A 144179-nucleotide genomic window follows, 5' to 3' on the forward strand; every position below is an offset into this window, starting at 1 on the left:
AATTAAATATTTTAACATAGCTTTAATTATAATACAGTGAATATCAATACATAAATAGAAGCTCATTGGGGTACTCCACTTTTAAGACAATAAAGGGATCCTCAATAATTTTCTAGAGTTTAAAGGGCTCCTGAGTCCACAAAATTCGAAAACCACTGATCATCTATAACCTTGTCATTATGCGAAGGAGAAAAATGACATCCAGAGAGACTTTGGGACTTGCTCACACTCACGCATCTGTTGTTATCCATCCTTCCTTCTCAGAGAGGACCAATGACATCACAGGGTGATGTTTTTGACTTGCTCGTGAATTGGATTTAAGTGAGGCAGAGTTACACAAAGTCGTCAGCCTCACTCTCTCCACCAGAATCATCTCACACTTCTATTAGTCCGCAGACTGCAAGATCCCCTTACTCAAAACCCAGAACTCCTCCCATTAGATAACAGGATTGGGTTAAATGATCCCTTATGGCATTCAATTTTCTAAATTCAAATTCAACAAACAGTGGTGCAGAACACTGTGCAGTAATAAATTGGTCAAGCAGCAACCACTTATTAAGTGCCAGGCACTGAGCTAGGCTCTGTAGATACAAATACAAAAATGAGACGGTCCCTTTCTAAGAATTTTACATTCCCCTGGGTGATGGGGGAACTCATGGGATTTTCAGTAAGTAAATACAAGGCAGCTAGATGGTGCAGTGAATAGAGTGCTGGACTTGGAGTCAGGAAGACCTGGATTCTTGTTGTTCACCCTTCATTTGGAGGAGAACCAATGATATCACAGGGTGATGTCTTGACTTGCTCTGGATTTAAGTGAGGCGGGGTTGCACAAAGTTGTCAGTCTTACTCTCTCTTCCTGAGCTATTGAAGCCCAGTAGCAAAGACTGACTTGGCAGGTCTTGGACTAGCCAGGATGACTGGCAATGGCCCGGGACCTGTGAATGACCTTGACATCTTCAATGTCTGACCAAGCTCTAAGGGCACCTATTTCAGTTCTCATCCACCCATTCTGCCAGAAGAAGTCTTCACATGTTTGGGGTAGACATCTTCCTAACTCACCGACAGGTCTGAGGCCTGTTGGTTACCCCCAGCCTGGTTTAGCCCATCTGCTGAGACAGTTTTACTGAGGTGTGGCCCATGTGCATGCTATAACTTCTTGGAGCCACAAATAAGAGTTGGGTCAAAGGTGGACACCAAAGATGTATGAACAGCCCTGAAAAGGGCTCAGCAGCCTTCGCACCAGAGGGGCTAGTCCTCCCTGAACACCCCATATACCTCACCTGAATTCTAATTCCACTTCTGACACTGACCGGCTGTGTAATCCCTGAGCAAGTCACTTAGGCTCTCAGTCTTTGTTTCCTCATCTGTAAAATGCAGATAATAACAGCACATACCTCCCAGGAGTGTTGTGGGTGTATGTCTATGTAGATATATAGATATAGATATAAATGAGATGATATATGTGAAGTGCTTTGCAAACTTTAAAACACTATATAAATGCTATTACAGATACTGGTAGAATCAACAAAGACCTCTAGAAGAAGGTGACGCTTGAGCCCATCAGAACGTACAACCCTTGAAAGCAGGGACTGTTTTTGCCTTTCTTTGTATCCTCAGTGCCTAGCACAGTGCTTCAAATGTAACAGTAAGCATTTAAGAAATGCTTTTTGACTGACTGAGCCTTGAACATTGGAAGCAGTCTTGGAAGGTTCCAAAAGGCCAAATGGGAGCAATACAGGCATAGAGACAAGCTATGCTTTATAGGTATGTAGGCAGGAGATAGAACGTTATTACGGACAGGACAGGTCAGTCTGGCTATACAATAAGACATAGCTCCTGCTGACTGAGAAGCTATCAAGGGAATGACCATATAAACCAAAATATAAAACAACATGATAAAATCATTAGAGGTATAAGGTTCTGTGTCAGTTACATCAGAGGAAAAGGTCATTTTAGATTGGTGATATCAAGGAAGACTGAGAGAGGCGGCATAAGACCCGCAGGTCAGGGCTCCTCCCCACCCCCATCTTCACCCCCACCCCCCGCAATGCCCCTGAGCAGGGATGTCCGGCACGGCCTTGACTCTGGTCTTCCCCAGAAAGAAAACCAGACCAGCTCGTCCATCTACTCCACTAAGTCTGCTGACACGCATGCGACCGAAGTAGGGACCAATCAGGAGCGAGGGGACGGTGGCTGAGCCTGGTTGCTAAGCAACAGAGTAAACTTAAACCAAGCACCCAGACCCTGGAGGGTCCCGGGACCAATCAGAGTCCAGGACGCGGTACTTGGTCCAGCCAAGGCCCATAGCCCTCAGCCTCCCTAACTCTAGAGTCCAGCGGCAAGGGCCCACCGCCTGGGCCTCCCGGTGAGCTCTGCCTCTCAGCTGGCGGTGGGGCCACAGCCACACTCATTTCTTCAGAGGGAACCCAGGAACCTCGTGCTTACACACACACACACTTCTTCTCCCTCCATCCCTTTCTTCTCCCCCCACTCTGACCCTGGGTCCGATTGTGCAATTCTGAGCAAGTCATTTAAACTTTCTGATTCTACTTCCACCTCTGTAAAATGAGTATAATGATACTGGCACTGAGAGGCAGCATGGTGCAATGAATAAAGGGCTTTCTTTGGAATTAGGATGACCTAGGGTCAAGTCCTGCCTCTCACAGAGACTGGCTGTGTGACCCTCAGCAAGTCCCTTAACTCCTCAGTGCTCAAAACAGTCCTAAATTGGACTATATATGTAAGTGGTCTCTAGTATCTCCTCCTCACTGGCTCCCCTTCTCTAAGGAAGACTTTATTAGGGGCAGCTAGGTGGCACAGTGGATACAGTTCCAGCCTTGGAGTCAGGAGGACCTCAGTTCAAATTGGGCCTCAGACCAAACACTTGACACTTACTAGCTGTGTGACCCTGGGCAAGTCACTTAACTTGCCTAGCAAAAAGAAAAACAAAAAAGACTTTAATTACTTTCAAAAGGAGAAACAGGAGGTTGGAGATCAGAGGCTGGCCCTCTACTCTTCCCAGAGAGATGGGCTACCAGGCTGGAATGAATACACACACACACACACACACACACACATTCTATTAGTCTAGGGCAGGTTCCCCACCCCTGGACTAGTGGATGTGATTTTATTTCTTGACTGCTATTTTTAAATGGGGAAAACCCCCACCCCAAACTTTATATCAAAAGCTTGGCTCCCTTTCCATCAAATATCAGTTTCACAGTGAACACACACAGCAAATGGCAAAGACACCCATTTATCCTAGTTCATATGAAAATAGAAATCTGCCAAAGAATACATGGGAATATATACCAGGCAATACAGACTGAAGGAGCTAGAGTCAGGAAGATCTGGGTTCAAATTCAGCCTCAGACACTAACTAGTTTGTGACCTTGGGCAAATCATTTAACTTCTATTTGCCTCAATTTCCTCAACTATAAAACGGGGATAATAATATACCTACCTCTCAGGGTTATTGCGAGGATCACATGTGATAAAATTTATAAAACACTTAGTACAGTGCCCGGAACACAGCTACATAAATGCTAGCTATTATTATTAGTACTGCTATTGATCCACACTGAGGAGAGAGCCCTATACCTGTGGGCTTTGGGACTTGGATTACATATAAATTGCAAGAGCGGCAGATCTCAGGGGCAGCTGGATGGTACAGTGGATAGCGCACCGGCCCTGGAGTCAGGAGGACCTGAGTTCAAATCGGGCCTCTGACACATGATACTAGCTGTGTGACCCCTGGGCAAGTCACTTAACCCCAACTGCTTCGCAAAAAAAAAAAAAAAAAAAAAAAAGTTGCAGATCTCTTTTGGTAGGGGGAGGTTCCCCACCAAGAGCTCCCCACCCTGGCAAAATCACAGGTCCAGACCAAAAAAGAACAACAAATTTGCACTTCGTACCTCACGGGATTATTGTGATCACATTTTACAAATGTTAGTGATATAGAAATGTGAGCTACTAGAAAGAGGCCTGGCTTTGGACTCAGACGATCTGAGTGGGACTGTCTCCACTATTTCCTAGTAATGTGGTTCACCTTGAGCAAGTCAATCAATCACTTCGATTTTATGAGTCTCAGTTTCCTCAATTCTAAAGCAAGGAGGCTGGCCTAGGTGACCTCTAAGGTACATCCCAGCTGTACATCTATGACGTAAATCTGTGGTACAATCTACAGTAAAGGCAGCCAAGTATAACACATTTCCCAAACTAGTTTGACCAAGAACATTTGGGCTTAAAAAACCCAGCATTTAGCATGGTACCTGGCACATAGCAGGTGCTTAATAAATGTTTATCGATCAATCAATCAATTCAAAATATAGATAGAAACCAAAAATGTGCCAGTTCTTTCAGTATCCTGGGACGTAATTTATCTGAGTCTGGTGACCTGATGCAGGATGCCGTCTAATGATCTTTCTATTTGTCTTGCATTTAACTTCCTATTAGCCATTTTCATTCTGTCCTTTCTAATCCAAACATTATGGGATTTAGAGCTAGAAAGGACCTTGTGAATCATCAAATCCAACTCCCCCATCTTGAAGTCTAAGAAAGTGAGGCTGAGGAGCTTAAGTGACCTGCCCAGTGGCACAGAGATGATTTGAACTGGCAGAGAAAATAGAATCAGTCAAAAGAAAGTGGTTCTTCCCTCTCTTCATAGGGATAGAACAATGGACCTTATGCTGCCTCTGACACTTAGCAGGTCTGTGACCTGTAGATCATATAACCTCTTGCATCCTCAGTCTCAAATCTCTAAAATGGAGTGGTTATAAGAATCAAATGAAATAATACACGTAAAGTGCTTCGTAAAACTTGTAGTGCCATATGTTAGCTACTTTTGTCATTACAGTTCCATGTTGCATCTCCCCAGTTAAGTGGAAGTGCCTTGAGGGCAGGGATTCTCAAATTTTAATCTTCCTGTTCCCTGCACCTAGTGTAGAACCTTGCACATAGTAAGCTTTTATAATAATGCTTGTTGAATTGAAATTATGGAACATGGTAAAGACTTGAGGCCCTTCACCACAGTAAGCTTTGGTATAGACAGTTCTCAATTTACATAAGTGGTCCAGTCTGCAGACCTCTACATAAAGGGATTTTTATGCAAATTTGCCACAGACCTGGGGAAGGAAGGAGGGAAGAAGAAAGCTGGCACATGGTTCAAGGACATGTTGGTGCCAGGGACAGACACGATACCTGTGCAGACCGATGGAAGATGGACACACGAGGGCTAGAGAGCAGCAGGGTGAGCAAAGTGCGCAAAGGTCTTTCTTTGTTCAGGTCTCAAGCCAAGCCTCTAATCTTGCAGTGATGGTCTCATTTTTCTGCTTTCACTTGGAGGCTTTTTTTTGGGGGGGGTGGGAGGTGGTGGAGGCTGCAATGAGCAGAGGGCCAGCAGCAGAGACAGCACAGTACTGTACAATAAAGTTAGCATAGGAGTCTTTTTAGGAATGTGGATTGCTTTCAGAACTGTTTACATAAAGTTGAATTTGCATAATGTTAATTTATGGAAAGTAAGAATTGTCCAAGAACTATATTTAATTGACTCTTGGTTGACCTACTCTGGACAATGTCCTTCCTAAAACGTGGCACCCAAAACACTATTCTAGACATGCTCTGACCATCACATGCCTACTTCTAGATACTATTATTCTTTTGGTTTGGTTTTTTTTTTTTCAGACAATTGGGGTTGTGACATGCCCAGGGTCACCCAGCTAGTGTCAAGTGTTTGGTCTGAGGCCGGATTTGAACTTGGGTTCTCTTGACTTCAGGGCCGGTGCTCTATCCACTGTGCCACCTAGCTGCCCCAACACTGTTATTCTTTTAATGAAAGCTAACTTGGCACTAATTTTTATGGCTGCCATGTAACAGTGTGGGGCTCACTCAGCTTGGATTCCCTAAAACTGCCAGCCCTTTCTATATGAACTGTTGTCCAGCCACACGTCAACTCCATGTTGTACTTGTTAGAATGACTTTTCAAAACTTAAGTCAAAGATGTATTTATTCTTATTACATCTTACCTTCATAGGGTCACAGTTTTACAGCTGAAAGAGACGTTAAGAGGCAAGCAATCTAGTCCAAACCCCTCAATTTACAGATGAGGAACTGAGGCCCAGAGAGGTGAAAGGTTACATAAGTAGTAAATGGCAAAGGTGGGAGTTGAACCCAGGTCCTGTGGATTCAAGTCCACTACTATGTACACTTACCACACAATCTCAGCTCAATGTTCTAGACTTCAAGATCTTTTTATTTTATTTAATGAATTCCGTCATCCACTGTCTTAGCTGTCTTTCTCTGCTTTGTGTCATCTGCAAATTTGAGATATGCCATTTATGCCTTTATCCAAGATAGCCTGAAGCATAGATCCCAGGGGCACTCATCTATAACTCTTTTGTCCCTAAGTTGACATCAAACCAATAATGACACCATTCACCTAACTTTACTGTCGTTCATTTTCACAACTTGCCATCTTTTCTTCTCTCTCTGTTATCTTGATAATCTCGTCCATTCCCACATTCCAAATCCTAAAGCACACTCCACCCCCAGGGGTGGCAGCCTGGCTTCCCAAGGCACACCACCAAATCAAAGGCTGTGTCGTGGAGGTCCCTTAATCACACATGTTAGATTTCTTGGTCCACGATGTCAATGATCACCTGATACAGACGACCAAATCTATATGCTCTGGCAGAATTTTCATGAGGTTCAGGCCTGCATTTTATAACTGCTTGCTGGATATCCTCCGCCAGCTCAAAGGAGACAATTCTCCCCTGCTCCCAACCATCCCCTCCTCATTTCCAACTTTTATTTATCTTCTACAATACCAGGCACCTGCGGTTGAAACCTGTAAATCTCCTTTGACACTTCCCTCATCCTCCATGCAAACTCAAAGTTGTCAAGTTCTGGCAATTCTATGTCTACGGTTCCTTCATGTGTCCCCCTTGCATTCTTAACGCAATCATGTTTGTTTAGGTGAGGGGCTCTTACTATGGAGTCCACCTATATCAGAGAGTTCAAGAACTTGGATAGGAAAAGAAATTATACTTCTCACTAACCTTTGGTTTCCTTTGTAATCCTACATGCTTAAGTTTAAAAACATTATTCTGAGAGAGGGTCCATAGGCTTTACCAGACTGCCAAAGGGGTCTATGACAGAAAGGTTAAGAACCCCTGGTTGAGACACTCATTTCCTCTCACCCAATCAATGTCCTAGAATGTCTCATTTATCTTCTTGCTTCCCATATAGCCTTAATCCTGCTGCCAAAGTACCCTAATTACATAGAACATAAAGTAAAAACTCTTTACTCTGGCATTCAAGGCCCTCCACAATCTGGCCCCCAAACTACCTGTCTAGGTACTAAGTACCTATTTCCTACTATCGCCCCTACACTCTCACTCACTCTATTCTAACTTAAGTAAATTACATCATTTCCCAATCTCATCCTACCCTTTGTTGTCTCGCAGCATTTGCTATCCCACATGGAAGGGGACTGCTTTCGTACCTCCATATCCCCACCTTTCAAAATCCTTATTTTCCTTCCTACCTCATATGCTACCTCCTCTATCGTGTTCTCCAATACCCCGAGCTACTTCCTGATCTTTCCAGCCTCTTCATTGATGAATTCTAATGTGCAGCACAGATATTGTTGTGCATCTCATCACCCTACTGAACCATAAGCTTGAAGGTAGCACCTACCAGTCACCTGCACACAATTATATTGTTAATAATCTTTTCATGTGTACATGTCCTTTGTAACTAGCTTTTAGCCCCTTGAGGACATGGAACATATACATTTTATATTTTGTAAACCCCTACATCTAAAACTCTTCCTTGCATATAGAATAAACGTCCAAATTTTCATGACCGTGTTGCACTCAAGTGTGCAGCCTAAACTGACCATATTTCATGATGGCAATTATTGGATTAGTATGCACTTAACAGGCGTTAATTATCAGAATGTGAGAATGAACATTTACTCGGTAAGAGATTTAGGATGGAGACAGGATCACACAAACTTAAAGAAAAACTCTCAGTTGTAGAGGCTGGTGAAGTAAGAGAGACATCCAATTTGTGGAACGGCTTGAAAGTGATTTTTTTGGGGGGAGGGCATCCTGAAGTTTGGAAAGCTAAGACCCAGGGCTCGCTCTTCTTATGGGGCTGCCACATGAGGGTTAGCGGGAATGGATCACGGCGCTGCTGACTTTCACTTGATCCTCTGCAGGCCCCTTCTTCCCGGACCTTACAATTTGAGCCAAGCATCATCCACTGGTCTCTCGAGCTTGCACTGCAAATACCCATTTGCCCGCATTTTTTCTTTCTTCGCCTTCCACCCATTTTTTTGTCTAATTACTCTCTCACTTATTGCCCTCCCCCCCATCGCTCAATTCTCTAACATTGTGTGGGCCTTTCTTTCCCCTTCTGCATACAATTAATATTTTTAGAGGTTATACATGAACTGTGACACTTGTTTTTTACATAGATGTTTACGAAGGCAGAAACTTTAATGCAATCAGTAGTCAATGTTTGCACTTAACATCCAAAATACCGAACTATTGCCAATAGTTCTAACCTCTGACTGGAAATTCTTCAAATAATCATCTACTGTTGCCAATCAATCTAAATAACTTTGGATTAGCACTTGCGTGATTTAGAAACTTCTCAAAGTCAAAAGTGCAAATTCTTGCATAAAGGTATATTATCTTCCCTTAATATTCACACTCAACAATTCCTTACTCAATATTCCCCCATAAAACAACACAGCCCTGAGTTTAATATAAAAAGGTCACTGACTTTGGAATAGTGTATGACAGTCATTAAACTAAGTGAATGATGGTATAACATGTTCCAACAGTGAAGTTAAAATCTGTAACTCAAGACAAACTCTCAGCCTTTCATCATCATTCTTAACCACTCATAACACTTGGTTTTAGTTTAGTCCCATAATCCCATTATGCTCCAGTCAAACTGGAAGCTGAGCTTCTTCTAGAAATGGTGTGGGTGCTAGCCATGGTACACACCTAATTTGGTGGAAACAACAGATGTTTTAAGACCCCTAAACAATAAACAGGGATTACTTTTAAGGCTCTTAGTAGCTAGGAAAAGAGAATTAGTAGAGGATAGTGGTCTTCAAATATTTCAAAGGCTGTCACATACTTGAATGACTAAGTTGGTTCTTGATAGCTCTAGTAAACAGAAGTAGGACCAAAAGGAGAATGTTTAAAAAAGAAAAAGACAACTTCTGATTCAAAATAAGGACTTTCTAACACTTACAGCTCTTTCAAAAATGGAGGGTTGGCTTATGAGGCAGCAAGCTCTTTATCACGGTTAGTATTAGAAGAAAGGTTGATTGAGTGACAGAGGGGTTTATAAAAGGGATTCCTCCACAGGCTGGAGGTTGTACTAGATGACCTCTAAGGTCCCTTCCAATTTTTGGTCTAGGATTCTGTGAATCCAAGTTTTAAGAGGTACTATCCTGAGCCCACTCAGCTAATCCATCCCAGCTACTCAATTTCATATCCCCAGTCAATGAAAGAAGTCATTGTATCCTTCATCTAAGTCCTAACCTAATGCCACCCAGAAAATGGTGACGATTCTTTAAGGTACCTGCTTTAAAGAATGTTAACAAATGTAGGTTCCTCAAGTTAAATGAGCTTCTGAGTAACTATTATAGGCTCAGTAATGGCCCCATGTCACACCTTTGCACTGACAAATTACTACATTATTAAAGTATTAAGCAATTCATCACTACAAAGGTGGCACACAAAGGATCTGCTTCATTCTACCTACATTTTCCCTGCATTTGACTGCCAAAGTGAAACATCATTTTCCATTCATTTCAGACAAATTTTCCCCCTGGCTCTTGCAAAGTACCAAGTAATATGGTCATTTATACCAGATTCTGGAGCCAGGAAAGATGAGTTAGAGAAGCACTTAACAGCCTTTCAACAGTACTGTAAATGGACAGGCAAGTGTCATATCTTACTTAGGAACAATTCCTTCTAAGCAAAAGTAGCATAATAAAGATGTCTCTTTTGAGGCTTTTCACAAGCAGCTGGCACCATACTTCCATTTTATGGAAAAAAACATCATTCTGATCTTGCTTAGTTCTACATACATTCTGAAGCTCATTCAGGCAAGAGATGGAGGCATGCACACCTCTCCAAATCCTGAAAAAAGTAATACCTCATATTGATATAAACAATTTATGACTCTGATTTAAAAGGAATCAGATTCAATCAATAATCATAATGAAATCAAACTCAGAAGAACTGATATTTTCTTCAGGTATTAAAATGGGAAATTGGGAAAACAGATTTCCCCACACAATAAACAGTTTTTAAAAACTATTGAAAAAAACATAAAGATCATGGTTTTGTTGTTTTGAAAGACAACAAAATATTTTTTAAAGTCACTGAACGAAATGGAAAAATAGTTTCCAGAGATGATTCAAAGCTGAACTGCTAAAAGAAAAAAAGTTACATCGCAAGGTTAGCACCACTTCTTTCCAAGTTTAAGGAAACATCTAAAAGAAGGTCTATGTTAGTCAATATAAATGAAATACGGCACTTGCTTTGCATTTTGAATAGCTTACATTTTACTCTTGTAGGATGTTTGGAATTTTGGTCTTTAGCATAAAAAAATACATAGGAATGCATGAAGTAGTCTGGTCTGGTTCTCTAAAAATTAACTAATCTTCTTTGACTAGGAAACCATAAGTAGCTATGTCACAGAATGAAACTTCAGCAATCTGTCCCCTAACTTCCAAAGGATGAAATTGCAGTTATCCTTTGCTGCCTTCTCATTTCCTCTTCAACTTTGTTTACTTATGCAATGATAACAGGTTAACGGGTTGGTATCCATATTTTCTTACTCCTCCTAAAACTAGCACTACAGAACTTCTACTAATGTATCAGGAAAAATCTCCTAATTCAATGGACCTTTTTTTGTTAATGAAGAGTTATATTGTAAATACTGTACCTTTATAGCAAACCCAAAGCAGAAAATCATACTCTCACTGACAAAGCAAGATATTACTGTGTAGTCAGTGATGAATTAAAAGGTGTATTTAGTTTCCTTACTATAATGATCAATCATGGAAGCAGAAATCTAATTCGGGACCAAATTAAATTGGCTTTTTATAGTAAACTAACATCAAGTCTACAATGTTTCTTTTTTAAAAAAAATTTATTTGAACAGATAAAAGGAAATTTCAGAGACCTAGAGAAAACAAAAGGATGTGCCTTTCCTAGACTGTAGGGGCAATCTTTATCTTTACAGGTTTCCTTTAACAGTGGAAAGTGCCATGTGTGCCTTGCAATCACAACACATCAATCTCTGGATTCTATATAGTTGCAAAAATAGACACTGTTATCTTGCAGGGCCTCATTACAAACGTTTACAAGGAAAGGAGAGCAGCTGGAGAAATGAATTTTCAAATCCTGCATCTTAGACTAGATTTCTTTTCTGGGCTTCTCATTTCTGAGAAGGCTCAATAAAGAAAAAAACCAATCACTTTTCATTATAGACTCAGACAGCTGTGTGTCACTGAAATTACACACTGACAAGTGAATACAATGATGCTGTTCATGAACAACAGGCTCATATGACTTGTAAACTAAAAAGAAAAGAAACAAAAACTGATAAATCACTCTGCAGAGGGGCCGTAATTTTTTCCTTCATCCTTTCAGTCTGGATTTTAAAGAATGTGTCCAAGTTTAGGGCTAATATGGTGAACCATCTGTTTCTTCCTAGTGCCCATTCTACTGCTACCTTGGAAGAATACCAAATCTTACTGATCTGTATAGTTCTGTTGGAGATGAGGAGAATTTTTTTTTCTAAAAGGTCTTTTTTTAAAATAGACTGAAGCAGTAATCCTCTTCTCTGTAAGGCTTTCTCTCAAATCCACCAAGGTAAAGGAAAATGGATTTGTGCTTCATCTGAAGTTACGGGTGACTTAACGGATAGGCCTGTATGGAAAAGTCATGCCTGGTATAAATGTCTGTACAGGATGGGCTGGGAGTGCAGGGTGGGCTGGGTGTGCAGGGATGGCGGGGTGCGCAGCATGTGCAGGATAACCCAGTGGAGGAGTATGAATATGAGGATAAAATCCTGGTGGCAGTGCAGTATGGGTTGATTGCTGCACTGGGCCTGAGATCACGAGCTGAAGCAGGCTGAAAAAGAAAACAGAAATATTAATTTGCTAATTCCGTACTATTTAAGAAGATGGAGAAGAGATAGGGTGTGGTAGATAACATGTATTCTTTAAAATCAAAGGGATATAGATGGTTAGTTGAGAAACTTTCACACTTCACAAAGTTTTAGATGTTGGAAACACAGTAAGTCAACCAGGAATACGGGAGAGTCAGAGAATGCAGCTTCATAATTACCCTAACTCTTATACTCACCTCACATTAAGTCTACCGTGAATGACACTTGTGGGAGTCCATAAGACTTTTTCCACTTTTCTAATCTTTCCTGTTGACATTCTATACATCTCTTAGGGCCGACCTAAAGGCCCCTTTATCTGTGAAAGACCTCCCAACTATAAATCTCTCCTTTAAATTATTTCATAGCACTAATGTACTTATTTGAACGACATTTACCTGAGTACATGTGTTCTTATCCCTGGGAGATTATAACTTCTTTGAGGACAGAGGTCATGTATCTATATATTTGCAGTTCACCCAATGCATGGTGGATGCTTATTAAATGCTCCATAGATGAAGAATGAATGATATAGCTCTGGTGTGTCCTACATCTCTATGGTGACTCAAACACTACCGCAGGTGAAGAATGAATAATATAGCTCTGGTGTGTCCTACACCTCTATGGTGACTCAAACACTAAACTGTTCTCATGTTCTCTGAGAATAACTAATGGTAAAATCATTCAATTATAGGTTCAGTAACACTTTAGCTACCTGGCAGATTTGAAGTGGTCAAGAAAAGATCATTTTCTGGATAACTGAAGGTTAGACTTTTAGGTTGGTTTCATGAGTTATGCAGTGCTTTTTTTTTATTAATTTATTTTGATTTATCAACAATCACTTCCATAAGCTTTTGAGTTTTAAATTTTTCTCCCCCTCCCTCCCCAAGATGGCATATATACATATACATTCCTATTAAACATATTCTCACATTAGTCATGTTGTAAGGAAGAATTAGAACCAACAGAAGGAACCACAAGAAAGAGGAAACAAAACAGAAGGAAAAAAAAAGATATGCAGTGCTTTTTGATGTCACAAGCTTCTCCCTGAAAAAAAAAAATCCCCATTCTCCTGGGACTAGCTCTAAGCTCTAGAATACCAGTCTCTGAAGAATTTAAACTGAAGGTCAACCAAAGCACAATAAAGATGTTCATAATGGGTACAAGCAGGCTGCAACACATTGCCAAAGAAGTATATAGGAGAAGTGGTATGAAGAATATCATAAGGAAAAAGAATGATTTTAAAAAAAAAAAGATGAACTGGTCAGGTAATGAGTGCAGAGGAACTGATGGACTCCCCAGCATGATTTGTTAATATGATATGCAAGGTCAAGGGCTGAAGAAGATGGAGTGAAGGGCTTGCCTTAAAGTTGGACAAGCCCCCTGTGAAGGATTTACAGAAGAAATGGACAAGACTTGAAAAGGATGGGCAACGATCTGTATCACTGGAGTGAGTACTCTAGGCAGGTACGAACTGGTTAGTATTTATACTCTTGGAAGAAGTACTAACATCTCCAAGACCACAAAACCGCTAAATTATCAAAGTAATCTTTTAAATGCACTTTGGTTTATTTCAACCCATTTTTAACGCAAATGTTTCTAAAATGTATTATACATTTCCCGTAAATAGCCTATTAACCATTTATAGATGACTTAATGTAATCAGAATGTACAATTATCATGCTATGCAAAAGTTGTAAAGGAATACTGGACTATTCTGTACTGACCCAATACCACGTCCTAGAAGGTGTTTTCTTGATTAAAGCAACTTTTCTATAAGGCTATTTATGTATTTGTTATTAGAGATTGCATAAAGAATATAAAATTGCATGGCTTCATGGGTAGTAGTAATGTGGCTGCCTTTGTCAAAAACTAATTAGTGATATGAAATTTCAAGCAGCTTTCTCCTAAGGAGTTTTCATCAACCTCAATTATATAATAGCCTGAAAATTCTTCAGCAGTGCCAATAACTTTTAATCTTTAGCCCCCTTGTAAGCTTCAACTCTAGTATTTGGCAAATTCTTTACCATTATATGCATTAGATATTCCTGAAAAAATGATACCAGTCTACAATTTTCTCTAAGTCCTTAATTATAACAGAATTCCAGTTACAAAGAACATTCAATTTCATTATAACACTGAAAATTAGAAAGTTAAAGTACTATATAGTACCTACACTATGGATCAATTTTTTCATGAAATCCCTTCTGATGTGTTCTTTTCTGATTTAACATACTAATCCATATACTGAATCAATGAGATAAGAGAGGCAAGAAGATAGTCACTATTACCTGATGCTACCTGATGTTTCCTAGGATTATTATACTCTATAATTGTCTAGCAAGATCTTTTACTGTCTTCTGGCAAGCTTATAGCTCTGGACATAGTTCCTAAGTTGTGCATAAACAAGGCAGGTTAGACCATAAAGTGCCCCCATGCAAAGCTTCTGTGCTAGCATACAGCTTGTCCCTATTTTTAAGTCACAATGGAGCTAGCTCATTAGTGAAGGTGTAGTCCCTAGCTTCACTACTTTAAGAACAAGGGAGCAAAAGGAGACCACTACCTGATGAGTAAAAATGACAACATCCTTAGCCATTAGGAAGGAAAGAGTAGACCTGTGCACACCTGTAAACTAGGCAAGTCTTTTGGTGCCTTTCCAAGTCTCCTTCCTGGTTTCTTCCCTGTCTTTTGAGGATCATACCTTCATGCTTTATTTTTGACTATTCAAAGCCTCCCACAAAAGTGACTCATTCACGCCTCTTTCCTTGAATATCCCCATGTTCCAAAACTCTATTTGTTAGAAAAGCAATTTGACTAAGCCTAAGGAAATCCTCAGAATTCACTTTAATTATGATCTAGTTCTCTCTTTCCAAACATGAAGAGAATCACAGGATTTTAGAGCTTGTTAGGAACATCTAGTCCAACTCCCTCGCTTTAAGATGAAGACACAGGCCCCAAAAGGCCAGATGATCTGCCAGGCTACCCACAGAATCAGTTTTATGATGATGTTTTGTTACATACACAAAGTTTTGATACTTTTATGCTAGGGACATCAAAATTCAACTGTTTAGACATGTCCAGCTGATAGGTTTCTTTGTCTAGAATTCTCACCCTCTTCTCAAGCATTTGAACAGGACCGACTCCAAAAGCTGGGGTTGCTCCATCCTGTAAGAACAGATCTGGTGGGGGGTCAGGGATGGGGAACAGCAGACAACTGCTAGCTATCAGGTGCCAGAAGCTGATCCTTTGCCTTCTTCCTTCTCAAGTCAACACTTCCCCAAAGAAATATTTAGTTTGGGTGCATGCAAGTAAAAATAAATGAGCAATATGTCTAATTAGCACATAACCATTCAAAACATTAAATGTGCCTCAGCTTGATTTTATAAGGTTAATTTGATTTCAATGTTAATCCTAATTCTTTGTTAAGTGCTTGTGCAATTTATTCTGAAGGAAGATGGAAAAGAAGTGCTTATTGTACCCAGACTCTTCCTCTGAGCTTCGCTGGGAGAGAAATGGGAGTCTGAGGAATGGGAAAACGTTCAGAGATTTTCTAAAGACAATGGGCTCAGTCTTTGTGATCATTTCCTTATCTAACATTAATTTCAAGGGTAAAAATAAGAGGAAATAAGATAAAAATATTTTCATTTATGTCTACAATGTGGAACAGAGTAAGAGACATTAGCTAAAATCAGGAGTCCTGGCCTCTAGAACCAACTCCCACCATCTGTGAAACTTAGCCTCAGCTTCTTTGTCTGTTGAGGTATTTAGATGAATCTATGGTGTGGGCAGTCCCTTCATCAGCACAGACTGCAAACTCTTTCCCACTTTCCCCAATACCTTCCCATCTTCTGTGAGTCTCCTCCAAATCTTTCCAAAAATGCCAGAGAATACAATTAACATGCTGAAGGCCTTCAGGCTCTTTTAGTATCTTTGGGATACCAAGGCAGCACTGGAATTGTTCATGTATTATCTCTTATGACATAAATGGGCAATTCCTTTTCTCAGAGTCCTCAGTCTCCTCAACGCCTTTTAGGCTACTTCTCATATGCATGACAATCACTAACAATATGCTTCAGCCTCCTCACAGTTTAATTTGACCCTTTAAGTTGCCCATGAATCTAATTCTTCTGAGATCTTCTACAATTATAAAGCACCCAGGGGAAAATACTGGTTTTAAAAAGATGCTTTTCAAGGGAAGACATACAAATTGATGTAAAGTGAGGTAAGCAGGAAAACAATGTACACAATGATTACAACAACGCAAAGGAAGGAACAATGAAATTAGTCATGATAACCAAGCATGGCCCAGAGAAAAGGTGAAGAAATGCACTTCTCTTTACGACAGAGGCAAGGGCCCATGGGTATGGAAGATTGCAGGCTGGTTGTGCTCAATTTGTTTTCTCTTTCTTTTTTAATCTTTGTTACAAGGGACGACTCATTTTACTGGGGAGAGAAACCTGAGGCCATTAAATGTGAGCTCCTTCTTCTGTTCTCTTCAGCTCAAAACCTCTTGACATCATCTCCCATTCTTTCCACCTCTCCCCCAGCCTCTGACAAAGAGGGAGCCTTTCTCCTTGCCAAGGCCAGCCCCTTCTGTGGATGTATTCGATCCCATCCCTCCCATCTTCTACAAAAGTTAAATCTGGCTTCAGACACTTAATAGCTGTGTGATCCTGGGCAAGTCACTTAACCTCTGTTTACCTCAGTTTTCTCAACTGTGAAACAGAGATAATAGCACTTACTTCCCAAGGTTATTTTGAGGATCAAAAAATGAGATAACAGTTGTAAAATACTTTGTACAGTGTCTGTAATATAGAAGGTGCTTAACAAATGCTTGTTTCCTTCCTCCCTTCCTTAAAGCCCTACACAATTTGGCCCCAATCTATCTTTCCAGTCTTAGTAGATATTATTTCCTCTTCTATAATTTGTGATCCAGCCAAACTAGCTTTCCCTCTGTTCCTCATGCAACGATCCCATCTGCCATCCCTCTGCTTTTGCAACGGCATTACCTCATCCCTCGAATCCACTGCCTCCTTACCCCAGAGTTGCCCTCTTAATTAAAGATGCAGCTGAGACACCATTTTCTTCATGATGCCTTTCTGATCTCTCCAACTGCTGGTGCCTTCCCTCCCAAACTATCTTATGTTTAACCATTTTGTATATAGTTATATTTATTAACTATGTTTACTCTGCATTCTTGTATGTAATTATCTCGCCCAAAAGAACGTTAAGCTCATCGCAAACAGGGACTGTTTCATTCTTTGTATCTGTATCCCCAGTGCCTGGCACATTGTAGGAACTTGAGAAATACTTAATTTTTGGGGGAGGAAATATTCGGAAATGAACATAATATAAAAAAAGGTACCAATAAAAATTATGGGCTTTTGTGTAATTGAACAATTTAAGATTACTAGAAACCCTACACAATTTCCTATACACAATCCGCCTCTACCTCTTCTTACCTAACTTGAGTTCCAGTTCAGTCTCCACCCTTAGCTCAAGAATCCTCTTTCTCTGTGTGTGTGTGGGTGTGTGTATTGTTCACATCAGACAAAGACAAATGTTCATATTATTTACCAAAGGTCATAACCTTCATATGACCAGAGCACCTAAATTATGTTTTCTCTGAATGTTTCTTGGTGAAAAGATCAGAGGGCACCCATTTTTCTAAGGATAGGGGAAGAAGGGGGAGAGGAAAAGGGAGGATTTGCCAGACAGGAGTGCTCTCTGATCTCAAAACACTTTAAGAAAACGTGATCTAGGTGCTCTAGCCAGAATGAAAACCACAAATCTTTTAAACATTTATCCTGAGCTTTGATGTCTAATATGAACAACCTACCGTCACAAAATTTTTCTTTTCTTGCACTTCTAAAATCACAGAGTTCAATTTTCTCTTTCAGCAATAGACTTTCTTATGCTTCTCCATGGTATCTTTTCCTATGTAAATTTTGTCATCTGTCTCATAGTGTAGCAAATTCCATCTACTGAGCTGTCATCTACTGTGTCAACACCACAATTCAGGCTATGGAAAGTGTGCCTGAGCTTGTAAGCAGGGTCTCTACCGGAGAAAGTCTTAGACTGGTACTATCCCCCCCTGCTCCTCCCTCCTCAGCCTCTCTGATCCTCTCCTTGTGGTTACAGTTCTGGCACTATCCAACCCTCCTCCACCTTTCTTCTTTCCCCTCAGCTTCCCTACTGTTTGAAGGATACAAGCCCCTAAGGGCTTGGCTTTCATAACCTTCAATTAATGAGCCTTCTCCTTTCTTCTGGTCGGTGACCTGACTAATCACATCACATCTTTGTTGTACTTTATGACTTCGGCTCTTAGGTGAGCCAACTCTCCCGGGCTTCTCTGTTGATACCCAGGTTATCAGGGATGCCAGGTAACTGACGAGGTGCCGAATAAGCAAGGTTTCAGTGAACTATTAAAAATTCCAGCACCACACCATAGGCTTAGAACATAAAAAAATTTCTAATAATGTAAAATATAACCACCCAACAGTACTTGCTAAAAATGAAGGGGCTGAATTGGATCTCCAAGGCCTCTTCCTGCTCTAAACCCTTTAATCTTACAGCTCTCTTTTTGTCACAGTTATGTATTATGTTATATTGCCATTTAGTCATGTCCTTCCCATACAACTAAACTGTAAGCACTCTGAAGGACTTTCTCAGAGAGACCTTCAAAACCTAGATGGTGCTGATAGGGACAAAGTAGATGGCTGCTGAAGCCCCTTCCAAATACTTGCTGAACTGAACTGAATGGTAAGCATGTTAAAGGCTAGATGCATCTTGCACATTCAGATAATTTTAAGGGCCCTTTCCCACTATATTTCCATTGCCTTCATTTATAACTAGACAAGAAATGCAATCAAATAACAAATATTCAAAGAAATCAAGTTATGAAGAGAAAATTGAGCTATGCCTGTAGCCTTTTGGCTCAGCAGCTCCAAATACTGAAAATACAAATCCTAATATTAGAAATTAGAAGGATGTCCTCTATAAGACATGGTCCCTAAATTCAAGAAGCTTAACATCTAATTGGGAAGACAAATAATTATTCTATAACTATTTCATGTTAGTATACATCTAGATGGTCCCTAATAGAAATTTTTCAAAAATATTCTTTGCATGCAAAATATGGATACCAGCATACTTCATCCTCCTCCTCCTCTAGTTGATGGCAAGAATTTACAACCTATATTCCTGAACAGATAAGTGGTCAAAGGCTACTAAAAAAACAGTTTTCAGAAGAAGAAATGCAAATGATCAACAACTGTATGACAAAAATTCTCCAACTGAGTAATACTGTAATTACAAATTAAAAACAACGTTGAGGTTTTTACTCATGCCAATCAAATTGGCAAAGATGATTAAAAAACATAAACAGTCAATGTTGGAGGTGCTGTGGGAAGACATTAATATGCTATTGGCAGAGCTGTGAATTGGTGTCATCATTCTGAAAAACAACTTAAAACTATGCTACAAAAGTAATTAAGTTTTCATAACCTGTGACCATATGATCTCACTAGTGGGTAAATTCCCCAAGGAAGTCAATGTCAGAAAGAAAGGTATCATACATAACAAAATATTCATAGCAGCAGCCCACAGTGGCCCAAAAAAAAAGGGAGGGGGGGAGTAGGTATCCTCTGATTGAGAATGCCTGATCAAATTGTGGCATACGCATGTAATGGGATATGTACTGTTCCATAAGAAATGATGAATGTGATAATGTGAAAAACTCAGAGAAAAATGAGAAAGCATAAATAAATGATGATGAATGATCAAAATATAACCAAGATATGTAATATATAACAAAGAACAGACATAGTAACTATAATAACGTAGGTGAAGGCAAAGTAACTCAGATGAACTGCAATGAGAAACCTTGGCTCTAGAGAAGAGATGACATAATATTCCTTCTGCCTCTAGGTAGACAGGTGAGGCAACCACAGCTGTGGAATGCAGCATATCCTATTCAACTTTGTCAAGACAATTTTACTTAATTACAATTAATTTTTAGTTACAAGATAGAGGACAGAATATTGGGAAATGATTATGATGTTAAAAAGCACAAAAAGAATAATGGAATAAAGTAAAAATTATGGCCTATAATTAAATGATCTGAAAATATCGGACAAAAGTTGTGCACACAGAGGAAAAGCAACAGTGCTACTTCAATGTGAAAAGAAAATGTTGTGATCAGACAAGTAACAATGTAATTGGACCATGTAGGACTTAGCACAGAATCTAAAAAATGAATTTTTCAGCACCATCACCTAACCTTACTGACACAGAAACAATCTATTTGATCTGTAAAGTCTTGAGAGAGGGAACAGGTGATTTTTTCCCCCTACGTTCTAATTTAATCTTGTTAAAATAACCTATATAACTATGTAGTTCCAAGTTCTCTAACTTCATAATTGTCAAAGGATCATTTGACTATAACTTGACCTACAGACAAATACATTGGGTAGCATTACCATTTGGTCTTTGGCAACTAGAGTGTGCATTAAGGCAATTTTTTGGCCTTGACAGATTATCAGCTGGAGCAGAAAAAGTAAAATGACCAGGATTTACAAATATGTTCCCTCCAGCAACTATAGCTCCCACTGTAAATTAATAAGCTATATTTTGTGCCAATCATCAATCTCACAGTAGTTCATCTTAAATGACTCTGCCAGGACCTAATCTACCCTTTTAGCACTGGCAACCAAATTTTCAATTCAGCAGATCTGAGTGACCAAAAGCTGAATAGTGAACTGTGAGGTACCATGTTTGTTGACTGAATAGGTTAGTAAGAATCATATTCTCAAAAATGCTTGAGAATATGAAAAGGCTAATTAGAATTCGACATGAGAAGGGATCTGATTTAAAATCAAACACCATATCCATAACAAAGGCCAAGTCCCAATTCAGACAAAGAACATGCTGCTTAAAATGTTAAAATGGAAACTTACTTGTTATGGGGCAGCCTGGAACACAAGGTTCTCAAGTCATCTAAAAATAAGAAGAGAAATAATTAGGGAAAAGACACCAGACAAAAAATAGGTTTGCATATGTTTTCTATGATGTTTTGGTCAATAGACTTTCTAAAAAACACTAGCCAATGGAATCAGCATATTATCAACAGTAATTACAGTGCCAGACAGAATCTATCTATTGTATTGGTTGCAGAGGAAGAAAGCTTTCTTTCCTTTCAGTAGAATTATAAAATCACAGAATGAAGGGCATTTTATTTTGGTTAATAAATTTGGTTAATGTCTTTTGAAACTAATACAAATAACTTAGCTTTACTAATATGGGCTCTAGAGTTTAGCTTGCTGGCCAGATTTACAGGCATGAATCTTGATAGCGCAAAGGGATCGTTTTCACAAATATGGTCTTGGCAAATCTACACAGAAAATAAAGATTATCCTCTTCTTATACACACGGAGTCAATCCTTTCACATAGTAATGTAGAAGTCAATAGTTCCAAGTATACATACACAGAAGAATCCTGGGCATAGAAGAGAACGTCAAAGGTGCTTTCTCAAGCTACCACATACACTCTCAGAGCCTTAAATGTGGACAGCAATATGTGTTGCTAGACCTGTACAGTGAGGAGTACTGCTAGAGAATCCATAGGGATTCTCTTTGTTTATCTGACTGTAAGCTCAGGAGTCCTAGAGATGTAAAACAGAGCAAGAAGCGATGAGGTTTTTTCAAAAATGCTTGTTGAGAGTATGAAAAGCTAGCCTTTTGAAAGCAGAGCGGAAAATCAGGCCATTTATTTATAACGTACATTCTTCATTTATAAAACTTCATATGCAATAAAATTTTTCAAGAAAATTTAAAACCATATAGTAGTATAATAATAAAAACAAAAATCTAGAAGCCAAATAGTATTTCTCATATTATGGCTCTATCAGACAAACCAAAAAAAATAAAAGGTTGAGTTCTCTCCCTAAAAGTTAATAGTCTGAAACTCTATTAAGACTATGGCAGACAAGAGATCCACTGTTATGGGTTGGCCAACTTGCCTTTGACTTTTCAAAGTACAACCTTGGGAGCTTTTGGCAAGAACTAATCAGTTCATCTTAATTAATAGGAAAGTATAAGGGGAAAGATTAAAACTGTAATGTAACCTAAATCCTAAACATAAACTTCACAGGGTACAGAAGACTAAAAGCTAAGCCTTGAATCACACTCAAATCACACTCAGAAGAAATCAGAATAGGACTTTATGCGATATTCACAGTAACTATGTAAGCTAGGGTAACTTTACACTAAAGGTTACAAAGATATGGATAACTATACATTAGAAAACATTACCCATTTTTTGAAAAAAGTAACTTAGTTCAGCAGGATTTTATGTAGTCATAAAACCACATTATGGACATTAGACATTAGCAAAGACGTTATATGCTCAAAAGAGTAAAAGTATTACAACAGCCTCCTTGCCTCAAGTTTCTTCCCTCTCCAATCAATTCTCCAGATACCTGCCGAAGTGATTTTTTTGACCATGCTGCTCCTCTACTCAATAAACTAATAAATGTTTGCTGACTGACTGACTGAATAAATTCCAGTGGCTCCCTATTACCTGTAGGGTCAAATACAAACCAGTGCGGTGCTGAAAAGTCCCTCACAACCAGCTCCAAGTCACCTTTCCAGTCTCATTATATATAGATCACTCCTCTCCACACAATTGTTTATTAACTGATCTCCTTACTCTTTCATCACATAGAAAACACCATCTTTGAGTGTTTATACAGTCACCCATGCCTAGAGGACATTTCCTTTTCATTTTTGCCTCTTAAAATACCCTATTCCCTTCAAAACTCAATTCAAGTACCAGTTTCAACATAAAGTCTTTTCTGACCCCCCAAATGCTGCCCCCTTGTTTTTATCTTGTATATATTTATACATGGATCCCTAGTGTCTGGCACATAGTAATATAAAGAATAAATGCTTGTTGATTAAGCCCTATGTAAACCAGCGCCTACATATTAGGCAAGGCATGAATTTGCATTGTCAATATGTGACAAAAAGGCAAAGTAGAATGGAGCATCATCTGATGATACTGCAGCCCCAAACTACCTAAAAATCATGTAGATGCTAAGCAGAAGTGATAAGAAATAACCTTCTTGAAGGTTAGACCAAAGCATTCCTCATTTTCCCTTAATAAGATTAAAGTTGCTTGATAGATTTAAGCATGATGTTTTGAATGTGATAAAATCTCTTAATATACATGTACAGCATTTAAAAATATTGATTTAATTACTGAATTTATTTTACATGTAAGGATTTAAGTCGGCAAAGGACATAGTTTTCAAAAGGTTTGCCCACTATAAATAACCACATCAAAGCATGCTCCAACTCAGTAATAGTAAAATGAATGCAAATTAAAACAAGTGTTTCAATTAAGACCATGCAAATTGGCCAAGATAAAAAGACATAGGAATATAATCAATGCTGGAGGAGCTGTGTAAAGACAGGCACACTGATGCACTGTTAATGAAACTGAGACGTTATCCTAACCTTTCCAGATTTCAGTTTGGAATAATGCTAGAAAAGTGACTACCTTTTGGCCTAGCAGTTCCACTACCAATCAAGCATTTATTAAGTACCTGGCACTGAATATTCAAATACAAAAATGAAATAGTTCGAACCCTCATGAAGGGCATAGTCTATTGAAGGGACATAACACATACACATATAAGTTGATCTAAGAATATATAAAGTAATTTCAAGGGGAAAGTAATAATAGCCAAGGGGATCAGGAAAAGTCTCACGTAGAAGGTGGCACCTGAGCTAAACTGTGAGGGAATTTAGAGAATCTAGAATCTAAGAGGTGGAGATGAAGAGAGAGTTCATTCTGGGCAAAGGGGACAGCTTGTAAAAAGGCATGGAGACAAGTATAAATGGTAGGGATACGTCCCAAGAAAGCCAAAGACAGAAAGGTCTATCCAGCATATACCAAAAACAATAAAAGCATCACTCTTTGAAGTAGCAAAGAATAGGAAACAAAGCAGGTAGCCATCAACTAGAGAACAGTCAAAAAAATAACCCTTCACTGTTCTCTTTTTTCAAGCTGCTCTTTGCCCAAAATCTAATTAATGTTAACGTTAGGAATGTAGGAAGGTTAATGTACAGCTCAGAGTGAAACTCAAGTAGTTTCCATTCCATGTTCAGGGCTCTAAAAAAACAAGGGATTCCTGCTCTCTCCCCAGTGATCTTTACAACTGCAGTGCCTATCCTCAGTTTACAAAGTGCTATCCTCACAACAACACTGGGAGGTAGGGAGTGCAAAGATTATACCTCATTTGACAAATAAAAACACCAATACCCAAATGTCCAAGTCTTTAGTCCACAATCCCACGGCAAGTAACTGGCGGAACCAGGCCCTGACCTCTGTCTCTTGTCTTCTAATTCGAATCCAGTACTTCTTCTGTACTATCCCAGACTGCCTCTTATCTAAACCTTCCATTATAAAAGGCCATTAAAGACAACACTGGCAACTGGTGAGACAGTATTACCAAAAAATGTGGTGATTTTACCCCAATGCATGAAGGTGTCGTGAAGGGTCAGGCCTCTGAGAATGAGAAATCCAAAACTTTATGACTGGCTTCTAGTCAGCCACGGATAGAGAGTATAAGTTCAAAAGCTTGTTGTTTGAACAAGTTCTTCCCCATGTTGAACATACTCTAAGTTATGCTTCTCAAAAAGAAACGTTTTAAAGTAATGCAACACGTGAGTGAAAAATGTTTATTTGCATTCATTTTCTTAGTTGACAAAAATTCTCCTAACATTTTGATGTAATTTAAATTTTAATGGCTACTTAACATTTTCCAGAAATACACCCAAATCTTAGATCCTTCTTTTCATAAATACAAACCAAAACACTTGGATTACAGGAATTTTTTCCTCTCTCATATCAAATAACTTTTTTCCCCATTAGAAGGCTTGCCCATTAAGGGACTCAAGAGACAATACTTTAGGAATATACTTTGTATCAAGGTCTGCTTGGGTATTTGTCAGGCCATGTCCTTTGTGTCAAAACTAAATCTGTCATTTCTTTTAAAAGGGAGGGAAGAAGAGCTATTAAATGCTGGCTCTACAGGGCCGTTCTTGGCCTCGTTTGTCTGTGGGGAGGCCTAAGAAGCTGGTGAAAAGGAGGGAGCCAAAAACTGCGTGCCACCAGTACAACCTGCATTGTGGTCTCACTGAGTGAGACAACAGCCTCTAAGCACACAGAAAGACAGAATGGAGGCAGAACTACCCACACAAGAATTTCCCCTCTGACATTCCAGATGAGTGGTCGTCCGGTCCTTAGGTGAAGGGCATCCCTCTCCCTCTGGTGACAGGCTGCTGTAGTTTGGGAAGCTTCACCTATTCACAAGTCTTTAGCTCAAGCCTAAATTTATCTCTTTGGAGACAAGCAAAGCAAGCTTATTCGAGTTTACATTCCTCTAATTATTCTAAGTGCCTGACGCTGAGTCTCAAACATTTTTGTCCACTTAATCATAACTTCTACCACAGGGGTTAACTACCTTGTGAAAGCTGGGTCATGTGGAGATGGAATGTGGACTTCTGAGTTAGGAAGACCCAAGTTCAAATTCTGCCTCAGGTGCTCATTTATATATGTGACCTGGGTAACCTCTCTAAGTCTCAGTTTCCTCATCTGTAAGATGGGGATGATAATGGCACCAACCTGAAAGGGCTGTGGTAAGGAACAAATGAGATAACAGATGTAAAGTACTTTGCAAACCTTCAAGCACAATATCAGTGCCAGCTATTATTAATACAAGTGGTGTGGTGTGGTGCGTCGAGGTTCCAAACCCTTTCCTTTCAGTGACGGGATCTCCCAGCTGATGACTCTCCTGAGGACGTACTCCAAGAGTATTAGTCACTCACGCGTGTGACTTATGTCAAGAAGATGGCAAGGAGTAGAATGGTAACAACCATTTTAATCCTTGCCATCTCTGGCATGTGTACCTAGATTTTTAAACCCAATATCATAATTTCCTCCTTTCAATTAGAAAAATTTTACCTCAATGAAGGACATGTCTCAAGCTCAACCATCTGCTGCCATAATAAGTAACACAGCTCCTGACCCAAACACCTGACCGGCTGAAATCACCTACCTCTGGTGCACAGCAAGGCTCCAGATGCCATGGCCACCTGCAGGGCCTGAGCCAGGCGGTCAAGAGATAGCTCAATTTCTTTGGAGGCATTGAGTGGATTTAGTTCATCAGATAATCTATTAATCTCTTCAACCAGAGGAACCATGTGGTCAAACAGGACCAGCCCCAGCCGTCCATATAAATTCTTCTCTGTTAAATGCACCTGAAGCATCATTAGAACCTGCAGAACACTTAGATGCAGTTTTGAGTATAAAAGGTGAAAGTCCCTGTCAATTCCTGCTACAGATTCCTTGGCAATTTTATTGTTCATATGGCCATTTGGTAACGTGGTCTTCTTTTTTCTTTTGTAAGCAAGAGGTGCCTTCACACACCAGCGAATCAGTCCTGTGAGTGGGGTTAACTCTAAAAATCCAATTGGGAGGTTGGCTGCAATTGGGGTGTTTAAAAAGGTAATAAGAATCAAACGGGGATCCTCAAAGATCCAATTGACGATTACCTCAAGCAAGTCCAAAGGTGGAATTAGATCATCTGAAAAGAAAAAAGGCCCATTAAGACATAAGAGGTGACATGGGAGTAGGAGGTTAAATCCAACCTTGATTATGGCTCAGAGCAAACTTGATTTAAGAGCTAGCTTTATTACAACTCCCTACCTAACTCCTAAGGCAGTCCTAATGGATTTCCGAAGCACAATGCCCCACACAGATTCAAGAAAGAAGGCATAAGCACAATTACGCTTTCATTTCTGAGCGTCTCTGTGTGTCTATATCTAAGCATATTGAAACATCTGTGGTACCCAGGGTGCTCAGTGTCAAAATAAAAGGCCACATGCCACAAACCCTAGAGGCTAAACAAGAAGCATACCACCAAGGCTTGATCCCTAAGATCTATTCTGACCAGACTCATGACCACTGCAGATCCTCCACACTTGCCTGAATCATTCATGTAGCACTGTAATGTCTAAAAGTGTTTGTACCAGAGGGCAGATAATTCTTAGAATCTGATGCTACTCTGAACCCTGAACCACTGGAAATTAAGAGACCACAGAGTACCATTAGAAGATGCTCAATTGTCCAAGTTATTGAGTATGTATACCTACAGGTATCTGCACGCCTGTATGGTTAACAGCAGAAAAGTATTTGTGGATTTGTACACCGACACAGCTATAGGTATATAAATCTGTAAAACTATAGGTCTGTTGACATTAAACATTTTTATTCTGTATGTGTTTGTCAAAAAACTCTGGTCAATTTCCTTCTAAAAGGCAGCCCAGTATTTCTATTAAAAGTGTCTTTAATTGTTTGACAGCAAAATCCAAAGAAACAGTAATCACTGATTGGAAAGCAACCTTTAAGATAAATTGCATACTACACAGTAAAAATGAAAGGGTGGCACAAGACTGACAAAATAACTTAAGAAAAAATGATGTACTGTGTTTACTGCTTATGATACACAACACACCCCAATTTTAAGGTAAAAATGAAGATTATTTCGCACCTCAAAGTTTCTTCCTTATGAGTTGTAACTGTGGCAGTGGTAGTTCTAAGTCTCCAAAGATTTAATAAGGATAAAGCAGTAATTATGAACTGTGTGTTCAATTAAAACTGCTTGCTAAAAGTAAATGAAAAAACCAACTGTTGACACCTATTAACTAATCAAGTGGAAAGCTGGGGAAGGGAGGGTTTAGTTATTATGTCTAACTTGTTTCAGATGCAAAGTAGTTGTGATAAAGGCAGATTATACAAAGATAGCATTTACTTGTTTATTCAATCAATTATTTTTATAAAAACTTATTAGAGAAAATTAAAGTGGTAAATAAAACAGCAAAAGAAAGAGCTGGATGAAACAAAAATATGTCTAAAACGAAATCAGGTGATAGGATAAAGCTACTATATCTAGCTAATATTCATTCCTACACAATAAAAAGTCACATTTTTGTAGTTTCAGTGAATTACTTTTAAGATTAGGATTGACTAAGATGCTATTTGTTAGTCACTGTGATCTCTGTAGTCACAAGTAATTTAAACATGAGGACAGACATATGGTACCTTCCCTATGGAAAGTTTATTTTTCCAAGCTTCATTCAAATGCTATACAAATGGATTTTTAAGGACCTCCACTACATCTTATTAAGAAATTCTCATCTCTAAGGAAAGAAGACACCAAAGAGAAAACCATATTCTCAACACAGGGACAGCCATGCTTCTTCCCTTTTCCTAAGGCCAGTCAGGTTTAAAAAGAATTTATAATACAATTTATATAATTTAAAATACAATGAATACCTTTTCAAGTCATCCCATTATGTTGTACATTTGAATCTGCCAGAAAATGGTCAAATAAAGATAAGGATCAAGTTCCATCAGAAATGGGATTTAGGGCCCACTCTTACCAACTAAGTCCAAATTGAATTATCTACCTTCAGTTTATTACCTAAAGGAAACATATGCCTATACTGGAGATGGCAGCTGAAAGATGAGAGAAAATTCTACCCACCCAAGCCACCTCATGATGGCTTTCAATAAAAAAGACAAGTAGGTGAATTCTATTCAATACAAGACAACGTATGTAAACAAAACAAGACAAAATGAAAAAGAGAGAAGACAAAATATTGTGTGAGTACTAAACATAGATGTATACTTGGACATTACCAAAGAAAAGAGAACTTGGAAGATACAAGTAGTTACTGTTCATTTTTTCCCAGAAAGTCTATAATTAAAAAGAGAAAACTGAAAACTTCTTAGGAAAATAATTTTCTACTTATTGAGTTACCTGAGGAAAGGTCATAGAGTGCAGTCACAGCTGTAATAAACTGGCAGCAGAAGCGAGGGCTGGCACTGAATATCTGTTTCAGTGTCTGAATGGATCCTGGCACCAAACTACAGTAGTCATCAACTAAGGCCTTTGCTAACCTCACACAGTAGCCCGCAGGTGTGCGCTGGAAAAAAAATGTATGATACAAGTGGTCGCAAGCACTTTGCAACAACACATAATTAGTTTTTCACAGTGCTTCCCCCACACAGTAAGAAAGAAAGGATTCGAAGCATTCTTCACATAGTTCTTTTCAAGGATTCTTTAGAAATAGAGATGGGTTGGCAGGGAATAATATAAAATTTAAATAAGGAAAGGTCACAGAGGTATTTCAAGACCTCAAAGAGCTATGATTTTTAGGTAGGATAAGAGTATTTTCTCTACCAAAAGATCATAAATCTACTGCAGTTTAGTAGATGGCCTCTGAGAGTTGCTGTAGCAGAAAAATTCATTATCCTAAAACCAACTTGTTGTGATGAGTTCTTGATAAACTTGGGTGTGTCAGCTCTTGGACGAAAAGCATTTCCAATCTTAACTGGTTGTCTAACTTGACTTAATATGAGAATATAAATCTTCATTACTTTGTAGCCTTTCTAGGAACCTAGGTGAGAAACACCTGATAGGAGCTAACCTAGAGTTACCCATCACAATACAGTGACATGGTCAAACAAGAAATGGAATTTTACAGGAGTTTGAGGAATATCAGATTTTTAAACTTTCAATCACTGGTTCTCAAACTTTTTCAATCTGCCATCCCCCTGGAAATCTGGAAGGTTTCTGTAATATCCCTATGTCCTATATTTCCAAGCTAAAAAAAAAAAAACACAAAAAACCAACCAACCAAAAAAAAACCCTCCAATTTAATCCTCTATAAACTGATACTAATACTAAACAGCAAGTCAGAACCATATAACTTCAGCCTCCCATCTGGCACGGCAGGAGACTTTAAAGGAGGGAGGACAGAAGGCACTAATTCATATGTATTACAGTATGCTCTACAGTATGCTCCTGGCAACATCAAACAGCCATTCAGAACTGAAGCTTGGTTCTTTCCCTTGCGTTTTTAACCTCATCTTGAGTAATACTGGTTTAAACTAGTTATTTGGAATTACTTTCCTGTATATCTCTTGAACCTCAGGGTCAAAGACACAGTCCCAAAATGAAGTGTAATAAATTCACAGCGTAAGTCTCAGTGAGTGATCACACATGTATACAATGACAAATTAACAACCGTAAGACTTCTTGTCAATGTGATGTTGAGTTTTTATCTCACTGAGTTGTAAAAAACAGAAACAAACAAAAAAAACTTTCTAAGTTTAACAATCTTTCAATACTTAGATCCTTCAATAGATATATGATCTTACTGATACAAGTATTCTTTTCATTGGTGCAGATCAAAACCCACCTATATTTTCTTTTCTTGTATAGTTTGTGTCCATGTTCCTGAATAATCTACCCAATCCTCTGGAGACATTCTTTTTTTAAAAATATATATTTTTATGAGTACTAGGCCAACATCCTTATCTCTCACGCTCAATGTCATTAGAACACCTCTTCCAATCATATATTTTCCAAATGGCTATCTCCTACTCCAATTCTTTTGTAGCATGCCATACATCAAATTTACTAACCATATTAAAAATGTAAAAGAGATTGCAAAGGACATGCTTAATAGACCAAACTATTATTCAGAACTTCGGAATAAAGTAGGATATTAAAGACATTTATTTTGTATTAGTTTGTTAACAGCCTACTTGAATTACTACATATGCTTGAAAAACATTCCAATTCACACTACCATGCCCTGTCTTTCTCTCACCATCCTATTTAATCCAAACTAGGAGCTTTCTTCTTACCTTACAAAATTTAGTATAGTATAATCTGTTAACATGATTGAGAAATGAGATAGTCTAATTAGCCAATCATTTTGGTTTTACAGAATGATCATACACAGAAGTTACTAATTTTTAAGAAATTAGAATTTTATCACACTGAAACTATACTGAACATCTTTATTTTTTCTTTGACTATTGATAAGTACTCTGAAAGGATTTCACATTATGACAAAATCACTGCTGGGGAAGGTGATTCAATGCAAAATAACACTTCCCATGCTTACTAGTGCAGCTTTTTTGTGGGGGGGAGTATAAAGGTAGTAAAATCTGTTCAAAAATTGCTAAAATTTTATATAACATATTCGTGTACTTAAAAAATTCTATCCAGAGAGTTGTAAGGTGTTTTCAAAATTCTCTATCATATTCAATTGAAGAGAAAAATAATCTCTATTATTATCTTACTCTGTGAAGTTTTATTTTAAATTTAACTATTTTTAACTTTCCACTATCATGCATAACCATACAATGTAACAGAAAACAGGGAATGTCTACTTGACTCTGTCAGACTTTTTTCTGGTCCAGACCTATGATTTCATCAATAAAGGCACTTCGCAAGGAGGAAATTCCCTTTAATCACTTATCTCTCCAGTACCCCAGGCAACTCCTTAACATTACCAGACTCTACAATGATTAATAAGCTATGTTAAAATATAGTACATAATTAATACTATTAGTGATCTCTAAAGACTATCAGAATACACTATACCATAATTAATTCTCCACTGATGCCTTACTTATAGTATAGAAGAGATCCTATGTTATTGAATCCTTTGCCAAGGGACCATAAACTCTGGAAGGGCCTAAGAAACTAGAAAACTTCGAGTCTGGCTTTCCAGGAACTGGGAAATTCCTTATGTGTCTGTCCTCAGAGGATCATTTGAGCAGTGTTTGGATAAGCTTATTACGAGAAGTTTAGCCACCAGGTGGTGGTATTTTCTTTGGTCATAGATGCTACGAAAGGGCTATCTGAAGAGAATGCCACCTGTATCAGTACAGGGAATGTCCACACAAATGAAATCAGGGTATTCATGATTCAAATATAGTAATTAATATAAATGATAGCAAAGAAAACAAAATTCATTAAATTCCCTGTGACCCAGTAAGAAATTTCCTTACAGTTATCATTTGAAGCATGCTTTTTTGTTTTTAAAAGAAATTTTACCTGTAGCCATGATGCAGCACATTCTAACACAGGAATCCGACACACAGCCACTGCCATTGAGACCAACTTTCCTAGTAAGACCATCCGGTTATCATCTGCTTTGTTCCCCTGAGGACTGAAAAGGGATGAGAAAATAATCTGACGCACAGAATCCTTGGCTTGCTCCTGGAAATAATTGCACATGATTTCAAGAAGTTGAAGCTCCTGAAGTGAATTCAGCCTCTGTGAAATAAAATGAGGAAAACTAATAAAACTTGCTATTTCTACATTAGTTAATTACCACATCAAGAAATAAGCATTTTGTTATCAGATACTTCTACTCTTCCTTACAAAATCCCACTCACAACTACTGGTTATTGTTTGATTTCTGATTATTCTCAAAGAATTCAATGCTATAGGCCTTGAAAATCAGGGTCAGTGTTTGTGGTCACACAGTTGGGCTGAGGTGTATCCCTTTAATACAAAATTAAGCATAGATGTCAAACTGCCCTTGTCTTCATTCTATAGATATTCTATATATACTTACAAATATGTGTGTCCCCCTCCCAATTTAAATGTAAGCTCCTTGGGGAGAGAGACTCTTGCTTTTGTCTTTACATTCCCAAACACCTGACATAATGTCTGGCACATGCAATAGGTGCTTAATAAATGGTTACTGGCTGACTGATGGACTGCAATGCTCTAACTATAGCTAAGACTACTCTTTGTCTCTGCTATTTTTTAAAGCAAGGTGATTGATAGTCATCAATTATCTCCAGAAATTCAAGGGGAAATCAAACAGCCATGAGCTACTGCATATAGTAAGCCCCCCACTAGACAGCGACTGTCTTTTGCCTTTTTTGCATCCCCAGTGCTTAGCACAGTGCCTGATACTTATTAGGTGCTTAATAAATGTTTATTGACTAATTAGCAAATGTTAGTAATATTATACTAGATGAGTCAATAATCAAATCCTTCAAAGGACCACGTCTTTCAAGAGGAAAAGAATTTTCCTTTCCAAAAAAAAAAAAAGGAAAGGAATTTTCATTTTTAGGCCTCTTTTGTGCAATTTTTACGAGGAATGCATTGCTACATCAGTTGCCTTTTCTATTAGATTTATTAAAACAGCATTTAAGCTGCAAATGGACAAAGAAATCTAATATATATTACATGGCATAAGGATAGAGGCCCAGAGAATAAAAAAATTATCTGTAATTTAAAGATGCACTAAATTATGCCAACATTTATGAAAGTCAGGATTTTAACATGACTATACAAGTGATCTCCATTTATTCTTCTTTTGAATCCTAACTACATACCTTAGGTTGGGAATTGCGTTCCTTGGGAACCTGAAATATGAATTCTTCCAAAAGTTCAATGGGACCTTTGTCCACAATAGGAAGAGGTGCATTTTGGAGCTGACTGCTAAAATAAATGTCCAAATGATATAACACTTCCTTAGCAGCACTTAATGCGTCTCGGCGGATCAAGGAATGGCGAATGTCACTCATTGTGGTCCTGTGAGGGAACAAAAACAAGGAATGGTTTATTACCCTCCCAAATTACAGCACATATTTATCCTTACTTATGTGTTCAGTGATATTATGGGTAAGCACTCCACTTCTGATGGTAAAGCCCAGGCTGCATTTTTAAACCTTTTATTTCTAACTGACTTTTCTCCCGTTTTAAAATTGCTTACTAAAACTCCAACTAACAGCATTTTGGGAGCCCAGACGTCCAGTCTTTCAGTCTTTCTTTAGCACACTTCAACCAACAGTGCTCAAGTCCTGTAAGTAAACCAGCAACAGGGTGATATGCAAACAGCAGAGCCCTGCCAGTCAAAAAACTTAGGTTCTAGTTCCGGTTGCATATCCCATCACACAACCTTGAGCAACGGATTTAATCTCTCAACAATTCAGTTTCTTCATCTCCAAAAATGAAGGGGCTGGGCAAAATAATCCGCTAAGGCATGCTACAGCTCTGAAACTGAATGTCCCGCCGCTTAAGGGAAGGACCACAGGCTTGTGTGACCTTCTCTGTCACCTCTTGGGCTCTTTGTTAAAAGGGGATTCCTCATTCTACCTTCTCTTATTTCACTACACTATAAGATTTTCATTCTGATCCAGCAACTGCTGTACTATTAAACTGACCTGATACAGATTCCCTAGCAATCCATCAGGGAAACAAGACAAACCAAGACATAACTCAATTAAACACAGGCTTACTAAACACCTATGACGGAGAAAACCTCCACTAAAGTTCTCCTGATCTGCATCCTGGCGCATGGGGCTTGAGTTCTCCAAAGTGATGCCCGTGGCGGGCAAGCTCCGGAGGGTCCTATCAAAGTGCAAAGGCTCAAGAGTGCAGGTCCCAAGCTGAGGACCACCCACTCAGGCTGTCTGAAAGAGCATCATCAGGGGGCTGGTCACCTGCTTGGAAGAGGCTCATCCCCAAAGGGCCGTCCCCCTGTTTGGAAGTCTCATCACCTGAGGATTTTTACACCCTGGGATGAATTACTCTGACCACAGAAGCTCCTGAAGCCCAGCGGCCGGGGAAGTCCAGCCCCGGGAGAGGCACCTCAAGCCCGCCGCGGGGCTCCTCATTAGGAGCACTGAGCAGAAAGGCGTGCAGCCCCTCTGAAGGCGCCACTTCTGAAACGGGCTGAAGACTGCTCTAATAACACTTCACTCTACTTGAACCTGCACGAGCCTGCTGCTTGGGCAGTGCAGTTTGGGCGGGACCTCCCGTCCTCCCACTTCTGATGAGGAACCTGAGGCCCAGAGGGGTGAAGCGGCTGGCCCCGGGTCCCGCGGCGCGGCGCGGGGATGCACGGGCTGCATGCACCCTGCAGGAACCCCCGCCTCCCCGGGCTGCGGACCCAGAGGCCGGCGCCCTTTCCCGCTGCACCGCCGCTCCTCGTCATCCGGTCCGCGGGATTCCGCCCCGAGGTCCGCAAGGAGAGACCTGGGCGCCGAAGGGGGCTCCCTACGGAGGCCGCCCGGCCCCTTCCGCGGGTCTGCAGGCTGGGGCCGCGGGCTCGCGTGCGGACCCGGAGCTCGGGCTTCGGCCCGCCGAGCGGAGGCCACCGAGGGGCCGGCGCAGCGGGTCCGGGGCCGGGGCCGGCGAGGGCTCCATCACGGTCTCCCTCCCCGCCCGGCCCAGCCCAGGCTCCGGCGCCCGCCGCGAGAGAGACCTGCCAGCAGGCCTACCTTCTCCTGGCCCGGCTCAGCGGCACATCGCCACCTCGGGCCGGGAGTCTGAGGCTCGGGGAACAGGCGGACGACGCTGCGAAGGAGCAGCCGGGAGGCCCCGACACGGCGGGACGGAGGGCCGAGCACGGAGGCGAAGCGACGGTGGCCCTACGAGGCCAAAAGCAGACCCGTGTGCGGCCATCGAGCTTCGGCGCCACCTAGCGGCAGTCCGAGGCGCTTAGATCGACAAGGCCCCGAGGCCGAGGCAGGCCGCGGACAAGCTGAGGGGCCTGGAAAGCCGGGAACGAGACAAAGCTTCCTCCGGTCCCGCGGGGCCCAGATGGCCACTCACCCTCTCTTAGGCACTGCCGCGCCGGACGCCGACTTCCGGTCCGGCTTGTCAATGAGTCCCCCGAAGGGCCCGTGCTAGCACATTGGATCCCGTGGCAGCGCCGGCCCCTCCCGCTTCCCTCCTTTCGCTGCCTCGGCCTCTCCCCGCCTGGGCGCGGAGCCCTTTCCCTAGGCCCCGCCCGAGCCCTGTAGGCCCCAAGCCACCCACCTTCTTCTTGGGCCTACTCACACCCCTGGCTGACCTAGCTTAGAGACCCCCTTCGACCCCCAGGGCGACCTTGGGCAGTCCCCTTAACCTTGCAGGTCCTCAGTTTCCTTATGGCCCGGCTTCTTTCCAGGCTCAGCTCACACCCCACTCTCCGTAGGGGGCCTTTCCTGCCCCCACCCCTCTGCCTTCGCTCCAGCTACTTCGTGTATATATTTCTATTTATATACATACAGCCCTCCCCATTAGAATGTAAGTTCCTTGAGGGCAGGGCCTGCTTTTGACTTTTTTTAAACTATCCCCAGGACTTAGCACAGTGCCTGTCTCAGTGGTCGAGTCAGCAAACATAAAATGACTGCTGTGTGCCAGGCACTGGGCTGTTCTTTGAGCATACAAACGAAAGTGGAACATATGGATGCCCTCAGGTGGTTTACATGGAGCAGGAGGGGCAGACTTAACACATTCAAAATAAATATTAGGTAATTTTGCTGGGAAAGGTGCAAGTGAGGAGAAAGCAAAAGCAAGGAGAGAGTGTATGCTGTCGAGATCTACTCTTTGTAACCTCATTTTGAAGTATTCTTAGCAAAGACATTAGAGTGGTTTGCTATTTCTTTCTATAGGTGAAGTGACTCGCCCAAGGTCACACAGCTAATAAGTGTCTGAGGCCAGATTTGAACTTGGGAATATCAGGCTGAGCCACTATGCCACCCAGTTGCCCTAGTACAGAGTGAATGGGTGTGTTATTGTGGTTCTGGCGTGTTTGGCCTGACTGTGGTATGTATGAAAGAGAGTTAATGTATAAGCAAGGCAGAATTGGAAAGGTGGATTGGAGCCAGCTTGTGAAAGACTTTAAATGGCCTGGATTAGATGACCCTTAGAAATCCCTCATAATTATAAATCTAAAAATAAGTACGCTCAGTACAGCAAATTTTTTTTTCTGAATAAATTTTGTATGCTGGGGACATCCAGCCATGTGCCGCAAGGTAGACATAGAAGATAAGGTCCTATTCTCATAGTAATTAGTTACTCAAATTTAGAGAGTTCTTTAAAAATTGTCATCATTAGTTAGTATGAAGTAGCTAATAATAATAGCTCACCTATCTATGTAGAATATTTTTGTTTTATAAAGCACTTTTTCCTGCAACAGTTTGGTCAAATAGACAGTAGTGTAGGTATGTCCATTTTACAGATGGTGAAACTAAGGGTCAGAGAAGGGGAAATAGTAGGATTTAGTAATTGGTAGAGCTAGGGCTGAAACCTAGCTTTTCTGACACCCAAATCTAGTCTTTTTTTTTTTTATTGTACCATACCACTTCAAGAGTATAAATGCTCCAAAAATGTGCATTCCAATAGGGAGAGATAAGGCTTAGGATCTAAGGCTAGAAGAGACCTTAGAAATTATCTAATTCAGTAATTTCACTATAGATGAGAAAAGGGCCATAGATATGCAGTGATTTGCCCAAGCCCACAATTACAGAGGTAATAAATAGCAAAGAAAGCCTTTGTCTTCTGACTCCAGATAGAGTTCTTTCCATTCTACCAGGTAGAATGAGAAAACGTTTAAAGAAATATCAAGCCTTCCCAAAGAATAAGCTCACAACCTGAAAATCTCATCATCTTAGAGATGGATTTACCTTCCATACTCAACTTCTCAGCACCCTCAGTTGCCTTTCCCCTCTGATAGAAGGTCTGGATCAATGAACTCTTCCCAAGGACCCCTTTTATAGAGGGATCAGACTTTTCCTGCTCACTTCATTCACCATCATAGGCTCTGCTGGTTTCAACTCCACCTTGGGCCTGGCACCTTCTGCCACACCTTCTGTGTATTATCTTCTCCCCCTAGACTGTAAGCTCCTTGAGAGCAAAGACTGTCTTATTTGTTTTGCCAGCTCCTGGCACAGAGTAGACACTTAATGATTGTTCATTGATTATGACTATGAAATTATAAGAGCTGTGAATTCAAAAGAGGAAAGGATTTTTTACAAAAGAGAAAGGTTAGTCTCAACTGACTTCTTCAGGTTGGGAGACTGAGGAAGGTAACATGGAGGAGATGACATTGCAGCCAGAACTTTGAAAGATGGGCAGGATTTCAGCTGTTGGAGATAAGGGGAAACGGACTGAGGGTAAAGGAATAGAGCTGGGAAAGTGTTTTGAGATTTTTGTCTACTCTAGTTGGACTATACAATACATTGAAAGGGAGTAATATGATACAAGGCTTGAGTATGTAAGGTTGGAGCCAGATTGTACAGCACTGTTAATTTAAGGCTAAGAAGTTTGGACATTATGCTGTAGGTAATTGGGCATCTTGAACATTAGTTACTCAGTTCCTTTGCCCTGAGTTCTTTTGCTCATACTATTTCCACCCACATCTGCTTCTCCTCTGTATGTCTATATTCTGGCTATCCATTTAAGTTCCTGTTTATAGGTTCTGGGTTCCAATACCACATCTGATATTTACTGCCTGTGTGACTTAAGTCAAGTAACTTCACCTCCCTGGGCATCAGATTCCTCAACTGTAAAATGATCGGGTGGGTTAGATAGCCTCAGAGGTCACTGCCAGCTTTAGACCCGTGAGTATTAATCACTCAACAAATATTTACATGCCAATGGAAACTAGAAGTCTCAAGGGTGGGGCCCTAACCTTTTAAAAATGAGTTAAATAAGTAGTAGGACTTTGCAATTAGAAGAGACCAGGATCAGATGATCTTTAAGGTTCATCATGCCTCAAAAATCCTAAGATTGTGTAACTCTAATTTTTTAAAATCATTAGTTCCATGTGATTACATTGGCCATGTATTTTCAGGAAATTTAGTTAGGTGAATTAATTTTTTTTTTTTTACCCTGAGGGTAGCTGACTAGCTAATTCTTTATTTGTCTCTCTTCTTTTCTTTCTTGTTACTCAGGGCCCCAGTAGCCGAAATAAATGACAGGCAAGGATATTACAGAAAAAGACAAGGTGAAAATGGACGATTGAGAGCCACTAGAAAATTCTGACAAGTAGTGAACTAAAAGATGTGATCACATGTCTGACGGGACTTGGTGAAAATCAAATTTCCTACCTAACCCAGAGTTAAGTCTATGGAAGGCCCTCTGAAATGAAATGTTATTTGTATCTGATCTGTTTATTCATTGTTTAAGAGTCAGTTCTAATGAAGCCAAAGTCAATAAAAATTCTCAAGAGCTACAAACTGAAACCCCTTCTCATAGCTCCTTACATACGGGCTAAAAACTCTCAGAGATGTTTGCTTTTGGTCATAAAGTAAATAAAGAAATAGAGTAGATTGATCAATACATCCTGTGAAGAAGAATGAGGAATCCAGCTTTACCTAAGAATTTTTAACCTAGGGTCTATGAACCTTTATATTAAAAAATATGTTGATTTCAGCATAATTGGCTCCCTTTGTAATCTCATGTATTTTATGTATTTAAAAATATTCTGAGTCTGTAGCCTTCACCAAACTTCTAGAGGCGTCCATGACATTAAAAAGTTTGAGAACCCCTGCTCTAGAATGACCTTCAATAGTCAGCTTTTCATGGTGCTAACTCTTCCACTTAGAGCCAGCCAGTTCTGAGGACTTGTAGCTAGTAGCACTGAGAGCAGCCTGACCTTCCCTGCGCTTGAACTGCCCCACCTTCTTTATGCCTATCCCGAATCTTTTTATGCTACCATTTTTTACTACTCTCATTAAGTTCTTATTACCTTATATCTGAACCACTGAAATAGCTTTTTAACTTTAACTTGGTCTGCTAAAAAAAAAAACTCCAGTGGTTCCCCATTCCAATTAGAGCTTCTCTCATATCGACTTCAATTTGATGGCTTAAAAGGTTTATCTGTGTGATCTCCAATCAAGTTACTGTTTTTATACCTCAATGCCCCATCAGTTATTTCCCTTTTTAGCTGCCATATTGTCATCTTCCATTATCAGCATGTTCACACCCTTCCCCTACCAAAAGTCATAAGGTACTGTTTAAATCAAAAGAAACTCATAAAAAAATTTTTTTTTAAAAAGTAACTCATCATAATGAAGTTGGAAACACCTGATCTAAAGAATTTCCAAGATCCCTTCCCAGACCTAATATTCTAGCCTTAACATAATAATCAAGCCCCTCCAAAATCAGTACCCAATCTACTTTTTCTCCTTTATTCCCAACTATTTTTCTATATGCATTATTCACTTCAGCTGGATTGACTCCTTGATACACCTCGTACCTTCCCACCTTGTGTTTTCTAGACCCAGTTGATTATACTGTTCCACCCTACAAATCAGACCTCTGGAGACCATACTTAGAAGGATCATAAATGTAGAATTAGAAGAAAACTCAGAGGCTATGGTCTAGTCCAGTAAACTCAATTACAGGGATGTGAAGTGATCTGCCCAAGGATACACAGGTATCAGGTGTCAGATGAGGGATTGGAACGGAGGTCCTCTGACTCCCTGACTCCAGCGCTTTCAGCTCTGATCTTAGCACAATGTTTCTTCACACCATTTTCTTTGCCTGGTTATTTTATGCATACCATATCCCCCACACCACATTCACCTTTTGCTGTCAGAACTTTAATCTAATCAATACTACAATTTCCTCTGCAAAGAATGTTTTAAGGTAGAGTCAAGATGATGAAGTAGCAGAAAAAAATGCAGCTTAGCTCCCTAACACAATTCCTCCACAAAGATCTAGAAAATAAACTATCGACTGGGAAATCTAAGGGGAAAAAAATCATAATGAATCATATTTCCAGCCCAAGATGGCATAAAAATACAGATAGGTTTGTGGACAGTGGGGATGGGATCTGACTAGGAGTATGTAGGGGCAAAGCATTCTAGAACATAGGAACTTTAAGAGGACTAAGGCTGTGCACCAGGGCAAGAAGAGGTCTGACTCACACAAGGGGATACCACATTTGTGCAGAATGCAAAAACAAGTGCCAACTGGTAGCTCTGAGATTTATGACCAGTCCCTGGTCATAGATCAGGGCAGATTGAAGAGGTTTTACAGGTTGGTGAACAGTCATGGGTCCTAGACTGTGTACTGAGCTAGGAACTGGTTTAAAAGCAAATAGGAGCTGTGAGATTCTGACTACAAGAGCTAATCAGGGTCTCAGTTCCAGCCTCCAGCTCATCTGACAAAAGAAGTAGAATAATCAGCCCATGAATCTCAGATCAAAGGGGAACCTGCAGTTCAGTCAATAAACCTGCAAAACTTTCCAGCCGGCTAATAGCAGATGAATCCAGCAGCTGTCTACAACGAAGGATAAGCCCACAGGAGTATATTCCAAACCCAACTTAGGACACTGTAGAGCTCTGACCATGAGGACAGTAATTAGACTTTGCCTTGATCAGACCACTTTAGAAGCACTGAAAACTTGCCTGTCCCCAGCCTGAGCTGTTTCTGAGATCTTGGAATAACATAACAATACCATCCCCTAATATTTCAATATCACCCCACCCCAAAAAGCAGCAGAAAGACCCAAGAGGACAAAAGTCCAATTCAAACATTCTCTGCAGAAGTGCCCAGAGACCGGTCCTGCACAAAGTTTGATGTCAGGAAGTAGGTAGTAAAATGAGCAAACAAACAAACAAAAATAATCCCGCTGTAAAGAGTGACTGTGGTGACAAGGATACTAAAGACACAAATCCAGAAGAAGAGAATAACTCTGAAACAAATACAAACAAAGCTTCAAAGAAAAACACAGCTTGGGTACAAGTCCAATCAGAATTCATGGAAGAGAAGAAGCAAGAGTTTAAAAAAGAACAGGAAATTATTTTTATGATATTAAAGTAAGGAGAGGATTCTGGGAAGATGGCAGAGTAGGTCAGAAAACTCCAAGGTCTCAAGATTTTCCCCCACAAAAGAGATAAAATAGTGCCTCAGAGTGAACATAGAGTGGTAAAAATAGGGAAGAGTGGGAGCAGAACAGGGGTCCTTCTAGGACAATTGGAGAAGATCTGAAGGAAAATCCCAGGATAGGTTTGGTCCCTGTGAAGAGCAAACACCTTCAGGCTAGGGACTGCTTAAAAAACAAGTATCAAGCCCTGGGATTGGCTGTGTTGGGAGGCTGCCTCAGCCCCAGCCACAGGAACTTTTACCCCAGGGACAGTGAGGGGAGTTGTGTGTTTGTGCCGGGGAAGACTGAGGGAACCTCTGCTGACAAGGAATGCCAGACCTAGCTGTGCTGCAGAGAGGTGGCTAGGGGCAAGAAGGAACCAGCACACACCCAGTGAGTGCAGAAGCAGGGGGGTGGGGACGCTGCTGGCTGTGGGCACTTACAGGAAGCTGGAGGCCCTGGTCTTAGTTCCAGGCCACAGAGGAGAAGTGAAGGAGGATGTGAGGCTAGAGGCACCATCTCCCATCCTCCAGGGCTAGAAGTGAATACAAGAATTAAACCTCTATAAAAAAATATGCACAGGCAAAGGAGAAAGAATTCAACCCAGAGAATTACTATAGGAATAAAGAAGACCAGGGTTCATCTTCAGAAGAGGATAATAAAAAATGAAACCTTCTTCCATCCCAAAGAGTAGTGTCAAATAGTCACCTGCCCAAAAAGAATTCATAGAAAAACTTTTAAAAGACTTTAAAAAATCAAATGAGAGAGATTGAGGAAAAACAAACAAAAAAAATCCAAGAAAAACAAGAAGATTATGAAAAGAAAGTCAACCAATTAGAAAAGGAGATCCAGAACCTTAAGGAAGAAAATGACTCCTTGAAAATCAGACTGGGCAAGGGGAAGCCAGTGAAGTTATAAGAGATCAAGAAATAATGAAACAAAATATAAAGAATGAAAAAGCAGAAGAGAATATGAAACATCTCATAAGAAAAACAACTGATCTGGAGGCATCCCAGCAACCTAGTGGAAAGCCCCACCTCAACAGACCGGGGGAGATCCTGACTCCAGAGTGGTGGAACAGGCAAACACCAACACCAGATCCCCTGAGTGCCTCAGTATGGGAAGAGGAACAGGTGGAAACCAGCTCAGAAAACCACCATGTGCCATGGTATTCTCCATCAGCCAATTCTCCCTGTGCCTCATTAAAACTCTAGGAAGCACAACTCCAAGAGGTAAAGCTCAAGGCGAGAAACATACTGCAGCAGCAAAACATCCCTGTGCAAGGCCTGGGTGAGCAAGAACCAAAGAAAGGAGCACAAAGCCTAGGTGAGCAGGCATCCCAGGGGCCAGATTTTCCACCCCTACTCCTAGAGCTCCAGGGTTGCCGATTCCAGCCAAATACCAGCTAGGCTGCCAGAACCCTACGGCCTCTAATTGTCAGCACCTGAGGCCCTGGCACACAATGCCAGTGAGTAGGCCCTGGGCCCCCAGCACAAGAAACTTGGGTCAATGCTCCCCTTGCTCTCTAGCAGGAGGGCTCAATTTTTATAAAAGTCAGGACATGAGCAAAAAGAAATGTACAATGACTGTAAATTCTTATTATGGGGACAGGTAAGATCAAACTAGAAATTCTGAAGAGGACAACATTGTCAATATACCCACATGCAAAACCTCAAAAGGGAATATAAACTGGTCTCAAGCCCCAAAAGCCTTCTTGGAAGAGCTCAAGAAGGATTTTAAAAGTCAGATAAGAGACGTAGAAGAAAAACTGGTAAAAGAAATGAGAGGTATTCAAGAGAGAGTCAATAGCTTGGAAAAGGAAGGACAAAAATTAACTGTAGAAAACAAGTCCTTAAAAAATACAATTGGACAACTGGAAAAAAGGTACACTGAAGAAAACAACTCCTTAAAAAGCAGAACTGACCAAATGGAAAAGGAAGCACAAAAACTCACTAAGGAGAAGAACTCGTTAAAAAGTAAAATGGGCCAAATGGAAAAGGAGGTACAAAATCTAATAGAAGAAAACAATTTGTTAAAAAATTAAAATTGGGCAAGTGGAAGCTAATGACTCTATGAGATAGTGAGAATCAGCCAAACAGAAACAAAAGAATGAAAAAATAGATGAAAATGTAAAATACATCATTGGTAAAACAACTGACTTGGAAATAGATCCAGGAGAGACAATTAAAAATTATTGGTCTACCTGAAAACCATGATGAAAAAAAGAGCCTGGACAGCATCTTTCAGGAAATCATCAAGGAAAACTGCCCTCAGGTCCTAGAACCAGAGGGTAAAATAGTTATTGAAAGAATCCACCGATCACCTCCTGAAAGAGATCCCAAATTGAAAATGCCAAGGAATACAGTAGCCAAATTCCAGAATCACCAGGTCAAAGAGAAAATACTGCAACCAGCCAGAAAGAAACAATTTAAATATCATGGAACCACAGTCAAGATTACCCAAGACCTAGCAGCTTCTACATTAAAAGATCATAGGGCATGGAATATGATATTCTATAAGACAAAGAAGGTGGATTACAATCAAGGATCAACTACCCAGTGAAAATGAGCATAACCTTTCAGGGGAGGAGATGAACACTCAACAAAACAGGGGGCTTCCAAACCTTCTTGATGAAAAGACCACTGCTTAACAGAAAATTTGATCTTCAAATACAAGACTCAAAAGAGACATAAAAAAGGTAAACAGGACAGAAAAAAACAACATGTTATTAATAAGGGCATACTGTTTACATCCCTACAAGGGAAGATGGCACTTGGAACTCTTGAGAATTGTATTGTTATTATACCATTTAAATGGGGTATACATAGACAGAAGGAGTGAGTATAAGTTGACTTTGATGTAATGATAAAAAAAAATCTAATTTTTTTTTAAATGGATTAAATGGTTAAATGGATCTAAGGAAGTGGATTAAGTGGATCTAATTAAGGGATTGTACTGGGAGAAAAGGAAAGGAGGAGGCAGATAAGGGTAAATTACATTACAGGAAAAGGCATAAAAACCTATAACAGTAGAGGGAAAGAAGGAAGGGAGATGAACATCAGATTTGGCTCATCAGATTTGACTCAAGGAGGGAATAACATAATCAGTTAGGTATAGAAATCTAACTTGCCCTATAGGCAAGTAGGAGGGAAAAGGGGAAGAAAAGGGAGGGGGCTAATAGAAGTAAGGGTAGACTGAGGGAGATGGTGGTCAAAAGCAGAACACTAGTGAGGAGGGAAAGGGAGAAAGGAGAAAGAAAAGCATAAATGGAGGTGGGGGGGAGAATAGGATGGAGAGAAAGACAGAGATAGTAATCATAACCATGAATGTGAATGGGATGAACTCTCCCATAAAATGGAAGCCGATAACAGAATGGATTAAAAACCATAATCCTTCAATATGTTGTTTACAGGAAACACATTTGAAAGAGAGGGATACACACAGGGTGAAGGTAAAAGGCTGGAGTAGAATATATTGTGCTTCATTTGAAGTAAAAAAAAAAAAAGCAGGGGTAGCAATCCTGATTGCAGACAAAGAAAAAGCAAAAATACATCTTATTAAAAGAGATAAGGAAGGAAACTACATCCTGCTAAAAGGCACCATAGATAATCAAGTAATAACATTACTAAACATATATGCACCAAGTGGTATAGCATCCAAATTCTTAGAGGAGAAGTTCAGGAAGAAATAAACAGCAAAACTATACTAGTGGGGGACCTCAATGTCCCCCTCTCTGAACTAGATAAATCTAACCACAAAACCAACAAGAAAGAAGTTAAGGAGGTGAATAGAATTTTAGAAAAGTTAGATATGGTAGACTTCTGGAGAAAATTGAATGGGGATAGAAAGGAATATACTTTTCTCTCAGCAGTACATGGCACATACACAAAACTTGACCATGTACTAGGGATAAAAACCTCGCAATCCAATGCAGAAAGGCAGAAATATTAAATGCAATCTTTCCAAATCATGATGCAATAAAAATTACATGTAATAAAAGATCATGGAAAGATAGACTAAAATTAATTGGAAATTAAATAATCTAATCTTAAAGAATGAATGGGTCAAACAACAAATCATAGAAACAATCAATAACTTCATTCAAGAGAATGACAATAATGAGACAACATACCAAAACTTATGGGATTCAGCAAAAGCAGTTCTTAGGGGAATTTTTATATCTCTAAATGCTTACATAAATAAAACAGGGAAAGAGGACATCAATGAATTGGGTATGCAACTAAGAAAACTAGAAAAAGAACAAATTAAAAATCCTCAATTAAATACCAAATTAGAAATACTGAAAACCAAAGGAGAGATTAATAAAATTTAAATTAAGAAAACTATTGAACTAATAAATAAAACTAAGAGCTGGTTTTATGAAAAAAAAAACAATAAAATAGATAAATCTTTGGTTAATTTAATTAAAAAAGAAAGAAGGAAACCAAATTACCAGTATCAAAAATGAAAAGAGTGAATTCGCCGATGAAGAGGAAATTAAAACAATAACTAGGAACTATTTTGCCCAACTGTCTGCCAATAAATTTGACAATCTTAGTGAAATGGATGATATTTACAAAAATATAAATTGCCCAGATTAATAGAAAAGGAAGTAAAATACTTAAATAACTCCATCTCAGAAAAAGAAATTGAAAAAGCCATCAATGAACTCTCTAGGAAAAAATCTCCAGGACCAGATGGATTTATAAGCAAATTCTATCAAATATTTAAAGAATAATTAATTTCAATACTATATAGACTATTTGGGAAAATAGGCAAAGAAGGAGTCTTACCAAATTCTTTTTATGATACAAATATCATGCTGATACCTAAACCAGAAAGAGTCAAAACAGAAAAAAAAAATTATAGACCAATTTCCCTAATGAATATAGATGCAAAAATTTTAAATAAAATATTAGCAAATAGATTACAGCAACTTATCACAAGAATAATACATTATGACCAGGTAGGATTTATATCAGGAATGCAAGACTAGTTCAATATGAGGAAAACTATCAGCATAATTGATCATATCAACAACAAAACTAACAGAAAACACATGATCATCTCAACACATGCAGAAAAAGCTTTTGACAAAATACAACACTCATTCCTATTAAAAACACTAGAGAGCATAGGAATAAATGGAGTCTTTCTTAAAATAATAAGTAGCATTTACCTACAACCTTCAGCAAGCATCATGTGTGATGGGAACAAGCTAGAAGCATTTCCAATAAGATCGGGGGTGAAAAAAAGATGTCCACTATCACCACTGTTGTTCAGTATCTTACTGGAAACGGTAGCTTTAGCAATAAGAGAAGAAAAAGAATGAAAGGTGTTAGAGTAGGCAAAGAAGAAACAAAGCTATCACTCTTTGTAGATGATGTGATGATATACTTAGAGAATCCTAGAGAATCAAATAAAAAACTACTTGAAATAATAAACAACTTCAGCAAAGTTGCAGGTTCTAAAGACTGAAGGAGGGATTTTTATAGGGGAAGGTGAGGGAATAGGTTAAAGGGGGGTATAGAAGGGTGTTTTAGATTTATGAGAATGGGAGCATAAGTAGAGGAGTTGGGTGGGATAGGAAATAAGAGATACGCACAAACACAAAACAAAGATCAAGAGAATTTGTTTAGGAAAGTATACATTTATATATGTATATATGTATGTATGTATGTATATCTGTATGTATGTACGTGTATATATCTATATATAAATATATCCATGCTTAATTGTAGCCTTCTTGGAGGGGGTGGGGAAGGAGGGGGAAAAAAGAAAAAGTAAAAACTGTACAGCAGAGAACAAAAGAAAACTTACAAGGAAGCAAAGATGGCTAGCTCTCAACACAACTCATAGAGTTTGTTACATGTGAAATGGAAATTTATTGCTATATATTTTGAATCCTCTCTTACGTTCTGCTGTGCACATGACATGTTTCTTTTTCTTTTCTTATTGTATATTTAAGTTTTAGAAAAATACAATTAAAATAAATAAATAAGTAAAATATTAAAGTAAGTGTTCTAGAGGGGGGAAAAACCTGGAAAAGAAAGGAAAGTTATGGAATAAAGATTTCGAAAGAATTAACAGCTTGGCAAAAGAGGTACAAAACCTTAACAAAAAAAAAAAAAAACAAAAAACAACTCCCTGAAAATTGGAATTGATCAAACAGGAGCTAATGATTCCATGAGACAACAAGAAATATTAAGAAAAAGTTAAAGGATGAAAAAAGATGGGGAAAAAAAGGAAGTATATGATAACAAAAACAATTGACTTAGAAAACAGATTAGAAGAGATAATTTAAGAATCACTGGATCACTTGAAACTTTTGACCCCCCAACCCCAGAAAAATAAAAGCCTAGAACTCTTACAACCAGAGGGCAAAGTAAAATAGAAAGAAACTACCAGTCACCTACTGAAAGAAACACCAAAATGAAAACTTGCAGGAATATTATAGTCAAAATAGAGAGCTTCCAAGTCAAAGAAAAATACTGCAAGCAGCCAGAAAGAAACCACAGTCAGGATCACTCATAATTGGGTAGCCACCACTATAATGGAATGGTGAATTTGGAATATGATTTTCCAGAAGGCAAAGATAAAGGCTTTGTTGTTGTTGTTCAATAATTTTTCAACTCTGTCCAACTCCTTGTAATACCATTTGGGGTTTTCTTGGCAAAGATATTAGAGTGGTTTGTCATTTCCTTCTCCAGCTCATGTTACAGATGAGAAAACTGAGGTAAACAGAGTTAAGTGACTCACCCAGGGTCACACAACTAGTAGGTGACTGAGGCCAGATTTGAACTCAGGAAGGTGAGTTTTTCTGACTCCAGACCAGGCACGCTAGCCACTGTGCCAACTTGCTGCCCTATATAGGCTTACAGAAGACAAAGAACTTATAACCATAAAATACTTACCCAGTAAAACTTAATATAATGCAGTGGATAATATATGTAATATAATACAGTGGATTAAAGTAAATCTTTAATAAAACAGAGGATTTTCAAACCTTCCTGATGAAAAGACAGAGCTACATAAGAACTTTGAAATACAAACATAGGAGTCAAGAGAAATCTTAAAAGGTAAACATGGACAAACAATTATAGGGGACTAACAAGGATAAACTTTATGTTCCAATATGGTGAGATGATATATTTATTCACTCAGACCTCTGTCATCATCATCAGGAGTTATAAAGTCAATCTAACTAGACAGAGAACCTACATGTGGTTCTCTTTTATGTTTTGATGATCTTAAAAAAAAAAAGAATGGAAAAGGAGAGAAAGAAATCCAGTGGTGGGATGGGAATGGACAGAAAGATTAAGGAAAATTATCTTACATAATTGGGGTACGCAAGAAGTCTAGACAAAGTGGAAAGGGTGGAAGGAAGTGGGTAACACCTGAACCTCACCATCATCTGAATGATTCAAATGAAGGAAAAATGCGCACACACACACACACACACACACACACACACACACACAATTGGATACAAAAATGTTTCATTTGACAGGGAAACAGGAGGGAAAGGGGATAATGGAAAGAAGGAAATAAAAAGGAGGATAAGTTAAGGAAGGGATTAATCTTTAGCAAAATAAACTATTAAGAAAAAGGAAGCAGGAAACAAAGAGAAGGAAAAGTATTTCAGAGAATAGGATGAAGGGATAGATAGGAAGCGATTGTAATGGTGAATGTGAATGCAATGCAACCACCCTTAAAACAGAAGGGGAAAACAGAATGGATTAGAAAGTGGAATCCAAGAAGCTGTTGCTTATGAGAAACATAATTAAGACAGAAAAATGCAGTCAATAAGGAGCTGGAGCAAAATCTATTATGCTTCAGTTAAATTAAAAATAGCAGGGATAGCAGTCATGATCTCAGACAAATCAACAGCAAAAATAGGCCTAATTAAAAGAGAAAAACAGGGAAATTACATTGTGAATTAATATCAATGTTAAATATATCTGCAAGAAAGGTACAGCATCTAAATATGCAAAGGCAAAGTTAAATGGATTGTAGGAAGGAAATAGTAAAACTTAGTAATGAGGGACCTCAGTTTACTCCCACTCAGACCTACATAAATCTAACAACAGCAACAAGTGAAGGTCCCAAATAGAATTTAGAAAAGTTGGATATAATAGGTCTCTAGAGAATATTAAATGAAAAAAGAAATGTGTGTACATATTTCTTAGCTGTGCATAGCATTTTCACAAAAACCAATAATTTTTTTAAGGCATAAATCCTCTCAAACATATGCAGAGAAGCAGAAATATTGAGTCCATCTCTTATAGACTACAGTGCAATAAAAATTATATTCAAGGGCCACTGATGAAACATGTAAAAATTAACTGGAGACCAAATCAATCAATCCTAAAGAATGTGGGCCAAACAACAAATCTTAGAAACAATCAATAATTTCTTTAAAGCTAATGATTAAACAAGATATCAACATTTTTTGGACACTGCCAAACCAATCTTTAGGGGTAAATTTATATCTCTAACCACTTTTTATTAACGAAAGAGGGAAAAAGTAGATAAATTAAGCACACAGCTAAAAAACTAGAAATCTAACCAAAAATGTCTTATTAAACAACAAAATAGAAATTCTGAAAAAACAAAGGCAAGCCTAACAAAACTGAAATGCACACAAAAAAAACCCATCCAATTAATAAAACTAGAAGCTATTTTTTGGGGGGGTAGGTGTGGAACCAAAAGCAAAAAGTGAATTGACAACTAATAAAGAAATGAAAGAAATTATTAAGAACCGTTTTGCCCAGTTATATGCCAATAAAATTGACAACTAAATTGAATGGCTGAATATTTACAAAAATATAAAATTCCCCTATTAATAGAAGAAATAAAGGACTAAAATAACACAATCAGAAAAATAAATTGAATAAGACATACATGAATTCCCAAAGGGGGAAAAAACAGAACCATATAGATTTACAAGATGTTTCTATCAAATATTCAAAGAACAAATTAATTCCTAGGCTACTATATACTGTTGGGGTGGTAAAAGGGAAAAGAAAGGGACCTACCACATTCCTTCTATGACACAAATATGGTCTTGATATCTAACCCAGGGTGAGTCAAAACAGAGAAAGAAAACTGTAAGTCAATTTCCTGACCACTAACAGGTAGCCAGTCTTAATATCTGCACTTGAATGTTTCTAGTGATGGGAAACATGCTACCTCAGGAGATAGATGGCTATTTTGCTGTTCCTTACACAACACACTCCATCTCAAGATTCCATGCATCTTCTTCTTCCTTTCCTTTTTTTTTTTTTTTTGAGGCAATCAGGGTTAAGTGACTTGCCCAGGGTCACACAGCTATTATGTGTCTGAGTCTGAATTTGAACTCTGGTCCTCCTGACTCCAGGGCCACTGCTAATACCACCTTTACTGCCCTGATTCCATGCATTTTCAGACTCTCTCCCATGCCTGGAATGCTCTCCTTCCTTGTCTCCACTTCCTGGCTTCCTTGCCTTTCTTACTTCAAGTCTCAGCTTAAAACCCATCTTCTGTAAGAAGCTTTTCCTGATCTCCCATAATGCTAGTGCATTCCTTCTGGGATTACCTCCATGTTATCTTGGATACATTGTTTGTCTGCACAATATCTCCCTCAATTGATTGTAAACTTCTTGAGGGCAGAGACTATTTTTGCCTTGCTTTGAACCCCCAATATTTAGTAGAGTGTTTATTTAGACTTGCTGTGCATGTCACATTGACACAAAGATTCAAAGAAATATAACATTTTATTTTTATCATGGTAGTCAGTAATGATGTCCACATCACATGCAATGCCTCACTGAATGGCATAGCATTCCCAATATATAGATGATAGGATTTTCCAATGTGACTCCAGAATTATTTGCACAAGGACCGTCTTTAAGATTTGCAAATGGTGACAGTCTACTTCAGGAGTAGCCAGACAAGACTGTTTTGTGTTTTGCTTGGCTTAGTATTTTTGCACCTAAGCATTTTGAACCTAGGCATAACTCACTATATCCTCATAAAAGTATAGGACAATAGAGTTGGAAGTTCATTGTAAGGAGCTGTCTAATCCCTTTACACTTGAGGAAACTGAGGCCATAGAGTTGAAATGACTAGTTTAAAGCTATACAGTAAGGGCAGAATTGGGCCTAGAACCTACTTCTGTCCACTTTTTTTTTTTTTTAGGATAATAGGATTTATTTTTATTTTATTTTTTAAAATTTATTTTTGTAAGTAGTTCTTTCTCCCTTGGACTGTGCCTCCCCAATTGAACAATTTTTTTTTTTTAAAGAGAGAAAACCCTTAACAGATATGCATAGTTTAGCAAAACAAAATCCCACATCATCTATATCTAAAAGTGTTTCATTCTACATTTTAAGGCCATCACCTCCCTGGCAAGAGATGGGTGGTTTATCATTGCATTGATCAGTCTAAAAGTGTTTAAGTTGTTTTTCTATATAATGTTGCCATCATAGAAATGATTCTCCTAGTTCTGCTCATGTCACTGCATCTGTTTACGGAGGTCTTCCTAGCTTCCTCTGAAACTGTTCATTTTGTCATTTCTTATGGCACAATAATATTCATTTATATTCACATAACCATAATGTGTGTGGCCATTCCCCAAGCGGGCACCTCTTAGTCTCCAATTAGGGTTTACTATGAAAAAGACTGCAAATATTTTTGCATATATGGATCCTTTTCCTCTTTCTTTGCTCTAGCAAAGTACTGGCAGTAGCACTGGCAGAACCAGGTCAAAGGATATGCAGAGCAATTTCTATGACATAATTCCAAATTGCTTTCCAGAATGAAAAGTATTGCTTTTATGAAGTAAAAGTTTCACAAATGGTGCATTATTGTGTCAGTTTTTCCTTACCCCCTTCAATATTTTCCTTTTTTGTCAACTTGGTCAATCTGTTGGGTGTGAGGTGGAACCTTTACCTTGATTTAATTTGCATTTCTCTTAGTTATTTGAAGCATTGTTAATAACTTGGCTTCCTTCCTTTGAAAACTGCCTATTCCTATCATTTATTGTTATTTAACTATGTATCTATTGGAGAATAGCTCTTAGTCTTATAATTTCAATCAGTTCCTTATAGATCTTGGAAATGAGATCTTTATCAGAGAAACTTGCTACAAAGATTTTCCCCCAACTACTTGTTTTCCTTCTAGTTCTAATTGCATGTTTTTTGTGCAAAAACTTCAAATTTTATAATCAAAATACTCATTTCTAACCTATCTTTTCTGACTTCTATTGCTTTAGTCACAAACTCTTTCCTTATCCATAGATTCTTTTCTTCCTTGCTCCTCTGATTTGCTTATGTTACCTTTTATGTCTAACTCATGTGCTTAGACTTTATATTGGTAAATAGCATGCGATACAGTCTATAACTAATTTCTGCCAGAATACTTTCTAATTTTTGTCAAATAGTGAGATCTTACTCCAGTAATTGGGGTCTTTGGGTTTACTGAACAGTATGCTACTGTGTTCATTTGCTTCTGTAGGTTGTGTATCTATTCTATTCAACTGACCAAACTCTGTATTTTTAACCAGTACTAAATTGATTTTCTTTACTGCTTTGTAATGTATTTTGGGATCTGCTACTTAAATAAATTTCATCCTCACTTTTTTTCATTAATTTCCTTGAGATTCTTTACCTTTTATTCCTCCAGATGAATTTCATTATTTTTTCTAGCTTTATAAAATAATCATCTGGCACTGTGGTTGGTAATGTCCTGAATAAGTACACTAGCTTAGGTAGAATTACAATTTTTATTATAATGACTCAACCTACCAATAAGCAAATGGTGTATTTAGTGTTTCTTTTTTTCTACAAGTATTTGATGCTCTAATACATAAGTAATTTACGTAGATTCTTTTCTATTCCCAATCAGTAATTTCCAGAGATCTATCAACTCTTATTTCTTTTTAAAGTTCTATTAAGGTGCTTACTTCTTGCTTATTTATCTTTTGTTTCATTTGACTAGTTCTGAAAAGAATACTGAGGTCTCCCACTATTATAGTTTTAATATTTCTCCTTCCAATTTGATTAACTTTTTCTTTAAATATTTAGATGTTATGCTATTTGGTACACATATATCGAGTATTTATATTGATTTATTATCTATGGTACCTTTTTTTTCTTTTGGGTGAGGCAATTGGGGTTAAGTGACTTGCCCAGGGTCACACAGCTAGTGTCAAGTGTCTGAGGCTGACTCGGGTCCTCTTGTATTTAACTTAATTTTCCTTCTTTTTATCATGTCACTATTTACTATAACTGTATCTGAAATCATAATTGTTACTCTTGATTTTTTTTAGTTCTCTTTAAACATAACAGATTTTATTCCAGTCCCTCACTTTAATTCCATGTGGATCATTTTAAGTATGTTGTAAAAACTGTATCATTGGATTCTGTATTCTAATTCATTTATCCATCTCCTTCCATTTTATGGATGAGCTTATCTCATAAAAAAGTTATGATTTTGAATTATTTTCCTCCACCCTGTCCACTTGTAGTTTTTCCTCTTTGCTCCCCAACCCCTTTCCAAATACAAAGATGGTAAAATCAAGAGTTTGCCCGGTATTAGTGAACTATGAATGAAATGGCTTGTTTCTACTATGTTGTAGCTCTTCTCTTTCATTTGCCCTACTCCTGATCCTAGGGTTTTAACTTCCTTCTTTTCCTTTTGATCCCTCCCCTCACATTCTTCTCAGCAACATCCATTTGCTCATTCTGATATTGTACTGAAGGGATACAATATAAATACATGCAAGGAGGTATAAAATACATAAGAAATAAACAGATAAGTAAACATAAGATAATGCAAGAGAGAATAATAACTAGGGATATCAAGAAAGGCTTCCTCTAAGAGGTGGCACACAAGCTGGGCCTTGAAGGAATCCCAAGAGGTAGAGGTGAGGAGGTAGTCTACTCCAGGCAGTAGGTTCACCTTTACACCTGTGCAAAGTATGAAGGAAAGAGATGGAATATAGAGTTTAAGGAAAAGCAGGTAGGTCAGTTTGGCTGAAATTTGTCAAGTGCATGAAGGTAAATAATATGAAATAAGACTGGAAAGATAGGCCAGAGTCAGATGGTGAAGGACAATAAATACCAAGCTGAAGAGTTTGTGTACTTTATCATACAGGTAATAGGGAGCCCCTTAAGGCCTTTGAACAGGAGAAACTGATACAGCCAGGCTTGAACCTTTTTATTTCAGCTGCTGTGCAGAAGAAAAGGTTTCAGACTGGAGTCTGATATGAAGGGTGTTGTAACAATCTAGGGAAGGAGTGTCGGATCCTGAAGTAGAGTGGTGGGCTTGTGAGATGAGAAAAGAGGCACTTATGAAAGAGGATGTGAAATACTCAAGACTTGAAAACTAGCCAGGATTTCACAATATTTGTAAATGACAATAATCTCACATTTCTATAGTACTTTAAGGTTTACAAAGTGCATTCCTCACAACAACCCTGTGAGGTAGGTAGTGTATTATAATCCCCACTTTACAGAAAATGAGTGAGGCAGCAAGGTTAACAACAAGGCTAACAAGGTTAGCAGATGGAGTGCTTTCATAGCCCCTGGGAACTTTTTAATAAATATACTGAAGAAATTAGGAAAGTAACTGTTGGGAGGGAGGGGGGAAGAACTTGTACTTTAAATTTTATTAATAAATTTGTATTTTTAAATTCAGTAACACTTTCTCCACACTTATTTCTTTTTTTCATAATCTGTAATTGGCTTAAAAATTTCCTGTAAGTTGGTCCAAGCACCCTTGGCATAAATGTTCTTGTAGGCACTGGTTTTGTCTTGAACAGGGTCTGAATTATGGCACCGATGACACTTGGCTCTGCTTGACTTGTACCACTCATTGGAGGTCTGATTGGTGACTGCCAGGTATAGAGTGAAGCATACGTAGCCCCCAAGTAAGAGACAAAGTACAATGACAAATCCGAGCATGAAGACAATTCTTGGAAAGGTCAAGAACAGATACTGCAAGGGAAGAAAAGGTGCAAGTCCGTTATTTTAATGGAAATATCCACAGTACAATACAATTTAGTCTTGTTGTTTTCCATGAACCCTTAAGCAAAACAAAATCCCACATCATCCAAGGTTTTAAGCCTTTTTGGAAAAATAGTATCACCATCAGCTATGATAGCAAAGTGGAAGCAGAGAAAGAGTTGCATCATAGGACTTAAATAGAGAAATGGGGTAGGGACACGTAAAGACGGTTAAAGACTTCAGGCCAAGACTGACCCCTGCCTAGAGGTGGACCATCCACTTCCCACAGACCTATTACAGCAAAAACCTAAAAATTACCCTTGACCAAGACATCCAATGAGAAACTAGACTAAGCAACTTCTTTCATCCCAGAACTGCACAAAAAAAGTCATCCAAGAGTGAAATGGGAAAGGGGGCTATCAGCAAAGGCAAACAAGATGGCAGCCTCTTAGCTCATGGAGAGCCAGGTCAGAGCAGGAATGAGCAAGAGCAGACTCCTGCAATTAGAAAGCCCCAAAGTAACTAGAAATCCCCATGGTTGTGGGAAACCCACAGCAGAAACCTTGGAAGCACAGCAATCAAAGCATAACATTCATGCAAAGATAGACCAGGATACCCCTGGCATCAGGGAGTCTGAGGTGCCTTATCATTCTGTCCTGAAAGGCCACAGAGGGGCCCTGAAGATCCAGTGCTGCTAACCCCAAAGATGAAATTCAAGGGGGATATCTAACCCCAGGAAGTAAAAGTACACTTAGAAACCCAGGTGACTCAGAGCAAAATCAAAGAGGCCTGGCCACCCCACACAAAAGGGCAGCAAGAGACGAGGCTGACTCTGGCAGAGGGTCCCAGTTCAGGAAGTAAAGCTATGGAAAAGAGGAAACTAAAGATGACACTGATCATTGGAAAAAATTAGCTAGAGATGCTCTTTCTTTCTAAGTTGGATTTTTGCATTTTCCATAGGACTATATGAATAACCAAAAGAAATTAAACAAGCTTACAGAAGAGTTTAGACACAAAAATAAAGATGACAATCATCGGAGGGGTCGTGGAATGAAAGGCACACTGATGCACTGCTGGTACAGCTGTGAAGTGATACAAACATTATGAAAAGAAATCTGGAAGTATACCCCAAAAGTCACTCACCTGTGCAAACTGTTTTTAATCCAGTGATACCACTGTATATAACCACAAATGGATATAATTGAAAGAGATACAACAAAGTGGGAAACAAAATGGGTGTCCATCAATTGGAGAATAGTTGAACAAATTGTAGTACTGTACATATAGTATGCAATATAATAGAACAGAACATAATAGAATAGTAATAGAATAGAATAGAATAGAATGGAGTGGCAGCTAGGTGGCACAGTGGATAGAGAATTGTACCTGGAATCAGGAAGACCTGAGTTCAAATCTGGCCTCAGACACTTATTAGCTGTATGACCCTGGGCAAGTCACTTAACCCTGTTTGCCTCAGTTTCCTCATCTGTAAAATGAGCTGGAGAAAGAAATGGCAAACCACCCCAGTATCTTTGCCAAGAAAACCCCAAATGGGATCTCAGTGCAGGTCACAGTCTCAGAGTTCCCTAGAATGCTGAGGGGCCTCAGTGACTGCCCAGGGTCACACACCTGATATATGTCAGAGGCAGGATCTGAACCAGGGACTCCTGGTTCTGAGACTGGTTCTGTCTCCATCGTACCATACTGCCTCTCAATGACAGTACTATTATGTTCAATTGAATAGAGATAAGGACTGGATCTGTGACTTCACTTTTAGGAACCTTCTGGGTAAGGAAACACCCTTATCTTACCAATCACCGAGAGGCTGAGTAACTTGCCCAAGGCTACAGAGCCTGTATTTGTCAGAGACAGGACTTGAACTGAGGCCTTATATGGTCTGATACTGATCAAGTATTGAGGCACCAAATATATGTAGAAGAGAAACACAAATACATCATTTACTGACCACATGCAATAAAAATTACATTCAACAAAAGGCCCTTGAAGAAAGAATTAGAAACTAATTGCAGACTAAATAATGATTCTAAAGAACTGGTGGATCCAAGAACACATTACAGAAATGAGATTATTTCATCAAAAAAAAAAAGACAATATATTAACAATTATATTAAATAATTATTATGAGTTTCATAGGATGCAGCTAAAGTAATTCTTAGGGAAAATTTTGTATCTTTTAAAATTTTCATCAACAAAAGAGAAAAAGAACAAGTTAATGAACTGGCCACACAAAACTCTTAACTAAATCTCAACTAAAAAGAAATTCTTAAAATTAAAGATGATAGATAAAACTGAAAACAAAAAGATCCCAGTGCCCCGATAAATAAAAACAAACTGTATGTAATAAATTCTTTTTTCACATGTATCTCTCTTCTTCCAGCCTTCTTTGTTTTTGGAAATATTGATGTTGCAAATGATTTTTTAATTAAAAATCTTAAAAAATTAAAAAAGAAAAACTAGTCTATTGTTGTTGCCTCTTCTTCCTTACCTCCTCATTCACTCCTCAACCTCCGACGATCTGGCTTTCATCTTCCACCAGTCTAATGATACTGCTAGATATCTTCAAGATCACTACTGATCTTTTAATTGCTCAATCAATCTAAGGGCCTTTTCTCAGTCCTCCTCTTCTTTCACATTTTTGCAGCACCTGACATTGCTGACCACCTCATAAGTATTCTCTCCTCCTGCAGCTTTTGTGACCCCACACTCTTCTGACTCCTGTGCTACTTGTCTTATGACCACCTCTTTGTCCCCTTCACTGCTTCACTTCCCTGCTCTATTGCTGAAATGGGGGTGTCTCCCTAAAGTTTTTTGCAGGCTTCTCATCTTCTCTTTCTATATGCTCCTCCTGATTTCACTCACTCTGATAGCTTCAATTATCACCACTATGCAAATCAATCATAAATCTGTATACCCAACCCTGAATTTAACCCTACACTCTAATCCAACATTTCCAACTACCTTCTGTATATCTCAGCCTAGTTATCCAGCACCTCAAACTCAACAGGTCCCCATCTGAATTTACATTTTGTTCCCAAAATCTATCCCTCCTTTCAACTTTGCTATCATAGCTGATGGTGATACTATTTTTCCAAAAAGGCTTAAAACCTTGGAATCATTTCTGGATTTCCACTGTCCCTCACCCTCACATCCAATCACTACAATCAACTCCTGATGAATCTACCTTTATAATATTGCCTTCATCTATCCCCTTTGTCTCCACTCAAAGTGTCACTACCCTAATCCAGGTCCTTATTACTTCTCCCTTGAAATATTCTAACAGCTTGTTCACTGATTTCTTCACCTCCAATCTCTCCCTTTTCCAATGCATCTTTCATACATTTTACAAAATTATTTTTCTAATAAAAACGTCTGATCCCCTATCCAAAAAAAATTTCAATGCTTCTCCTCTTTCCTAGAGCATAAAATATAAGTTCCTTAATTCCATTATTTAACTTGCCAGCTTAATTTCATACTACTTTCTTTCATTTACCCTAAGTACAAGTCAAACTGAACTACCAATAGCTCCTGATCTTGTCATGTACTCTCTCACTTCTGGGCACTGAAATTCTTTTTCTTTAAGGTCCAGGTTAGATGCTACCTAGTCCACGAAACCTCAATGATATCTCTCTAACTTCCCCCTACAACTCTGACCAAGCTGAAAGTGATCTCTTTCCCAATTTCCTTACAGCACTTTGGAGTTCACCTTTACTCTTATCACATACTACCTTGAATAATACTTCTGCGCATATATTTCTGGTCCTCCTATTTGATTATAAATTTCTCAAGGGTAGGAACTGTGTCATTTTCCATCTTTGTACTCCTGGTATCCAGCACAGTGCTTTGTATACAGTAGTTCCTTAACAAATGCTTGGTAAATAATTTGTTGAATTTAAGGGTACCACAATAGAATTTCATGTTTAATGGGGGAGGGGGGACCTGTTCCTTTTAAACAGCATATCCAAGTGAAAAACTTATAAACTAAAGCGTGCTTACCTGTATAAGAAAGGCAATATCAACAGGTTGTTCCTGTCCATGGTCATCAAAATATGTTCCCAATGTCATACCCGATATGAGCACCAAATGGATTAGAAATGCTGTAGTTATGATGGCAATGTTTGCAGCCATCGCAGTCAACGTCAACAGGTAGATTAAAAAGTATCTTGCATTTAAGGCACCAATGCAGTTGTTCACCCAAATACAGTGATGATCAAAACGATGCACACATCTATTACACACACCTATATGTACACACAGAAAAACCAGGAATAACAACATTATATGTGGCTCTAAATTTTTCAATTGGAAATTGTACGTACTCTTTTTTTTTTTTCAAAATTAATTTTGAAGGTGCAACTGGATTGTGATGTCATATTATGCAAATTACTGCTACAGTTTCAGAATAATGAAGCTGTTCAGAAGAAGTGAGGCCTCCACCAATGCTTACAGGCAACAAGGTACAGTGGTAAGGCCACGAGATTTGAAGTCAGAGGGGGAGTGGGCTCACATTCTGACTCTGATTAGCTGTGTGACTTTGGACTCATATTCCTCATCTGTAAAATCATGGGGCAGGGCAAGACTGTCTAATGTCCTTTTGGGCTCTAAATCTATTATGCTAAGAACACCCTGACTCTGACTCATCTGAGGTCCCACACAAACCTTCCATTCCCAAGGCATTGGTTCTAAAAGCTGGGATGTGAACTACAAGGTTGCTTAAAGATCAACCAAACCAACCTTCTCATTTTTACACATAAGGAAACTGAGGTCCAGAAAGAGCGACTTGTCCAAGTTGGCATGAAGAGTTAGCGATGACAAAACCATGGACAGATCCTGGCTCTCCTGACTCCCAATGGTCTTTCTTTTTTCTTTTTCTTTTTTAAATTGGACTTATGATTTCATTCACATAGGGAGTTCCTGAAGAGAATCCTCCTCTACCATTGCAGATCTGAACCCTTCTCTGCAGCTCTAGTCTTAGGGAGTTGCATGGAGAGCACTGAAATTAAGTGACTTGACCATGTCACCCTCACATTCCCTTCCTCTCCCTACCCCCTCTTCAGGAAGATAGGTCCAGCAGTTCCTAATGATTACCTCCAGGATAAAACATAAACTCTCTTTGTCACTCAGAGGTCTTCATACCTTGGTCCCTTCCTATCTTCCCAGCTTTCTTACACCTTACTTGCCTCCACATGCTCTGCCCAGCACACTCAATAAACTTAATAAACACTTAATAAAGCTTAATAAACACTTGCTGATGTCTAGACAATCCAACAGCACTGGCCTATCTTCAGTTCCTCAAACATAAGACTCCCATCTTCCTGGAATATTCTGTTCCCTGCCTCAATCTAGGTTCCCTGGCTTTCTTCAGTACTGCTCAAATCCCACCTTCTGGAAGAGGTCTTTCCTGGTCCCTCCCAATTCTCCTACCTTCTAATTAATGCTTTCCACTTTCAGATTACCTTCATATATTCTGTGAATAACTTGTATGTAGCTAAATATTTATCTTTTGATTCCCCAATCAGAATGTATGACAGTAGGGACTCTATGGGTTTTTGTTTTGTTATGTTTGGGGGAAGGAGGGGAGGGCTTTACTTCTGTCTCCAGAGATCAGCACAGTGCCTAACACATTGCATGTGCTTAATAAATGCTTGTTGACTGACTGATCTACCCAGGATCACACAGCCAATATGTCAGAAACAAAATTTGAACACAGGTCTTCCTGACTCTGAAGAAGTCTTTCTATGCACTATACTACGTTGTTGCTTCCAATGCTCTTTAAGGATGCTTAAAAATCAGAGTATAAAGTCCCTGCTTAGGCTTTGTGGACTTACATGACTACACTGGGTTGTGAGAAACTATTCTTTATATCCCTTCTTGACTATTCTCCTTGCCATGGGCAAGATTCCTATGAATTTGGATCGTACTTCTGCCTGAGCCTTCCAGATGTGAAAACTCTTCTAGGTGTCAAACTCTGGATATTGACCCCTAGCCTGCCTATTCAAGACTCCAAATCTAGATAGTTTCCTATACCCTTGGCTTTTGCCTTTGCATTGTTCTATCAATTTATAGTACCCAAATCTCCCCTCTTCCTATGTTTACATAGCATATAAAAACCTTTCCAAAGATTCTTCAGCACTTTCCCCTTCTGTTAGAGAGCTCTAGGAAACATCCATACCTTTTTGCTAAAATGGAATCATAAAACTTTGAAGCCAGCAAATTTGCCCGAGATATGAAATACCCACTCTGTCTACATACACAGGGTTGCAAAAATGTGACATGCATAAATATGCTGTTTGCACTTGTAAAAATTCTTTTGGTCCTAGTGAGGCTAAAAATACACAATCTAATCAGAAATAAATTGTTGTCTTGAATAAACTCTTAGAAGCTCTGCTAATATCCACCCCGGTTGAGAAGAGATATTATTCTTTGAGTTGTATGTAGCAGTAGTGGTCAAAGCAATATCACCTTGCAATCTGGATGAAAGCAATCCAAGGGCTAGAGGTTTCTCAGCCTTGCTTCATTGTTTCCTAGGTCTCAAACTTTTTCCTTTTGAGCAAAAACAGCAGTAATAATGATTCCTTTGAAAAATTGGATTTATTCATTTCTTTATTTGCTGGAGTAGGTTTGATAATATTAAGAGGCACTTACTGCAGTGCTTTGACCTTGCTGGTTTCCTCAAGTCGCAGGTAGGGCACTTCATGTTTTTCAAGAAGATCACCTCGTCATATTCATAAACTTGAAGAAATGATGCTTCATTTGATTTTGTTATTATCCCTATAAAACAAAAGCAATAATTTCCATCACAAAATAGTACTCTTTGTATACAAGGAGTCAGCAAAGCTACTATGAAGCATGGCTTTGGGAGCCAGGGGCTCATGGAAAAACAATCCTTGAATGTACTGAAATGGGGAGTCAAGTTCAGATCATTAATTCCAGTATTGATTGGCCCAACTGTGTGCCAGATGTTATACAGAATTTAAATTATGTATAAAACATAAGCACCGCTTTCAAAGCGCTTGGTATGATGTGAAACAAAAATAGAAGTGTGCAAAGCAGCCAGAGAACCAGTAAAACTCAGTAAGGCTTTGAAAGGTCTTCAGGTGTTACCTGGCAGAATTGAACTCTCCTACAACATCCCTAGTAAGTCATCGAGCCACTGCTTCAAGACCTTCAAAGAAAGGGGACCCATTACCTCCTGACGCAGAAGGATTTGGAGGTCAAGGAAAGGGGGCAACAACAGGCCCTGACTAAAACAGTCGAAAAGGTTCAAAGGAAACAAAAAAGGATGAAAGCAATGAAGCTCAAGTAGAGAAGAAAAGAAGGCTGAAAATTGGAAAATAACTGACCAGGCAGATGAGGCACCCTCTAACATGCATAGAACAAGAAGAAATCATTAACAAAAATGAAATGCTGTTTAGACATTATAAAATGGACTTTTTTTGTATGGAATTCTCTCTCTGAGGCATTGTAAGGGGTTAAACCCCTAACCACCACAGCTTGCATAGCTATGCAAGGAACATGCGGCATTTGCAATTATTAATTACCCCTTTCAGAGAGAAAAATGTGTTCTCTTGATAATTGTTATTTTCCACAGTGATATGAGATCTGATCCCTGAATATTGATGACTAGGAAGTGAGACAGAGAAGGAAGTATGGAGTAGCTGTTGAATGCATTTACAAAGATGCAGAATAGGAAGGAGTGAATACAAGTGCGGAAGGATGTCCAGCTACAGACTCTTACGGTAGATTCTGTGTACAGCCTGAATTCAGTAAGTATTGATTTTAGGGAGTTTGAGAAGAGTGGCTTCTATGGCCAGGAAGAGGCAGGCTTTCCCTGCTTGTGTTAGGTCCTCATTCCAATTTCCTATGGTCTCAGTGTTTGGGAAGTTGTAATGTTAAAGTCCTGATAGGTATGAGGCACTGGTAGGTACAGTTTTTAATTCCTCATAGTATACACCAAAAGAAAGCAGCCCAGAAAAAGTCAACAAGCTAAAGCTTAGGAGTGAATATAATTAGTGACAAGTGGTATATAAAGTATTGTTCAGAATGGGTGAATAGATTTAAACCACTTATATGGGTATTTGCCATGATTATCTAGATGATGAATGACATTTATTATTTGCACATAGACAGTTCCCTCAGGAATTCAGTACTTCTTACCATTTGAACTTAGTTTGGGGAGGTAAGAATTCTTTAAAGATTTACCAGAGTACTAAAAATGGAAAATTAGAGTACTAAAATGTCAACAGTACACTGAGTTAAGTTTTAGGGAAATACCAAGTAAGTATATACTTATGATAGAGAGAAATGAATACCAAAAACATAGGTATCTGATAATATTTGAAGAAGGGAGGAGTTGTGGAGGATGCCATGACTTTTTTTTTTTTCCAGTGAGGCAATTGGGATTAAGTGACTTGCCCAGAGTCACACAGCTAGTGTTATGGGTCTGGGGCTGCATTTGAACTCAGGTCCTCCTGACTCCAGGGCTGGTGCTCTATCCACTGCACCACCAAGCTGCCCCAATACCATAACTTTTAACACAAATATGCTAGAGAAAATACTGAAAGGCTCAGAAGGTTTTTCAAAAGCACAGCCATTGCTGATTCCTGTTTATTCCTGCCAAATCCTTGCATAGTCTCTGAGCTCAAGAACTTGGGCAGCTTGTAGCACAGCCTCTTCAGAAGGAACACAGAAACAGGAAAAGTCATCCAAGAACAAAGACTACCACAGCCATCTTGAGTCGCTGGAGGAGGTCTAGGCGATTTCACTTTATCCCCTTAGTTTCAAGACAAACTGTTCTGAAATGGCAGGAGGATAGGCCAGGTGAACAAACCGCAGCTCAGAAGTTCTGCTCCCAGGGGCAGCTGGGTGGCACAGTGGATAGAGCACTGGCCTTGGAGTCTGGAGGACCTGAGTTCAAATCCAGCCTCAGACACTTACTATCTGTGTGACCCTGACCAAGTCACTTGACCCCAATTGCCTTGCCAAAAAAAAAAAAAAAAAAAAGAATAGGACTTTTGGGGCAGCTAGGTGGCACAGTGGAACAGTGGATAGAGCAATGGCCCTGAAGTCAGGAGGACCTGAGTTCAAATCTGGCCTCAGACCAAACACTTGACATTTGCTAGCTGTGTGACCCTGGGCAAGTCACTTAACCCCAACTGCCTAAAAATTAAAAAAAAAAAAAGAAGTTCCGCTCCTCCATGCCTTTGATCTGCTTAGCTTGGTGAGAAACTGGTGAAACATGAAAGTTGGCTGCCCTGGTTTCTGAACTATAATAAAAAGCTAGAGACTATACAGAAAAGACCCTGCTTAATCAGGGATAAATAAGATTACTTTTCTATGACTTCTAAGGTCCTTTCTGCTTCTGAATCTATGACCCTTTTATCTTCTATTTCTCCACTTGGGGAGAAAACCTGAAATGCTCTATGTGACTGGCTACATAATTGTATGTAAATGGGCTATGTAATTGGGCTCTGCTATATCAGCAGAGATGGCATAATTTTGGTTTCACAACAGCACTGTTTGTTCAGAATCTGAAGAGAAAGAAGTCAATCACAGATCTCCAATCTGCCTAGAAGACTGTATAATGAAATACTTAAGGCAATCAAAGAACGTTTCTCAATGTTAAGCTATTATTATTGATAGACAGGCTTTATGGGTGGTCTACACAAATGTGAACTATGATTAGTTTGAACAGGCAACCTTCATCCTCTATAAACTTAACTATACCCTTGATCATAGAGCTCATGCCTTTTTTTCTCAGAACATTTCAACAACAATAATAACGATAACTACCATTTATAGAAGTGCTTTAAAATTTGAAAACTGACTTACAGATGTCTCGCTCTACCTTCATAACAACCCTAGGAGGTAGACACTATGATTATTATTATTTACAGATGGGAAAAGTGAGACAGGGTAAGTGACTTGCCTATTGTCATAAAGTTGGTAAACGTCTACATTTGAATTTGAACTCAGATCTCGTTGACTCCAAATCCAAGACTGTATTCACTGAGCCACTTAACTGCCTAAAATAGGGCAATTTTCAAACAAAAGGATACGCTGGTTTCTTCACAACACTTGTTCTAGGATTCCTAACCCTGGAGCATCCACTTTGAGAATGTTAGCTCCTACAAATCTCATTTTGCATGCCTTCATTTTGATTTCCCTGATCCCTTACTGATTTTTGACTGTTTGCATATACATATTCACATATATATTTTGTGGGAAAAGTACGTGTTCAGAAAAGGGGCTGATTACTCTGTTCTTTGTCTTATTTACTAACTGATCAAAATCAACTTCAACTTACCAGGGTTGGTTGTACAACTCAAAAAGAAAAAAAACAGGTTTATAATCAACAGCAGATATGGCAGGAGAAGATGATATAGTGAGAACTCCAGTTCTAAACAGTAGCGAAATATCTCCCAAGTGTATTCACTGTAAACAGCCCCTTCTAAGGCCAAGTGTAGGATGATGAATATGCAGTTTCTGAAAGAAAATAAGTACAAGTCTTGTCCTCACTCAAGTTTTCTAAATGTTAACTCAGACTGTGCTGAAGACATTCCATTATTTAAAGAAGAATCCAACTGCTTTCTTTTAACTCATCTGGACTACATGATTTCTTAGGACTCAAGGGTGGGGAACCTGTGGCCTCCTCAAGGCCACATGTGGCCCTCTAGGTCCTCAAGCGAAGCCCTTTGACTGAATCCAAACTTCACAGAATGAATTAGGGGATTTGTTCTGTGAAGTCTGGATTTAGTCAAAGGGCCTTGCTTGAGGACCTTGAGGACCACATGTGGCCTTGAGGCCATGGGTTCCCCATTCCTGTCAGACTTAGGTTCTTTCTAACTCTTCTGTGTACCTTTATAATCATTAAAGTTCTTTGAATTACTTTATTTTTAAAAATACAAGTGAACATTTCCACTAACACAGAAATTGCCACTAATTCTCAGAATTCTAATCAAAACTAGAAATGTCAAAACAATAGATTTATTATACTGCTGTGACACCCATGACTGTGAAGCCCCACATTTGAAAAGATTCTTGATGTATGAGATAGGAATCTTTAGGTATTTCCTGATTGTAAGTAAGGAGGATTTTGTTATCCTTTATAATAGTTTCCAGGATCTATGGCCAAAACAACTTCTACTGTGGCTGCACAGTGAGATATAGGGATAACATAATGTAATATTCACTACGCTTGCACTGTGCTAAGTTATGATGACATTGTTAAAGTTAAACTGTGAACTTATTGTTGGCAAATTGTCTTCTTTGTGTGCTTCTCTATAAATCAAGAGAGCACTGGTCAGTGAGTGGGGATTTTGGGAATGACAGTGTAATGCTGTTCATGCCTTGATCGGCCTCCATCAAGGCTTAGGAGAACCTGTAGGAGTTGTGCTCCAATATTCTCGACTGCCTCTCCACGAAGTGTGACTGGGGATCCTGTTGGTGCTCCCATTATCAGGAGCCCATTGAGACAGAGAAAAATAAGAGTAAATTATTATGTAACCCTTACGAAGCTGTCTTCCAGTCCTTCTGGCTGCCCAGATCAATAGTGAACCTGTTAGAGGCTGGAGTCCAAAAACTCCAGCAGTATATCCTGTGTTACATTGATTGAGTCAAAATCTGGCATATGAAAATCCAGATGGATAGTAAAGACTGAATGAATCATGGAATCACAGAATTTTAGAAATGGAAAGGGCCCTTGTGGATGCTATAGCCCACAATCAGAACCCTTTTGTGTATCAAGCTCCACCAATGTTTGGGTAGAGATGGAAGAACAGTGCAAAGTGTGCTGGATTTGGAGTCAGACAGCCTGGGTTTGAATCCCAATTTTGCTTGCTCCCTATATAGCTATACGCAAAGTGCTTCTCCCTTCAGTCTCAGTTCTTGAGGCGGTTGAATGAAATGACTTTTCTGAATTCTTTCTAAGTTTAAATCTGGATTTTACATGCGTGATACAATTTTAAATCTAAAAGCTAAGAGATCATCTATTCTAACTTTTTCATTTTATATATTAGGAAATTCAAAACTGGAGAGGCCAAATGACTTGATAAAATTGGTCATACAATAGGTGGCACAACTGATAGAAGAAATGTCTCAACTTACAAATTTCATTTATATCCAATTTTTTAGAAACCTATTTCATAAACTGAGGAATAACTCAATTTGAACATAGAAAGTGTACACACTAAAAATACAATATAGCAAATGTGAATGGAATTGATCAGACTTCTTAATCTAAGTATCAGCGAATCATTTTGTCTAGTATCAGAACACTAAAATGATAGTGTTTATTTTCCACAATTTATACCTATATCCTATATATTGCTTTCTTATAATTTTAAACTGAATTCTTCAAAATTTGCACAGTATTTTCAGATGTGTTAGGAAATATCCACATTGTTGGATACTGAAAAACTACCCTTAAGGAGAAGGCTCCTTTGTAAGTCCTACACAACATCCTTAAATACGCAGTTTCTTAAAGTTAAAGTGATCTTAGAAACAGCAATCCCTCTCTACAAAAGAGATTCTTAACTTTTTGGTGGGTCTGACAATATGAAACCTATGGATCATTTTAAATGCATAAAATAAAGTACACGCGGTTACAAAAGAAGCCATTTATATTGAAATATAATCAAAATATTTGTGGAAAACAGGTTAAGAACCCATGCTGTACAAGATGTTATTAAGTACTTAACAAAAGAGAATACCTACTGGGTTGATAAGCAAGGAAATACTGAGCAGGAAATTAATAACCCACCTTTGACAAAACTCTGTTGTTCTACAGCAAAGTCCACAATACTAATTTTAACCAGTACTCTGAACAATGCAGTTTTTAAAATATTAAAATAATGGATTGAGTCACTGGGTAAAGGAACTCACAGATGACTTTTTCAGCACATAGCCACTGTAAGGTAACATGGCGAACACCACAGCATCATGCGTATTTATTATAATCTGACCTTACCTCGGTGGTCTTTCTATAAGCCTTGTCAGTCATTTAAATGTAATACTGTCTTTTGCCAACTAAAGGTTTCTTTCAAAGATACTGCTGCAACAGACTCCACTGAGATAACAAAAGTAATCTGTAGCTTATAATGGGAATGCATTTATCAGCATAATCTAATATATGTTATTTATGTTATCATGTTACTGCAGATTGAGCTTGCCTTTGTCTGACCTAAATTAAATGCTGAGAAAGTTAATTATTATAAGCTACATGAAGCATTGTGAAAATCATAGTAATGTGAAGGATAGTCAAAAACTCTGGTGTTGAGGATGTGGAGAGAGCTGGGTACATGGCCTTACCCTCAGAAGAAAAAATTAAATAGCCAGGACCATGAAGGTTGGAAGAAATCTGGCTCCAGGTAAACCCTGACTAAGCCCTATGTGGATCAGTGATCATAGCACTATTAACAGTGAAAGACACAAAAGGTTCACAGGAAAAGAAAAAAAAAGACATCAGCGGAGAGCAGGATCCATCCTGGCATCCCAGTCTTTTAAGAGACTGATAGTCAAAAGGTCGCACTTGGTAAGGGGCCTCTGTTAGCAGAAAGCCTCTTTGGGAGTTCTTCCAAGTATTTTCTTGGAACCCAGTTTCAACCTTTTCCCCATTCTTCTATTTCTCTGGTTTTCTATTGTTCATGTTCCACTTTATTTACTCCCCTTATTGGCTCCGCTGCCTTCAGTGGTGACCTCCCTCCTGTTCACCTGCTGCAGGGGCGAGCCCCTCTATACTCCTACTCCAGCTCCCTACTTCTGATGACGTGGTAGAATACCTGCCCATTCCACTTTTAGTGCTTCTATATTGCTTTATCTTTCTCACTCTGTAATTGTTTTTAAAAAGTTAAATGTTAAAATTCAAATTAAAATCTATATTTTATGCTTGCCTGCAAATGGCATTATTTAGTTAGAACTTAATTATATATTGGTACTATCATCTCCCTTTTCCAACTCCCTGGGTATGATTCTCTTCTTCCTTTTAATCTTCTTCCTCTTTCCCCTTCCATCTCTTTCTTCCTCCTATTAAACTTTTTGTCTGTCTTCAGCACACAGTCATGGCCTGATTGACCCCTGAAAACACCAGAAAACGGGTGAAAAGAGAGGTAAGAATGTCCTCCAATTTTGTTTTGGGAGGGTCTAAGAGCCATTTCTGGCACTATTATTTTTATGAGAAGAGCTGGAAAGACTAGGACCACAGGTAAAGACCTAGTGCCACACTAGTGACATATTGCACCTAGGACCTTAGGGGCCATATCTGGAGCCAGAAAACTAGAACCTCAGGTTCTCAAAGAAAGCCAAAGCACCGGTCCTGATACAGTCTCTGATGCCAGAATAAAAGTCAGAAGGACCAGGGCCTCAGACGCTGGACCTAACAGAACCAAGTGCATGCTCCATGTGTGGGAAAGCTTATGGGTATTAACCATCACCTAAAATCTTGGGACTTGGTGCCCAGTGTGAGATCAGCTGCATCCCTGGCAACCCAGACCTCAATCCTGAATTCTCTGCCACCATGCTCCGTCCAATCTCAGTTTCTTGGTATTTAGAAAAGGAATGCCACACCAATGACACTGTCTACCACCACAGGACCCTGGAAGGTAGAGTCCCCAATAAACTGGTACATAAGGTGAGCGAATTTATACTTCCTGATCCCCAAATTTCAGTGATTCAGAGTCAACATATCCCAGGGCAAAAGCTCCCTCTATTTTGCTGCCTCTGTCCATGCTCTCATGCTAAGCTCAATTCTTTTTCTCCTTTTCTCTCCCTTTCCATTATGTCCTCTATGATCCTTTCCTGGTTGCTCTAGCTGTAGTACCTTCCCTCTAAGGCTACCTTCTATCTCTAGTCATCCTGATCTATATCTTGCCACTGGACCCAGATGGCTCCAAATGAGAGAGGGAGGCTGGTGACTTTGCACAGCCCTCCCTCACTTAAATCCAATTCACTTGCATGTCATGGCATCACCTTCCTGATGTCATGGTCCTCTTCAAGAACAAAGGATAAACAACCACCTTTGTGAGTAGTAGTAGAAGCTGCCCCACTGGGGAACCAACACAGGTCTGTCTGTCTGTCTTTTTTTCTTTCTCTTTCTTCTTTCCCTTCCCTTCCCTCTGTGCACATAGGGTGTTATGCCCTTGCCTGTGGGTGCTCTGCCCAAGGGAATGAAAATTTTGGTGGCTGAAACCTCACAAGATATCTAGGGGTTTACAGACTAAGTTTCTTTCTTAAGGACCATGCCTTAAATCCAAATCACTCCGGCTCTCATTGATTGGCCAACAATAGGTCCCAGGCCAAGCCCCACTTGGTCATTATTTGGGCCCATATTGGCTCAAGGTGAATGTAAATAGCAGTTGTTTCTGTTTTGGCTAGAAACCCTGAGACTCTTTTCCTCCCAGATTAATTTTTTTTAAAAGAGGCCATTCTCTGCCTCATTTCTTACCTAGCCTTAATCACTGATTGGGCATTGCCTCAGTCAAACTGAAACCCGTTAAAGACCTTAGCTAAAAAAGGCCAAAGTCTCCCACTGCATCTGGGGCTATCTCCAGTCTTCCTGATCTATATCTTGCCACTGGACCCAGATGGCTCCAGAGGAAAGAATGAAGCTGGTGACTGCACAGCCCTCCCTCACTTAAATCCAATTCACTTGCATGTCATGGCATCACCTTCCTGATGTCATGATCCTCTTTGAGAAAAAAGGACAACCACGACCTTCCATCTATTATTTATTTATATAGATCTTTATCTCTCATTCTGACATGAGCTCCTGGAGAGCAGGGGCTGTTTTAACTTTTTCTTTGTATCCTTTATGCTTAATAGGATATCTGACATATTTAAAAACATATTGTTGGTTGACTATTAGCAAAGCTTCTCTCTTCCTACATCTCTTTTTTCCAAACTCTTTGATTCTGGAATATTCCTTTCCAATTAACTATTGCCCTTATGCTCATATATATATATGTTGATATTCCCTCAAACACCCTGGCCTCCTAATTCCTACAAGTCTTTCAAGTTCATCATTAGTAATTCTGAAATTCCTTTATCTGACCATAACTTCTTATCACTCCATTTCTCCCTGTGCTTTACTCCTCCTAAACCTATTCTACATCCTCACCATGACCTCCATGACTTCTATCCTAAAGTGCTCTCCCAAGTTACAACTCCTACTCTGAACTCACTTTCCTCCCCTCACAAGCTAGACCCAGCCTCCTCTGAACAGAGCTAAAGGAAGTCACAAAACTGTGCTGCCTTGGCCCACTACAAATTTATGCTATCTGATCTCATCAGGACCCTTACTACTATAAGGCAATCCTTTCACTCCTCTCTAATTTATTCTCTATCACATTCCCTGCAGCAGCTGTTCTAAACAGTGTCTTCTCTCCTCTCAAGCCTACAACACCACCTCCTCCACTCACCCACTTAGCTAAGGACCTCGACCAATATTTCAGCGAGCTATGAGCTCCCCACCTCAAGTCCAATTAACACCATCCCCTATTCTCTTTTCTTTTATTATGGTAAAGGCCCTCCTGCTCACCAACGATACCCTCTCTATATGTGACCATAATCCCACCCTTTTCCCTCTCCAGCAGATTCACCCCACAATCATCCTCCTCCCCCTCCAACCCTTTAGAACCTTCAATCTCTCCCTATCTACTAGTTCCTTTCCTAGTGCCTACAAAAATGACCAAGTCTTCCTTGTCGTTAAAAACTCTTTACTTCTTACCATCTCCATCTCTCCTCCCTGTCACAGCCAAACTCCTAGGAAATGTTGTCTAGACAACCACTTGGTGGTTCAGCGGACACAGTCTTGGACTTGCAGTCAGGAAGATCTATGAATCCTGCCTCAAACACTTAGTAGCTATATGTCATCCTGGGTAAGTCTTTTAATCTCACTCTGCCTCAGTTTCCTCACCTATAAAATGGGGATAATAAGAGCACTTACCTCACAGGATTATTGTGAGGAACATGTCAAGTACTTTGCAAACCTTAAAGTGCTACACAGATGCTAATTATTGTCAAGATACTATTAGAAAACACCCTGTTTTCCAGAACTAAGGCCCAGCCAGCAAGCTGTGCCCTGAGCTTAGCTAACAACAATCCTTTGCACTCACCTTCTGGAACTGATAGTCCCTGAGGTTGGGCGAGCACCAATAGGCCCAGACATGAAGCCCTGCTATGAACAGACCTTCTGTCACTGGATACCCTTGCTTCACTGTTGCTGTTGTGCCTCACCACTGCTACACTACACTGTTTGACTCTTTGTCTAGTCATGCCATAAACATATAAATCAAGGTTCAGTCACTCTAAAGCGGGTCCCCCCAACAAGGAGTAGGGCCCCAGCACAGTTGTCCTTGCTTTCAAGCCGTTTCCCTCACTTTGAAATTAAACTTCTGTTTGATTCCTGACTCTCCTGTCTCTAGCCTGCTCTGTTCAGCTCTGGCCATCCACAAGTTACAGGTATGTTTGGCCCAGTTGACATTAATTGGTGTCAGATGTAGGACAGGCCATAGAATCAGGTTACTGGACTCTCCGGTACCAGTGGGAATGGACTAGGCAACAATGGAGATTGATTTCTCTGGAGTTGACACTCCCCACCCCCTCACCTCCTCTGGTGAGTCCTCTGCCCTTGTCCCTGTTCCAATCCCCCAAGCTCCCATCTTGGTCGAGCTTGCCATTCGTTGTGAAGAAAACTTTAGGGCCCCTCCAGTGAGTCAGTTCATCTCTGATCACTCTGGTAAGGATATCCTTTCTTAAACTGCATGCCTCTGTAACGTTGTAATTGTGTGCCTCTGTAAAGTTAAAAGTGCCCATGTTGGTAACCTGTGTGCCTCTGTATTGACTGTAACTGAGTGCTTCATTAAAATTATCTGCCTGTTTGTATCTGTCTTGTCATTTTGTCTGTATTTGTGTCTTTGTAAAATGTAAAATGTCTGTGTCGTGTTTGTGTTGTGAGCTACATTCTGTTACCTTGAAAGATTTAAAATGCAGCCATTCAGAAAAATTTCTAAGGGCTGTAACCAAAGAGTTTAGAACACTGGGAAAGATTAATGGACTTTCATACTTGAAGCAAAAGCCTCAGTAAGCAGGACTAACTCCTACTTTAGGCTTTCCCTGGGAGATTACGTTAGGAGAAAAGAGAAAAAGAAAAAAATCTTAGACACTTTTTTTCCTGTCATTTCAGCTTTGTCTATGTTGGAATTACAGAAATAAAGTCAGATAATAAAAGTTTGTAGAACTGTCAAAAACATCTAGATTAAGGAGCTTTAAAATTAATTATTTTGAGATTGCAGGGGAGAACTCCTAAGACTTTGAGTAATTCCAGGAACTCACTCCCTTCTGAAATATCTTAGTAAGTTTTGGGGTACCACTCTGTAGAATTTGTTTTAAGGAAAAATAAGGATTAGATTTTATAAAAGTTTTAAAAGTAAATGGCAAGATTGACAGTTTCATTGTTCTAGGGCAATGAAGGAAGGCACCTAGTTTGGAAGTAATCCCAGAGTGAAGAAAGAAAAAAAATAGGTAAACAGTTTGCACTTTACAGCAACCTCTTGTTAACTCTTCCTTGAATGACTGTTTAAACCAGAGATCCCGGGTGACTGCCCCAGTGAGAAACCCTCTCCTTCTCTCTGTTAATCTCTCTCATCTCAGATCAGATTTCCAAATAAGGCACTGGGAGAAAAATTCTGGAAAAATGTAAGGAAACTTGAATTACATTCCAGTTGCAGAAATTTATTAGCTGTGTAATCTTAGGCAAGTTATCTTATTTCTGTTTGCCCCAGTTTCCTAATGGGTGAAGAGAAAAATAATGGTACCCACCTCCCAGGATTGTTGTGAGATCAAAATAATATATTGATTGTAAAGTGCTTTACACAGTGACTGGAATGTGCTAAGCACTACATTATTTCTTTAATTAAATGTAATTGTTCCACACGTGATAACTCTAAAGTGATTTTAAAATGCCAAAGGTAATAAGATCAATGATTTTTATATGTGACAATTATGAAATTCAATTGACGTCACTTGGTTTTGTTTCACGTTTTAAATACATGATATTGTTTATGTTATTGTATTTCTAAATTCTCTTATATTGTGAAATTTGAGAGACCATCGTAGCAGAAATGTGTTAGACAAAACAACCTTTTAATCTGGATGCTGTTAAATATGAATTGGGCTTTTAAAAGGATGTCACAAAAAAATGGTTATCTGAAAACTGTTAAATATTTAATGAGGTATATTTTGTTATAAAACAGATAATAATAATATATAATAGCAAATTTTCATTTGAAAATCTTGGCCATTATAAGCACAAAAGTTTACTTTTCAGTTGGACCCTCATAAATTTTTAAAATATTCTCATATCAGGTACAGGGTTTAGGTAAGAAGAGAAACAGCAAATGATATGTAAACTGAAATTCTCTAAGTTTCAAGATTGAAGAACCAAATTTAAGTGAATTTACTAAATTATATTAAGTCAAAATTATCTAGGAACCTCTAGATTTGGAACCACAGAAGCAGAGCCCCCTTTAGAACTGTCCTGAGAATAAAGCTTATTGTCCAAGAAAAGAGATCTAAGGACTAGATAACTACATGAGATACCTGGGACTCAAAAGGTGCCGGTTAAATGGACATGGAGAACGGGTTATTAGGATACAAGGAGAGTTGATGTTAGTTAACATTGGCGATAATTGTATCGCTTTGCACGATTTACGTTTAAGTTTTCTTTGTTACCTTGGTGACATGTAAATCTCCTTTTTCAGAACTAGTCCATTGCAAGCCCTCTAGGCAGTTTCATCTGTACCTGACTTATTGTAATTATGGGAATTGTGAGAAAACCTTATTGCATTGTTTGAACCTAGCCCTGCATGGTTGGGAAATTGGACATCTGTATGTGCCATTTAGTGACCTTTAACCAAGGATGTTGACTACAAACTCAGATCCAAAGATTGATGCAAGGAGTTTTCTCACAATTGTACATCTCAAGTTAAGGGCCCCTACCAGGTCCTTCTGACTATTCCCACAGCTGTCAAACTTGTGGGTGTGTACTCCTGGATTATCTGAAGAAAGCCCCTGCTCCTGAGTGTACAGCAGAACCCTCCAGGGACCTCAAGGTTTATCAAGTATGGACCCAGAAGCAGCCTACACCCAGAAAAGACAGCTGTCCCAAGACTCCTGAGGGCTGAGTATACTGTCCTAGTTTTTTCTCCTCTTCCCTTTTGTTATGTGCCCAACCACCAAGGCCCTGATTCAAGCACATACTGGCATTTTCTCCCTCTCCATTCTTGGTTCCCCTCTCTTTTCTGCTGGCAAGGAAACAATGGCCAGCAATGATACCTGGGGCACACTTCCCAAATAGGTCCCCTCAAGGAACTAACCTCCTGGGCAAAATCTCATCCTGGCCCAAGTGGCCTCTCATGGCACCTTGGCTTATACTTGACTCTCCTTTACTGGCCAGAAGGGTAGGGGTTCTTTCAAAACCTGTCCCTTTGGCCAAAAGGGGAAAATGTCAAGATATTATTAAAAGACACCCTGTTTTCCAGAGCTAAGGTCCAGCAAGCCAGCTATGACCTGAGCTTGGGATAACAAGTGTCCTTTGCATTCACCATCTAGAACTGAGGGTCTCTGAGCTCAGCACCAACAGGCCTAGACATGAAGCCCAGCTATGAATGGATTTTTTTGTCACTAGAACCTTGCTTCACTGTCGCTGTTGTGCCTCACCACTATTGCTATACTACAATGTTTGACTTTTTGTCTAGCCACAAATATATAACTCAAGGTTCATTCACACTAATATGGGTGTGTGTGTATGGTAGGAGGGGGTGCTGCCACATGTCCTTGTGTGCAAACCATTTCCTTCACTTTGAAATTAAACTTGATTTCTGACTCTCCTGTCTCTACCCCGCTCTGTTTGGCTCTGGCCATCCACAGATTAGAGGCCGGTTTGGCCCAGTTGTCACTATTAATGTTATACTCATTGCTTCTACTTCCCCTATCCTTACTTTTCAGTCCTTGGTAATCTGGCTTCTGTCTCACGTAACTGAATCTGCTCCCTTCTGAGCTCCAGTCCCCTGCTATACTCCTCCTCCTCAGTATCTTCTCCTGGATTTATTATGGAAAGGGACTAGACCTGTGATTTCAAAGGCATAGTGAACTCTAGTGTTACAAAACTCACTTGTACGAATGCATGTTGGCAACCTTTTCTGCAACTTGTAGTTTTGGAGAGTTGCCTCAGGCACTGAGAGGTTAATTGACTTGCACAGGGTGACATAGTAGTATGTGTCTTAAGGCTGAACATGAACCAAGCACTTTCTGGCTCCAAGGCTAACCTCTATACCATGCTAGGTATCTCAGACTCAGCATGTCCAAAATACAATTCATTATCTTTTCACCTAAACCTATCCCTCTAATCATCCCTATTTTAACTGAGGGTACCACTATTCTACTGACAACCTAGGCTGATAAACTCACAGTCATCAGGGACTCTTCCCTCACCCTCTATGTCTAATCAGGTTTCAAGTTTGATCAATTCCACTTCCATAATATATCTCACATTTTCCCCCTTCTCTCCAATCATATTGCCATCACCCTAGCTAAGGCTTTCATAATCTCTCATCTGGACTACTGTAATAACCTTCTAATTGGCTTGTCTGTTTCAAGCCTCTACATTTAAATATGTATGCATAAATGTGCATATTTATACATATATAATTTTGAATTCAAACACAAAAAATAAGCATTTCTGTGCACACAGAAAAAAGCAGATTTCTATACACTGCCATGAATTTCTATTTCAAACTGTTTACTTTTTAAAATACATAGATTCTTATGTTCAAAACTATACTGCTTGTCGGAATTTCATTCTGAATCCCCTTCCTCTCTTCTATGTGCTTTAAAAAATGTTTCAATGGTCCTCTTTTTTGGACAGCACTATTGCTAACCTCCTCAACTGAAAACCAAGAGCAAGAAAAGAAAAAAAAAACTCATAACAAATAAGATATTATAGCAAAATAAATTACCATTACCACAGACACATCCAAAATTTACACCTCTGCATCCTGTGTGCATCACCTCTCTGTTAAGAAGTGAGTAACATATTTTGTGATGGTTGGCCGCTGCATTGGTTAAAGCTGTTTTTCTTTATAATGTTTATAGTATTGTATGAAATTTTCTAGTTCTGTTCACTTCACTCTTTTCAATTCATACTATCCAGTCTTTTCTGAAATCATCTCTTTTTACTGTTTCTCCTGGTACAAAAATATTCCACTACGTTCATATATCACAATTTGTTCTGACATTGCTCAACTGTCTAAGAGATAATCTAATTCATCCCCTTAGATTCCAGTTCTTTTCTTTTCTCACTTTTTCCCTTCTAAATTCCCTCCTACAGTCAGGAAGGTTGTTTTGTTTGTGACTATTCCCTCCTCAGTATTATCCTACTTTTCTATTTCTCTTTTCTATCTCTATTTGTCTTCCTCTTGAAGTCTGATGAATTTCTATACCTGTCTGTGCATTTGTTCAACCTTCTTTTGTTCATTTACGACATGAGATTCATCTGAAGCCCACCCCTTCTCCAATGCTTGAATACTCTTTTCATAGATCCCAATTAATGAGAATAAGTAAGTTCTATCCCTTCTTCCTCCCTTCTACACTAATGTATTTTCTACCCTCCCTTCTTCTTTCCTTCTTAAAGCCCTTAGAATAGAACCAACCCTTACTTTTTCCTTCCTCTCCACCCCCAGTTCATCTGCTTTTCTTATTTGACTCCCTCAACACTCTCATTAAGGTTATAAAGGGACACTTGTTTCTTCTCCATTAAAATATTAGCATTATGTCATCATACAGCCCCTTCCAATTGCTCAAATTAATTTACTTTCTAGGTTTCCCTTGACTCTGGTGTTTATATGTCAAAGTTCCTACTCAATTATGATCTTTTACACAGATAGACTTGAAAGTCCTCTACTCAAGAAACTTTATCTTCTTTTATAGTTCAACTTAAGTATAATCTGTTCTGTGAAAAATATTCCCAATGGAAAAAGGACCTACTTTATATTTTTTTATATAAATATAAAAATATTTATAGCTCCTCTTTTTGTGGCGGCTAAGAATTAGAAATCGAAGGGATGCCCATCAATTGGGGAATAGCTAAATAAGCTGTGCTATATGATTGCAATTGAATATTATTGTGCTATAAGAAATGACAAGCAGGATAATTTCAGAAAAACGTGGAAAGACTTACATGAACTGATGCCAACTGAAGTGCACAGAACCAGGAGAATGTCGTACACAGTAATAGCAATATTGTTCAATGAAGAACTGTGAATAACTTAGCTATTCTCAGCAATACAATGATCCAAGACAATCCCAAAAGGACTCATGATGAAGCATACTATCCACCTCCAGAGAAAGAACTGATATTGTTGAATACAGGCTGGAGCGTGCTATTTTTCACTGTCTTTCATTTTTTCTTTTATTTGAGTCTTCTTGTACAAAATGACTAATATGGAAATGTTTTACATAATTGCACATGTGTAACATATATCTGATTATTTACCATCTCAAGGAGGGAAAAGGGGAGGAAGGGAAGAAGAGATAGAATATGGAACACAAAACTTTAAATAAAAATGTTAAAAATTCGAAGAAAAAAAAAAGAAAAATATTCCCTGATCCCCTCCAGTGGCTAATCCTCTTTCAATTTCCCCCATGTGATACTTAGTTGTGTACATATTATATTCCCTCAGTAGAATGTAAGCTCCTTGAGGGCAGGGACTGTTTCATTTTTTTGTCTCTGTATCTCCAGCTCCTGTCACAGTGCCCAGCACATTGTAGACATTTAATAAATAAATCTGTTGAATTGCACTGAATTGTTCGTGAGATCTTGGCTCACCAAAAAACATAAAATAAACTGGCAAGCAACTCTTGAAAGTGTTATCATCTAAGAGAAATCCTTGATTAAAAAAAGTCACAAATGTATAAGTAACTATCCCAAAGCAAATAGAAAACAATAACTAATAAATGAGATCAGAAAAAATATAAATAAAAACTCCACTTAGTAAATACCGTGAATGGAAGAGGTGATGAAATGCCCTTTGCATAGCTCTTTGTAGCCACCCTGGAATAAATCGTGAAAATACCTGAAACACAAAGAAAAGAGAAACAATAAGTGATATTCAAATAGCACAAGGTTTGTAAAGCATTTTACATGTTATCTGATTTAATCTTTGTACCAACCTAGTCTATCCTCATTTCACAGATAACCTCTCTATGCCTCAGTTTCCCTAAGTAACTTCCCCAGTCACAAAGCTAGTATACTTGAGAAATGGGATTTGAAACCAGATCTTTCTAATTTCCAAGTCAGCATTCTATCTACTATACCACAAAGCCTCTAAAAGGAACCCCAGAATTTAGTCTCAAATGAATGATATTTTTATATAAGAGAGCTTCTCATTGGTAGATTCTCTGATTTACAGGTTGGAATAAAGTATCCTACTTTCATCTCCCTTTGCAGCTACAAATTTTTTTAATAGTATTTTGGAGAAACAAATCCATTTATAAAGGTGAAGAGTGGGTGTGCTGCATGCTACAAAATTATGCTGACTAAATTCAACAAACATTTATTAAGAATCTCTGTGGACCAACTGCTTTTCTTTTGTTTTGTTGAGGAAGTAGTATTTGACTGGGCAGCTGGACAGTCCCAGCAGCTGGAGAGTACTGGACAGTATGGACACATTAACCAGAGGCTCCCTTTTGTCTGTCTACGCTCAGGCAGCGGGGTTACCACTACCGGTAGCCCTGTCCTGACTCACCTCTTCTCAGGACTTCCTCCCTAGCCCCAGCTACTGAGAAGGCTCCATGGCAGGCCCAACCCTCCCAAAAAACAATTTAATATTCATTAAAAACCACTATAGAGGTTTGAGAAGTGAAGAAATCAGAAGCAAGAGAGAACCTCTGAAATAAGCACATGTAGAAAATTTCTGGTCTTCTAAATGGTCACAAGAAGTCTAGCATAATGAAAATTCAAGTTGAGTTAAAAAAAAAAGACAGAAAGCTTATACACCATTAATATAATGAACTTCAGAACAATTATTAAAGTTCTCTGCTTCAATGTTTGGGAGCCTGAAAACATCTGGACCCTTACAGTTTTCTTCGATACCACCATTATGAATAAGTCATAGAGACTGGAAGAGTTTGTGGTACAACTAGGGGATCTGGAAAGGCTTCCTGGAGTTAGCAGCACCTTCAAGTTAGCCTTGAAGAAAGCTAGGGATGCTAGGAAGCAAAGGCGAGGGGCCAGTGGGTTGCGGACATGTAGAATGGTTTGTGCAAAGACAGAGAGACAGGAGATAGAAAGTCAAGTTTAAAGAACAGCATGTAGATTAGTTTGGTGGAAACCTGGAGTGTATAAAAGGGAGAAAGGTGAATTACATCTAGATTACCTCTTCAGACAAGTTAGAGACAAACTATGAAGTTTTAAAAACTTCAAACTGGACAGCGTGCATTTTGTCCTAGGCATTACAAAGTCACAGAAGATTCTTGAGTGGGAGAGCAAAATGGTCAGACCCATGCTAGGAAGATGTGTTTGTCTGCTGAGCAGAGAGTAGTTGGAGAGGAGGTAGACTTGAGGCACAGAGACCAGTTAGGAAGCTACTGTAGGTGAGAGGTGATTTAGAGCCAGAAGGAAGATGTTGGCTGTATGAGTGGAGAGAGGAGGATGTATATGAGAACTGTTGGGGAAGTAGGAAAAGTGAGGCCCATAGAAATCAAGTGACTTGCCCAGGGTCACACAGCTAGTAAGTTTGCAGAGGAAGAAGTCAAACCCAGCTTTCTCTGTCTGAATTAAAAATAATTTCTATTATATCATGTTGCCTCTACTTAGTTCTGATCCACAAGAATATGACTCAATTTTGCATCACGGAAGGATTTCCAGAGAAAAGAAATCAAGAAAATGACAGATTCTGTTACCTGCTCTCATCTCCATCTATTGAAAATGGAGGTATATGAAGGTTATTTTTATTCATCAATGATAGCTGATGAACTCTTTATTAGCCTCCTCAGTTCCATTTATCTTTTAAGACCCACATACTGTTTTTGTTCATCTTTTTTATGAAAAGCTTCCTTGCTCTCTACTATTCCGAGCTGTATCTCCTTTTGTCTTTCCAAAGGCATCTCTATTTTTACCTAACTTTCCAAGAATAGACTCACTGAATTTCTTCTACACGTGCTTGCCATTTTGGGGCCATGCCTTTCCCTACTTCTTTTCCATTTTCAATTTACTGGTTCCCGTCAGTTGATCCTTCCAGAATTTGATGCTAGTACTGTAGACTCATTCAAGTAACAATTCCTTACAGAAGAGAACAAAAAACAAGCAAACTAGCAAAACAACACAAAGCAAAAATAGAGATAAAAGAAATTAAGTCCTTAAATTCATTTAAGCTGTGCCTTATTTGGGAGTTGGGGTACTGATAGCAGGTACAGTACTCATACATTCGACAGTTCTTCAAATATTTAACAAGTTGTCAAATGAATGATACGAATACATTTCTAAACTTAGCTGAGTAGAAATAAAAGAGACTGGTTGGAATTTATATTGCAGTATGTTTTACTGCTGGTTTCCTATGGCTCTCTACCATATTGGGGTAAACAGCACAACCAGAAGCGCATTCTTCCTATATTCTGGTGGAGGATAAATATTCTACTACTGAGTTATCCATAGCTTCTCTCATCTAGTGACATCTGATACTGCCATCTTTCTGCGTGTTATATGTTATGTCCTGGTTATAGAGGCAGCTAGGTGGCTCAGTAGACAGAGCATTGTGCTTGAAGGCACTGAATTAAAATCTGGCCTCAGTCACTTACTAGCTGGTGTGACCCTGGGCAAGTCACTTAACCTCTTGTCTGTCTCAGTTTCCCCAACTATAAAATGGGAATAATAATAGCATTTATCTCCTAAGGTTGTTGTGAGGATCAAATGAGACAATTGTAAAGCACTTAGCACAATGCCTGGCAAATAGTAGGCAGTTAATAAATGCTTGTTCCTTTCCCCTTATAGCCTAGCTGGTTCATTTGGTTAGAGAATGGTGCTGATGACTTATGGATTCAATTCATATGTAGGCAGTCAGTTTTACATGAATAAAAACTGTTTTGGCTGCAAACTATACTCTTACTCCAGGTACTGTTTTAATAGTCAGTTAATCATAATTGTGCAGGGAGGACCAAATACAAACCTAGCATCACAACTGAAATTAAATAAGAAACCTGAACTGTGTATAAGAGGTGTGTTTGGTAAAACTACAGAAGAATAGTGTTTTTTACACAGCTACTGTGAAGTGAAATGCATCATGGCATTAAAAAAAAAAGAAAAGCACAAGCCTAAAAAGTCTCCATTTTGCTAGTGTAGTCTTAACATGTTGGGAAGATGTGACATTACATGTAAACAGCTCAAAATGCACATCCTAGTAAAGACTGGTTGACATTATCTCTGACAAAAGGTACAACATTTATTCCAAAACTGCTTGGTTCCTGTTTTAACTGTGACCTCTAAATTAAATTAAAAGTATTTTTCCTCTTCAGGTCTTGGTGAAGAGTAAACCCATACCAGATATGTTCAATTCTACTTTTTTTTAACTTTGGTTCAAGGGCATGGAATGAAACAGAGAGCACAGAGACTGGGTTTTATTTCTCAATTAAACAATGATATGCTACATAACCACTTACAAGTTACTCAATCAATTAAGTCAGGAGTTATAAACATGTCCTTTCCCTAACATAGAAAGTTTCATAGAATGGGATTTTCTCTGAGATAAAAAGGTACAGCATTCATAAACAAATTTATAATCTAGCCTGGCTATCAGCTTAGGCTTGACAAGTCACAAGTAACAGAACCCAGGGTGAGCTTCTGTTTGCAGCAAGTTTAATTTTTTTTTTTCCACTGTTTGAGAAGATGAAGAGAACCTCCTGGTGTTCATTTTTTGTCATACCAGCTCTCATACTGTTCATGGGTTTAATTGTGTGTCACTCTCACATATACATACATACATACATACATACATGTATGTGTGTGTACATAAAATTTGACTTGACTTATTCTGAGGAGCAATGTTAGAGGACATCTGGGAAAACTGACTGAAGACAGAGCCAGAGGAGTCATTGTCTAATACTATTTCCTTAAGTCTATGAGACTCTGATTTTTTTGGGGGGGGAAGATATTCAATTATATTAAAGTAATGAAAAAACAAGTATGTGGTATTTCAATCTATAACTAACTTTACAGAATACATACATTCCATATACTGATATTTATGAAATTGTAGAAATAGAATCTCTTTAGCCTTAGAGAAAAACTAGTCAGATTAATAACAACCATTTAATAAATACATTAGAAAATATGGTTCTCCCCACAATGTCTGTTTCATCTATTACCTGTGATCCATCTGTAAGGATTTCTCCTGCCAAGGTATGGGTCCTTTTGGAATATACGCAGAGCAGTAAAACACTAGTCAGAACACACACCAAGTAAATCAGGAAAAGAACTAAAAAATCCATCTTGAGTGCTACAACAAAATAAAGACAAATGTGTCAGTATTTCTTACTGAAGTATTTACCAACCTTTTGCATGCTGAGACACAAGTAATTCAAATTATTCCTCATGACTATATTTCTTCAGTTCTTTAGGATGGCTTTCTCTTTTTTTTTGTTTTGTTTTTATGGACACAGTCTTCACATCATTGAGCATCTAAATTCTCCTCCTTCCAGTCACCCCAAAGAAACTTTGAAATCTATGTGAGGCATATATAACCTATATCAAATTGCTTACCATCTTAGGGAGGTGGGGAAATGGGGGAGGAAGAAAATTTGGAACTCAAAAAATTTTTTTAAATGAATGTACACATAATGAGGAAAAATAAAATAGTATTTAAAGGAAAGAAAGAAAGAAACAAGGAAATATATGTGAGGAAATGCCTTTAGGGAACAAGGTTATCACACCATTGGTTGGTAGTCTTCCTTCCCCTCCCAATTTAAAAATAGAATGAAACTTTTAAAGTAAATAGCTCCTCTTCCTTGCTTATTATAAAATATCTTAAACAGAAATAATTAGCAAAAGGTAGAAAGTAATACACATTATAGGAAGTTCCAGAAGGATACTTAATACTCAAGAGTTATCAGAACAAAAATAACCAAGGGAGAATGATCTAACTTCAGACCATAAAACTAGCCAATTTGAACTATGAACTAATCATCTAAGATGGTGGTCTCCCATAGGAACCAGCAATTTGAACACAAAGCAACCCCATATGACACAATGGAATTGAGGGCTTTGAGAAGAACCCTAAACTGGGACCTTAGCCATTCCAGAAACTCCCACCATTTCCCAGTGTTAGGGTCTTACTCCTTTTTGCCCATTCTGTGGCTTAGTCAACAAAATTACTGTATTTCACCACATAAATGTCGCATATTTTATGACAAATTTTTGCCAAAGTGGGCTTGACCATTATGTGAAGATTTTTTTTTAAAAAGTGCCAGTATTACTTGTCTTTTAGTTTCTGCTAGTCTTGTACCAACTTTTCACTCACTGAAAACTGTCTTTCCATAGCTCCGTTTCCATGCTGTTCAGTGAACACAATCACTTTCAGCTTGAAGTTCACAGAATAGTTTTTATATTTACCCATAATCCAAAAGAAATCTTCACATGTTCATGTATGGCTGGTAGACAAATTGTACAGTTCAGCTAGCTCAGGAAGATGCAAGTTTTACCATATAACAACTTCCTCATGGCAGCTTCACCTGCCCCCCTGCTCTCCTTGCACCTACAGCTCTTCATTGGGTTGAGTGACAATACCGTTAGTACTGACGGGGGAATGGGCCCAAGCCGAGACTTTTGCTCCTTGTCCCAAAAAGAATTTGGGTCCCATTTGTCTACGGGCCCAAGAAAACCCTTAAACTTTCTTTGACTTCACTCTGGTCTCTAACGGTTGCCTGAGGCTATACTCCACTCAACTGGCCTTTCCTTATCTCTTATTCTTATTCTGATGGACTGGCTCTCCCAAACTCCCTTTGAAACCCTAATGAAGCTTAGTCTTTGATCCTAGTGTATTTCCCACCTTGGATCTTATCCAGATCCCATTCAACCTCTTCCTTCCAGTTCCCTTCATAGTCTATTCTTGGCAAACTCCTAGACACTCCCATTCTCCCTAAACTCCTCCCGCAGTCACCCAGATCCTCTTCCCAGCCCCTCCTCTCAATACCCCAAAATTACTTGGCTATATATACGATTCACCCTGGACCCATTTTAAAAGCTGAGATTTCCTCATGCCCGCTCGTCCTTACGGCCATCACTAATGCTCACATTCCTTAAGAGTCTGGCCTGTATGGCCCATCTCTAATAAAACCTTGTCTTTGACTGAAATAAGATTTGGGTCGAATTCATTCGGGCAGGACCCACTATATCATGATTTTGGGGTCCCGCTGGGAAATGGTGGGAGTTTCTGGAATGGCTAAGGTCCCAGTTTAGGGTTCTTCTCAAAGCCCTCAATTCCATTGTGTCATATATGGGGTTGCTTTGTGTTCAAATTGCTAGTTCCTATGGGAGATCACCATCTTAGAGGATTAGTTTATAGTTCAAATTGACTACACCAAATCAGTACTGCAGCACTCTAAACAAAACTACACAAGTCAGCTTTTGGAAATATACTGACAATGTGGGTTTGCTGAGAATTCTAGGCTTAAGAATTCTAGGCTCACAATGCAAGAGACATAAATGCATATCCACATGCCACTGGTGAATACATTGCTGCTCTGTTTACCTTTTAAGGGGCACGATGAACAGAATTATACCATGTGACAATTACTCGATGATAGGTTACAAACCAATTTTTGGACTGAAAAAAAAAACCCCTCAAAAACAAACAAAAAAAAGAAAAAAAACCCCTCAAAAACAAAAAATCAACCACCCAAACAAAAAAAAAAAAAAACCAAACCAAAAACCAGGGTGGGCCAATTATGTGGTGGCAACGATTGTTCAGTGAAATATGGTATTAAGCACTTACTCTATACATGGCACTATGTCTACCCTAGGTAAGATAGGACATGTATAAAACATATGTACAAATAAGTATAATACAACCTATGTTGTATAGTGTTATAAGGGAAAACACTATGTATAGTGTTATAAGGGAAAAGGAGAGATCCAGACAGAACTGTGGGAAAATTGAGCTTAATCTTCACAAACACAACATTAGTAAATAGCAATTCACTAACAAAGAATTTAAATTGTTTAGTTTAAAACATAATTGTATTAGGAAATTAAGCTACTTTTGATCATTATGATTCTGGGCTAGAACGACCTTGATTCTATTAAGGCCTAGAGTAAGATGAGGACGAACTACAATATTTGTGTAGGCTATACTAACTGACCTAAATGAAGCCTGGAAAAGTAAAAACAAATGGAAAAAGAGTATGGATACTTTTCTGAGCCTGAAAAAGATTCAGTGGGAGGTTATGACCAAACAGGAGGCACACTGTCTAGGTGTTAGCGGAGGAAGGAGATAAATTGACAACCCCTCATGAGCCAACCAGAAGTAAAAAGTAGAGATTCTTGGGGAAAATTTTGGCAGAAAGAAGCATTTCCAGAGCTAACTGAAGAGGTTCTTTGTGTGGAGGATTAATTTCAAACAGGTGCAAATTACCCAGAGGCTTTGTGATCCTAACAAGATTGAAAGAGCTGTAATAATGGCAGTTGCTCCAGTGTTTTTATTTCAAAAGCCTAATACTAGAAAACTAGGTAGACCCTGGGGGTAATTAGTGCCAATTATTGAGGATCAGCAACCAGAGAAGATGCCTGAAAAAGAGGAAAGAGAGGAAACAGTTTCTCTTCTGAGGGGGTTTCTAAAAGAGTAGATAAGCAAAATGTGGTAGGTAAGGTTTACTTAAATTGCTTTTTAATTTTATTTTTTATTCTGAACTTAAACACCAAAAAAGTATTTCCATGTTCACAGCAGAACACAAAAATTGGAGAACATATGAATTTGTAAGTCTCCATTTCATACTGCTTGCCTTTTTTGAAAAAATATATAATAAATTCTATAAATTACTTTCAAAACTGTCCTGCTTATCTGTGCTTTCTTATGAAGTGCCTTCTGATCTCATTTGTGTTTTTTAATAATGTTTCAATGGCATTCTTTTTCTTTTACATTACTACTGCTAATGATTCCCATCCCCAATTAAAAACAGAGGGGGAAAAAAGACCAATAACAAATAAGCATAATTAAAAACAAATCTACACAGTAGACACATCCAAGAATATATCTCTTTCTGGAGCCTGAGTCCCTCGCCTCTCTGTCATGGAGGGGGCAACCTGCTTCATCATGGGTCCTCTGGAGACACAGTTGATAATTGCTTTTAAAAGTCTTTTAGAGTTGTTTTTCTTTACAATGTTATTATCGTATAGAGTATTCTTCTGATCATACTCTTTTCTCTGAATAAATTCATACTTTTAATATTTTCTACATTCATCTTTTATCCTTTCTAATGCTACAATAGCCCATTGTATTCACATGCCACAATTGTTCAGCCATTTCCCAACTGAGGGGAACCCTTCCCCTTAGATTCCAGTTCTTTCCTTCTTTTTCCCTTTTAATCTCCCCCCCCCACCCCTACTTGTTTCCCTGTGGAGCTAGATGTATTTCCACACCAAAATATATGTGTATTCAACTCTCTTCTATCCATTTCAGACAAAAGATTCATCACCTGGTCCCACCACCCCTTTCCACGTTTGTATACTCTTCTCACAGATGCCAGTTATAACAGCAAGTTCCACCCCATTCTTCCTTTTTTTCTACATTAATGTATTTCTTTTACCCTCCCTTTTTTCCTCTCTTAAAACACACAGAACAGAATCCCTGACCCACCCTGCCTCCCAGGTCCACTGTTTTCTCTTATTTAAATTATTAGAGCTTGGTCAGACATAGAAGACACCAAGGGCATCCACTGCATCCTAGGTCATCACCAGTAGTCTTGACTTTTGTCTTGCCACTGGACTTCAACGACTCTGGAAGAGACTGAGGCTAACAATTTTGTGCAACTCAGCCTCACTTAAATCCAATTCATTTGCAAGTCAAGACATCACTCTTCGATATCATTGGTCCTCTTCGAAGGAAGGATCCCCAATACCCTTCAGAGATATTAAGGTTCTAAAAAGACACTTGTTTCTTCTCCCTCTGAGTGTATGTTAACACATCATCAAACAGTACCTTCCAGTAGTTCAAACTGCCTTTTTTAGGTTTCTCTTAACTCTTACGTTGTAATTCAAAGATCCTACTCAGCTCAGTTCTTTTCAACCAAAAAGCTTGAAAAGTTATTCCATTAAAGATCCATTCTGCCCCCCCACCCTCAGCTTTGCAGGTGAACTATGCTTGGCTGTAAGTCTTGATATTTTGCCTTCTGGAACACTGTACTTCCAAATCTCCTTTTGTTGAGTAAAAGGCAACAGGTCTTCTTTGTGACGACTGGTACTTGAACTGCTTCTTTCTAGATGATGTCTAGAGATTTAGGGGTGCTGGGACCCTGAGATCATGACAACGGACCCTGCTTGAATGAATTCAACCCAAATCTTTCAGCCAGAGAAACAAGTTTATTAGAGATAAACCATACAGGCCAGTTGACACCCCTAAAGACAAGCAAGCATAAGAAAGTCACAGCGTTTAAATGAGGGCCAAGGTGGATCTTATAAACACTCCAGTAATTTTGAGTGACCAGAGGAGGGGCTGGAAAGAAGGTCTAGGTGATTTAGGGAGAATTCTGATTGGAACGTGTGAGAGATTGAATAGACAATGGAGATAGATAGATTGAACAGATAATGAAGGGAACTGGAAGGAAGAGGATCAAAGGTGGGACTAGGGCTATCAAAGAAAGATAAAGAGAGTCGATAAGGAAAAGCCAGAGTGGAATATAGCCTCAGGTAACCGTCTGAGATCAGAGTGAGGTCAAAAAGTTTAAGGGTTTTCTAGGGCCTCTACACAAATGGGAGCCAAATTCCTTTTGGGGCAAGGGGCAAAGGTCTCGGTTTGGGCCCATACCACATCATAGATGCCTTTATTTTTTTGAATGTAGGGGCTCTGAATTTTTGCTCTGTTCCCAGGACTTTTCCTTTTGGGGTTTCTTTCAGGAGGTGATTGGTGCATCCTTTCTATCTTCATTTTGCCCTCAGGTTCTAACAGATCTAAGCAGCTTTAATTTATGATTTCTTGAAATAAAATGTCCAGGCATTTTTAAAAAAAAATCATCACGGTTTTCAGGAAATCCAATGATTCTTCTATTTTTTCCAAATTTTTTATTTTGTCTTATTTTTTTTTCCTGTTCCATAGAGTCAATAATTTCTGTTCAGTCTTTAGTCTAGTTTTTAAAGAGTTCATTATTTGGGTAAATTTTACTGTGTTTTATTCCAAACTATTTATTCTCCTTCTAATTATTTCCTCCAAAACTTTTTTTTTTTAAATCTCTTGCTTCATTTATTTTAGGTATTTATGTAGTCCATGTAGAAAATCCATTTTTTCTTTGAATCTTTGTCCTTATTGGGTTACTCTCTATTTTGGATGCGTGGACAATTTTGGATACTATGTGTATATATATAAAACACTATGAGTGTATATGTATAAATATATATATATATATTTAGAGAGAGTGAGAGATTTTATAGTGGTAAGAGCCTTTTCCAGTTTACTTATCTCTCTAGCCTTAGTTCCGGAACTGGGGCATTATGCCAGGGCCAAATTTCTGGGGTGACTGGCTCTGCTTGGTCTTGCCCTTGGTCACCTAGACTCCTGCCCTGACCTTAACATCCTAGGTTTGGTGCCCTTTGGACTACTGAGGTACAGAATACTAGGTCTTCAAAGCTCTCTGTGGTATCTCAAGACAGTGCTGGAAACCTTGGAATTGTGGGGTGTCCCAGTCTGAAGGCTACTATGTGTGCACTAGTCACTGCTACTCTTTGTGACTTCTGAGGTCCACCACTGCAGGTTTCTGATTACCCTAGAGCTTTCTTGTGAGAGCTCTTCACCACTGCTGCTTGTGAATACACAGCAATTCAGGTTACACGTTTCTCTGCTCATAATGGCTTGTTTGAGTTTTTGGCGATAATCTTCTTGCTTCCACTCAGGCAGCCATCTTAGCCAGAAATAGTGTTTCTTAGATTTTAGTAAAGCATTTGATAAAGTCTCGTGGTATTTTTGTGCAAAAGATGGAGAGATGTACACCAGCCAATACAATTAGGTGGATTCTAAACTGGTTGAATGTCAAGGCTCAAAAAGCAGTCATTAATGGACAAGTGTCCCCTCTTGAGCTCTCTAATGGAATGCCCCAGGGACCTGTGGTTAGTTAGTCAGGTGCTATTTAACATTTTTATTAATGACTTAAAGGTACAGATAGAATGTTTTCTGAATTTAGAGATAATTTCCTTAGTTATTAGAGCTCTTATTTCCTTTTTTATTTTTTGGTGAAGCAATTAGGGTTAAGTGACTTGCCCTGGGTCACACAACTAGTAAGTGTCAAGTGTCTAAGGCCGGTTTTGAACTCAGGTGCTCCTGACTCCAAGGCCCAAGCTCTATCCACTGTGCCACCTAGCTGTCCCTAGAGCTCTTATTTCAAATAACTGTTTATTTTGTATGTATCACATTTATTTATCTGTTGATATGTTGTATCCCTTCAGTAGAAAGTAAGCTCCTTGAGGGCAGCCATTGCCTCACTTTTCTAGGGTCTAGCACAGTAATTGACACATACAATACATTTAATTAATATTGCTGATTAAGGATATATAATATATTGGATGACAAAAGATTTAAAAAAATCACAACAGGTTAGAACATTAGGCCAAATCTGGTATGATGAAAATGAATAAGGATAATAAAGTTTTATACTTGGATTTTAAAAAAAAAAATCAACTTAACAAGTCTGAAATGTAGTATGTATGGCTGGAGAGGAAAAAGAACTGGAGATGACTAGTGTTATATGGCAGCCAGGAAGGTAAATGTCATCTCAGACTACACTAAGCCAGGCACACACTCGATCAACAAGCATTTATTAAGTACCTACTTGAATGATGATACACTATGCTAGTTGCTGTGGTACAAATACAAAAGTGCTCAGGGAGTTTACATTCAAACAAGGAGATACATCACAATTAGGGAATGCTACAGAGACAAAAAAGTTTTGATCTAGGTAGTTACAGGATTGTGTGTGAAGCCACAGGGCAATAGACTGTAGGACCTTCCTAGCAATGGTAGTACCAATCTGATTTTTTTCCAGAGAAATAGTTAGAAAGCAGAGGTTTAGAAGGGTGGGGAATTGCACACAGAGATGCAGGAGAGGAAGGCAGACATTCTCACCGAGCAGGCCCTAGTGTTCTTGTGGATGGCAGGCAGGGATGTGCCAGATAGATATAGTGGGTTAAGATCAATTTTCACTCACCCAGCAATCATCACAGCTCAGTCCCCAACCAAAGTCCCAAAGCTGAGCTGATTAATTCTCCCTGGGGTGGATGGGGGGGTGGGGGGTGGGGTGGAGAGGCTGGTCTCTGGAGGTCCCAATCTGATAGAGAAAAGAGAGTAGAAGTCAAGATGTTTACCTGGGTAGGCCCTGGTGGATGGCTAGATGAAATGTGAAATACTCTCTCGGGCCAACTATAGAATCTGAGAATGACGAAGTTATAGACCCACTGGATTCTACCCTAAGTTCACATTTGGAGTATCATAATTAAATGCAGGTGCTACATTTTATGGACATTGATAAGCTGGAGAATATCCAAAGAAGGGTAACCACAAGTGGTAAGGAGCTTCTAGTTCATGCCATTAGGACTGGTGGAAGGCACTGAGAATGATGAGTATGGAGAAGACTTCGGGAGACGTGACAGCTATCTTCAATATTGTACAGCTGTCACATAGAGAAAGGGATTCCAATTTTTTCTGCTTGGTCCCAGAAGGCAGAAGGGTGGAAGTTTCAGATACAAATCGACACTTTTACATCTGAATAAAAAATTCCTAATAATTAGAGCTATCCCAAAATGAAATGCTCTGATTGAAGAAAAAGTAGACTCCCACTCACTGATGATCTTCAAACACTGGACAATCATTTCTCAGATATGTTGTAGAGGGGATTTTTTTTCAGGCGATATTCATTAGATTGTGAGCTCCTTGGGGGCAGGGACTGTCTTTTGCCTCTTTTTGTATTCCCAGTGTTTAGCACAGTGCCTGGCACATAGTAGTCATAAAGTTTACCGAATAATGTAAGTTAAGACTAGAGCCACTGAGGTCCCTTCTAACTCTGAAATTTTTTTTCTTTTTTTTTCCCTTTTTTGGTGAGGCAGTTGGGGTTAAGTGACTTGCCCAGGGCCACATAGCTAATGTCAAGTGTCTGAGTATCTCTGAAATTCTTGAATTTGTAAACAAAGGGGATCTTCCAGTAAAGGATCAACAGTGTCAGAGTAGTAAAATAGAACTAGGTTCTAAGAGAACCTAGAATTCTTCCCCCTTGCTAATCCCCACCCAGGGTAGTATTATAAGTCCCATGTATAATGCAGGCCCCTGAAGTAAATGATAGCACTCAGGAGAGGAAAAGGAACTCCTCTGATTCTGTGAGTTTGGTGAAAATGCTTTCCTCTTGCTGAGGATCCATTCAATGTAGTACCCTAAGTCACAAAAACTGTGTAAATCCCTGAGTGAAAATAGGTCCAGTAGTAGAGTGGTCTCTATGTAGCCCTTTATCCTGCCAAAATGAACCACAAGCTAAAAATCGCCAATTTTGTTCTAATGACAGATTACAGATCTCCAAATCATGGCATCCTCCAAAAAATCTTACTACTAAATTCTGAATTGAACATTCATTTACCTGACCTTAATCTGCAACTCAAGCTGAGTTTGAATTACCTCCCTTTTTTTTTTTTTTTTTGGTCCATGATTTGGTCTATGATTTCATTCTTGTGGAGAAATTCCTTCCATTGATAAAGGTTAGCTATGACTTTCAGTCTCCTAAAGCTGTCAGGAGCATTAAGAAGCAAGGGCAAAATGATTTGCTTGTAGTCACACAGCTAGTATGTATGAGACAGAACTTAAACGCTAACTCCAAAGTCAATTATCTATCCACTATGTAACACTGCTTCTCACATACATGCTACAAGGTTATAAATAGTTAAGAGCTGTGAAACAGAAAGCCTCTCCTATCCCCCAGAAGTTAATGACTAGTGTGGGATTACTGAACAGGTACTTATATGAAAAAAGACCAGGTAACATAAGAGAAAAATAACAAAACAAATATATGGGGAATGAAAAGCTAAAGGAAGGACAATAGGAGGAACAGTATATAATAAGGAATGGAAAATCTGTTATAATCACCTAGAACTCACATTAGGAGGTATGGTAAATGGTCAACTGCATAATATGAATTAAGGGAAATAAGAAAATTTTGTCACATGTTGAAACAGTACTATGACATAACAGAAAAGGTGCTATGCTGGAGAAATCTATGTTCAAATCCCATTTAGTAACTGTTGTACTACCATAGGCAAGTCACTTAAACTCTGCGACTCAAGTTTCTTCAGATATAAAAACAGACCCAAGAAATATCTGAGAACTCTTGTAAGAAAACTGGTATAAGGACCAAAAGAGACTGTACAATAAAGTGCATAGTAAACATGAAAGAACTATATACATGCCAACACTGAGGCAGTATGGTGCAGTGGAAAGAGTACTGGATTTTGAACCATAAGAAACCTACCCTTGAATCCCACTTGACACTTACCAGCTGATCTGAGTCTCAAATTCCTCATTAGAAAAAAAGAAAAAATATTGTAGAGCTTACCCCAGAGGGCTGGTGAATCAAGTGAGATATGGCATGTAAAGAACTGCAAAAACCTTAAACTATCATAAAATATCACCTATATTTCAGGAATTTAATACAAGTAAACACTCAATCCTACAATTTTGTTGTAAGGAAAGCTCTTTGTAAGCCTTAAAGTACTAAAGGTATTTTTGATATCATTTACCCACAAATTCTCTGTCAGACAGTCTAGTCTCTAAACGAGTCATGAGAATTCTCACCACAGGTTATTGTTTCATTCTATACCTGCTGCCAGAAATGCCTTTCCTCTCCACTCCTAACCATTTTTCAAGAACCAGGTCAAATCACACCTTTCTGACTTCTTCCTGAACCAACTTTCTTCTCTGATCTAACACAGCATTTGTTATCATGTTTGATCTCCTTAACTAGTAAGTTCCTTGGGGGTAGGTTCTATATCTTAAACCTCCTTATATTCCAAATAGCACCTAGGATGGTGCTCAATTTTTATTAAGTTGGAGCCCAATAAACGTTGGTTGTGATTAAACATTCACAAGGAATACATGACCAAAACAAACTAAGACAGTGGGAGGAATGCTGTACTTGAAGCCAAGCATAATATATGGATATCTACACATAACTATAGAGATACACATATAAGATATAATAATCTTAACGTTGGTTAAAATCCTAGTTTTCATGTTTATTTGGTGTATGACCCTTGAAAGTTGCTTTATGTCTCTGAATATATATATTTTTATCAACCTTATCACTAGTTATATAAGGAAAATGTTTTATAAGATATAAAACACTACAAATATGCACTGCCAATCTATCAGATATTCTTTCAAAAATAAGTTTCGGTAAGGTGGAGAAAATATAAGGGAATGCCTGAAAGTGGACAGGGCGGATAAAAGTAAAAGGAAATCCAGGTCATAAAACAAATCTTACTTGAAAATTCTGCTTGGGGACAACCCTGTAACTTCAACTTGCAAAAGTATAATCAAAATGTGTTCTTCAGTTGTAGCTGTAATTATTTTTTAAGCTAAGCAATTCAGAAGTTGGAAATGGATATTAGGCAAAATTGGTGTAAAATAAAATAAAATAAGCAAGCTCATTAGGTAGACTCAGCATTGGTAGAAAAGATTAGATGATTCAGATAACTTCACTTAAAGTGAATATTTGGAAGTGGGAAAAATAAGATCATTAAAAATGTCGATCAATCAATAAGCATTTATTAAGACCTTACTATGTCAGATAGTCAAACCTTGCACTAAGGCCCTCTGACTCAGCATCTAGTGCTTTCCACTGCATCATGCTTGTCTCTCATATGTTCAGGTGCATGGTTCAACAAAAGATTTGGAAGGGACCTTGGAAGCCATATAATACAACTCATAATAAGAATCTCCTCCACAATAATCCCTGTAACTGATTCAATAAGGCAGATATTTTGTTTTTTCCATTATGTCACATAGATTTGTGCTGATCCACATTCTCTGTGACAAACTGGCTCACATTTTCAAGACACCTGGATGAGGCTCTAAATTTTACTGTATGCTGGAAAAAGTAGCAGGTCAACATGGGGATATAACCCATGAAACTAAGCTCAGTGCTCCAAGTTACATTTTGGTGATTAGGACCGACAATTTTCAATTCTATGGCCCAAATTTCTGTCACAAGCAGGAAAGAAGAATGTAGTGCTCAGATTGGATATGGCTAGGGAGCTAAGATTTATTTTGTTTTGTGGATGAAAGTATCCTATTCTTTCGTTGGGGTTTGAAATATAGAAATGGTATAGCATATGATTTAAGGAAGACAGGTAGACTATTTCATATGTGAGACAACATGGGCAAAGTACAGCCTCAGAAGCAGGCTAGCCTTAACAGAAAACAGCAAGCAAGGTAAGAGACTGGAAGCCAAATGTTAAGAGGCTAATAAAGTAATCATCTCTCATCATTTCAGGATTTCACATTTGTAGTTTTGGTTATTCACGGGTTGGTCACTGATAATCAAAAGGGAATTTCTGGACATCTGCAGCACACTGCAGAAAATTGCAGATGAAGCACATATTTGAAGAAAACTTTAGAAAGTCATAAATGTGTAAATACTATAAATTATTAATCTACTTTATCATTTGCTACCAAAAGTATACATACATAAATTTATTAAAAACAATTACATTTTGTTTAAAGTTTCAGTACGCTAAAGAACTATAGGCTACACACTCTTTTTGGAAACATTTCCTCTGTCTCTTGGGCATCCAGACTCAGTCACATGATTTTCTCCTGCAATGATAGTTGTAGCTTGTGCTTCTTATAGAAGGAAAATCCATGAAGCAGTTACTGCAGCTAACTGTTGCTGTGAAGACTGTACAGTGTGCAAGATACAATTCTCTTGCATGCAGAAAACTGCAACCTTTTTTAAGGAGCCAATATGTTGTTTTACTTCTGTGGTAATATGATCAGAATTATTAAAAATAAAGGTTTGGGGTAGGGCCTAGAGTTATAGTTTTTTACATTTGTTGGAGTCTTGTGCCTCTAACCCTTTCAAATGTCAAGGGATGCCTGTAATCTGTACTAATAAGGCTCTGGGTTAGCAGTACGAACTGGAAGAAATATTAAGGACAAGTAAATAGAACATGGTAAGCACGTATGATATATCAGAGTGCAAAAGAGGCAAACACAAGGAAGGAGCTTTGCACTGGTCAGACCACAAATGCAACGCTATCTAGTTCTGGGTGCCACATTTTGGGAAGGGCACCAGAGAGCATTCAAAGGAAGATAACCAAAACAGTAAGATACCTAGAGACCATGCTAAGCCTTGCGACTAAGACCCCTTTTCCCACCTTTTCTGTCTTTTACTACTCATAGTTCAGTTAAATCTACTTCAGGCAACTGCCTACTATGTATGCAGCACTAGGCTAGGCATCTGAAATACAAAGAAGTATAAAACATTGGTTTCCCACCCAAGAGAGACTACTTAAAGAGCTGTGGAAAAGGAAAAGATATAAAAATATAAATAATAAAAAGACAAGTATGCAAGAATAATGTCTAAAAACAACTTTATTGAATTTACTGTTATTTCCCTACTTTTTCTTTATTTTCTAATAGGTTTCTGTACGTTAGTCTGGGGACCTAAACACTATTTATAAGGTCTTAATTAAAACAATTCTAACTCAATCCAGTTACATATAAAGCCATTATATGTTGGAGGTTTCCTCTATTACCTAATATGTGGTATTTCTAAAAATTTACCAATTTGTTCTGTTATAAATTATTCTTTAAAAGAAAACCTTCATTCCATTATAAGAATAAAAGGAAGAAAATAGGTGTAGGCTATATTTTAACATTTATGATTTCTATACAGCAGTTATCATTCAATATTTATAAATAATTTGTCTAAAAAGAGTCTTTTACTTTCACAGGTACTCTATCATAACCATATTCAAAGTTTTCAAAGTAACTTTTTCAGTTTTTAAGTCACATTAACACCATATTCCAAAGACAATAGACAAAAGCATAAGGAAAAAAATCTGGTCCTACCACTGTCTAAACTGAGATTTTCTGTACTTCATTTTTTGGGCTTGATACAAATTTGCTGTTTTACACCAATCAGGATGAAAATATGGAATCTGGTTTGAGATGCTGAAATATTGATGCATATAGGAAGATACTGTTTGCAAGAATTTCTGTCCTGGGCTCTCTTCTCTTTTCCCTCTATATTTCATTCAGTGATCTTATTAGCTCTCAAGGACGCAATTACCATCTTTATGCTGACAATTCTCAAATCTCCTATCCTGCCCCAACCTCTCTGCTGATCTCCAGTTTTGAATTTTACAACTGCCTTTCAGACATCTTGAACTGGATGTCCTATAGACATCTTATACTCAACAAGTCCAGAACAGAATTTATCATCTTTCCCCCTAAACCTTCCATCTCCACACTCTACTCCTACCTTCCATATTACTGTAGAGAGCAACACTACTCTCCCAGTTCCTCAGGCTCATAACCTAGGAGTCATCCTGGACTCTTACCTCTCACTCTCCCATATCCAATCTATTGCCAAGGCCTGTTGATTTCACCTTTGCAACATTTCTCAAATTCTCCCCCTTCTGACACTGCCAACACTCTAGTTAAGACCCTCACTGCCTCACTCCTAGATTATTGCAACAGACTGCTGGTGGGCCTCAAGTCTCTTTCCACTCCAATTCATCCTCCATTTAGCCACTTAAGTGATTTTCCTAAAGCACAGGTCCAAATTTGTCCCACCCCCACTCAAAAAACTCTAGTGGCTCCCTGTCACCTCCAAGATCAAATACAAAATGCTCTGTCATTCAAAGACAATCATAACCTAGCCCCTTCCTATCTTTCCTGTCTTCTTATGCCTTCTCCCATCAAGTACACTGATCCACTAGACTCAATCTCTGCAGCATGAGAATTTTCTCTAGCTATTCCCCATACTCAGAATACTCTCCCTCAACTCTATCTACTGACTTCCTAGCTTCCTTTAAATTCCTTTACAATTCCATCTTTTACACAAAGCTTTTCCCAAACCCTCTTAATTCTAGTGCCTAACCTCTATTAATTATTTCCTACTTATCCTGTATATAATTTGCTTTCTCTGTATTTAGTTGCATGTTGTCTTTTCCATTAGATCGTAAACTCCTTGAAAGCAGGGACTGTCTTTTGCCTCTTTTTGTATCCTCTGAGCCGAGCTTATTCCCTTATCACCTGGAACACAGCAGGCAGTTAATAAACGCTTCTTGATCAACACTTGGTTCTTTATTTTTGAGAATCAATGTGGCATATAGGATAGACAGGTGACCTGGGAGTCAGGACAAGGTCAAGTTCTACCTCTGATAAATACTGGCTGCATAACCATAGGCTAGCCACTTAATCTCTTGGTGCCCTAGACAACTCTCTCAAACTAAGATGCAGAGATGCCAGCCTGTATTGGTTAAAGGGTTTTTTTCCCCTTCTAGGAGTTCTTGACACCAATGATATCAAAGGTCCTATCCCTATTTTTTTTTACTCCTGGGCCACTTTTTTGGGGGAGGGGAATGCTGAGTTTTACAGGCTCAAGAGCTTAAATTTGTGATTTTCTAATGTGATTTTTTCCACTACATTACTATGCCACAAACATGTTGGCATGCATATAGCACTTTCAGGTTTACCAAACACTTCAAAATATATTTTCTCATTTAATCCTCCCAACAGCCCTACTAAATAGGTAAGCAGGTATTTCATATATTCATTTGATAAATCATGGAACTGAGGTTCAGGAAATTCAAATGCCTTCTGCAAGGCTCAATCAACAACTTCAGCAAGGCCTCCTTTACCTGTATCTGCAAAAAAACAAAACAAAACCACCATTACCAGCTCCCCTAGGTACATAAGTAGTATTTAGAGCTGCATTTGTTTTCCAAGGCCTTTTGCAAAGCAAAACTCACATAGGTAATTAACTCTTAAAGAGATGAGTAACTGATTTTTATCTGGGAAAGTAGCTCACTCAAGAAAAACATGAGGATTGTGTTGAAATGTGCCAAGTAAATGCATTTCAAATGGTCTCTAATAACATTCAGCAAATACTCGTTTTCAATTAGCAGACTACAGAAAAGACACCGCTGGTATTTTCATGTCATTTCTGATTTGCTTTCTAAGGTTCTTCTTTAGCCTTAAGAACCCCAAACCTACAAAAGCTGCTTCTGGATAGTTCAATTTGAAAGTTTATAGAAAAAGGAAAGAGATCAAGTCTTGGGAACCATTAAGAAAGCAGGAATAGTAATGCTTTTCATAGGGGGTGTCTCAGGTGTCATTTCCAGGCCCTCAAGGGTATAAAATCAGACTACCTTTAGGGAAGTTCGGAGGGCCCTGTCAGTACAGGCCTTCCTAAGAGCAGGATGGGATAGCTAAATTTCCTCTGAGGGGAGAGTTAGGGCCACTTAGCCTAGAGAAGCTTCCTTCTACAATTCTGGCTCAAACCCGTATTTATTTTTACCTGGATTACTGAAATTGTCTCCGAACTCTAATTCTTGTATCTACTCTATGCCCTCTCAACACTGATATCTGCGTAAAAGACTTTTCTCCGACAAATTCATATTGTCCACATACTGTCCTGGTATAGTCAGTCACCCTCTAGCCAAAGGCTTCAGAGGCTTTCCACTGCTTACAAAAGAAACTCAATAGCCTAACTCTAACTTAACTTTCTGGCCTTTTCTCATACTCTTTTTCCTTTAATTATGTTCTAGCCAAATAAGCCTATTCTCATCCCACTGCTTCTGTTTTTTTTTTCTGCTGTTATAAGTTTTTTGTCAAAAGAATTTCTATTCTGAACTTAAATACCAAATAAAAAGCATTTCTGTATATGTAGTACAAACAGAAAAAGGACTGCATATGAAACTGCAGATTTCTATTATGTACACACCTTGCTTTTTTTTTAATTAAAAAGAACTTTCTTCAACAATCAATCATTTATTTTCTCTCCCACCCAACTCCTCCCCCCACCCCCGGGGGAAAAAAGAAAAACAAATCCTTAGTAACAAAATATGTAAATGACACAGCGAAACAAAACAAATCGCCACTTTGGCCATGTCCAAGTTCTGCCTCTTAGTCCATCACTTCCCTGTCTGGAAGTAGGCACCTGCTTTTCCTTTTAAATACATTTCGCCCTGCACCTTTCAAAGCTGTCCTGTGCTTCCTCCTGAGCCTGCTCCCATCCTGGTCCCTTCGCTGCTGCTGCCCCCCGGGCCCGGCACGGGCGGCTGTCTCTTCCCCCCGGTCCCTCTCCCCACGCTCTAAGCCCCTCCCTCGGGGGGTTAGCTCGTGGGCCACCTCCCCAGGCAGCTGCTCGACCCTCGTCAGGCCCCTTATCTGTCCGGCCTCTCTCCTTCCCTCCCTGGCTAGTCCCTCGCCTCCGAAGGAGGTCTCGAAGGCCTGGGCCGTCTGTCTCCGTCTCCGACTCCGACTCCCTCTCGGCATCCCCGGGCCCTGGCTAGCACGCACAGTACCTGGCTCGGAGGCGCTTGAGAAAAAGTTTGAGGAACTAAATTACGTCAGAAAATAAGCGGGGCTTTCAGTCAGGGCTCCGTCAGAGTCTGGGGGGAGGCCTGGAGTGGGGCAAACGAGGACGGTTACGAGGCCGCCGGAGGGGCCGACGCGCCGGGTGACCCTGGGCCAACCTTCATTACTCCAGCGAACACGGCAGACGAGGAGCGCGCGGGTGATTATGGGGGCGGAGTGGGAGGGGAGGGAGGGAAACGTTCCGTCACGGAGCATGTGCCATCAGCTCGCCGACCAATACGGGGCTAGTCTGGGGCTCCCGCGCGAGCTAGGACTCCGACTGGAGAAGATCTAACGAAGCGCGTGACCTCGGTTCTCTCACTGTACATGCGTGGCCAGGTTAGCGTCTTCTTCCTTGAGAGCTCCGGAATATAGCGGGGGAAAAGGGATAGATATGGAGCATGCCCGCGCAGAAGAGACGGAAGCAGGGCGCAGGCCAGCAGAGGAGGGAATCAGGTAGGGACGGGTCTTAGCTGGACCTTCACAGGTACTTCCGGGTCGGCCTGGGTTCCACCGACTGAAAAGCGGGCCACCGCTTCAGGGGAAGCCAGTCGATGATCGAAAGGCTCCATTGTTGAGAATCATGAGCCTGTTTAAGAGATCGCCGAGTGCAGTGCTTGAGGATCGACCTGATTGCTCCTCAGTATCTCACGAGTCTTTCTTAAGGAAATCTGCAGGACGAGGTAGTTTTACTGAGCCTCAGTTTCCTCATCTGAAAAATGGAGATCCTAATGCATACACGACCTACGACACTTTGTAAAGTCTAAAGACCTACAGAAATGCGAACGTTTGTCATCACCTTAGTAAGAACACTTAATATCCAAACCTGTTGATGATGAAGACGACAAGAAGGAGAATCCAATTTACCCGAGGCGTGCAAGCTTCTAGTATTGCTTGTCTCAGCCTGGGATGACCTAGTAGTCCCGAGAAGCTTGGAATCATATTATCAGTGCTGGGAGAAGTCGTAGGGATCATTTGGTTCAACCCCCCTATTTTACAGGTGAGGAAATCGAGGCCCAAGTGGCATGCTGAGCCACAAAATTTGTGGTAGAGGGTAGAGGTAGAGTCTTAGGGTTTTATACTGTCTTGATTGTAACTGTAACATCAAGGATGAAATGGTATCACAAATTAGCCTTGACCTTTAGGTCACATCATTTAAGAATTTATTAAATGCCAACTCTGTGCAAATACTACAGGTTCAAAGAAAGAAAAAAAAAACTAAACAGCCCCTGCGCTTAAGGAGCTTATATTCTACTAGGAAACAACCCAGACACTAAGTAAATACAAAACGTAAGGACAAAGACTACACCTGTGATTTCATTGTTAGAGAGAACTCCCAGATGAAGAAACTCCCTCTACCAATGTAAGCCAGTGCCTTCTCTGCAATTTACAATCTTAGAGAGTTGTCTAACACACTGAGGGGTCGAGTGATTTGCTCAGGGTCCTGCAAGCACTAGGTATTAGAAGCAGAATGCCTCTCTCCCAAGCCACTGATACTAGGTGCTGCCTCTCTTGAAATAGAAAACATATACAAAGTAAATTCAAAGTAATTAGGGGGGAAAGTACACTTACAGTAGGGGATCAGGAAAGACCTTTAAGAGGTGATACTTGGGAGGATTTTAAAGTCAGAAGTGAGGAAGGAAAGTATGAATAACAGCCTCTATGCAGAGAAGAGAGAAATAGATGTTTGAAGGAACAGAAGGTAGGCTAGTTTGGCTAGAACCTAAAGTGTAATGTATATCACTGTAAGGTTTGCAGAGTATTTTACATGTAACTCACAACATCTACAAAAATAGATGCTATTATAATCTCAGATTTACAGAGGAGGAAATTGAGGCTGAGCGAGATTAAATCATGGCCAGAGTCACACAGCTATTATGTATCAACCAGAATTTGATCTCCTGTCTTTCTGACTCCAAGTCTGATACTCTGCCTTAAGGAGGTGAGAAATGTAAAGGAGCTAACCCTAACCTTCCCTCACCCCCAACCTCTCCCTCAACCTAACATAGCCTGTTAAGAGGTTTATTTTGCCCTACCCAACAATGATAGTAGATCTGTTCATAGCCCTTCTCTTCTCCATAGGGAAACTCATATGGTCAGCAGGGCAGGATATAACAACTCTTGTGGTCTTCAGACATAGACCAAATCAGAGTGATGCCCAACTTCACGTGAGTGGGACTTTTTATGCCCTTAGAGGACTAGAAAGCTGTGTCAGATGAGGTGGGGCCACTTAAGCCCTAGGCATAGCTTTGTCACCTTGCAGGGAAAATTAATCCCTATTGTTTGGAAATGGAGAAAACCCAGTTCCTATCACAGCCCTCACTGGAGCCCAATCAGGGTGGTACTGTGAGTCACAGAGACTGTGCAGGCCTCTAGGGATCCCGGAAGGGGGCCTACCAAAAGGAGGAAGGGGAACTATTTGACAATCCTTAGGCTTGTATTTCGATCCCTTCTGGGTCCTGTACTGTAAATAAAATTCAGTCTGGTTTGATATTTTGTGAGTCTGCAAGCTCACACTAGTCTAAGGTGAGTTGGTGCTACCATTAGGGAACTGTCAAAGATTGGAAGTTTCATCTGGGTGGGGTCAACGAGCCAGAGAAGTGAGGGGTCCCTAAACCATAACTAGGCCCTTCGTGTCAAAAGGGAACCTCTGACACAGGATTACATTTTATACCAAAACAGATTTTTTTCAGAGTTTTCATGTATGTTATTTCATTTGGTCCTCACGGCAACCCAGTGAAGCCAGCAAGGCAAGCATTATTATCCCTGTCTTATATAGTAGATGACAGAGCTAGAGAGCTTAAAAGACTTGCCCATGGGCCACTTGGTAGCAAGTGACACAGGACTCCATCCTAGATCTTTACTAAGGCCATACCTTTCCCTCCATTTATCCTCCACCCTCAATGTTAAATGATTCCTGTTCAGGGGGTTTCCTTACTGTTGAACTTTGGTATTTTCACTTCACAAAATTTTTACTATTTGAAGAGAGAAAAGCCCAAAGAACATGCATGTATTACTTATGTCCCAGGCCAACAAGAACAAAAAAATCCAGCCTCACATTTCATGACATGGGTAATGAGCTGTGGTGAATGGTTATTTAATGCAGAATGTACTTATATTTTATAGCTGCTTTGCTAACCACTCGTCCTCTCTTTTATCAATTTGTAGTGTTACAGTAACAGCTGGCTGCTAGTTCTCTGTGCCCAGTTACTCCCCATGGCCTTTGTGCTGTGGATATTATCTGAGGCTCAGGAATGTAGCACCTCCCAGTAGCCTACTTGTAGCAGCTCACCACTTTAGCAATGTACCCTTAGGCCTGTGAGGAAGAATGATTACTCCACCCTGTTGTTGTTCAATCACATCTGACTCTTTGTGACTCTGTGACACAGCATGCCAAGCCCTTCTATCTTCTGCTCTCTCTCCAAGTCTGTGTTCATTGTTTCCATTTATTTCACCATAGGCAAAATAGACTAGGCCAGTATTTATAGCTCTTGTAGAAACCTACTCAGAATGTCAGGATTGAAAGGTGAATCTTATGAATCATTTCACTTTCATTTTATAGAGGAGAAAAATGAAACCCACGGCAGCTAAGCTAAGTAACTTGCCTAAGGTCACACAAGACTAAAGCCAATGTTCTTTTAAGGACATCACACGGCCTTTCTAAACATTTCAGGTCTGTAGGTATCTTTTAACTGATTTTTCCCTTATAGATATATCTGTCCAACTCATCAAGTCAGTTTATTCTTGGTCCATGATTCTTTTTTTTTTTTGACTTCTCAAAGATTCTGTCTTTTCTTCTCTCTAGCTAATCTGAGCTTACCCCTCTCCCTGTTGAAAAAATTTGATCTACAGATATTCTTCTGAACTGAATGTTTTTCTCTTTCTGTAACCTGTCTCCCTTCTCCCTCCATTGTGAACCCTTTGCCTTTCTTTGTTCTTTAAGCCATTAAAGTATCTCTTCAGGAAGAAAAGGAGGTATTTGATACCATATGTGTATGTGTGTGTGTATATATATATATATACACACACACACATATATATGTGTGTATATATATGTGTGTGTGTGTGTGTGTGTATATATATGTGTATATATCAAAGTTGCTACTAATTAAATTCTCCCTACTTCCCAAGGTCCCTTCCAAGCAGCAGCTTAGCTTTTCATATCAAGTTTTTTTGCACATAGAATCATGGGTTCATAGACTCATAGTTTTAGAAGTGGAAGGGATTTTAGTGGTGACCTCTTCATTTTTTACAGTTGAAGAAACTGAGGCCCAGAGGGATTACTGTAACTTATTTAAGAGCACAAAGGTAGTAAATGGCAAAGTTAAGATTTGCATTGAGTCCCTCTGACTCCAGATCCATTGCTCTTCCCATTGTATCATGCTTGTCTCTCCCATGTTGACGTGCTTGGTTCACTCTCAGATTTGGAAGGGACCTTTTAAGCCATACAGTCCAATCCATAACAAGAATCCTCTTCATAAGATCACTGACAAATAATCTTATGGAGGGGATTGACAGAGGATCCCACTTCCTCTTGAACCAGCAAATTTCATTTTTAAGCAAATGTTTGTCAATGAGAACATTTTTCTTTAGATTGAAGCTAAATATATCTCTCAGCAATTTTCACCCTTTGTTCCTAGTACTATCTTTTTGGAATGTAACTGACTCAATAAGGTAGATGTTTTGGAGGGTTTTGTTTTGTTTTCATTTAGTCACATGGATTTCTACTGACCCATCTTCTCCTTGTGACAAATGGCTCACATTTTCAAGAAACCTGGTTGGGGCTATAAAAGTTACTCTGAATGTAGGCTGGAAAATAGATCAAAAGTAGCAGGCCAACATGGGGGATTCAATCCATGAAACTAGGCTTAGTAACTCAAGTGTTCTGAGATCTGTTCCAATGATTAGGATTGACCATTTTTCATGCTGTGCCCCAGGTTTCTGTCGTGGGTAGAGAAGAAAGGAACAAAAATGTAGTAGTACCCAGGTGAGTGTGGCTAGTGAACTAAGATTTACTTTGGTCTGAAGATTTGTTTTTTGACTTTTTGAGAAGCAAGATGGCATTGTAGATAAAAAGCTGGCTTCAAAACCAGAAAGACCTGAGTCCAAATCTGATCTCCAAAAAATACTGGTTCTGTGACCTTGGGAGTATTACATAGTCTCTATTATAGTCTCTCTCTCTTTCTCTTTCATATATATATATATATATGTATGTATGTAGTCGCATAGAGACTTATTATATAGTCTCTCAGAGCTCTAGGGAGCTCCCTAAGACAAGCAGGATAGCTTTGAAAGTTACACATTAAATTTGTTATATACTTGAAAATAAAAGTAAACTATATAATACATTCACAGTTTCACACAATACTTTCTTCTGTTTCATAACATATGTAGAAATCCTTATTTTACTTGGTGTTTGTTAAGATCAGGATTAAAACTTTTTTTTAAGAGTTAGGGAAAAAAACAGACTTCTCTGTATTTTCTAAAATACTAAGTACAAAGTAGTGACAATTCACTATCATAGCATTAGGTTGATATTATCTTGATAAGGTTTTGTCAGGCCAAACATTTCTTTTTAAAAATTTACTCCTTTTAAAAAATGTACATATTAATTTGAACAAAAAATAATCATGTTTGTATTTTTCTTGTTCTATTTGTTTATATATTTTTATATTTTTGCTGCTATTAATCTTACATATTATAAAATTAGAAAGTATTAAAAAAAAAACCTAAAGTGTTGGGGTTCTTAACCTATAGTCCAAGAACTTTTTGTTTGTTTGGTTTTTTGGAGGCAATCAGACTTAAATGACCAGGCTCACACAGCTAGTAAGTGTCTGAGGCCATATTTGAACTCAGGTACTTCTGATTCCAGGGCTACAAGAACTTGTTTTTAAAATATTTTAATAATTGTTTTCTTTTGCAGTCCTATGATTTTTATTTTATATACTTAAACATTAATCTGAAAAGGTATTTATCAATCTCATCAGAATGCAAAGAGGTCTATGGAAAAAAAGAAGCCAGTCCACATTAGTAGAGGGAGTTCTTTCATACATGAGTTTCTTATACCAGTATAATCACATGTCCAGTCTCTATGCCTAGTTAAGGAAAGCATCCTGTCCTTGAGTTGGTGTTTGAAAGATACAAATACTAATGTGTACTGCAAGGAGATAGTTAGGCTGTCTCACATAGAGGACACAGTGTGGACAGAGAATGTGGGCTCTTAAGCAGGTTAACCTTTACCAGAAAAAAAAAAATCCACATATCAGCAGAGTAGGGAAATTGAACAGAATAAGAATAAGTAATTTTCAGAAAAGAAAGTTGTCAATAATCACTTGCAAAAATGCCTGACATCTCTAAAGATATGCAAATTAGAACAACTTCAAAGTAGCACTTCACACCCATAAAGCTAACCAAAAAAAAAAAATTGAAAGAAATGGAACTCAATGCTGGTATATATATTGATTGCTGTGGAACTACAAACTTATACTATATTTTTGGAGTGCAATCTAGCAGATCTGGGTAAAATTATAAAAATAAGCATACTCTTTAGTCCAAAAGTGCCACCTTGGGAATATTTCCTGAATGTATTACTTTAAAAAAAAGAGAAAGAGAACTATCTAGTTCACTTTTATAGCAGCCTTCTGTGTTATAAAAAAGTGGAAGTATCTAATAGTAGAGGAATAATTAAATAAATTGTGGTACATTAAGGTAATATAACATTATGCAATTAAGATAGACGTGTTTGAAGAATACAAAGGAATATAGAAAGATATTTATGAAATAACGTGAGGTAAAAAAAACCACAACCTGAAAAATGGAGTACATACTGTGACCACTGATTGAGATAAGAGGAAAAGTAAACGAGAATGAACCTGACAAAGATCCTGATGGATCTTATGGGGAATGACTAAAAAATTATTGTACTGGGAAGACTTATATGAACTGATGCAAAGTGAAGTGAGCAGAACTTGGAGAACATTGTACACAGTAACAGCAGTATTATAAGAATTATCAATTGTGAAAGACTTGGCTACTTTGATCAAGACAATAATCTAAAACAATTCCAAAGGATCTGTGATGAAAAATGCTATTCACCTCCAGAGAGAGAACTATTCAATTCTGAATACAGATTGAAGCATTCTTTTTTTTTTCGTAACTTTATTTTTCTTTTTTTCCCCCTGTGTTTTTTTTGTAACCTGGCTATATGAAAATATGTTTTGCGTGACTTCACATGTATAATCTATATCAAATTGCTTGCCTTCTCAAGGGGTGGGGAGGGGCAGAGGGAAGGAAATTTGCAACTCAAAATTTTAAAAAATGAATGTTAAAAAGTTATGTAATTGGGAAATATTTAGTGAAATAAATAAAAACTTATTTAAAAAATAAAAATAAAAAACTGTTGTAATGCGTGTACTCTGGCCCTGACTAGCTAGACTGACATCTCCCCACTGTGTGTTCTAGAGGACTTTGAGGGATTGGATTGTTTCTCCTCTTTAGTGCCATTGGTACAAGCCCCCAATGACTGTGTTCCTCCTCATAGATAGGGGCTTATGACTAGTGCTTCAGTTCCATTTAGCCACTTAACATCAAGTAATTTTTACAAAGGGAAATTTATTTCAAAGACAATATTATTTCAAAGACAATACAAACACCCCCTACATTTCAAGGAACATATTCTTCCCTATACTGCCTTATTCTCTGGGGAAACAGGCTCAAAACTCAGATTAGGTCCTATATAACATCAATTCCAAAAAAGTTCATGCCCACAGTAGGCATCTCTGTTGAAAGAGTGCTTGTCTCAGCTATTGCTGGGCCAGAATTTTAAGGTCGCCACCCAACTTTGCTCCCTGGGGACTCGATGTTGCAGTGGCTACAAAACCTAGCCTGGATTATGACTCCTGGTTTCCTGTGGCTTCATGTTGATCTTTTGAAATTCTTGGAATGGATAGAACACCGGCCCTGAAGTCAGGACGACCTGAGTTCAAATCCGGCCTCAGACCAAACACTTGACACTTACTAGCTGTGTGACCCTGGACAAGTCACTTAACCCCAATTGCCTTTAAAAAAAAAAAAAAAGAAATTCTTGGGATCAGAGATTCTACTCTCTTCACCTAAAGTGGAAAACAACAAAGAAATGGGTAAAAGATGGAAGCTGGTTTCTTTGGGACCATATGGTCACTTACCAGACACTGTGGAGTTGTCTGATTCTGAAAGGCCTTTTTAATGCCTCTAAAGCCAATAGAAGAATCTCCCCTTCCACTGTGTGGCTAGTTGACCACAATATCTGTGCAGGCTCTGTAATTTAGCCAAGGTACTTCCCTTACATCACGATTGTCATAGAGGTAAAAGACTGCATTAGCCAAACAATAGATGGGGTCTGTACAGGTGCCAGATCCCCCATTATACTGCTTATACATTTAAATTAACTTTAGTTGCAAAGCAAGCTTGCTTGGTTATATTGTTGTTTGTTATTAAGTTTTTAAGAACATGTTTTAAAGACAGGAAGAAAGGAAAATTAGTGGAATAAGTAAGGCTTTATGGCTGCAAATCTAGAGTTTATACTTAATGAAGAATATAAGAAAGGAAGAATGTTATAATATATAGGTGAAGAATCAATCTCAAAAAATTAATTTCTTGGCAGTCTACTGTCCTAAAATCAGTTGGAATAAGTTGTAACAGGAAATCTATTAACATAGGAGTTTCACCTTTTTTGGTATAATGTACCCTTTTGTCATGGAAATCTATGGACCCCTTCTTTGAATAGTGTTTTTAAATGCGTGTCTTTAATAGATGTGACTAGAAACCAAATACTGATATATTGAAGCCTAGAAGGGATAATATGTGTATTTTTTTTCTCTTTAATAGCCCTGCAAACATCCATTCAGATACCTAAATTTTTAAACAGTTTTGAGAAGAAAAGTTTTTTGGTCCAAAAACAAAGTCTAGTTAAAGTATTATGATGAAGGATTGTAGCACATATGAAACCTCTGACAGCACATAATCTTTCCTCGTAGTAGTCTTCCTAAAGAAATACTGTAGACACATTGAAACCATACCTGTGGTGTCAATTTCTTAGCTGCTGTAAGATCAGTTGACAGGATCAACCACCATTTATACCATACTCTCTTGGCCCCAAGGAAAAGAACTGGAGTTGCCACTCTTTGGAAATGGGATATGGGCCCTTTTTGTTACCCCACCCCTCCAGGAGGCAAAACAGAGCATCATGAAAAGAATTTTCATGAAGAAATAAGAACAAAACAAAATGAAATGTAGCAAATGCCCTTTTTTGTCAGAAAAGAAGCAACAAATTAAGCTCTTATACAGAGACAGTACAAAAACTTCTCACTCCAGTAGGTGGAGCTGCGACCTTTCACTATTAGATGGACAGAGCATTCTGGTTTGATGCTCAAGCTGCTTTCCTCAGGACTGTGATTTGTTCCTTTCTAGTTTTCTCCTCTCTTTCTCGTGATGCTTTGTGGCATCATATTGTACTATCCTACTGAATTCTGCTGTGTCAATGTCAAAATAGTCTGCAGAAGAAAATAAATTACAGGAAGCTTAAAGGAGAAGGCTGTACAACCTGGAGACCAAGGTGCAACAGGAAAGGCTGATTAAAATGGGAGGATAGCAAGCTATTGAATTATTAAATCCATAGTAGTGAAGTTGAACAATGAGATTTACCTACTGTCGAAATTTAAGCTAGAGATCTGCTGTCATCCAAAGATGATATTCTATGGGATATTTTATGGGAAAAGGGACCAATAAACAAGCCAGCATATTGGGATTGCAAGGCCAGATACGCAAAAGTGATTTAAAGCCTCCTCATGGAGGGCAATCTATATAAATGATGTCAGTATTAGATAATCTAGGAAAATCTTGAAAACTCAGATATAAATATCAGGTTATATCTTTTTCATAGACTGTACAAGGTGATACTGAAAGTGGCACAGGAAGTATATGACCGTGTGAGCATTGTGTGGTCTCTTCTACCTCTAAGATAATTTAATTCTGCAGTACTCACTAAAGTAGCATTTATTTGAACAAAAGCTTGTACTCCACAAGCCAAGGTAACAGATGGATATAATGTCAGAAAAATATATGGTTTTAACAATAGAAATGAGACTAAGGAAATGACATCTGCCTTGTTACTGTATCCCATGGAATACTGGGCCTCTACATCTGATTTGCAACTGAAACTTCTTGTATCTGTTGTCTTACCCTATTAGAATGTAAGCTCCTTGAGAGCAGAGACTGTCTTGCTTTTTTGTTTCTATCTCCGCTATTTAGCACATACTCAATACTTAAAAATGCTTTTTCATTCATTCTCATACATTCTGCCTTATGTCAGTAATATTATTTGTGTAATGGAGTTGAACCATTCTATCTTGGTTGTCCCCAGTCTATACTCAGTTCAGTGCAGGAAACTAAAAATGTATTCTTGTTTCAAGACTGAATCCAATGAAGACTCTTCTTAAAGACCATGCAAATCACTAGAAATCAAATAGTAAAATATTTAATTAAAGTGTACATAACTCATGCAATAAAATAATTTTTAACCTTCATAAAGCAATGTAAAACATTTGCCCTCACAGATTCATGTGCCAATGGGGAGAAAGGAGTGGGTCAGGACACAAGTGGGGACTGGGGAGAAGAAGGTGGAGAAAGTCACACTCTCAAGGTGGAGTTGCCTTGTATTACTGCTAGAAAACTTGTCTCAGTAGCTCTTTGCCTCCTTTGTTGTCACTGGACAAGACTCTGCTCCTATTGGTACCAATCACAGTCAAACCTACCTCCTACCTTATAGCTTTATACCTATAACCTTCTCTTTACCTCCACCACAGTCAATCCTATCTAACTACTTCTGTAGCTGTGGTCCCAAAAGCACCTCTCTGCCTTCAGTCACCTAAGCTTGACCTCCACAGTTATCTTATCCCCAAACTGCTGCCTCACTCCCTCCAGCACTAGCACTTTTCTCAGTCTTCTCTACTGCCATCCAGTAAAGCTAGGCTACACTTCTTTCCACTACTTCAAGTTACCTTTTAAATTCAGACTTCCCAGGGCAAATGACTGGGGACTATTGTTAAGGCTCTTTTTGGAATTGCATTTTTCAGAGATGTTGCTTCAGGCTTCTTTGAACTATTTAGCAAAGCTCTATTCTACTTTCCAAGGCTTCTGCTTTAGGTATGTATCCTTAACACAGTGCCTGGCACATAATAGATGCTAGTTGATTGATTTTCACTTCAGACTTCTGAGGCCATCTGCCTCGAGGCTATGTATTAATCACGTAATAGATGGGGTAAGGAATAAGCATTTATATACTGCTATTATGTGCCAGACACTGTGCCGAGCACTTTACAAATGTTATCTCATTTAATCTTCACAAATAACTCTGCAAGGTTGGTGCTGTTATTATCCCCATTTTACAATTGAGGAAACTGAGGCAAACAGGTTAAATTACTTGCCTAGGGTTATACAGCTAGTAAGCATCTAAGGCTGGATTTGAATTTGGGTCTTCCTGAACTTCCTGAACTATGCCTGAACCACCTGCCTCAGCAGATTCCACAGCATTTCTCATATATGTCCCTTACTCTACATTCACACAGTCACAATCCTAGTTCAGGCCCTTGTCTCCTATAGTTTGGACTACTGCAATACTCTTCTAATTATTCTTCCTCTTTTAAATCTCTCCCCAATATAGTCCATCGTCCAGTCTGCTGCTAACATGGTTTTTCTAAAGCAAAAATTTGACTATCACCTAATAAGCTCCAGTGCTTCCCTAATAACTCCGGGATCAAATATAAATTCTTTTTGTGGTCACTTATTATTGTTGTTGAGGCATTCTGTCATGTCCAACTCTTTGTGACCCATGTACCACAGCACACTAGGCCCTTCTATCCTCCACTATCTCTCAAAGTCTGTCCAAATTCATGTTCATTGTTTCCATGACACTGTCTATCTCATCCGCTGCCATCCCCTTTTCCTTTTGCCTTTGATGTTTCCCAACATCAGGGTCTTTTCCAGTGAGTCCTGTCTTCTTATTACGTGGCCAAAGTATTTAAGCTTCAGCTTCAGTATTTGACCTTCTACTAAATAGCCTGAATTAATTTAAGTATCGACTGATTTGATCTCCTTGCTGTCCAAGGGACTCTCAGATGTCTTCACCAGCACCACAAATAGAAAATATCAGTTCTGTGGCTCTCAGTTTTCCTTATAGTCCGGCTCTCACGGCCATACATTGTTACTGTAAAAACCATAGCTTTGACTATACCTACCTTTGTTGGCAAGGCGATGGCTCTGTTTTTTAGTATGCTGTGCAGATTTGCCACAGCTTTCTTTCTAAGGAGCAAGTGTCTTTTAATTTCATGGCAGCAGTCACTGTCTGCAGTGATCCTTGAACCCAGGAATATAAAATCTGACACTGCTTCCATTTCTTCTCCCTCTATTTGCCATAAAGTGATGGGACCAGTTGCCAAGATCTTAGGGTTTTTGACGTTAAGCTTCAAGTCAGCTTATACACTCTCCTCTTTCATTCTCATCAAGTGGCTTCTTAATTCTTCACTTTCTGCCATCAGAATGGTATCATCTACTTATCTGAGATTGGTGATATTCCTCCCGGCAACCTTAATTCTGGCTTTTGATTCATCCAAGCTGGCATTTCCCTTGATGTACTCTGCATATAAGTTAAATAAATAAGGTGATCACATACAGTCTTGACATATTCCTTTTCCAGTCTTAAACCTACCAGTTAGTTGTTCCATGTTCAGTTCTAACTTACTTCTTGGCCCACATACAGGTTCCTCAGAAGACAAATAAGATGATCTGGTACTCCCGTCTCTTTGGGGACTTGCCACATTTTGTTGTGATCCACACAGTCAGAGGCTTCAGTGTAGTCAATGAAGTAGAAGTAGTTGTTTTTTGGGAGCTGTCTTGCTTTCTCCATAATCCCGTGAATGTTAGCCGTTTGGTCTCTAGGTCCTCTTGGTCTCTTTGAAAACCAGCCTGTTCTTATGATAATTCTCAGGTCACATATTGCTGAAGCCTCCCTTACGGAATCTTAAGTGTAACCCTGCTGGCGTGTGAAATGAGTGCAATTGTTTAGTGATTTGAATATTCTTTGGCATTGCCCTTCTTTAGAATTGGGACATAAACTGATCTCTTGCAATCCAGTGGCCAAATTTGCTGGCCCATGTTGAGTAAAGCACTTTAACAGCACATCTTTTAGGATTTAAATAGTTCACCTGGAATTCTATCATCTCCACTAGCCTTATTGTTACCAAGGCTTCCTAAGGCCCATTTGACTTTATTCTCCAGCATGTCTGACTCTAGATCAGTACTCCATCCATTGTGGTTATTATTGATGTTAAGATCTTTCTTGTGTAGTTCTTTTGTGTATTCTTACCACTTCTTCTTAATCTCTGCTTCTATTTGGCACTCAAAATTCTTCATAACCTCACATCTTCCTACCCTTCCAGGCTTCTTACACTTCCTCCATGTACTTTACATTCCATAAGAAATAGTCCCTGTCCTCAGAGAGCTTACTGTCCAGTAAAGGGAAGTGTTACCTAAATAACTATGATGCATAATAATACGTGATAAGTACATGAAAGAGGTGCAAAGCTAAGTACCAAGGGATGTTGAAAGGAAGAAAGGTATGTGTGGGAGGAAGGGATCAGGAAAGGCTTCCTCATGGAGATAGCATTTTGGTGGGCAGGAATTCAGTAGATGAAGAAGGGAGAGAATAGCATCAGCAGAGGTTTGAAGGCAGAACAGCTTAGCCTTTCTCTGCATTGCTGTTGCCTTCACTGAAACTTCTATTTTTCTAAAATCAAAGGAAAGGATATTTCCATATTTGGCCAAACATCTATGCCTATCACCTCTATGCTTGGTAGTAGATGGAGGTTTACAGAGGTGTCATGTTTCTTTATCCTAGTTCAGACAACTTAATCTTCTGTTCCTGGAGCCATATGTGAGCCCAGAAAACAGGGGATATCAGAAGACTGATAAGTTTGGCTGTCCACATTATCACCCGAAACCCAAAACAAACTTGAGGCAAAAATATTAGGCTCCCTTGTTGTTGTTGTTTGTCCTTTGTTCTTGAAGAGGACCGTGATATCCATGGAGGTGATGCCATGACATGCAAGTGAATTGAATTTAAATGAGGGAAGACTGTGCAAAGTCACCAGCCTCACTTTTCTGGAGCCAGCTGGGTCCAGTGGCCAGCCAGATACAGATCAAGACAACTGGACATGGCCCTAGATGTTGTGTAAGACGTTGGCCTTTTAAAGCTAAGGTCTTAGTAAGTCTCAGTTTGACTGAGGCAGCTGAGCCATAGAAGTTGATAAAAATCAATCACAAACGTTTATTGAGTGCTTTCTATATTAAATGAAGACAGATTTAGCAGGGCAGGAATTTTGAATTAATTTTATCACAGAAATAGACTGGAGGTCCAAATGGAAGGGTGGGCTTGAAGCCTGGAAAGGCTTAATTAGTAGCATATATATATTAAAGACAGGAATGAGGTTAAACTGGTGTAGATAAAACTTGCCCCTTGGGCTTAGTTTTGTTGCTGTGCCTTTCCCTTTCTATTCATATGCATAGATAAGGTAGAATTTTAGAATTGAAAAGGGGGGGTAGGGTTGGGGGAGATCCCAAACCACAGAGCCCTTGGCAGTTTGCTGGGAAAGCCATTTCTATGTAGGAGCTCTTAACCATTTTTGTGTCATGGACCTGTTTTACTGTTGTGGTTTGTTGCCTATATTCATAGTCAAAGTAAAGGCTAAAATTCAGGTAAGATTGGTGAAAATTTGTTGTTGTTTAGTCATAACCCCATATGGAGTTTTCTTGGCAAAGATATTAGAGTGGTTTGCCATTTCCTTCTCCAGTGGAATAAGCAAACAGAGGTTAAGTGATTTGTCCAGCATCACACACATTTAGTGAGTCTGAGACCAGATTTGCACTCAGGTCTTTCTGACTCCAGGCCCAGTGCTCTATCCATTGAACCGTCTAGCTGCCTAGTGAAAGTAAAGGTTGTTTTGTGTGTTTTTTCTCTCTCATTCATTTCATGGGCCCCTTGAAGTCTATCTATGGACCTGACTGGGCCTCGTGTTAAGAATTCCTGTCCTATGAGGGTGATGACTAGGTGTGGTTTAGCTACCAGAAATGAAATGGGGATACATAGAGATTTGCTAGCCCTGAGCCAGGGTGAGTTCAGAGATCCAAAACCCTGTGACCAGAAAGTAGAATTCAAAATATAGAATGAAGCCAAAGGTTACTAGTAAGCTCCCTGGTTGAGGTTGCCCTCTGTGATCCAGAGAGCATGGCACACTGGGCAAGTACTCTCTCTCTGCAGAATGAACTTCTTATAGCCAAAGATCTGACAGAAAGAGACCATTCTTCATGAGGGTTTAAAAAAGGGGGGGGGGGACTTTTTTTGCTTAGAAAGACTTTGTTTTGACCCATACAGTGACTGGGTGTTTTAAGGTCTTTCCAAAAGAGCTAAGCATCTGGCCTTTAAAAATAAGAGCATGGTAGAACCTGATGCAGTTTGGGGTTTAAGGGAACTCCAAAATGTCAGGGTACAGAGTAGTGTCTACCTGGAAAGAATTCATCCACTCAAACCGCTTCCAGTCAAAGTAGCAAGGTTTAATGTAATGCTAAAAGAAGGAGGTGAGATTCTTAGGGAATCTGCAACTTAATGGGGGTGAGACTTGATGCTTATATACAAAAAGGACTGTAAAAGGATCTGAATGGGATTAAGAAATGGTAAGTAGTCTGTGGTGGGCCAGATACAATAGTGAAAGGACATCTACTAGTCTAATTAGGTGATCTAGATGGGATTAAGGAGTGGTCTGTATATGCAAGTAGTCTGGGATAGAAAAAGGATTGTCAAGTAAGCTAATTAAGTGATCTAAGTGGGCTGGGGTGGGCTAGATGCCTTGGGTGAGAGGCACCAGTGATCTGGGCTGCTGAAATGTATGGGAAAATTCAGGAACTGGGTTGCTTTCAAAGACATGGTCTTTTCCTTTTAGGGGTCCAGGTTCCATCACTCCATCACACCTACTTTTCCAATTAGTAAGAGGTAGCAACCTCCCTTCCCTCCCCGCTCATGGACACTCACTGAAGCTGGAAGCAAAAGAAAGCTCTACAACCTTGTACATGGCAGAGCTACATCTGGGAGCAAGCGTTAGTGATATTGGGATAGTGGAGCAAAGCTGACCAGCAACAATGCTCTACCAGTAAAAACTGGTAGAGATGATATGTCCAGTAGAGACTGTGCATCTGGTGGGAACTATATACATATAGTTATACAATGGCATATAGTTATACAAGACCAATGGAGAGCAGGCCTGGTAGGAGCTACATGATGACATTACCAGGAGACATCATCAGTCATGTACCCCTGTATACATCTCCTGGCCACAGATGTTTCCTATATGTGAATCCCTTCTTGAATGTGCTCCAAGCCACATTTGTTTTCTATATGTATCCACATTTCCCATAGATGTTGTATATTTGTGGGAGAATGTGGCTTAGGTTCATGGAAGAAATGTTTTATTGCTATTTTCTTTCCTATGCTGTTTTTATTAAATGCCTTGTTTTATGCTAATTGGGTCCTCTGGCTGACTGGTAAAGGTAAATACATTGGTTGGGGCTGATGGTTTTGAATGGATTCATACTCACAAAATACTGTGCAATTTGGAGGTTGTTAAGTAGCTAGGAAGAGGGGATGAACATAGGGAGAAAACACTCCCAGAGAGAATCTTGAGCAATGCTCTTAGATATGGTTATAGTCTGAAGTTGAGGATACAAAGTAAGTCACAATTTCTACCATCAAAGAGCTTACATTTTAGGTGTAGGGACAAGTCATGTATGTATGTAATACCATCATAACATCTCTCATGTTTCTTCTCCCTCCCCTGCCTCCTCTTCCCCTTTTCTCCCCTCTGTTCCACCCTACCACAACCACCCTTATGCAGGCCCTTACCACATCATGCCTGGACTGTTTGCTAGTTGGTCCCTGCCTCAAGTCTCCCCTACTACAATCCAGCTTCCACTCAATTGTCAAACTGATTTTCCTAAAATTTGGGTCTGACCCAAAGGTTCCCAAACTTATTTGGCCTACCACCCCCTTTTAAAAAAATTACTCAGCACACCCCTGGAAATCTTTCTTTAACCCTTTATTTTTTTTTTTTAATTTGCATCACTTCAAAAAATTAAAAAAAAAATACAATTTTCTTTTAAAATGAAGCATTTGTGGCCATTTCCTTCATCTCTTTCCTCCTTTCTCCTTCAACCTTTATACTTCTCATTCCTTTGTCTTCTCATGTAAGGTCACACTAGAAATACACTTACACAACCAAAATCTATCTAAATGACACACTGCAGAGCCTATAACATACTTCTGTGAAAAGTGGTTCAGAGGCCTGCCTTCTCTCCATGAACAAAGTTCTCTGCTCCCAGGCCTAGTGGGTAATATGGTCCAGAGAAAACATGGAGTCTGTGCCTATCTAGAGATAGGCTTCTTACTTGTAAAAATATCATTAACAATATAAGATGCTGTGAGTCTGAGGAAAGAGAGATACTGGAATACTATGTTGGATAGCAAAGGTTTCACCAAGCAGGTTAAGTGATCTGGGCTTCAAAGGATGAGTAAAATTCATGTAAGCAGAGATCAGGAAGGGCATACCAGGCAGAAGAAATACTCGTGTAAGAAGGGCCTGGCCAATAAAACCCTATCCCCAGAGTATGCACAATTTGCTCAGCCTGTTGCTAGCCATAGGGAAGGAGCAGGAAAGCCTGCTTCTGGAAAGACGTGGAGGGGCCCCAGTTTGGAGCATGGACATTCTATAGCTGAACTATGTAGTGAAGAGATGGATTGTTGATTGTCTGCTTAACCAGAACTAAGTTTATTCACAAAGCACTAATCAGCTGAAGCAAATCTCTTTCTCAATTCTGCCTGGCTGCTGTTTGGGTGAGAAAGACATGCTGTAGGCCTTTTAAATGGGGAGAGGTCTCAGGTCCTCCCAGTGCAGGACTGAGATGTATTTAGGCCTCTATTCTTTGCCTCTTTGCATTTATTCTTTCCTGATTTGGGTGAAGGAGTATTGGAAATGGCTATGAACTTGGGAATTTTGAAAGGTCAGAATAGTACAGGCCAGGAGTCCATAAACTATAATCCAAGCCAGGATTTGCCAGAAGCCATTAAATGGTGGGTGTAAAGTATTAAAGGACCTGCTTGACCTAACATAGATCAAAGGTAGCCAAGAGGGACCTGCACTGATTCATTAAACAGAAATACGGTATTCATAAGTGAATTTGGTGGAGCAAATGGTATGTAGAAATTACTTTAAGTTTGCATCCACTGTCACTAGGGATAAAGTACTTTGTAATTTCTGTTCTTGTTATAGCTTCTCGGTAAATATCCCTTTGTAAAAGTTAAATTATGGTAACTGGAGTGCTAATTGCTGGTGGTCTTTATTGGGGAGAACACAGAGAATGCAGGCTTGAGCTAAAGCACTAGAGAAAGATGCCCCCAACCCGTTGAGGTACCCCTAAAACTCTCCCAAAGTGGGAGACATAGCCAGCCTAGCTCTGGGATCCCAGCCTGCTTATGTGCATGTGGGTTGGGAGAGTAAGCCCAGAATCACATTACACTAACAAAGGTGCAGAGGACACATGGGTATGTTAAAGAGACAAAAAGTATACCAACTTGGTTAGAATAAAGGATTCATGTAGGGAAGCAGTAAGGTTTTTTTGTCTGGTTGGTTGTTCTAGACTTGTGATTTCAAGAGGTTGAGGATCACACAGCCAACATGTGTCAGTCTGGAGTTGGATCAAAGTCATACTGACTCTAAGCATGGCCCTTTATCCATTGTGCCTTATTGTCCCTCTGAATGCATGCCAGAAAAGTAGTTGAGCTGAGAGGCTAGATGGCATGAAGGCCTGAGCTTCCTTCTGTAGTCAGTAGGAAGCTGCTGAAGATTTTCTCCTGATGTGGACTAACCAGACTGGGTTCCTTTCCTCACAAGGAGGGGCGAGGAAAGATAAAGAAAAATAGGTAAAATGATTGGTGGATCCATGAGTCAAATTCCTGTGGATACCAAAGGAATTTTATCAACTCTTTTTTATATCCAAGTCTATTTTACTAATGATTCTTGTAGCCAATGATGGCTTGGGTTCAAGTCCCAGCTTCACCATTTACTAGTTGTGTGACCTCACACAAGTCATATTCTCTCTCTGGGCCTCAGTTTCTCCATCTCTCAAAGGAGAGGATTAGACTAGATGATCTCTACTTCTAGATTTCCCCCATTTGACTAGAAGTTTCATAAGAGTAGGCACCCATATCTTCTCTAAACTTTGTGTTTCTTCCAGTTCCTAGCACACACATTAAACACTTAGTAAAGGTTTCTCAAATTCAATCTCTTTGCTATCTTCTGGCTCTAAAATTCTATTAATCCTAATCAGGGGTGATGGAAGCATCTGTAAGGGACATTCCTCCCCCTTTCCCCAGTACCCACACAGAACAAACATATACACTGCTCAGGTATATGAGAGTGTGAGTGTAGGTATGGGTGTGGTAGGGTGAAAATGGGGTGTCATATTGAGGCCATTGTAAGTATAGGTGGATGTTCTGGGCTATCCCTGACTTGGTCCAATCCCTGGTAAAACTACCAAAATATTCAATATTGGGATGGAATGAACATTGATCATTCAAAGGTTAACAAAAGATTTACTTGGTCATAGCAGGAAAAGGGTAATAAGTATATGCATTGAGGACATCTGAATTGATTCTACTGAGTGAAGCTCCTTTGAAGTGTATATATAACCTAGAGTTTAAATGTCACTCTTTTATTGTCTCTCAGAAACACTGCTTTCTTTTCCCCTAAAATGGCTTGTACCTCCTTATTGCTAAACTTGTATATATGCTGTTACTCTTGTGCCTGATAACTGAGTTTTCCTCTCCACCTTTCTGACTCACTGACTGTCCTTTTAGGTCCAAAATTTCAGCTTTAGGTTGTCAAAGACAGGCTTTCCATATTTTCTCCTGGGAAATGGATGCCTTTTAAACTTATTTTCAGAAAGACAAGTGCAAATGGCCCTCTGCTTCCATTTCCCTCCAAGGGCCTCCAAATCCACAGGCTGGTTTGCTTGCCTGGGATAATGCCAAGCTGTCCTGTGGGCAATCCCACTAGTCTACCTGATAATGAGTGGCCTATTAGGTTACCTTGATGGGATAGAATTTGCTATAGAAACTCCAGCTGTTACCACTGGTATGTAACTGATCCAGAAGCTCCAAGCTGCTGTCATGTTTGTGGTAGCCAAGCAGGATCAGTCCTTCTTCTACTGCCGGCTACTGCAGTCAGTACAGGAGAGGTGAGCAGGACCCTTGGGGTCCAGAGAGATGGACAGGCACTGGGTGGTTTCTTGGGCTTTGTCAGTGCTAATGGTCACAGGGTCACGTTCTCTGCTGAGCCCTCCAAGAAGCAGCATTCCCAGGGATTTGTTGACAAATCCACAATTTCAACTCAACTTTCTGAATTGGGAAAGGAAAAGAGGATAACTTGGCTGGATCTGAGGAGCAGGTCTCCATTTTGGATCTAGAGGGCTTCTTCCTACTGGGAAATGAACCATCTTAGAGCTTCTCGAATCAAACCCTGATTGGGGGGTGGGGATATATTCCTTGGAGATTCAATAGAGCTAGGGGTTGGGCATTGAAGCAGGATAAATTCTTCCCTTATGTTCAACTTTGACAGTGTTATTCCAATAACCCCATTAAATACATTACTTTTGATTGTTGGCAGGCACTGTGACAAAAGAGGTAATTGTGCTACTCTCATTTTATAAGAGTTGAATTCATAATCTCTTTTGAAAGCTAACAACAATCAGTGGGACTCAGGGTCTTGCTAGCCCCCTCCCATTCTGAGTCCAATGGAAGAGAGGCTGAAATGAATCTCTTGTAGAATCATATATTCAAATTTTTTTTCGTGGGTTGGTTTTAATATTGAAGTAGTCTCTGGAAGACCGGTCTAGGAATCAACCTAGTTGATAACCTTGGGCAATTCACCTTTTCTCTCTGCTTCACATTTGTAAAATAATGAATTTGGACTAAGTGATCTCTAAGGTCCCTTCCAGCAAAGATATTTTTACCCCATTTGAATGTTCCTTCCAGCTCCATCATTCTTTGTCCAATATATTACATTTTATAGTTTCATTCTTTACAATTTTATCATTCTGTATGATTGATTCTGTCATCATAAGATCAGTCATTTCTGACCCTCTTCCCCCTCCTACTACTAGGGATCTTCTTAGTTTATAACTTTGGTGCCTGTAATCAGTACTGGTCAGTACCGTAGACAGAAACAAACAGGGGAAAGGGCTTTGGGCGTTTTCTCTGCTGAAATTCCCATATGAGATCTAGTCTGTGAGAGGTGGTTGTGTTGTGGATATACTGAGGTGATGATTTTTTAACTAGAATTCCCTTTAACAAATGTGTTCTGTCTTTGTTCTCTGCACTGTTGTATGCTAACACACTTGGGTGTTTTATAAATAATTTATGGGACCCACACATAGGTGCATTCCATCCTAGGGGACCCCAAACAGTAACATGCATGACACTGCTGAAAGGACTTGCTGTCAATTGAGAGGGAAGGGGACTGTTGCAGATGCTCAACAACTGCTCCTAGGAAGCATTGTATCCTATATTTCTCCATTCTCTTTAGTGTAAATCATGCCCCCACCCCTAAAAACCTTGACCTCCCGTGAAATGCCCCTTAACCACAGATTTGGGGAAGAGTTCCTAAAAACAATAAAAAAAATTTGCTCCAGACTTGTAATTGCCTTGGTGACAGGAGTTCCCAGGTAAGAGAACTTCCTCTACCAATACAGACCTGCAACTCTTCTACCACTTACTGTCTTAACAGGGTAAGTGACTTGCCCAGGATCATATAAACCAGCATGTGTCAGAGGCAGGACTTAAGCCCAGGCATCCTGACTCTAAGACTGGTTCTCTATCACCTACACCAAACTGCTCCTCAATAATATTCATAATAGCTGATAATTATAGAGTACTTTAAGATTTACAAAGTGGCTTTATCCCTGATCTCATTTGATCCTGTAAAGTAGAAGCTATTATTGCTCCCATTTTACAGATAAGGAAGTTGAAACTCAGGGCAGAGGGGCTAAGTTGGGGGTAGGGGGTAGGGGTTGAAGGTATCTGATAAGAGGATAGCACCTCCATGTGGGGAATCTGGGGATTTGAACATGGATGGGATTCTTGCTGGAATCATTTTTTTCTTCCTAGTACTTGTGTCTTTTTGGAGTCTGTATTTATCAGCACGTAACAGAAACAACTCTTCCTTGGGAACTTGTTTATGTTTTGGTTATGCCAGAGAAGAAAAAGACAAGTGACTTTTAGCAAAAGATGGGGCTGAACTGCTAAACAGATCTTTCTAAAATCATATGGGCAAAATAGTGTGCAGAATGTTGATCAGGGGAGTTCTCTGATCAATTTAGAGAGGTTCCAGATAATTACATGTCACCATGGGGGATGTGGGCATGCTCACTGGATCATCACTGAGGGGATTAAGTACATCTCCTTAGGTCTCAGCAATTAGAGATGAACCCAGTGGCCTGGAATATTTAGGCCCCAGCAATCCCTTTGTGCTGGACCTATAATAAAGGGGGTGGGGGGAGTGTCAATCACAGGATTAGCCCTGAAGGTGAGATCCATACAAAAAAAACAAAAAAACAAAAACGCTAAACGTAGACCAGAAACCAGAGATTTAAGATCTCCCTATGGTCCAGGCCCCCCTCCCTATCCCAGCCCCTTCTATGTTTACGTGGTCTCATATTAGGAGCTAACCCAAAGGGTCAGCATTTTCTTTGACTTATTGTACCCCCACCCAAAGAATACTCTTGAAAACATAAAAATGTGCTTGTGCTTAGGTTTCACAAATGTGGCAACAAGGTTCTCTGCTCTTGAACAAGCACTCACAGTAACAAAGGCATGTCAGGTAGGACATAGCCTTTATTTCACCCCACAGAAATGCAGAAGGTACAAAAGACTCCTAGAAGCCCAGAAGCTCCCAGTGTGCTTAGAAAGTAATAGGCACTTAATAAATGCCTAATGAATAAATGAAGGAGTGAATGAAGGGAAGGGAAGTGAATTAGAGGTCATTGTTAGGGTAACGTATGGACATTCCAGGGCAATCCTTCTTTCTCACAAGATTTTACAATTGCTCGAAGACTTGCAGTGAGTGTAGTCGTCCTGTGGTTCAGAGTGCCCCTTCATGGTTATGCTCATGATTTTTTTTTTCTAAGCATTTGGTATCCTCCCCTCTTCCAGATATTTTGAAAATAACTGAGTACCCTTGAAATTGTATCTCCTCAAACATAGACCTGCTCTTGGTCTAATCCGGCTGTTCTTCCTAACTTTATTTTATTTAGTACCATTTTCATCAGCACATTGGGATAATATAATGTAAATTTGGTTACTTTACTGTCATTGATGGAGAAAAGAGTTTGCTATAGATATTTTGATAGACCTTTTCCATTTTCATCTTTTTGTTCCTTTCCAGTTTCATCCTTAAATCCTCTTGGAATGATCTAATTTAGTTAGATCTCTTGGCATGCTTTCTATAAGTTTTATTTAGTAGATTTGAATATAAGTGGGAAATACTTGTATAGTCCCTACCTCCTGCTGCTGTCTATGTCTCTGTCTCACAATGATCAGTTTGGAAGAAGTGGTGAAAATTATTTTTTGAATTATCTGTAATACTGGTCCTTGTGGAAAACCATATGCTGTACCCATACTCTTTACTCCAGAGCTTGGGATACCTGATGAAAATTTCCATTTTTTTTTTCTTGTTAGGAGATTCAGGACAATTCCCAAAGGTAAATAGATAGTTTGGTCTAGTGTCAGATACCCAGGGCTTCAAGTCAGGAAACTCCATTGTCTATATCTCACTTTTACCATAGACTTACTGTGTGACCTGAAGTAAAAATCACTTTTCATAATATCTCTTAGCTTCTCCGTCTCTAAACTTAGATTGTATCTTGGCGCCTCCTATCAGCAAGCTATGAGGATTAGTTATAGAGTTATGATGGTAAGAGCATGGAATTAGGACTGAAGAGACCTGACTTTTAATTGTAGCTCTGCTACCGATAGTCTTCATGTTTTTGGGAAAATCTCTTCATAACAACCCTGAAAAACCTCAGAAAAACTTCAGAACTCTGTTCGATGCAGTGACTAATTATGACTTAGAGAATTCTCACATTGTGGTACAGTGGCAGGGGTGGTCTGGTAAATATTTAAAACCCAATTCTCTGAAAACCTTAATACACTTTTAGGTTTAACCTACATTAATAACATTTTCTCCATTATTTTCTAAAGTCCAGACAGTCAACAAAACAATCTATCAAGCCTCAATTTATAACATTTGCTTATTTCCAAAGTGTAAATGCTTACACTGAAAATTTAACAATGGGCTAGGATATAAGCTGGGTTTAGCACACACTGATAGACTGTAGATATAGGTGTAGAATGGTGAGTGATACATTTTCAGACATTGCCAATATATTGACTTGTTTTGCTTGGTTATATTTACCTGTTACAAGACAGAGTTCTATTAGGGGGTGGGAGAGATATTAAGAAGTGAGAGTGATGTAAAAAAAAGAATAGAGAAATTATTATCAATAAGACATTTAAAAGAAGAAAGGAAAGTCCCTTCTGTTTTCTGGGCTCAGTTCCTAGAGCTATAAGGCCCAGGCAGCAGAGGATAGTGAAAAGAGCTCTTGGTCTCAGGTCAAGACATTTATTTTTGTAATTCAGTTCTGACACTTCTTAGTTATGGTATAGGACCATGAAAAAATCTCTGAGCCTCAGTTTCCTCTTCTGTATAAATAGGGATAATAATTGCATGACCTATTTCATGAGACTGTTGTGAAGAAAATGTTTTGTAGACCTTTAAGTATTGTATAAAATCAAATTATTGAAATGAAGGGAATTAGATTATAGATTTTTTTTTTTTGGTGAGGCAATTGGGGTTAAATGACTTGTTCGGAATCACACAGCTAGCGAATGTTATGTGTCTGAGGTCACATTTGAACTTAGGTCCTCCTGACTCCAGGGCTGGTACTCTATCCACTACGCCACCTAGCTGCCCCAGATTATATAATCTTTAAGGTCTTTTGTTGCTCCGGCAGTCAATGTTCTAGAGTATCTCAGAGCTTTGAAATTCCTCATTGTAAATTCTCTGCTTTGACACCCAATGTTTCTAAATTCTTTTGAGCCCTACTCTGCTTCCTGATTATTACAGATGAGTAGTAATTTATGTATGGGCAGCTAAGTATTGCAGTGGATAGAGCACCCGGCCTGGAGTCATAAAGACCTGAGTTCAAATTTGACCTTAGACTACTTACTAGCTGTGTGACCCTGGGCAAGTCATTAAACCCTGTTTGCCTCAGTTTTCTCATCTGCAAAATGAGCTCGAGAAGGAATTGGCAAACCAGTCCAGTAATTTTGACAGGAAAACTCCAAATGGGGTCACAAAGAGTGTAAAACAAATAAGTCAGCAACAACAAAAGTAGCAACTTCCAAAGTACACAGCTCTGCCTTCATTGATAAATGAGTCAGAGAACAGCGAACTTGTCCCAAGCGTAGGGTACTAAAAGGAAATAATTGTCTTCTGTGCTTTCTTTGCTCTTTCTGCCCCGTGGGATTAGTGCCCTAAGAGGTTTTATGGTATTATCTTCTAGGTTGAAAGCAAGTGATAGGGAGGAGGGGGAGGGGTTGGGAAAACACTCTTTCTCATGTGAAGGAAATAGTGGAAGGATCAGATAATTTGCCTCTGTGAAGATCTAGTAAACTAGAGAACAGTCTCTTCTAATGTCATTGAGAATCACTCAAGGCATCTGCTGGGTGAGGGAAAACACTGGAAGGACCCAGAACTTGACTCTCTCAGTACCTAGAGTCTGCAAGATGGAGTGGAAAGCACGTTGGACTTGGGAGCTAGAAGACCTGGGCTTGAGCCCTGGCTCTGCTATTTACTAGCTTACTTTAGGTAAGTCACTTAGTCTCTGTGAGACTCAATTTCCTCATTTGTAAAATGGGAATGAAAATTTCTGCCCTATTTGCCTCCCAGGGTTGCTGTGAATATCAAATAAGATCACGTATATCACATGTAAGATGGTGTGACTTTTGCATGTAGTTGCAAATTTGCCATAAGCTATTGCAGCTTTCAGCCTTGACAGATTTGCAGGTAGGGATCAGACAATGGAAGTGTCAACCTCTCTGCTACATAAGGGTTGAGTCACTCATTGACTAGGACTATGGGGGCAAGGTTATTGTGCACATCAAATAAAGCAGCCTAGCTTCAGGATATCTCACCAGAGGCTCTACCAAAGCAGTACCTTCAAGTTTCTGGAGCAGAAAGATTAAGTGTCTACCAGTCACTTCACTTAGACTTCTTCAGAGGAGTTTCTAACTTTTGCTGGCTCAGAGCATTGCCTTACTGTTGGTCTCATGTCTTTGTGAGTAATTTCCCCCTATGCAGCGATTTACTAATTTCATCTACTGCATGTTAGTCAGTCTTAACTCTTTTAATATTATAATTATGCAACTTATACAACTTGGCTTTCAAATTGGTTATTAAATTCATCCATACCTTATAAAATAGGGTATCCAGTGATGAGATAAGACCCAAGCAGACAACTTTTCTTACTTACTAGCTTGACAGAATTAGTCCTCACCATCAAGGTAAGGAATCTTTCCTGGTTCTCAGAACTGTGTCGTGAGGGACAGAGACTTGGGCAGTTTCTGTTTGTCCATTTTCACCACCCTCTTTCCGTTGATTGCGGTGAATGGTGCAGAGTTTTTAGGTTCCCTTCATAGTTCTATTCAGTGGGCCCTCAGAAGTCAGTTGTCCCTCTCCTGGTGCTCCAAGGTGAGGTGTTCCATTCTCTCCAGCAGGCTTCAGTGACCCTGGGCTATTTTTTTTTTATTAATGGTGCTGTTCAGAACCTGTGATTTCACTGTTATACACAGCTCTAGAATGAAGAAGGAACCTTCCAACAATGTGGATTGGAAAATGCTCTGCAACTTATAATTTTAGAATAGGGTTTCTTCACCTGTTTAGTGTCATGGACCGTCCTCTCTTAGAGTTGGGTAAAGACTGTGGACACCTCAGAATCATGTTTTTGAATGAGTAAAATAAAATACTTAGCATTACAAAGGAAACACATATTTAAATAATTATTAAAATATTTTTTAAAAAGAATAAACTGAGGGATCCCAGGTGAAGAGTTGTTGAGAGAGTTGCTTGCCTGAGGTATTAAAAGCTTAAATAACTTGCCCAGTCACATGGCTAGTATGGCATCAAGTGAAAAACTTAAAACATAGGTCATTCTGAGTTGGAGGCCACCTCTCCATAACACCATACAACCTTTAGACTGTAGAAAGAGAAATTCTTTTCCTGTGAGTGGAGAGGTCACATTCGCTAACTATGGGGTCTTATGGGCATGTGCCTTCTAAACCTGTTGTTTAATACAACTCTGGAAAAGTTTCTTTGGTCTGAAGTTTCATTAGAATGAAATGCCATTAGAAGTTATAAGAGTCTCCAAGACTTGACTGAATGCCTCTCAATAGGTCACAGGATTAAAAAGCTACATTGTGAGAATGACTTTCCCTGACTTCATGAAGCCAAAGGGACATTTAATCAGGATGTCTGATTCTATGGATAATAAAAATAAAATTCAGACTGAATTAGTAGGTTCTTAAATGACCTTGGCCAACCTTTTGACCCTACAGGTCTCCTTAAATGAACGTTTCATGAGCTCAGCATCTACCAGGGGCACTGAAACATCAACTACTGTCCCCAGATCTTGAGCATAGGTTTTTGAGGATAGACCACCTCAGAAATTGGATTGTGGACACTGGGAAATGGGCTAATTGGACCAGAAGATCTAAGAGCTGTGGGGTCAATGAGGCTGGAGCCATCTATGACATCTTGCCCTAAAGAAAGAGAAAGAAGATGAACAAATTTTTGAAATCCAGAAAGGACAAATATTCTGTCTCCAAGATTTTGGCTGTCGAGAACCCAATGGTTCCAGAGTTCCGTAAGTCCCACCTAATTTCTTCCTTGCATAGGAGTAAATTACAGAAGAGAAACTATTCACATACCCACAAGACTGTCAGGGGCCCACTATGGAAGCATTTTTAGAACTCTATCTTCTAGGACTTTGTCTCAAACAACCCCTTCAAAATAGCCTTGGTCAAATGTCACTAATTAGCTGCATGGCCTTGGGCAAGTTGCTTCATCATTTTGGAACATCTATAAAATTAAAAGATTGGGCTACATCTCAAATATCTCTTCTAGCTTCAAAACACAACATTCTTGTGGTGCTATTGTTTGGAGGCAGCTCCATTGTTTCTGTGTAGCTGCTTAAAACATGTCAGCACCAGCCAACACTCACAAACCATCCTTTGTCTCTAGCCACCAGATGAAGGTCATGAATCACAGATTTCTACGGTAATAAATTTGCCTCTTGTCTTTGTGACCTTGGCATTCCATTTCTGTGTCTGTTCTCTCTTTTCCTCCTCCTTTCGTCTCCATTCCAATTATGCTTTTAGACAGATTTTTACTGGCAGGAACTTTCTTGAATATTAAATGAATCCTTGATGCTCTTATGTGAGTGCAGATGCAAATCCAGATAGGGGCACAGATGAGATAATGTATAAAGTCCTTTGGAAAGTACAGTTACGTAATCAAATATAAACTGGCATTATTCATAACAACAATGTGATTAATTATAAATCATTACTACTCCCTGTGAGAGGGTAGGCAGCAAAAACTAATATTCTATAAAGTGAAAAACTGAGGTACAGATAAGACAACTCCTGTGACTCCACAGGATCAAGTAACCCACTTGCCAAAGTTGTGGCAGATCTAAGAATAGAACTCAGATCTTTTACTTTATATTTTATCTCTTCTCAGATCTAAGTAATAGGTTTCATCTCTACCTTTAAAGTCCTATGTTTAATAGTAAAAAATAATAAATGATTACTATATATTGTTTCATATAAAATATATATATTGCATTCATATACAAAATATATATTTCATATATAATACATAGTTTCATAGTTTCCAAAGAACTTTCTTCTTATCTTGATGAAGTAGGAAGTACAAGTTGTAGTAACTCCATTTTACAGATCAGAAAACTGAGTATCAGAGAAGTTAAGTGACAACTCACAGATTCTCAGAATTGGAAAAGCTGAGCAGCCAGCCAGTCCAACTCACATCTAAACAAGACTGTGTTCTACAACATTTTTGCTAAGCGGTAGGTTATCCGGCCCAGAGGTGTCAAACACAGGGGCTGCCTGCAGTACTCTAAAATGCAATCTGAACCAGATTAAATTATACTTGGAAAATATTTAACAAAATAAATAAAAATACAATAAAGCATAGGTAATATTACATTTTAAAACTAAGTCAATATATGGCCCAACAGGGATGTTTATGTATAGATTATGACCCCGTTTTTTTTTGTTTTGTTTTTTGGCTAGGCAATGGGGTTAAGTGACTTGCCCAGGGTCACCCAGCTGATAAGTGTTATATGTCTGAGGTCCGATTTGAACTCAGGTCCTCCTGACTCCAGGGCCGGTGCTCTATCCACTGCGCCACCTAGCTGCCCCTATGACCCTGTTTCTATTTGAGTTTGATAACATTGATGTAGCCTATTCTAGAGGACCCTGCAATGTGAGGAAACCACCAGGTCCCCAGGCAGCTCAGTTCTACTCCTGATAGCACTGGTAGCTAGAAAGTTTTCCCTACATCAAGCTGGTCCCAAGAAGAATAGGACTGGGATCGTGGAGACTTGGGTTATAGTCCCAATACTTCTGAGCTATGTGACACTTCTCTAGGTGACCTTGGGTAAGTATTTTCCTCTCTCTAGAGCTCAGTTTCCTTATCTATAAAAGGAGAGTCTGTAAGATGACCTGCAAGGTCCCATCCAGATCTCACATTCTACATCCTTTCAAGTATATCATTCTTCTGGGCATAGAAAATAGAAGCAGAGAATCATGCCTCTCTGTCTTCCCTCGACTGTCCATTTTCGTTATCTCTTTCAGACCTAATAATAATGCCCCCATGCCAGGCTTATGATCTGTTTACCGAACTCTGCATGTATTTCTTTTTTAAACATGAGTTGATAAGGGCTAAACAGTGAATCTTTCCCTTCTTTGATCCTCCTCTTTCCCTCAGTATAGTTAAAAAAAAAAAGTCCTTGACAATCTTTTTTTGGTCGTCCTTAGGTTTCCTTTGTGAGGCTCAGCTCATTTAGTGTTCTACCACTTCTGACACTATTCTTATAAGACCTTTTTTTTATTCATCTCATGTTACCTGCTTTTTTACATTTTCCCTTTTAAAAAATCTAACTTTTAAAAAACTTTTTAAAAGTTGGTCAATGAGCTACTTTTTCTTCTTCTTTATAATTTTCTCTGTGTATCATCTGGACTGACTTGCTCCCTAGGAGCATAAATTTAGAGCTGGAAAGGACCTTCCAGGCTGGCTAGTCTATATAACCAGCTCATTTTATAGAAGAAGAAACTAAACCCCAGAGAGACTCAAGGTCTCACAGGTTAAAAGTATCATGAGCCAGGATTTGAGCCTAGGTTCTCTGACTCCAAATACAGTGCTTTTCCACTGCAACACTTTTCTTTCTCATTTGAGATTTGTTCTCCCCAAATCTAGGTCATTCCTTGCTTTCTGCTAATTTCCTCCTTTCTGTATCCTAAGTCAGAACAGTCATTTTCCCTCAGAGTTTCCATTACTTTCACCTCAGACTAATGCCTTCTTGTTGGTGAAAATCAAATCCAGAATAGAAATTCCCATTTTTAGTTCTTTCACTTTTTGAAGTATGAAATTATTACTAAGAAAGACAAGAAATTATTAGTTGCTCTAGTATGGGGAGAGAGGGAAATTCAGAAAGTGTCTGGATGACTAAAGTCCCCTATCACTAGGATATCATGTCTCTGTATCCTAAATTCCTCATCTGGGTATTCTTAATGTCCAAGAATCTGTATTATACTCACATAACAACACTTCTTCTGCCTCACTTGTTCTTCACCTAGATATCCCTTACCATGCTTCATTACCCCACCCCCTCCACCCTCTCTCCCATCTTCCAAGTTACTGGATTTCCATATCATATTCCATACCATATTATATCTTAATATAGATAGTTACTCCATCCCTTATTTTTAACCCTTCCAATTCCTTTTGAATAGGAATAACTTTCCAGAATATCCCTACTATGAGTTCCATCCCATCAAGCCTCAGTATTTACCTTTCTGTTCTTGGGTCTCCAGTATATTTTGCTTGTTATCCATTTATGGGCATTTGTGTATAGATATATGAGTCCATGGGTTTTATTGCTATCTTCTTTTGAAGATTTTGTCTTGTGAATTTTTCAGCATCTTTACTATTCTTCCTTTATTGTTGGTGCTCTTTCTGGTATTCAGCTTGGTGGATATATGTAGGTAGCTTTCTCCCCCACCCTACATTTTTAAAATTCACTGTGTATGATACTTTTCAGCAAAATAGTTTCCCTGTTTATGTCTTTTAATTAAATCTGTTTTTGCCATTGCTTTGTCAGTGATCATGATCGCTATCTCTCCATGTCTTTTTTTACTTCAGCTGAATCATAATAGATTTTGCACCAATCCCTTATTTTAACTTTGTGTGCATTTTTCTGTTTCATGTGTGTTTCTTACAAGGCTCTGCTAGGATTTTGTTGGATTCTGCTTTCTAATTGACTCTTCTATCCTCTTCCATTTCATAGGTGAGGTCAGTCCATAGACATTTACAGTTATTATTGTTAATTGTGTATCTCATTCAATCAATGAATAACATTTATTAATTTGCTAGCTATGTACTAGGCACTGTGCTAAGTACTAGGAATACAAAAAGAGGGAAAAGAAGTCCTTGCCCTTAGGGAGCTTACAATCTAATGGGGGAGACAATATACAAATATAGATAAAGCAAGCTGTATACAAGATAAATAGGAAGTAATTAACAGAGGTTAGACACTAGAATTAAGAGGGTTGGGGAAAGTTTGCAGTAAAAGATGAGAGTTTAGTTGGGACTTAAAGGAAGTCAGGAAAGTCAGTAGGCAGAGTTGAGGAGGGAGAGCATTCCAGTCATGGAACACATCTGGAGCTGACAGATAGAGTGTTTTGTTCAAGGAACAGCCAGGAGGTCAGTAGCAATGGATCAAAATGTACCTGGTGGAGCGTAAAGGATAAAAAGACTGGAAAGGTAGGAAGAGGTTAGGTTATAAAGGGCTTTGAATGCCAGACAGTACTTTGTATTTGCTATAGGGAGGCTATAGGGAGACACTAAGTTAACTGATTTAGGCAAGGTGAGTGACATGGTCAGACCTGTGTTGTAGGAAGATCACTTTAGTGACTAAAAGAAGGATGAATTGCAGTGGGGAGATTTGAGGTAGGCAGACTCATCAGCAGGCTATTACTGCATTTCCTTCTATCCTCTATTTTCTCATACTTGAGAGAGGCATGCAAACAGTTCTGGTGCTCTAAATTTAGTATAATCTGCTTCTTCTCATCCCTGCTTCTTTTTCCTCACTAAAAGCTCAATAATACATTCTTATCCTCTTTTTTCCTCTTCATTTAAAGGCCTCTTCAGAATCTACACTCCTTAGTTTTGTATTGCTGAAGACTGATCCATCTCTTTTTAAAAATTAATTAATTTATTTTTAGTTTTCAACATTCACTTCCACAAGATTTTTAATTTCAAATTTTCTCCCCATCTCTCCCCTCCCCCCACCCAAGACAGTATGCATTCTGAATACTCCTTCCTCCAATCTGCCCTCCCTTCTATCACCTCGCCTCTTCTCTTATCCCCTTCCTCTTCTATTTTCCTGTAGGGCAGGATAGATTTCTATACCCCATTGCCTACATATCTTATTTTCCAGTTGCATGTAAAAATAATTTTTAATCTTTGTTTTTAAAACTTTGAGTTCCAAATTCTCTCCCTTCCTCCCTCCCCACCCACCCTCACTGAGCAGGCAAGCAATTCTATATAGGTTATACATGGATAGTCATGCAAAAACACTTCCATAATAGTCATGTTGTGAAAGACTAACTGTATTTCCCTCCATCCTATCCCACCCCCCCCATTTAATCTCTTCTTTCCTTTGACTTTGTCCCTCCTCAAAAGTGTTTGCTTCTGATTACCCCCTACCCCACTCTACCCTCCCTTCTATCATTCCCCCCTCTCTTATCTCCTTCCCCCCTATTTTCTTGTAGGTAGGATTTCCCTACCCAATTGAGTGTATATGTTATTCCCTCCTTCAGCAAAATCCGATGAAAGATTCACTCATTCCCTCTCATATTCCCCCTCTTCCCTTCCACTGTAAAAGCTTTTTCTTGCCTCTTTTATGTGAGATAATTTACCCCCATTCTACCTCTGCCTTTCTTCTTCTCCCAGTACAATCCTCTCTCACCCCTTAATTTTATTTTGTAGATATCATCCCTTCATATTCAACTCACCCTGTGCCCTCTGTCTATATATATCATCTTTCCATGTAGGAATGTAAATAGTTGAACTTTATTAAGTTCCTTATGATTTCTCTTTCATGCTTCTCTTGTGTCTTGTATTTGAAAGTCACATTTTATATTCAGCTCTGGTTTTTTCATCAAGAATGCTTGTAAGTCTTCTATTTAATTGAATATCCATTTTTGCCCCTGAAGGATTATACTCAGTTTTGCTGGGTAGGTGATTCTTGGTTTTTATCACCAAAGTAAGATCCTATACTCTTAGTTTTTTTCTGCTGTTTGCTCATGTTCCCAGCCAATTACTTGACTTTTAAACTTTTTGTTAAAGTAGGGCTCTGCTTCCAGTGTGGGGGGTGTACTGTCCCAAGCTTCAAGGATTTTGTGTAGCTGTTTTCAGAGATATTTCTAGGGACTTGTAAATTTGCAATTCTTCCAAAGTGATATGATCAAAGGAAAAGTGTTTGCTCCTTTCCTGGCCTGTGGTCTGGTCTATGAGTGACCACAAGCACTCTTTTCTGCTTTGAAACCGTGAGGAGGATTCTCTCTCTACCGCCGCCACAGGCTCCACCACGCCAGAGCTCCTCCTTGCCTCAGGACTGCCACCCAGGTCTGTGACCTAGATCTAAGCACAAGCAAAGCAAGAGAATCCTGCCTCAGTGCCAGAAACGAGATCCCTGCAATCCCCCTCTGATCAGCCACTTGATCCCCCCACTGTCTGTGGGCTGAGAGCTCCAGAAGCAGCCGCTGCTAACGCCACCCCGGGGCTCTGCCAGGGAAGGGGTGGAATCGTGGTCCTCTCTCACTACAATCACAGACCTTTCCTACTGACCTTCTAAGTTGTCTTTAGCGTTTGTGAGTTGAGAAGTCTGGAAACTGCTACAACTGCTAGTGATTCAGTCCCCTGAGGCCTGCTCCAGGTTCGCTGAGGCCCTGTCTTTGCCTGCATGGCCCATGCCGAACTGTGCTCCTCTCCCAGCCTGGCACAACAGACCTTCCCCATCAACCATCCAGGTTGTCTTGGGCTGGAAATTTGTTTCGCTCTGTCTTTTTGTGGGTTCTGCTGCTCTAGGATTTGTTTAGAGTAATTTTTACAGGTATTTGGAGGGGTTTGGGGGAGAGCTCAAGCAAGTCACTGCCGTCTTGGCTTCGCCTCCCTGATCCCTTCCTTGATTGATCCTTCCTCTTATTCTCTTCTTTTTCCCTTTCCCCTTTCCTTCCTATTTCCCAATGGAGGGAAATGTATCTTTGTACCCAATTCTGTGTGTATGTGTAGTCCTCCTTTCTTTGACCATTCAGATGAATGTGAGATTTAGGAATTAGATGCTTCTCTCACCCTCCTTTTTTTTAGAGACTTCTACTTGCATACCTTGATTGTGTGAGACTATTTTTCCTAACCTTCCTTTTCCTCCCACCCCTCCACTGTCTATTCCTTTTTCCCTCTCTTTGTATTCTTCTTTTAAGATCATCAAGACATGTGAGAAGCACTCCTAGGTCTTCTGTCTAATTAGACAAACTCTGTGGTCCCTGATAATGATAAAGGTCAAAGGGGACATGTATTATCTTCCTTTATTAGAACTTAAACAATCTATTCTTATTTATTCCCTTAGGATTATATGTTCATGTTTATATTTTTATGTTTGTCTTGACTTCTGTGTTTGCACTTCAAAATTTCTATATAGCTTTGGTCTTTTCATCAAGAATTCTTGGAAGTCCTTTATTTCATTAGAGGTCCAGAGGGCCAGGCCTGTAGTCAGGAAGACCTGAGTTCAAATTTAGCCTCATACAAGCTGTGTGACCCTGGGAAAGTAGCTTAACCCCTGTTTGCCTCAGCTTCCTCATCTATAAAATGGGGATAATAATAGCACCTACCTCTCAGGGTTGTTGTGAGGAACAAATGAGATAATACTTGTAAAGCACTTAGCATGGTGCCTGGTACATAGTAAGTGCTATATAAATGTTAGCTCTTGTTGTTGTTGTTATTGCCATTATTATTACTACTCAGTTTTGCTGGATAAGCCATTCTTACCTAAGCCTGTATCCTTTACCTTCAAGAATATCATATCCTAAGCTCTCTGCTCCTTTATAGTGGCAGTTATTAAATCATGTGTGATCCCGACTGTAGCTCCTTAGTTTTTGAATTCTTTCTTTCTGGCTTCTTGTCATATTTTTTTCTTTGTCCTGGAAGCTATGGATTTTAGCAATAATGTTCCTAGGAGTTTTCATTTTGTGGTCTCTTTCAGGAGGTGGCCAGTGGGTTCTTTTCGTTTTCACTTGCCTTCTATTTCTAAGAGATCTGGGAGGATTTCTTTCATTATTTCTTGAAATATGATATCTAGGCTCTTTTTCTTTTTGGTTATAGCTTTCAGGTGGTCCAGTGATTCTTAAATTCTCTCATCTCAATCTATTTTCCAGGTCATTTGCTTTTTCCATATGATACCTCATCTTTTCTTCTATTTTTCCAGTCTTTTGGCTTCATTTTTTTGCCATCTCATGGAGTAACATTGGCTTCTATTTGATCCATTCTAATTTTTGGGTAGTCTTCTGCTTAGGTAAAGTTTTGTACTATTTTGTTCCAAGCTTTAATTCTTCTTCCAATTATTTCCACCTTAACTCTCACTTCTTTTCCCTTTTTTTCTCTAGCACTCTTATTTTATTTTTTTAAATCATTTTTAAGCTTTTAAAAAATTCTTGCTATATATATTCTAGGAATCTAGCTGAATACACAGGCTGTATTTTTTGTTGAGGCTTAGAGGCATTCTCTTTTTCTGGTTTTGTGTCTTGAGTTTCCCTGTCATCATAATAACTCTTTATAGTGGGATTCTTTTTATTCATTTTTGCTCATTTTTCTAGCCTACTTCCTGACTTCAGACTTTATGTTAGGGCTGTGCTCAGTGTATTTCTGGAGGTAATATCTGGGCTGAATTTGTGTCTTCTTGGATCCTTTTGCTGCTTTCTTAGGGGTATTGAGTGTTGTGGTATTCCAGGATCTTAGGGTTAGGCTGGGGACCTGCAACCTTTCAGTGCTCCTGAAGTGGTCTGGTCCAGGGCAAAATCTGATCATTGACATATTGGTCTGAGCTCTGCAAACTCCTGACCTGTTTTTGGGCCTGCATCACATACCTGTGAGCTTGTCCCTAGTTGGAATTCTAGTAGATTGCTCCTGGACTTAGTTACTATCAGCTAGCTAGAAAGTTCTATAGCTTCAAAGTGAAAGAATTTCAGGCTCTCTTTTGGTCTGGGATTCTTGCCCTATAACCCAACCTGGTTATTCTGCTGCAGGCTTCAGAATGGATTGGTGGCTAACGTAGCAACTGTTTGCTTCTGAACTTGTACTTGTACTATGTACTTTTACAGTACATAGCCTAGGGCCCATGGCTTCTACATTCTCTGGAGTGCCACTCCTGGGCATAGGTCTCTTCCTCAGTACACCTTGGATCTGTGACCTGGAACTGGGTAGTAAGTGAATAGATTTAGAGGATCCTCCCAAATGTTCTTCCAGTGTTCACATTTTGTTTTGTACTCGAGTTTCAAAGCCTGGGTAGTAAATAATAGAGCTGCCGTTTGGCACCTGTCCTTGCTACCTGCACAAGGTCATTGTCTCCCTCTGGATTTGGGACCTCTTCTTGCCTTGGTGCACAGCCATAGTTTTCTTTCAGTTCCTGTGTCCTGGAATTTTCCACTTGATGTGTTATTCACTAAACCCCTCCATGGTGTCTGCAGACCTCTCTGTCTGTCTCCCTAAGCTGACCTTGGCTGGAAATACGACTCGTGATTTATTTTTTCTCTTTCTTGATCAGGACTGCTATATTTTCTGGATCTTTGTGGAAGAGTGGTATCAGGAAGCTTAGCTATACTTCTTCCTGCTACTTTCCCATCTTGACTCTATCCTGCTCTTCCTTTTAATGCTAAAGTCTTTTTGATTAGCTTTGCAAGATGCTGGCCTAATATATATTTTACTAGCCCTTGTTAGGAACACTCCATCCCTGGTCAGGAATTCACTATTCCTATATTTTATTTTTATTTTTTAAAACATTCATTATTTCTATATTTAAAATCATAGCCCAGAAATCCAAATTTCTTTCTCAGAGACTATCTTCTAAAATAGCTCATAACCTTATCAGTAATGTAGGTAGCTCAAAATCAATGGCTTCAGTCTGGGATTTAGAGATGAAGGGGACCCGATACATAATGTAGTTTAACTCTTTGATTTTACAGATGAGAAAAAAAAGGTTCATAAAGTGTCCAATATTAGACAAGTAGTAAGTGGCAGAGACGGCATTGTAAATGAAGCCTTCTCGATCCAAGTCCAGCTTGCTTTCTGCCTCACTAGGTGGCAATGTGCTGTGTTAGGAAGTGGCTGATCCCTGGATCATATCCCCCTTTCCTCTACAACTCTAGATAGGGGAATTAGAGGTACAAAAAGAATCAACATGGCTGTTTCTTTGCACCCTTTCTCTCCTGTCCCAATCTTAAGTTGTGTCATTGCTGTAATGGTGGTGCTTTGTCCTAACTATACTAGGTGTATAGGAATTAGAAATAATTTGATTAGAGTATAGGGAAAGATATGGAGTTTTCACAAAAGCTTCTTTTACGTGAGAGGCGGGTCAGCTTTCTTGAGAAAAGGTCCCAAAGGCAATCTCACAAAGGATTTACAGGATCCTCCCAAATGTTCTTCCAGTGTTCACACTTTGTATTGTACTCGAGTTTCAAAGCCTAATGGGCTGTCATACCAGGGAGGACATGTATTAGATATGATAGCATCCTGCTCTTATCATGATGTGAAGGTTACCCTAGGTTTTCTAAGGCCATGCCAGTGGAATGTAACCTCTGACAGGTTCTACTATGTCTGCTTTTTGAGAACCATACTCCTTAGTACAGGGAAGCTGTATACCAGGTGGCTGGCCATTTGGTGATGAATTTTCTAGGCCATGGCAACTCAGGAAACCAAGAACAGCACAAAATGACGTTCAGTTACCCCTCTTTTACAGGCCCTCTTCCACTTCTCCAGGGACAGTGGTAGACTGAAAGAAAAAGGATCACAGTGTGCTAAGAATCACAGTTTTTAAACCAATGGGTCTTAACAATTTTTTGTATCAGGGATCCCTTTAGCGGTCTTGTGAACCTTTTTCAGAATAACATTTTTAAATGCAAAAAACAAAATATATGGGATTAAAAAGGAAACCAATTATATTGAAAACAGTTATTAAGCTTTTTTTTAGTTTCTATGTAAAGAACCCCTCTGACAATGCCCCTCTGACAATCAACAAACATATGAACAGCTAAATTTATGTGAAATTCTTGTCCACTTACTTGTGAGTAGACAGACTATTAGAATGTTTGATATTCTAGTAGTTAATCATATTAATCTTGGCATTCATGAAATGATACAGAAGGAAGTATCAACTAAATGAAAAGGTATTTCATAGGTTCCCTGTGCAGAAGAAAATAAAGAATCAATTTTATAAACTCTCAATCAGTGGCAAAAAACAATTTCATGGGACATTTAATGATCTTGTATTCTGATGCTAATGATAATAAGAATTCATAAAAATAGAACCATGAAAATAGTTTCAGTTTGTGAACCAACATCTGATGCAAAGGATAAAGAAGTAGAAAAATTTTTATGAAGAACTTGATAAAAACCTTTGTATTGAATCAAAATATACTTTGCTACTCAGTAGCTTTAATGCAGAATTGGCCAAAGGAGAGTATGGTGAAAAGTATGATTTTGGAGTAAGAAACAGGCAAAACAGAAGACTTGTAAACTATGTGGAAGCCTCATTTTTGTATGTTCTAGCCCAATGTCTGTGAAAGCTGGCCATCTAGCTTCTTCCTGAATAGCTCAAATAACAGGAAACTCATTGTCTATAATGGTGTCCAGTTCCTTTTCAGACAGCTTAATTGTTATAATGTTCTTTCTTATAGTGGGCCAAAATCTATTATTATCATCCCATTCTTTTGCCCTGTCAAGCCATACTAAATAAAACAAGTCTCATCCCTTTTTGTGTGATGTAGTATGTAAAGAGTTGACTTTGGAGTCAGGAAGACCTGGGTTAAAATCCTACCTCTGACACATCTGGGCACATGTGACTCTGGGCAAGTCATTTAACCTCTCAGTGTACCAGGAAACTTTCTGTGATTATAATTTGTCACTGATTTGCCTTGGTAGAGGAAGTTTCCTCATCCAGCAGGAGTTCTCTACATTGATAAAATCACAGGTCCAGGCCTCTTCCCCAAAAGTCCTTTTTCATATTATAACCATTCAGTTATTTGAAAAATGTAGTTGTGTTTCCCTTAAGCTAGTTCTCTGCCAGGATAAATGCTCCTGGCTCCTTCAAGTGATGTTCTTAAGGCATGATTTCTGGGATGCTCTTGTTTGCCCTTCTGTAGGTACACCCTGACTTCTAAGTATCCTTTCTAGAATTGGCAGCTAGGACTGAACATACCATTCCAGATACTGACTGATTTAGACAGAATACAATAGGATTGTCACTTTATTCTGGATACTATATTTCTTTTACTACAGCCTGAGATAGCATTAGGGGTTTTTTGGCTACTTTATTAGTTCATGAATTGATTGTGAGGTTGCAACTCAAAAAAAATCACTATATTGTTATGCCACATTTCCTACATTTTGTACTTATGTGATTGATTCCTTTTTTTTCTAAGTGCAAGATTTTATATTTCTCCCTATTAAATCTTATCTAATTCAACAATATTTATGTAGCACCTACTCTATGAGAAACATCATGCTAGAAGATAAGATAGAATTAATCACTTCATGGAATTTGTTTTACATAAAATATATATACATTTATGTATATGATATATACACACACATATGGTGCTATATATGGTATATATGTATGTATATGCACATATACATATATACATATACACACATATATGGTGTTAGAGTTGGCCCTTCATTCCAGCCTATACATATCTTTTTGGATGCTGATACTCTCACCCAGCATATTAGTTATCCTTCTCGATCTTGTTACATGCTTTTTATTCCTTTATTTCAACTATTGACTTAAAGAAAAAAAGCTGAATAGGACCGGACTGAAGATGCAGTCCTTAGCACTCACTATAGACCTCCCTCCAGGCTTACATCAGTATAATACTTAGGTGAAAATAGAGAGCAGTGGGAATCTGGCAGGAGACAAGATCTTAGAAATTGAAGGCCAACCAGCAATAGGGCTAAAGATAGAGTTTTAGCAGTTAATTTATTCTGTTGTTTTTTGTAGTAGGATACCAATGTATTTTCCCCTTTGAGTATTTCTTCACCATTTTAGAAGACTATGACTTTATTGGTGAGGGTATTTCTTCTACCCATGCAGATTGCAACCCTTTCATGCCTTTGTCATGAATACATCATAGCATTTGCTAAAACTGAAAAATTCTTTTCCTGGTGACCAGCCTTATGGTGATAAGCTTTTCTCAATTGAACTATACAAAGGCTAATCCTTGGATGACAAACATACGAAGTCTATACTTTGCAGATTTGCAGACTTGCCTTCTGTAGGTAGAACATTCAGGAACTAAAGAGTTTTCTTCTAAGTTGCGTTGAAGCCTCAGAGGAGACTATGCATCTGTGTACAAAATTACAGAATAGTATCTCCCAGACATCATCAGAATCTTAGGGAAGAAAGTCTCAATATAATCCTCTATGTGTACCTCAAGGATATGTGGCTTTCCTTGGGGGATATTCCTACCAGAAATATAGTTTCTTCAACTCTTCTGCAGTTTGGTAGCTGTTCCTCAAAGGTTCTTGTGGCCCAGAAATCATTACCCTTTGGCTTACCAGATGATAAAACTAATGAAATTAATTAGGCTGGTCTTTATGCAGCAGACATATACTTGATCATTGGGTTCACACTCAAAGTCTTTCCAGGCTGGCCTGTAAGTCTTGCCAGAGATTATGCTTTGCTGACATAGCCATAGAATTCAGGGCCACCTCCACACTAAAGAGTAGGACTTTGGTAGAATACACTATAAGTGTGAATTATTATATCTGATGCTGGTGGATTCACACTACAAGTGTGAATTGTTATGTCTGATTCTGGTGAAATCACACTATAAGTGTGAATTATTATGTCTGATGCTTATGAGCTGGATTCTGGGACTAGAGGGACTCAAGACAAGGGACTCTTGTCTTCTAATCTCAAAGTCTTTCATCTTCATTTAGACTCTTTTAGGGAAAGTAGTATAGGTGAGGTTGAGTGAAATGTTGACCATGTTGGTGTTTCTAATTTCTAAACCATTAGGTTTGTCTCCCTTTCCCCCCAACCAGCTTTGCATTCTGTGGGGAAATCAGTGAAACAGGATTAAGAAGCATTGCAGTAACAACAAAAAAAAATCACAAATTCCTCTAGCATTTTTAGGTTTACAGAGTGCTATCTTCATCACAACGTTGAGTCCTATAAAGTGGATAATAAAAAATCACCCCAATTTTATAGATGAGGAAGCTGTCACAGTTAGTATATGATATAGCTGGGACCCAAGCCCAGGTCTTCTGACAACTTCAGGGCTCTTTCCATTATGGCACATTATCAATCAATCAGCCAACAAACCCTTGTTAAGGACTGGCCCCTAGGGGTACAAAGAATGGCAAAAATACAGGCCTTGACCTTAAGAACCTCACATTCTAGTGGAGGAGAAAATATGCAACAAAAACAAAAAAATACATACATACAAGAGATGTACAGTATAAATAGAAGGTAATCTCAGAGAGAAAGCACTGGCTCAAAGAGGGGATATGAGAGAGGGAAGGGAGAGGTCCAGAAAAGACTTCCTGCAGAAGGTGGGATTTGAGCTGAGCCTTGAAGCAAGCTAGAGAAGCCCCACTGTTAGCCTACGGAACACCCCTATCTTAGGTACTCCAAATTTGCAGTTTTTCTGGAATGACCCAGCTTGGTCAGAGACTGAAGAGGGTCCTGGGGAGGTGGGAGATAATTTGTGTAAAATTCTTAAGGTACTGTGAAGGCTTCC

The 144179-nt window shown here is 39.1% G+C and overlaps 3 protein-coding genes across 6 annotated transcripts; 1 reads left to right on the forward strand and 2 right to left on the reverse strand.

Annotated features, from left to right (window-relative positions):
* Positions 1-11165: 11165 nt before the first annotated feature.
* Positions 11166-35777, reverse strand: CUNH7orf26 (chromosome unknown C7orf26 homolog). 2 transcript variants are annotated; one of them, XM_027859773.1, is made up of 7 exons: positions 35712-35777; positions 33488-33686; positions 32190-32411; positions 29094-29259; positions 26328-26855; positions 21162-21201; positions 11166-12170 (listed from the first exon to the last, which is right to left on the reverse strand). In XM_027859773.1, the coding sequence occupies exons 2-7, from the start codon at positions 33677-33679 to the stop codon at positions 11954-11956; spliced, it is 1365 nt and encodes a 454-aa protein (XP_027715574.1). In that variant the 5' UTR covers positions 33680-33686; positions 35712-35777; the 3' UTR covers positions 11166-11953. The 2 variants fall into 2 exon arrangements, with proteins under 2 accessions (XP_027715574.1, XP_027715573.1); XM_027859772.1 differs by lacking the exon at positions 35712-35777 and adding an exon at positions 35378-35496.
* LOC114041287 (collagen alpha-1(I) chain-like) lies at positions 34452-42278 on the forward strand. Its single transcript, XM_027859667.1, has 7 exons — positions 34452-34535; positions 34714-34810; positions 34877-35521; positions 35566-35749; positions 35790-35902; positions 35982-36123; positions 42044-42278. The coding sequence occupies exons 1-7, from the start codon at positions 34452-34454 to the stop codon at positions 42276-42278; spliced, it is 1500 nt and encodes a 499-aa protein (XP_027715468.1).
* Positions 42279-54848: 12570 nt separating this feature from the next.
* ZDHHC4 (zinc finger DHHC-type containing 4) lies at positions 54849-102145 on the reverse strand. Of its 3 annotated transcripts, XM_027859751.1 has the most exons (8): positions 101560-102144; positions 92193-92312; positions 84156-84286; positions 79797-79870; positions 66052-66230; positions 62391-62516; positions 59742-59986; positions 54849-55718 (listed from the first exon to the last, which is right to left on the reverse strand). In XM_027859751.1, exons 3-8 carry the CDS (start codon positions 84276-84278, stop codon positions 55437-55439), a joined length of 1029 nt encoding a protein of 342 aa, XP_027715552.1. In that variant the 5' UTR covers positions 84279-84286; positions 92193-92312; positions 101560-102144; the 3' UTR covers positions 54849-55436. The 3 variants fall into 3 exon arrangements, with proteins under 3 accessions (XP_027715552.1, XP_027715555.1, XP_027715556.1); XM_027859754.1 differs by lacking the exon at positions 92193-92312 and having other exon boundaries at positions 101560-102145; XM_027859755.1 differs by lacking the exons at positions 84156-84286; positions 92193-92312; positions 101560-102144 and adding an exon at positions 81939-82067.
* Between the last annotated feature and the right edge of the window lie 42034 nt (positions 102146-144179).

The sequence above is a fragment of the Vombatus ursinus genome, unplaced genomic scaffold (genome assembly GCF_900497805.2).
Source record: "Vombatus ursinus unplaced genomic scaffold, bare-nosed wombat genome assembly UNPS02014171.1, whole genome shotgun sequence".
Taxonomy (NCBI): domain Eukaryota; kingdom Metazoa; phylum Chordata; class Mammalia; order Diprotodontia; family Vombatidae; genus Vombatus; species Vombatus ursinus.

Coding starts and splice junctions, on each gene's coding strand:
- CUNH7orf26 (XM_027859773.1), bottom strand. CDS start 33,679: ATGAGTGACATTCGCCATTCCTTGATCCGCCGAGACGCATTAAGTGCT. Junction 29,260..32,189: donor GTGCTGCATCATGGCTACAG/GTAAAATTTCTT, acceptor TTTTTTTTCCAG/CGCACACCTGCGGGCTACTG. Junction 12,171..21,161: donor TCCAGGCTGCCCCATAACAA/GTAAGTTTCCAT, acceptor TTTCTTTTTCAG/CCTGCTTCAGCTCGTGATCT.
- LOC114041287 (XM_027859667.1), top strand. CDS start 34,452: ATGGGGCTTGAGTTCTCCAAAGTGATGCCCGTGGCGGGCAAGCTCCGG. Junction 34,811..34,876: donor GGCGTGCAGCCCCTCTGAAG/GCGCCACTTCTG, acceptor AACCTGCACGAG/CCTGCTGCTTGGGCAGTGCA. Junction 35,522..35,565: donor AGCACGGAGGCGAAGCGACG/GTGGCCCTACGA, acceptor GCGGCCATCGAG/CTTCGGCGCCACCTAGCGGC.
- ZDHHC4 (XM_027859754.1), bottom strand. CDS start 84,278: ATGGATTTTTTAGTTCTTTTCCTGATTTACTTGGTGTGTGTTCTGACT. Junction 66,231..79,796: donor CATCACCTCTTCCATTCACG/GTATTTACTAAG, acceptor ATTTTCTTTCAG/AAACTGCATATTCATCATCC. Junction 59,987..62,390: donor AGCAAGGTCAAAGCACTGCA/GTAAGTGCCTCT, acceptor GTGTACATATAG/GTGTGTGTAATAGATGTGTG.